General features: G+C 42.2%; 8 protein-coding genes across 22 annotated transcripts; 5 read left to right on the top strand and 3 right to left on the bottom strand.

Annotated features, from left to right (window-relative positions):
• Nucleotides 1-490: 490 nt before the first annotated feature.
• Nucleotides 491-17,912, bottom strand: LOC110488281 (uncharacterized). 5 transcript variants are annotated; one of them, XM_090198009.1, is made up of 8 exons: nt 17,808-17,912; nt 14,765-14,858; nt 14,573-14,674; nt 6,393-6,532; nt 5,915-5,985; nt 5,082-5,216; nt 4,531-4,563; nt 491-4,417 (listed from the first exon to the last, which is right to left on the bottom strand). In XM_090198009.1, the coding sequence occupies exons 4-7, from the start codon at nt 6,473-6,475 to the stop codon at nt 4,538-4,540; spliced, it is 315 nt and encodes a 104-aa protein (XP_090054135.1). In that variant the 5' UTR covers nt 6,476-6,532; nt 14,573-14,674; nt 14,765-14,858; nt 17,808-17,912; the 3' UTR covers nt 491-4,417; nt 4,531-4,537. The 5 variants fall into 5 exon arrangements, 4 of the variants coding, with proteins under 4 accessions (XP_090054135.1, XP_090054136.1, XP_090054133.1 ...); XM_090198010.1 differs by having other exon boundaries at nt 491-2,770; XM_090198007.1 differs by lacking the exon at nt 17,808-17,912 and adding an exon at nt 16,203-16,400.
• An 815-nt stretch (nt 17,913-18,727) lies between these two features.
• bag6 (BAG cochaperone 6) lies at nt 18,728-34,296 on the top strand. 5 transcript variants are annotated; one of them, XM_090198005.1, is made up of 26 exons: nt 18,728-19,018; nt 19,313-19,545; nt 21,621-21,714; nt 21,805-21,922; nt 22,309-22,526; nt 22,666-22,737; nt 22,875-22,997; nt 23,226-23,404; nt 23,692-23,821; nt 24,045-24,245; nt 27,485-27,716; nt 28,018-28,074; nt 28,515-28,876; nt 29,144-29,216; nt 29,386-29,690; nt 29,912-30,203; nt 30,389-30,558; nt 30,757-30,810; nt 30,961-31,063; nt 31,179-31,303; nt 31,493-31,630; nt 31,849-31,896; nt 32,002-32,202; nt 32,549-32,656; nt 32,942-33,088; nt 33,723-34,296. In XM_090198005.1, exons 2-26 carry the CDS (start codon nt 19,319-19,321, stop codon nt 33,816-33,818), a joined length of 3,873 nt encoding a protein of 1,290 aa, XP_090054131.1. In that variant the 5' UTR covers nt 18,728-19,018; nt 19,313-19,318; the 3' UTR covers nt 33,819-34,296. The 5 variants fall into 5 exon arrangements, with proteins under 5 accessions (XP_090054131.1, XP_021416096.3, XP_021416104.3 ...); XM_021560421.3 differs by lacking the exon at nt 18,728-19,018 and having other exon boundaries at nt 19,287-19,545; XM_021560429.3 differs by lacking the exon at nt 18,728-19,018 and having other exon boundaries at nt 19,314-19,545; nt 27,485-27,584.
• A 51-nt stretch (nt 34,297-34,347) lies between these two features.
• Nucleotides 34,348-39,484, bottom strand: LOC110488257 (tetraspanin-13). Its single transcript, XM_021560410.3, has 6 exons — nt 39,215-39,484; nt 38,345-38,512; nt 37,838-37,918; nt 37,468-37,581; nt 37,238-37,351; nt 34,348-36,460 (listed from the first exon to the last, which is right to left on the bottom strand). Exons 1-6 carry the CDS (start codon nt 39,275-39,277, stop codon nt 36,386-36,388), a joined length of 615 nt encoding a protein of 204 aa, XP_021416085.1. The 5' UTR covers nt 39,278-39,484; the 3' UTR covers nt 34,348-36,385.
• Nucleotides 39,485-40,494: 1,010 nt separating this feature from the next.
• ankmy2a (ankyrin repeat and MYND domain containing 2a) lies at nt 40,495-47,730 on the top strand. The gene is made up of 10 exons (XM_021560399.3): nt 40,495-40,793; nt 41,205-41,269; nt 41,625-41,763; nt 41,891-41,989; nt 44,038-44,198; nt 44,549-44,763; nt 45,074-45,209; nt 46,171-46,299; nt 46,485-46,614; nt 46,862-47,730. Exons 1-10 carry the CDS (start codon nt 40,727-40,729, stop codon nt 47,014-47,016), a joined length of 1,296 nt encoding a protein of 431 aa, XP_021416074.2. The 5' UTR covers nt 40,495-40,726; the 3' UTR covers nt 47,017-47,730.
• Nucleotides 47,113-48,943, bottom strand: lrrc72 (leucine rich repeat containing 72; the record flags this gene model as incomplete). Its single annotated transcript, XM_090215052.1, is given in 4 exon segments — nt 47,113-47,149; nt 48,248-48,329; nt 48,461-48,724; nt 48,889-48,943. Coding segments are annotated over 4 exon segments (438 nt in total), but the record flags the coding sequence as incomplete, so codon positions are not given.
• A 2,147-nt stretch (nt 48,944-51,090) lies between these two features.
• On the top strand, nt 51,091-53,895 carry LOC110488240 (sclerostin domain-containing protein 1). Its single transcript, XM_021560389.3, has 2 exons — nt 51,091-51,654; nt 52,930-53,895. The coding sequence occupies exons 1-2, from the start codon at nt 51,405-51,407 to the stop codon at nt 53,376-53,378; spliced, it is 699 nt and encodes a 232-aa protein (XP_021416064.3). The 5' UTR covers nt 51,091-51,404; the 3' UTR covers nt 53,379-53,895.
• A 747-nt stretch (nt 53,896-54,642) lies between these two features.
• Nucleotides 54,643-87,188, top strand: crppa (CDP-L-ribitol pyrophosphorylase A). 4 transcript variants are annotated; one of them, XR_016486162.1, is made up of 11 exons: nt 54,656-55,080; nt 55,571-55,847; nt 56,616-56,765; nt 63,428-63,532; nt 63,860-63,905; nt 64,590-64,687; nt 67,710-67,787; nt 67,994-68,338; nt 68,429-68,509; nt 70,481-70,618; nt 85,976-87,188. XR_016486162.1 is itself a non-coding variant. In XM_021560368.3 (10 exons), exons 1-10 carry the CDS (start codon nt 54,872-54,874, stop codon nt 86,078-86,080), a joined length of 1,299 nt encoding a protein of 432 aa, XP_021416043.2. In that variant the 5' UTR covers nt 54,643-54,871; the 3' UTR covers nt 86,081-87,188. The 4 variants fall into 4 exon arrangements, 2 of the variants coding, with proteins under 2 accessions (XP_021416043.2, XP_021416051.2); XR_016486163.1 differs by having other exon boundaries at nt 85,935-87,188; XM_021560368.3 differs by lacking the exon at nt 68,429-68,509 and having other exon boundaries at nt 54,643-55,080; nt 67,994-68,086.
• Nucleotides 87,189-109,134: 21,946 nt separating this feature from the next.
• meox2a (mesenchyme homeobox 2a) lies at nt 109,135-119,109 on the top strand. 4 transcript variants are annotated; one of them, XR_016486161.1, is made up of 5 exons: nt 109,720-109,933; nt 110,076-110,641; nt 113,227-113,445; nt 116,004-116,176; nt 118,244-119,109. XR_016486161.1 is itself a non-coding variant. In XM_021560355.3 (4 exons), exons 2-4 carry the CDS (start codon nt 110,095-110,097, stop codon nt 118,460-118,462), a joined length of 939 nt encoding a protein of 312 aa, XP_021416030.1. In that variant the 5' UTR covers nt 109,135-109,933; nt 110,076-110,094; the 3' UTR covers nt 118,463-119,109. The 4 variants fall into 4 exon arrangements, 3 of the variants coding, with proteins under 3 accessions (XP_021416030.1, XP_090054130.1, XP_036802680.1); XM_021560355.3 differs by lacking the exon at nt 113,227-113,445 and having other exon boundaries at nt 109,135-109,933; XM_090198004.1 differs by lacking the exons at nt 113,227-113,445; nt 116,004-116,176; nt 118,244-119,109 and adding an exon at nt 111,172-111,676.
• The last annotated feature ends 2,787 nt before the right edge of the window (nt 119,110-121,896 follow it).

Raw genomic sequence — 121,896 nt, 5'->3', positions numbered from 1 at the left:
GGCGAGCGCAACACAAGAACCTCAAACGTTTTGAGTTTGAATGCAGAGTCTGATTTTTTTCCCCCATAAATTGTAGTTTAGACCCTATTTTACATGATCTATATTTTCCGGTGATGAAGACATGGATGTTTCATGGTATGGTGACATACATGCATGAACATTTTTGTTGAAATCAAAAGGGATGCTGTCAAAAAGTTACTGAATTAAAATGGATTTACCCCAAGAAAAATACTTTGAAGCACTACTGTTTTTTGCAGTGGGCTAAATCAGGGTCACAGAGTGTTCTTGGTAGTCTTAAACAAATCTACTTTGAAACCAAAGCATACACCTCACACACATTGGTTATGGTCTTTAAAAAGAAAAAGACACCTGCACCATGTCAGATCTGGTTTAAATGTATTCAATTTTGAGTTTGCATCCCAATATTACACTTTATATACATCACAGAAGAGTGAAAAATAACAAAACCATTTGACATGGAAACATCAGGTTTTCAGCAGTTTTTTTATTTTTATAATGTTGATCACTTTACCATTTCAAAATGTTAACACTTTTACTCCACTACATTCCTAAAGAAAATATGTACTTTTTACTCCCATACATTTTCCCTGACACCCAAAAGTACATTTCGGATGCGGAACAGGAAAGGAACGATTGGAGCAATTACAGAGCGATTTCAATGACAACAGAAACTATATTTGAATTCAACATTTTTAAAATTTGCATTAAGATACTGAATTCAAATGCAATATTTTTACATTTGTAATGCACACATTTAATCATAGAATTAATCAATTTAACTTGTATTTCATGATATGAAAAAGTAATTGAATGAATATTGCATTCAGATTTAAAATTATATTACAACTCAATTGAATATTCAAATTCAATATTTATATATTCTGTTTCAATGTGGTGGATATTGCATTCATTGTCTGCATATCACATTTGCAAACTATCAAATTTACCATAGCTTCACATATTCAACATGTCAAATGCATTTAGAATCAGTTTTAAAATTCAGTTCTTTCACATTTACTTGAGTCATTTTCTATTAAGGTATCTTTACTTTTATTCAAGTATGACAGTACAGACAAAGAGAAGGTGACAGAACCACTATCATCCCTGTGGCAAGGAACTATAGGCTAGTAAGGCTACAGATGAGTCAGGCACAACATTGACAGATGTGGGTGGCATGTGATTTCCCACACATATTTATAGGTCAGTGTCAGTGGGTTCCACAGGTACAAAAACATGACAGGGAGTTTTCTTCATGGTTTCATAAACCAGCTGGCAGCCACAGTGACTAAATCTGACTTTACATACATAGGGCATGGAAATAGCCAGTGTCATGCCCTGATCTGTTTCACCGGTCCTTGTGCTGGTCTCCACCCCCCCCAGGTGTCGCCCATCTTCCCCATTATCCCCTGGGTACTTATACCTGTGTTCTCTGTTTGTCAAGTGAACCAGCGTTTTGTTTCTCAGCTCCTGCTTTTCCCCAGTCTCTTTTCTCACCCTCCTGGTTTTGACTGGCCTGTCCTGACTCTGAGCCCGTCTGCCTGCCCCTTACCCTGAGCCTGCCTGCCGTCCTGTACCTTGGCTCCCACTCTGGATTATCGACCCGTGCCTGCCTTGACCTGTCATTAAACATGGTTACTTCACACAGTCTGCACTTAGGTCTTACCTTGATTCCTGATACATAGGGTATGCAAATAGCCATAGGGTATGGAAATGCAGATGCGTGAAGTTGAACACTGTTGATTTCATAAACAGGACTGAAAGTAACTTTTAGAAAGTGGAGAGAGCGAAAGTGAGAGCGAGAGAAGGAGAGAGCGTTTGTTGGTAGATTTCTATGTAACTTTCCTGCTCTTGGTTTCTTGCACCATGGGGCATCCCCAATCAACCTGTGCTTTTCTTGACATGCCACAGACGGTTTAGGTGCTTACCCAATGCAGGCAAAGTTCTCAGACAAGGCCTTCAATCATGTTAGCCTTTAAGTCTTTTCCCCATCTTCCTGAAATGCAGAAGTTCAGGCACTGCTGTTGTTGAAAGCAGAAACCTTCTGGCATCAATCTAAATCATGTTCTGTTCAGTTTCTATTCTGTTTTAGATCATTGATCAGTTTCTGTCCAGTTTTAGATCATTGATCAGTTTCTGTCTAGTTTTAGATCATTGATGTCAATCTGTACAGCATCGTAGAATGTGTTCGGCTCAATATTGGTATATACACCAGCGGTCACCATTCCTGGTCAGGGAGAACTAAAGGGTGTTTCTGCCCAGCACTACCATCTGATTAGTGTTTCACTAGTGAACTGCTCATCAATATAACTAGCGAACTGCTCAACAACAATCAGCTGTGTTAGAGGTGGGCTGGAAGAACCATCGTTTGACAGTAATTACATTTTATGCAGGGGAGTTTGACTGCCTATTCTTGGGCTTAACAAGATATGTTTTCATATACTGTAAATGGCATTGATATTTGAGAAACTATACTGAAATGAAGAGGAACACACTGGGAATAGAATCTCAGCCGTACTGTGACTATATTAACTTATTGAAACAAGTCCTACTGAGACTGAAAGATGTCCTGCTGAGATTGAGGCTGTCCTATTATGGACATCGTACAGGTGAGAGAAAGGTAAGAATCTAAAGTCATTCTGACAGAGACAGGAAGTAAATTCTTACTCTGTACTTTCTGTCGGTCAACAAGTTGTTTCATGCCAAAGTGCATCTGGGAAGTCAAGTGTCTTCATGTTGGTGCGTCACAAGTCTTTGAAAGTGCGTAAATCAGAGAGGGGGAGGGAGAGAGACAAGGATTTCATCATGGTTTCAGGATATTTTCTGACATTCATATTAGCCCCGGGCATAGTTGAAACACAGAGTTACTTGAATGGTGACATTGTTAGCTACATGTTGACTTTGTCTAACTCAGCCATCGATTGTCTCCCGTCACTGGTAGCAACCCCTGGTACGTCAATCATTTCTAACCAGGGCCCTTATTCATAAAGCTTCTCAGAGTAGAAGTGCTGATAGGATCAGGTTCCCTCTCTATGTAATCTTATTCATTATCTGAAAGGCGAAACTGATCCTAGATCAGCACTCCTGCTCTGCTTTATGAATACGAGTCCAGAGCTACAGCATAGGATTCAAATGGTTACATAAGCAAAAGGACACCACTGTTGTTTGACCTTTCCTTGAGGCTACAAGTAAAAACCCACATCACCTGATGTCAAATATATTGACTGGACATTGTGCTTTGTTACTGATGACAGTGCAGATGAAAGTCTCGCTATTTTACATCAATCAATGGCGTTGACATAATGTTGAGAAACTATTAACTCAAAGAATTCTCTATTTCAATGCCCTCTTATATAGGAAAAGGTTTATTACCAATGTAGTGTATACTGTAGGTGTTTTTATAGGACCAGACATGGGAGTCTGGTCTCAAATGTTATTGTATTTAAGCCATAGAAATGACATGTACAATGTATCCAATGCACCCCAAATCCCTAGTCTACCCCTTCATATACCCATATTTTCTTGATTTCGAACTGCAGGTCAAAGAAATAACCTTACAAGAAATAAAAGGACAGGTGAAAGCAAATTTCACAGTTTCTGCTTTCAGTCACCCTGTGTATTATTACATTAGAGCTAATGAAGAAGAGAACTGTGGATGACCACTCTAGTTGTGAACGACAGTGTGCTCTGAGCCTCTGCTCTGTCAGCAGCATCATGGGAATTTCCCCTGCATTGTAAGTGTAACTACGTGGGAGGCTACTCCCCCGGTAAACTAGCCCTGGATTATTTTCTAAATTGATGAATGGTATTTAGATAGAGGTCAGCGGAGGCTGCTGAGGGGAGGACTGCTCATAATAATGGCTGGAATGGAGTCAATGGTGTTTCATACCATTCCATTGACTCCATTCCAGACATTATTATGAGCCATCCTCCACTCAGCAGCCTCCACTGATGGAGTTAGGCAAAAAGAGTGGAACAATGCAGTTCAGTGAACCATGACAGTTAAGTCATCCCTCACAAAAAGAGAAATGCGTGAAATTGAAATATTTGCCTGGAAATAGGCCCTTCTTCGAAAACTTGATAACTGTGTGCCATGTCACTGCAAGTTTAAATGAGCGATGGAAAATGCTGAGACATCTACGCCTGGGTCATTAGTGCTATTCTAAACATTCTGAGACTTTGGAATAGACTTGGAGTAGCTGTTCTTTTTTTTCTGTTTATTTGTTTTTACTATTACACATGGGACATGAGAGGAGAGTTCTTCATTTGAATTAGTTCCACGTTTCTGAGTTAGATCAAAGTTAGAGTGGGCAATACGCTAATAATAAACTCTCAAAAGGAAACCTATTTCGATGCATAGCATGATCTTGATGGAAGACTCCAACACATAGCAGGCAGCCTGTAATAGATTGTGGCGATGGATGAGCAAATGTAATCTAATAACCACAAAATGGAAGAGCAGTAGTGATAAGTGCATAAACATAAAAGTGAATGAATAATTTAGATTCTTACCTCAGTGCTACGCCTTGTTTAAATGACAAAGCGCTGAAAGAAACATACACACACACATATATATAAATAAAACAGTTCAATGAGACATATGCTATTTTAGATATTAGAAAATATATATTTATCTGGTGGTCCAAGTCCATTTGTTCTATAGTGAGGTTAGATTATGTACCAAAACCACAAACCTTTCTCTTGAGGGAGATGGACAAATCTGTCCATGTTTTTACAAGCCGTTTGGGTCCGAAACGCCTTCACCACTTTATTATCCAATAAGGCACTGTCACTATTTTCATTGAGGACCACAGTGCAAACATGCAAATATTCTTTGCATCTCTAAGCACATTAACCCTTTGGGCAGCTAGCTATACCATGTCCTTGTTATACAATTTAAAACACATCAAATGTAATATGTACATTGTATGCATGCAATAATTAATTAAACAGCAATGTGATGTATTAATAATAGTATGTATCTCAATTCTTAGATTCTCAGCTTTGCTTCGATTCCTGCTATTCCATCACAGTATGGAATCATTGATGACTCCTTTGCTGACCGTAAAGAATGAATCTGTTGAGGGTGTTGTGTGTCTCTAGTGGATCCAAGTGACGCTCCATCTCCTGCAGCAGGATACACTGGTTGCAGTTCAGCCACTCTCCACTCCACACTAGAGTTTGCAGCTCAGGCCTGCCTGTGTCAAACCAACAGGGAATTAATTATTCAATGGGCTAACATAATTTTGCTCAAGTTTTGTTCACACATACAGTGAGCTCCAAAAGTATTGGGACAGTGGAATTTTTTGTTGTTGTTTTGGCTCTGTATGAAGTGCAGACTGCCAGCTTTAATTTGAGGGCATTTTGATTCATATCGGGTTAACCGTTTAGAAAGTACAGCACTTTTTGAGTGAGTGAGGAAGTTTGTTAAGCCTCTATCATACACCCCCCAAAAACGCTAACCTCTCCTGACATTGTAATGGTGAGAGGTTATCATGTTTTGGGGGTATGATATTTGCGTGTCTAACTTTGGGACCAAATACTAAACTTTTGCACTACTTCAATACACATAAGTGAATTTGTCCCAATACTTTTGGTCCCCTAAAATGGGGGAACGATGTACAAAATGTGCTGTAATTTCTAAACGGTTCACACGATATGGATCAAAATACCCTCAAATTAAAGCTGACAGTCTGCACTCACTTTAACTTCAGTCATTGTATCATTTAAAATCCAAAGTGCTGGAGTACAGAGACAAAACAACTAAACAACTGTCACTGTCCCAATGCTTTTTCTATGGGCCGAGATACTCATTGGCCCATTCAAAGTCTGAGATAAGAAAAGAAAACTCAAATTAAAAGTTACACCTAAGTTAGTGGGAGTGGTTGTGAGTTACCCTGTGATGTCAAATAATCTTTTCCAGACTGAATAGTATAGGTCCAGTTTTTCATAACGCAACGACCACCCCTAAAATGGAAAGATATGTGCATTATCACACAGACAGCTTCTACTGTAATTTTGTAAACAACACTGACGTTCTCCTATACTTTGAAAATGTTAGTCAGGGTAGAATACTCCACAAGCATTGCAACGCCATATACGGTGTAATTAAGCCTGTTGAACTGTGTACAACTGGGTCAAATCTGGGTCAGAAACAGACCAAGGACGTGTTCCAAATAATCCCTCTCTTCTACCGTTTCTCATTACTGTTAAAAGAAACTCCCTTTAGCCCATGCATATCCAAATCCAATGCTTTTATATTCCTGGGGAGTAGTGAACAAGTGCACACTTCAGGAAGGAGAGATTATTGGGACATTCCCCAAGTGGGCTTCTCTGCCAGTATGATTGTGTGTCAGCTATCCCTGGTCTCTTACACGCGCATGGCTCCGGTCAACAGTAGTGCCTTTTCAGAGGTCTCATTCAGGTGAAACACAGTGCTGTCCATCTGTCTGAACATCTGCACATCCGACTCCTTCACACCAGCCGCTGCAATGAAGTACCATTTGCCAAGATACTGTGAGTGAGAGAGCGAGAGAGAGAGAGAGAGAGAAAGGAAGGAAGAAAAGAGAGAAGGGCAGAATTATAGGAAAGAAAACATCTATTTTAAGACATTACTGACAAAAAAATGACCACCAGAGTGAGAAAACAGTGGGTGGGGAAAGTGTACGATGACAAGGGAAAGGCCAAGGCGATAAATGTGAAACAATTCAAAAACTACATCTGAAACTGAGAAACTATTTGTTGAGGTGCTGTCCATATCCAGCCATTACAGAAAAAATAAATTAATTGTGAAATCATGTGGATTTTCTGTAAACCATATACTGTATGCTTGTAAGACTCCAATTACAACACTTTCAAGTCAAACCACATATGGTGGGAAGTCTGTACAGCAAACTGCATTTTGTATGATGTTTGCAGGGCTCACTTGTAAAAGTGACTCATTGTCTGTTTTTACTCAAAGTTGACTCCTTGTACAGTGGGGCAAAAAAAGTATTTAGTCAGCCACCAATTGTGCAAGTTCTCCCACTTAAAAAGATGAGAGGCTTGTAATTTTCATCATAGGTACACTTCAACTATGACAGACAAAATGAGAAAAAAAAACGAGAAAAAAAATCCAGAAAATCACATTGTAGGATTTTTAATGAATTTATTTGCAAATTATGGTGGAAAATAAGTATTTGGTCAATAACCAAAGTTTCTCAATACTTTGTTATATACCCTTCGTTGGCAATGACAGAGGTCAAACGTTTTCTGTAAGTCTTCACAAGGTTTTCACACACTGTTGCTGGTATTTTGGCCCATTCCTCCATGCAGATCTCCTCTAGAGCAGTGATGTTTTTGGGCTGTTGCTGGGCAACACGGACTTTCAACTCCCTCCAAAGATTTTCTATGGGGTTGAGATCTGGAGACTGGCTAGGCCACTCCAGGACCTTGAAATGCTTCTTACGAAGCCACTGCTTCGTTGCCCGGGCGGTGTGTTTGGGATCATTGTCATGCTGAAAGACCCAGCCACGTTTCATCTTCAATGCCCTTGCTGATGGAAGGAGGTTTTCACTCAAATCTCACGATACATGGCCCCATTCATTCTTTCCTTTACACGGATCAGTCGTCCTGGTCCCTTTGCAGAAAAACAGCCCCAAAGCATGATGTTTCCACCCCCATGCTTCACAGTAGATATGGTGTTCTTTGGATGCAACTCAGCATTCTTTGTCCTCCAAACACGACGAGTTGAGTTTTTACCAAATAGTTATATTTTGGTTTCATCTGACCATATGACATTCTCCCAATCTTCTTCTGGATCATCCAAATGCTCTCTAGCAAACTTCAGACGGGCCTGGACATGTACTGGCTTAAGCAGGGGGACACGTCTGGCACTGCAGGATTTGAGTCCCTGACGGCGTAGTGCGTTACTGATGGTAGGCTTTGTTACTTTGGTCCCAGCTCTCTGCAGGTCATTCACTAGGTCCCCCCATGTGGTTCTGGGATTTTTGCTCACCGTTCTCGTGATCATTTTGACCCCACGGGGTGAGATCTTGCGTGGAGCCCCAGATCGAGGGAGATTATCAGTGGTCTTGTATGTCTTCCATTTCCTAATAATTGCTCCCACAGTTGATTCCTTCAAACCAAGCTGCTTACCTATTGCAGATTTAGTCTTCCCAGCCCGGTGCAGGTCTACAATTTTGTTTCTGGTGTCCTTTGACAGCTCTTTGGTCTTGGCCATAGTGGAGTTTGGAGTGTGACTGTTTAAGGTTGTGGACAGGTGTCTTTTATACTGATAACAAGTTCAAACAGGTTCCATTAATACAGGTAACGAGTGGAGGACAGAGGAGCATCTTAAAGAAGAAGTTACAGGTCTGTGAGAGCCAGAAATCTTGCTTGTTTGTAGGTGACCAAATACTTATTTTCCACCATAATTTGCAAATAAATTCATAAAAAAATCCTACAATGTGATTTTCTGGATTTACAGGCCTCTCATCTTTTTAAGTGGGAGAACTTGCACAATTGGTGGCTGACTAAATACTTTTTTTGCCCCACTGTATGTGTGTGTAACCCAATGACTCCCTTTAAAGATTAAGGTTAAATATAATAAAACTTAATTAGCGGTCACATATTTTTTGTAAATAAATTAAAGACCAAAATAATATTTTGAGAGTCATCATGAAGGGCTCATGAGGTTTTGATATATCATCGCTTGTGCATAGTAACCTAATTAATAGGTCAATAGTACTAAAAACAGATATTGCATCTGCATCTCTCTCTTACCTGTCGGGTATTGAGACTGCTTGTAGATAGGAAGACTGGTTGGGAGCAGGGGGTGAAGAGCTGACCCAACTACCCATTCACAAAGAGCAAGAATGAATACACTTCCTTGGCCTCTAACATACCTGAACTACTTCAAATCAACTTGTGGCCTAAAAGAAACCTGGTAATTGAGTGCTTTTTCTAGGCTTGATCTTTCTGTGTCCGGACTGAGCTTTAAACGTTTTAGGATTGTGGTAATCATAAACCACTTTTTTGTTAGCACAACTTTCCACCATCCCACATAGTCCAAAGGCCCACATACCAAAACGGTTTTGTACCTTGGTTTATGAAGCGGGACCGAATAATGTCAATATTATTACCTATAAGTATTTTTGGGTGGGTGGCCTTTAAAGTAAGAAGTGTTTAAGCTTTTACCCAATTTTAGGAAATAGGCCTGCTTCTACACCTATTCTCCTCACCCTCCATCATCCCCCATGTTGGTGGATGGGTTTCAATATGACTGTCATTTCTGCAGTCTACACTGGTAATGCACACCCCACAGGTTCTTGTTTTGTAAGACAGTATCACAGCGCTAGAGTAACTACCAAGCAGTGTCAATGTAATGAATTATCCTTGTTGTAAGCATTAGGGCCAGGAGTTTTCCTGAATATGTGAGCCTGAACAGGAAAAACCCCTGGCACAATACCACACGCAAACTCAACTTTTTGAGTGTTTCATAGGTAGACCTTCATAGGATGTCCTTGTTTTCTGATTTGTGAATGACAATATTGTGCATATTCATTTGACTCGTGTTAACGTTTTGAGGAGAACAAAGAGAACACTGCTTCCAATTGGTGTAGTCGGATCAACTTTTCAGGGGTTGTTTGTCTCTTAATGGAATATGCCTGACATTATTTAATTCTCTCTCTCTATACATACCAGCAACGTCACACCGATAAAGTTCCAAATTTAATGCTGAAAAGCACATCTGATCATTAGGCACAAACTGGTTGAATCAACATTGTTTCAACGTAACTTGTCAATGTAATCGTGACGTGGAACCTATGTGGAAAATACATTAGATATGAAAAAAAGTAATCAAGCTTAAACGGTTGTTTTGAGGGTGAAATTTCAACCACCGGATGATGTTATCATGGTCACTGTAGTGTTATGCTTTATGAGAAGAATCTTGAGGTGAATATCCCTTTGGTTGACTTTAATGAAACAATAAGTAACGTAACACAGGAGACTTTCTTCAATCACCTTGCCCAATCACGACTTGCCCAATCACCTTTAATATGACGTCATGAGCATACCTGTGCCATGCACTATAATAAAATAGTTCCAATACAACACATCACCCTTTCAAGACATATGTTTCTAAAATGTCAACACAACACAATGTTTATAGTTCATCACTCTGTAATTAACTTGCTTCAACATATGAATTCATAAACAAACTTTTCTGTCTTTAAAGTTCAACAACTCATGAAACATCAACTCATTTTCTGTCTTTAACATTCCATAAAAACAGTTGTTGTTTCTTCAACACTAACTATATATTACCCTACGGTGAGCTGGGTGGACTGCCAGTCACATTCATAGCTGCAGTGGGGTTCTTCTGTCACATTATGCAGGCTGTGCGTTATGCTCTCCATATCTGTCTGGTGGTAAGTCCTGTGTACTGGAGTCTTTGGTTCTGTGACAGGAGGTGGGCATCTGGAATAGGTAAGTGCAACTCCGTGTCACACTCTGGGTGTTCCTCTCCACCCTTTTGACAAGTCTCTGAAGCACTGCGGAGTGGTTTCAGGTGGCGTGGATTCCTGCGCAGCACTCCCGTATCTGTCGGGACCATGTATGACCTGGGTGTGTCACACTGTTGGAAGCACTGAAGCAGTCGAATTGACAATTGTTTAATATTCCAACAGGGGCAGGCAAAAGACAGGTCAAGGCAGGCAGGGGCCAGTAAACCAGAGGTGGGGCAACGGTACTGGACAGCAGGCAGGCACAGGGTAGGCAGAGGTCAACAATGCAGAGGTGGGACAAAGGTACAGGTCGGCAGGCAGGCTCAGGGGCAGGCAGAGTGGTCAGACAGGCTGGCTCAGAGTCAAGACAGGCAAGGGTCAAAACCAGGAGGGCGAGAAAAAGAGACTGGGAAAAGCAGGAGCTGACAACAAAACACACTGATTGACTTGACAAACAAGACAAACTGGCAACAGACAAACAGAGAACACAGGTATAAATACACAGGGGATAATGGGGAAGATGGGCGACACCTGGAGGGGGAGTGGAGACAAGCACAAAGACAGGTGAAACAGATCAGGGTGTGACAGTGCTGGAGTTCTGGAAGGGTTCTGACTTTATACCTGTTGTTGTAGACACGCATGAAGCTCTGCTTTGCTCTATAGGTCGACACGTCTCACCTGCTGGAGGTCTGGCCACGCTGGTTGTAGGTTAACCTCCAGGGTGGGGACTGTGGTGCGGAGCTGTGCTGGGCTGTGGTGTTGCTCTGTAGGTCATGAGCGCTAGGAATGGGTCAGCCTGTTTCAGGATCCCTTTGGCTGTCTGCACTGCTCTCTCTGCTTCACCATTTGCTTGGGCTTGGTGGTTGGTGGTAATGTGTCTGAAATCCTAGTCCTCAGAGAATTGCGTGAAAGCTCTAGCTGAGAACTGTGGAGCAATGTCTGTAATTATAATATTTGGGCATCCTAAACAGGCGAAGATGTTCTTCAGTTTAGCTCTTGTAGTTTCTCCTGACACGTCTTTGAGGTAAGATATTTCTAGATACATCTAGAAAAATACTCCACAACTACCAAGTAGTTTTGCTTGTTGAGCTCACATATGTCAGCTGCTACTCTTTCCCATGGGCGACGGGAGTGGAGTGGTGATCAGAGGCTCCCTCCTCTGAGTAGGTTTGAACTCGTGGCAGTCTTTGCATGTACTGACTATTTCCTGACCATTTCCAGTTTTTACTTATTCAAGGCCACCACACACTACCTCTAGCTCGCTCCCGGCACTTCACAATGCCCTGATGGCTGTTGAGTATGTGCTTTAACATTTCAGTTCCCATATTTTGTGGTACTACTATTCTATCTCCATACAACATTAGTCCTTGTGTCATTGAGAGGTTCTGTCGGGGGGTGTAGTAGGCTTGCACCTTGTCTGGCACTTTGGCTGCATACTTAGGCCATCCTGTTGTCACATAGTGTTTCACCATCTGCAGCTCTGCATCTTGTTGCTTCTTGACGACGTCCAGCTTGTTGGTTGAGATAGACCATGCTGTATGAACTGCATCCTTATGAACTGCATCCTTATAGGCCTCGATTTCACTGGTCAGCCCTGCGATATCTTGTGTAACGGCTGACTGGGGATGTCTGGAAAGGGTGTATGCTGTTACTTTAACTTTAAATGTCTTATGTAGGTTAATCATAATAGGTGTTTATGTTCACGATAGCATGCATAAAATAGCATTCACAATTGCAGTAATAATCAGCGTAACATCTCAAACGGAATTGATCACTTGCCCCATGTCTTTTTTAATGTAATCTAAACTGCAATCCCAGGTCATTTGGTTCTGCTATTAGATGAAACACAGTGATAACACAATCTGTTGTATAAATAAACAACATTTCTGACATTGTATTCCCATTTGAACTTTGCTGTGCTTTTAAAACCTGCTAGATGGTTAGGGGACCTGCATGGTTCTGGTACCGACCGACCTTTTCGCTTATAAATCGATCTGTGGATACCGTAGATCGAAAATGGCTTCCACTGAGCAACAGCCCTGGTTCACACCAACACATTAGTATTACTGAGCCTCTGCTCATCAACTCCTGGCTGAACACCACATCACAGCAACTGAGCCACGGACAAAGCACATGCCTGCAATCATTACATGCAACCAACATCCTAGCGCAGCAGGAGAAAATGATTTCATCACAGTAACGCATTCAGAGATTGAATTATTTTACATCAATGGCTATAAATCGAAGGCTTTAAACAAAAAAAAACTATTTTCGGTCATATATGGAGAATATTAATATGTTATGAAAGGTAAGTTCCTAACGAGTTCAGGAAGCCGAGCTAAAGCTCTGTGAGACGTTCACAGTGATTGGGGCAGATGTTTTGATCAAGAGAGACCTTCAGAAAACATGCCCATTTTCTCTAACACTAAACATACAAATATGCATTTCACAGTTAAAAGGAAGGTGAAATCTTAGTAATTTTATAATTTGATTATGCTATATTTATAAAGCATATAAGTCATTTCAAGCTATATTCATGCAGTTTTGTTGAGTAAGAAATACATCAAAAAATATTTTATTTTTATCATATTTGTACTGTGTACTTGAGCTTGTGTTCTCAAAAGTGACGACACCTCAACAACGTATGATATTTTTTTACCAGAAAGGTGGAATTTTAACCTTTTTTTTGATTATACAGTATTACTAGTTATTGTTTATGGCCCAGTCATGATGAATAATTACTTTTGGGGGTTAAGTCATGGGTGACAACTAAACCAATAATCTGACATTGTTTTCAAAATGGAATTAGGCTGTGCTCTTCAAATGGTTGAAAGCATAGTGATAACATATTGGAAATTCAACTAACCTTTGGCTGTCTTTTTGAGTGAGTGAATATAGGTCGTAATCTCATTGATCAACATCTCAACCAAATATTACCCAAGTTGAATTTTATTTTATTTATCCGTTATTTTACTAGGTAAGTTGTGTGATGGTTTGAGGGCCAGATTGGGAATTTAGCCAGGACGCCAGGGTTAACATCCCTAATCTTACGATAAGTGCCATGGGATCTTTAATGACCTCAGAGAGCCAGAACAACCGTTTAACATCCCATCCGAAAGACAGCACCCTACACAGGGCAGTGTCCCCAATCTCTGCCCTGGGGCATTGGGATATTTTTTAGAGTGTGCCTCCTACTGGCCTCCCAACACCAGCAGCATCTGGTCTCCCATCCAGGGACCGACTAGGACCAACCCTGCTTAGCTTCAGAAGCAAGCCAGCAAGGTGGTATGCTGCTGGCTATACCACGTGGTGTGCCCAGTGGGTAGGCTAAATGTGGTGTGCCCAGTGGGTAGGCTAAATGCTTAAATAATGATGCCCATACCATCATACGATGACAAAATCATACAAAAGTATTCACTGAAAGCCATGAGGTCATCTTTTTCCATGTTAGAAGAGGAAAATGACACATCTTGTAAAATTATACAACAATATCACTAGAGGCTGCTGAGGGGAGGACGGCTCATAATAATGGCTGGAATGTAGTGAATGGAATGGCATCAAACACATGGAAAACATGTGTTTGATGTGTCGATACCATTCCATTGATTCCATTCCAACCTTTACTATGAGCACGTCCACCCCAATTAAGGTGCCAAGGGCCGCCGGTGAACCATATATTATATTCTGTTGCTCATTGATTACGGTGTATTTAGAGGACACTGGTGCTTCATCAATCTATCTGGTGATGTGCAAAGCAGCCAAACGGCTTACAGCAATTACATGATGGATACTCAAGTTCTGATGGTGTGCAGTTGTATAATAGACTTACATCTGTGCATTACTGGCCTTGAAAGTCATGGAATAAGGGAATAGGAGAGTTATTCTATAGATCACATATAGACAAAGATATCTGACTGTTTGCTGCGTTTCTGTTCTGTGTTGACAGATGCTTCGCTGCAGCTGTGTGCTGCTCCAGATAAAACTGTCTGGACTAATTTCATGTTTATTAGCATGTGGCCGTTTTGTATTGATTCCAGGAAACTCCACAGACACACAGCATTACTCACTGTACTGTCAGGGTCCTCTCATCCTGCAGAACTCGGCCCTGGTAGATCAGCCTGTTTGTCCACTGAAGTGGCAATGTGCTCCTTGAACTCTTTCACTGTCAACTGAGAAAAAGACACCGGTGTGAGGATTAGGCCTATATCCAGTATATGTAAGGCTACTGTAAAAGCGCTCCGTTGGATATGAGAACCTACCTGTCCGCCTATAGTGTAACTTCGACTCTGGGAGTCCAAAGTTTTGACAGTCACCTCTATATCAGCACCTGGTTCCTCCATGGTTATGTTTACCCTGTGTGTCAAGTAACAGAGGCAATAGAATAGAGTATCAAATCAATGCTGTCATGGATAGCATTATGTAAGGGTTAATCAATGAGGGGCTAAGCGCTAGCAGAACTAATCTTCCACAGAGTTGGGCATAGAGTCCTGAGCTGCGAACTGACCAAATTCACATAGAAATGTGAGTTATAGATCTGTTGTTCTCATTGAAAGCAAGTGTATGTGGTAATAATAATTTACTATTGTTATATAAATATTCATACACATAGCTCATATAAACAAAGACATTCCGTCGTAAGAACACATACACCCAGCCATAAGACTGACCCCCTCTTCCTTATATAAACACACATCTCATCTCCCTCTAACTGGCCGGTCCCAAGAGCAAAGAACTTTTGCTGTGCACCAATGGGGCCCGCTCTGGCTAGAGCAAGGCCCGCCTCCAACCCTCGGACCAGTCAAGAAGACCGAAACGACAAGACTCCACCTACTTTATTCTATGTATAAAAATGTATGTAACCATTGTATAGGCCTCTTTTTCACCTGGCTCCTTGCCGAGTTATGTGAACTAGGTCCGTGCACGTAAAACTGCGGGACAAGATATCTCTGACTCATTAAAACTGTCTTTCGTTACAACTGAAATCCACTCTGTCCAGCGTCCGTGATTTGGTCTCAACTCTCCAGTATTTGAACACTAACACTATATTGCTGTAGTAGTTGCCTTGGCAACCAAACCAACAGAGTTACTAGTTAAGCTAACCAAGCCATCAGGCCGAAATTGCTAGTATGAAAATTCGAATTCAATAATGTTTTCAATTCGACATTTGCTATCAAAAATCAGCTCAAAAACGTAGAAAATGTAAGAACGAACTATAAGCCATTGAATTCTACCATGCTGATGTACCCGTGCATTATATAAAATGCTCTTGAAGCCAATCATAAACGAATATAAGACAATATCCTTGTTATAATGTGGCTAATATAACTTTAATTGGGTAGTTAGCTAGCTACTGCCTAAACAAAGATACTATGTGGTCTAACGTTAACGTTCATGGAAGCTGCCACAGCTATCTAGCGAAAATAGCTAGCTAGCTGAATGGCTAACATCCATGCCTTGAAGCAAACACGGTCAAACAACAACTTTTCATGTCAGCGTTCTCTTGATAGAAATCAATTTTAATTGTAGATGGAACTTATACAATAGTAATGGTCCAATCAATTTCACACGAATATTGACAAAATACGACAGTGAAACTTGTAGCTAGGTATCTCACAGCTACGTTAGCTTTTAGCTAACGTTACCATTAGCTGTATGAAGTTAGCGAACTATCTACCGACCACCTAGCTAGTTACTTACTTAATTACTTTATCGCTCCTATCTGTGAAGTTAAATCTTCCGATTTCACCAGTGTTTACCGATTATTCAGTGTGGCATTTAAAGCTAACTAGTTCCTCCTATGATGATAGCAACTGCGGTTCAAGTAACGTGACATACGATTAGCTACCAGAACAGCTGTGACGTTTCAAACATACAGTAACAAATGGGACGTGCTCATCAAGTCAGTTCAACTTGTTTAGTTTATATCTGCTAAATGGATCTGCTAGCCAGATAGATTATATCCCCAGTACAGTAACAGTAGTAGATGAAGGTAAAGTGTGGATGTTTTTGTTAAACCAGGCCTGTATGAAATTAGGGGAAACCAAGAGGTCCAAGACCTCATTAACAAAGTGAGACATGATTTCCTCTTTCTTTACAAGGCATCCCATCAAAGTGAACAGGGCTTCCAGTTCCAACAAAGGCCTGAGACCGCTGGGATTATCAATTCACAGCTATGTAGTGATTGAGAGAGGAAGAAGAGCCTGAGTGGGGCTTGGAACAGCAATTATATATTCATATTACTGGAAGTTGACAGTATAATAAAAGGGAAACAGAGGAAGAAGAGCCCGAGTGGGGCGTGAACCAGCAATCCTATGTTCATATTACTGGAAGGTGACAGTATAATAAAAGGGAAACAAAGTGCTCCTTTTTACCTTTGTTTGAGTCTTGTTTGTTGTTTGAGAAATGCAAGATACGTATGGGGTTGAAAAGCAGAAAGATGTGCCTGTCCTAAACAAAATACTATGCAAACAAAAATAGAATCTGTAATATTTTGTTTAACCTTTATTTAACTAGGCAAGTCAGTTAAGAACAAATTCTTATTTTCAATGACGGCCTAGGAACAGTGGGTTAACTGCCTGTTCAGGGGCAGAACGACAGATTTGTACCTTGTCAGCTCGGGGGTTTGAACTTGCAACCTTCCGGTCCAACGCTCTAACCACTAGGCTACCCTGCCGCCCCTGGATGACTACCAGGAACTAGTTTAGAGAACTGAAATTGGGACTTGAACAGTGGCTCCTACAGCACAGGTGGGCATCTAATAGACACTGCCACAAAAACCAGCTCTGTGCAGAACCATACATTTAAAAACATCCTTGTGCATCCAGAGATCAGAGCTGCAATAGGGCAGGCCACAAAAAGCCTGGGCCTCTGGGCAGAGGCAGTTCAACATACACAGGGGGTCAAAACCTGGGGTGTATTCATTAAACATGTTCTTTTTCGAAACGTTATACAACAAACGTTTATTCGAAACAAAAAACGAGTTTCTATTGGACAGATTCTGGTATGTCCCGTCCCGTTTCGTTTGCTTCCGTTGTGTTCTTCAACGGTAAACCGTTTCCGTTGCAAGACGTAATGAATACACCCCTACTGCTCAGGGAAATCGGAAAAGACATGAATGAAGTCACTTTGGACTTGGACTGAAATGCACCCTTCCATTTGTTTGTTTTCCTCTGGATTTGGAGAGTAGCCTAGCCAGGAGCCCAACCTGATGTAACGTTAATGGATTCCAGTCTACTTGGAGAGTGAACTGATCAGAACATAGATATAGCCTAAACATAAGGTGGATGTAATATGGTAAACTACCTTGGTGGGTCTGTGACTGGAACCCGCTCCTCCTGTCTTTCTTCCTCGGACTCTTCGGTGTCGTAATCTCTTCTCCTCCTCCTCGGTGGCAGTGGCGGATTTAGGGCGGCATCATGCCGGGGGCGGCATGGGACGCATGCAAAATCTTTAATATATATATATATATATATATATATATTCCGAATGGTGACATTTGCGTGATCGGTTTTCTATCGCTCATTTGCACGTAATGTCAACGATCTGTCCCCGTGTGGGATTGTTGGTCAATTAACCTTGTCGGAGTAGGCGACCTGATTCTAGTTTGTGAGCTACCCAGGCTACTGCGTGTTTTTTGTTAGCAATAGGGTAATAGTGTAATAATACTATTCTTTTTTATTCGTATTTATTTTATTTATATTTGTCACTTTTTAATCTAGCTTTAAATAGTTAGGAAGTTAATTAACTAAAGAGACATTTTGCAGAAAGCCACCTTTTCAGACTCATAACCCAGTTTACATTTACAAATAATTTGATGTTATTCAGAAAAGCAGGGGGGAAACACTTGAAAAGGAGTGCAGTGCATCTACTCAAAATGTTTCAGGTCTTCCTTGGCTTGTATCCTTTCACCTGCACCAAAGTGGCTGTTTGACAACAACACCAAAAAATTGTCAGAGGAGGGTGCAACCAATTAGCCACCAATCACCCCATTAAAAGGTATAAAAAATCTTACCAATCACACCATTCATTTGGTGTATGTGTTACCTTTGAATAGTGATTCTGTACCACACGTACTGTGCGCAACCGTTTCAATGGTGAGTTTAACAGAGACTGAGTGAGTATGTTCACCATAGAAGCCAACCACAAAACCTTTCCTGGGAGTTATTAGTGTCAAAGTCCTGGGTTTCGTGGGTAATTGTCTTTGAGCTTTTGATCGTGAGTGTACCGTGTAATTACAGACAAGGAAAGTTATTCTACAACTTCATTATGGCATTGGCAAGTATAGTTCTTATAAAAGCATGCTTTAATTATATATTGGAGAGCTGTTTAGACCCTGATTTTCAGAGTTTCATAGTCTGAGCTAGCTAATATAGTTAGTATCACCTAAAGAATGTTAGTTACTGTAGCTAGCTAGAAAAATATTAGCTAGCTATCCTCATCACGTTGTAGCTACATGTCATTCTTTGTTACCATTCTAGTCTGTTCCCACTCAATGACTTCTTCCATCACTCAAGGTATGTATAAGGGCACAAGCGAGACCCAAATGCTGACACAGGAGGCAGATGGTAGCGCTCCGATATTTATTATAACAAAGGGAGTAGGCAAAAACTGGAATATCAATGCGCTCACACTCAATACAGTTATCTCACACCTGGCTCCTGTTATCTAACAAAATACCGTTTGTCCTCGCAACACTACGTTCTGAATGTGCCCCCACAACTCATTGCACAGTTCCTGTCTTCATGTTATTCTGTATTTTTCCATCATGAGAAAGGCCCATGGCCCTGAAACTGTAACAATGTCTCAAGTCAGCTATGTTGCATCCAGTGGGGAGAACTGAGGTCAACCTACCTCCGCCCCATCTCCTACTTCTGAGTGGAAGACCATCCCAAGCAGTAGCCTGCCTAGCTCACAAACTAGAATCAGGGCGCCTATGCCTAAATCCGCCACTGCCACCGAGGAGGAGGAGAAGAGATTCCGACACTGACGAGTCCGAGGAAGAAAGACAGGAGGAGCGGGTTCCAGTCACAGACCCACCAAGGTAGTTTACCATAGTCTATCCACCTTATGTTTAGGCTATATCTATGTTCTGATCAGTTCACTCTCCAAGGAGACTGGAATCCATTAACCGTTACATCAGGTTGGGCTCCTGGCTAGGCTACTCTGTGCTGTAGGAGCCACTGTTCAAGTCCCAATTTCAGTTCTCTAAACTAGTTCCTGGTAGTCATCCACCATATTACATACTAGAAAATGCTCCAGTGGTTAGTCTCTTGATTATAGTTTCTGTTCAATTAGGAGAAGAAGCCAGTATTATTAACATGCACACAGCAACAGGCTCTTCTCCCAGAAGTGTACCATGCCTATTTTGGCTTTAGCCAAAACATGCAAACTCAGACAGCATTTATTTCATCAGCAGATTCTATTTTTGTTTGCATAGTATACCTTTTTTTTGTATAGGACGGGCACATCTTTCTGCTTTTCAACCCCTACTTATCTTGTATTTATCAAACAACAAACGAGACTCAAACAAAGGTAAAAAGGAGCACTTTGTTTCCCTTTTATTATACTGTCAACTTCCAGTAATATGAATATATATATATATATATATAATTGCTGTTCCAAGCCCCACTCAGGCTCTTCTTCCTCAATCACTACATAGCTGTGAATTGATAATCCCAGCGGTCTCAGGCCTTTGTTGGAACTGGAAGCCCTGTTCACTTTGATGGGATGCCTTGTAAAGAAAGAGGAAATCATGTCTCACTTTGTTAATGAGGTCTTGGACCTCTTGGTTTCCCCTAATTTCATACAGGCCTGGTTTAACAAAAACATCCACACTTTACCTTCATCTACTACTGTTACTGTACTGGGGATATTATCTATCTGGCTAGCAGATCCATTTAGCAGATATAAGCTAAACAAGTTGAACTGACTTGATGAGCACGTCCCATTTGTTACTGTATGTTTGAAACGTCACAGCTGTTCTGGTAGCTAATCATATGTTACGTTACTTGAACCGCAGTTGCTATCATCATAGGAGGAACTAGTTAGCTTTACATGCCACACTGAATAATCGGTGAAGAATTGGCAAACATTCAGTTGAAATCGAAATATTTAATTTCACAGATAGGAGCTATCAAGTAAGTAAATAACTAGCTAGCTAACGTTGGCTGATTTCATACAGCTAATGGTAACGTTAGCTCAAGGCTGGCTCGCTAACTGCTGGCTAAAAGCTAACGTAGATGTGAGATACCTAGCTACACGTTTCACTGTCGTTTTTTGTCAATATTCGTGAGAAATTGATTGGACCATCACATTTGTATAAGTTCCATCTACAGTTAATATCAAGAGAACGCGGACGTAAATGTTTTGTTTGACCGTGTTTGCTTCAAGGCAAGGATGTTAGCCATTCAGCTAGCTAGCCATTTTAGCTAGATAACGCTCATGGAAGCTGCCATAGTTAACGTTAGACCACACAGTATCTTTGTTTAGGCAGTAGCTAGCTAACGTTAAAGTTAGCTAGGTAATTGCCCAATTGAAATTATATTAGCCACATTATACCATGGATATTGTTGAATACTCGTTTCTGATTGGCTTCAAGAGCATTCTAGGCCGTACACTATTCCCTATAACGCACGGTACATCAGCATGGTAGAATGGTAGCTGATTTTTGATAGCAAAAGTCGAATTGAAAACATTTAATTCGATTTTCATAATAGCAATTTAGGACTGATGGCTTGGTTAGCTTAACTAGTAACTCTGTTGGTTTGGTTACCAAGGCAACTACTACAGCAATATAGTACATTTGCTTGCTACTTCAGTGGATGTGGAACACATTTCTACCTGCAAATTAACACATTTCTAGCGGCAAATGTGTTAAAGGTGCACTATGCAGAAATCACTGTGCCATTTCCTGTTTGCTAAAATTCTAATAGTTTGCCTAATTTAAGTTTAATGACGAAACCGTTGAGAATCATTCTCTCATCTAAACTGCTGTGAAAGATATTTTCCATAACCAAGCATATTGTATTTCCCTCATTGATTAACCCTTACATAATGCTATTCATGACAGCATTGATATGATACTTTATTCTATTGCCTCTGTTACTTGACACACAGGGTAAGCGTAACCATGGAGGAACCAGGTGCTGATATAGAGGTGACTGTCAAAACTTTGGACTCCCAGAGCCGAAGTTACACTGTAGGCGGACAGGTACGTTCTCATATCCAACAGAGCGCTTTTACAGTAGCCTTACATATACTGGATATAGGCCTAATCCTCACACCGGTGTCTTTTTCTCAGTTGACAGTGAAAGAGTTCAAGGAGCACATTGCCACTTCAGTTGGGATTCCTGTGGACAAACAGAGGCTGATCTACCAGGGCCGAGTCCTGCAGGATGAGAGGACCCTGACAGAGTACAGTGAGTAATGCTGTCTGTGGAGTTGCCTGGAACCAATAGAAAACGGCCATATGCTAATAAACAGAAAATTAGTCCAGACAATTATCTGGAGCAGCACACAGCTGCAGTGATGCATCTGTCAACACAGAACAGAAACGCAGCAAACAGTCATATCTTTGTCTATATGTGATCTATAGAATAAGTCTTATTCACTTGTTCCATGACTTTCAAGGCCAGTAATGCACAGATATTATACAACTGCACACCATCAGAACTTGAGTATCCATCATGTAATTGCTGTAAGCCGTTTGGCTGCTTTGCACATCACCTGATAGATTGATGAAGCACCAGTGTCCTCTAACATGAATAGAGATGATATTCCTTGCTCTCTGTTTCCTCTGTCTCAGACGTCGATGGAAAAGTCATCCACCTGGTGGAGCGGGCCCCCCCTCAGCCCTCCCAGCCAGGCTCGGGGTCAGGGGGAGCGGAGGCCGGAGCGCCGCCCTCTTCTACCACCTCCCAGGGAACGTCCCAAGTGCCCCCACACGACCGCAACGCCAACAGCTATGTCATGCTGGGGACCTTCAACCTCCCCGTTAACGTCATGGACCCTCAGCAGATCCAGGTACAGCTTTTTTTTGTGTGTGTGTTACCCCTTTTTGGATCAAATTTGTCTTGGTTCTATGGTTTATAATGATATCCTGAGCGCCTGGTGTGGATCAGCACTGATATCTAGCCTGTACTGTCTACTACACTCTTACTAGATGTCAGTCCAGCAAATGATGTCAGGTTTGGGTGAGAATGCTAGGAATGCCAGAGTCAGCACCAGCACCGGGGTAAGAAATCAAATATATGATTTATAACAGATAAAATCCATAAATGAGGATGTATACTATCAATTTCTATATATACACACACAATGCTATGAACAAACATGTTGAGTAGCTGTCAACTAATACTCTTGCTGTCACAGAGCAATGGGTCCATGAATGTGCACATTGATATGGACCAATCGGTGCAGAGTGAGCCCAGGCTGAGACTGCTATTGGCTGAGAACCTGCTGAGGGACACCACTGCTCTCATCGAGAGGATGGAGGTGAGGTGTTAAGTTATAAACATTAGAACAACTAGGAATAACCACAGCACAGACCTATTTTTAATGAATACACTGGCTCAAACGTGAAACATAAGTATTTGGAGAAACTGTTACTTGAAGATATTCTTGGCAGTCTCAGGAAGCAGGTCTATTTGAGTTCGAAGTAATTCAATTAAGATGACTGAGCAACGTCCTCCCCTTGCCTGCTACCTTGTTGCTCAATCTCAGGATCAACCAAGCGGAACCTCAACCCAACCGGATTCTGCTGCTGCACCTCCTCCCTCTTCCTCCTCCTCCACTCCCTCTCCCTCCACCCAGCCCATGGACACATCTCCACCTTCATCTACTCCCCCTCCATCCTTCTCTTCCTCCACTCAAACAGAGGGAGCTGCCCAATCTGGACCCAAGTAAGACATTATTGCTAACTATCGCTGTCCTGCATGTTTTTTGTTGTTGCTCTATACTGAATAAAAAGGATGCTGGATTAATTCAAAAGTTAGCAAACTGGACATTTTAATGTGAATTAAGAAGAATAGGGCTTAATCCAGAACTTGAGACCTGCATGCAAAATGTTCACTTTCGCACAGAATCTCCCATTGACATCAGCACATGAGGCTTGACTTTAGACATCGTGGTTGTTATTAGAAGACCTGTGATGCATGTAAGGATAACTCATCCCCTCTCCCCTTGACAGTCACCCCAGCCCAGCAGAGCTGGTAGAGATGCTGTCAGAGCTGAGGAGGGTGGAGGAGAGGCTTCAGCCATTCGTCCAGAGAACACACACTATCCTAGAGTCTGCTACCACTGCAGAATACGCCAACACCGTAAGCTTTTCACCACTGCATTCCTCATAACTTAGTGCTTTGTGGTTAGGTACAATTCACATGCACTGATCAGACATAGAAAGTAATGAGCGTTTGCTGTTTTGCCTTGTATTGTAGTTGGACTCTTACAATACTTGCCACTTTCCCCACATGACTACCTGAAAAAAATATCAAAACACACATTCTCAGAAAATGGCTTAAGCCCTTTTCTTGTCACACACAGGAAAGAGAGGAGGATCAGCGGATTCTCAACCTGGTGGGGGAGGCCCTCCGTCTCCTGGGCAATGCCCTGGTTGCCCTTAGTGACCTGCGCTGCAACCTGTTGAGTCCCGCCCCACGCCACTTACACGTGATCCGGCCAATGTCTCACTACACCTCCCCAGTGTCCATGCCTGGAGCCGTGCACCATCACATCCCACTACATGTTAGTTGGCGTTGTATCCCATTGTCAAACTTGTTTTGTTGTGACCTGGCAGACACTTACACCTATTACATTATTTCTGTCTTATGTACATTACCGGTCAAATGTTTTAGAACACCTACTCATTCAAGGGATTTTCTTTATTTTTAACATTGTAGAATAATAGTGAAGACATCAACTCTGAAATAACACACATGGAATCATGTGGTAACCAAACATCCTTCACCCTCCTTAATTTTGGGGCGGCAGGGTAGCCTAGTGGTTAGTGTTGGACTAGTAACCGAAAGGTTGCAAGTTCAAATCCCCGAGCTGACAAGGTTCACATCTGTCGTTCTGCCCCTGAACAGGCAGTTAGGCCGTCATTGAAAATAAGAATTTGCTCTTAACTGACTTGCCTAGTTAAATAAAGGTAAAATAAAAAACTCTGCAGCCCGACTCATCTCAAACCATCTCTATTTGGTTGAGGTCGGGGGATTGTGGAGGCCAGGTCATCTGATACAGCACTCATCACTCTCCCTCTTGGTAAAGTAGCCTTTACACAGCCTGGAGGTGTGTTGGGTCATTGTCCTGTTGAAAAACAAATTATAAATCCACTTAGCCCAAACCAGATGGGATGGTGTATCGCTGCAGAATGCTGTGGTAGCCATGCTGGTTAAGTGTGCCTTGAATTCTAAATAAATCACAGACAGTGTCACCAGCAAAGCACCCCCACACCATAACACCTCCTCCATGCTTTACGGTGGGAAATACACATGCGGAGATCATCCGTTCACCCACACCGCGTCTCACAAAGACACCGCGTTTGGAACCAAAAATCTCAAATTTGGACTCCAGACCAAAGGACACATTTCCAACAAATGAATGTCCATCGCTCATGTTTCTTGGCCCAAGCAAGTCTCTTCTTATTATTATTATTGGTGTCCTTTAGTAGTGGTTTCTTTGCAGGCCTCCTCTGAACAGTTGATGTTGAGATGTGTCTGTTACTTGAACTCTGAAGCATTTATTTGGGCTGCAATTTCTAAAGCTGGTAAATCTAATGAACTTATTCTCTGCAGAGGTAACTCTGGGTCTTCCTTTCCTGTGGCGGTCCTCATGAGAGCCCGTTTCATCATAGTGTTTGATGGTTTTTGCGACTGCACTTGAAGAAACTTTAAAAGTTCTTGTCATTTTCCGTATTGACTGACCGTCATGTCTTAAAGTAATGATGGACGGTCGTTTTTCTGTGCTTATTTGAGCTGTTCTGTCCATAACATGAACTTTGTCTTTTACCAAATAGGGCTATCTTCTGTATACCACCCCTACCTTGTCACCACACAACTGATTGGCTCAAATGCATTCAGAAGGCAGGAAATCCCACAAATTAACTTAACAAGGCACACCTGTTAATTGAAATGCATTCCAGGTGACTACCTCATGAAGCTGGTTGGGAGAATGCCAAGTGTGTGCAAAGCTGTCATCAAGGCAAAGGGTGGAAACTTTGAAGAAACCCAAATATTAAATGTATTTTGGTTACTACATAATTCCATGTGTTATTTCATAGTTTTGATGTCTTCACTATTATTCTACAATGTCAAATTGTACAAATAAAGACCCTTGAATGAGTAGGTGTTCAAAATCTTCTGTATTTAGTTACAGTTGGAGGTTTACATACACTTAGGTTGGAGTCATTAACTCGTTTTTCAACCACTCCACCAAATTCTTGTTAACAAACTATAGTTTTGGCAAGTCGGTTAGGACATCTACTTTGTGCATGACACAAGTAATTTTTCCAACAATTGTTTGCAGACAGATTATTTCACTGTATCACAATTCCAGTGGGTCAGAAGTTTACATATACTAAGTTGAGTGTGCCTTTTAAACAACTTGGACAATTCCAGAAAATATCATGGCTTTAGAAGCTTCTGATAGGCTAATTGACATCATTTGAGTCAATTGGAGGTATACCTGTGGATGTATTTCAAGGCCTACCTTCAAACTCAGTGCCTCTTTGCTTGACATCATGGGGAAATCAACCAAGACTTCAGAAAATAAACATTTGTAAACCACAAGACTGGTTCATCCTTGGGAGCGATTTCCAAACGCCTGAAGGTACCACGTTCATCAATAGTACACACGTCGAAACATGCGACCGCGCAGGAGTCATACTGCTCAGGAAGGAGACGCGTTCTGTCTCCTAGAGATGAACGTACTTTGGTGCGAAAAGTGCAAATCAATCCCAGAACAACAGCAAAGGTGAAGATGCTGGAGGAAACCGATACAAAAGTATCTATATCCACAGTAAAACGAGTCCTATAACGACATAACCTGAAAGGCCGCTCAGCAAGGAAGAAGCCACTGCTCCAAAACCGCCCAAAAAAGCCACTGCAACTGCACATGGGGACAAAGATTGTACTTTTTTGATAAATGTCCTCTGGTCTGATGAAACAAAAATGGAACTGTTTGGCCATAATGACCATCGTTATGTTTGGAGGAAAAAGGGGGAGCCGAAGAACACCATCCCAACCGTGAAGCACGGAAGTGACGGCATCATGTTGTGGGGTTGCTTTGCTGCAGGAGGGACTGGTGCACTTCACAAAATAGATGGCATCATGAGGAAGGACAATTATGTGGATATATTCAAGCAACATCTCAAGACATTAGTCAGGAAGTTAAAGCTTGGTCGCAAATGGGTCTTCCAAATGGACAATGACCCCAAGCATACTTCCAAAGTTGTGGAAAAATGGCTGAAGGACAACAAAGTCAAGGTCTTGGAGTGGCCTTCACAAAGCCCTGGACAGAACTAAAAAAGCATGTGTGAGCAAGGAGGCCTACAAACCTGACTCAGTTACACCAGCTCTGTCAGGGGAATGGGCCAAAATTCACCCAACTTATTGTGGGAAGCTTGTGGAAGGCTACCCAAAAGTTTGACCCAAGTTAAACATTTTAAAGGCAATGGTTCCAAATACTAATTGAGTGTATGTGAACTTCTGACCCACTGGGAATGTGATGAAAGAAATAAAAGCTGAAATAAATCATAACTCTCTACTATTATTCTGACATTTCACATTCTTAAAATAAAGTGGTGATCCTAACTGACCTAAGACAGGGAATTTTTACTAGGATTAAATGTCAGGAATTGTGAAAGACTGAGTTTAAATGTATTTGGATAAGGTGTATGTAAACTTTGGTTAGTTTTAACTTTATTTGATATCGTTTGCCAATGGAACACAGTACTTCAATGACATTTTGAAACTCATCTGCAGATGAACCTGGGAGCCACGGTCACAATGGCGTCCAATGGCAGACCAGCTACAGACGGACAGGCCCAGCCCAGTCAGACCCCCGGCCAGTCGGACCAGCCAGGTCAGGGACAGACTTCCCCCTCACAGCCTCCCCCGTCCAATCAGCAGGCTGGACAGGGACAGCCCGGCCCCCGGGTCATCAGGATCAGCCACCAGACAATGCCGGTGGTCATGATGCAGATGAACACGGACGGTGTGTTGTCCCCTACCCGCCACTGATTGAATGCTTTACCACAACATGTCCATCCGTTTCTCGTCCACAAATGGCCCATTGGAAGTGAATAACTCTACCATTGCATTTATTCCCTATTGCCAAATGGTGTTTTCTGAGAGAAAGTTTTCTTTCTTTGACTGAAAGTCAGGTCCCTGTACTGCTCAAATCGATAGGTCTCGTTCAATTTTGGGTGTTATTTTTTAAGTGTTTGTTAAACCATAGTGTCCATTTGTTTTTACACACGGTTTACAGTTCAAACATTGTCTGTGTGTGTTTACAGACTCTGGTGTTCCTCAGGCAGCTGGACAGCCAAATGTTGCAGGAATGGGTCAGCCAGGTGAGTGTTGGTAACACTTCATGATGATGTTTTAGTACCTCTGGTTGTATCTCCGAATAACTGCGGACTAGAGTTTTTATTTATTTATTTTATTTTACCTTTATTTAACCAGGTAGGCAAGTTGAGAACAAGTTCTCATTTACAATTGCGACCTGGCCAAGATAAAGCAAAGCAGTTCGACAGATACAACACAGAGTTACACATGGAGTAAAACAAACATACAGTCAATAAAGTATAAACAAGTCTATATACAATGTGAGCAAATGAGGTGAGAAGGGAGGTAAAGGCAAAAAAGGCCTTGGTGGCAAGGTAAATACAATATAGCAAGTAAAACACTGGAATGGTAGTTTTGCAATGGAAAGAGTAAAGCCCCGTAAACCAGAGATCCTGAATCCAATATTCAAGGCACAAAGAAACCTTTTCTTATACTCTCTCCCCAGGCTTCCAGATGCCTCCCGGTGTTCAGATGAATCCAGACTTCATGCAGTCCATCGTGCAGCAGATCGCCCAGTACACAGAGGCTGTAGCTGCTGCCACCGGGGGCGCCATCCCTGGCCAACCCCCCCAGCCTACCCCCCCAGGCTCCACTGCTACCTCTTCCACAACCACCACCGGCCCTAACACCCCCACTACCACCCCCACAGCCCCCCCTCCGCCTTCTCCCGGGGCCCCCCAGGCCAGGGTGGTGTTCACCCGGCCCGCCTTTGCTCCCAGGATCCCTCCACCCGTCTTTGGCACCCGGGGGGCCACCATCAACCTGAGGACTAGTGTGCCGCCCATGATGGGTCAGCAACCAGGACAGGTGAGCATGTTTGTTATAGGGGGTTTGGTGCCCTATGGGTTTAGTGCAGGACTGAGATTAATGTCTTGTAGATTTCAGTCAAGTTTTGACAAGAAGTTGTCAGACTTGGAATTTCAGCAGGAGGCATTCGTGTTTGCTAGTCGTTGTGGGCATTTCCATCGAGAGTACCAATTGTCTTAAGCTGTAGTGCTCTGAAATCTTAATGACATCGCCATGTTTGCCTTATATGCTAACGTTAACTGTTGACCTATGACCTCTCCCCCACAGCCCTTCCCTCCTGCTGCCCTCAATCAGATGATCAGTGGACTGGTGGGACAACTCCTGATACCTGGACAGATGGGTATACACCCCACCTTTCAAACATCTTATTTGTATTTATTTTTTTTTAGGGGGGGGGGGGGGGGGGTTTGCATAGTTACCAATCACACTAAAAGTGAATCCTCTGTTTGAAGTGTTAAGTGTACTGTTAGCCAACTCTAATTTTGTTCCTTTCTTCCTTTCCCCCCCAGCTGGTCAAACAGCCACCTCCTCTGCTTCTCATACCTTCTCCTCATCCTCCTCCAACTCTTCTTCTTCCTCCTCATCCTCCTCTGGCCCTATCCCCGCTCCTGCTCCTGCCCCTGGCACCACTGTTCCCCCAGGCCAGCCCGGAGCCATCCCCACCATGCCCCAGGGAGCTCCCCCTGACCTGGCCCAGCTCCTGGGCTCTCTCCTGGGGACCGCAGGGGCAGTTCCTGGGGCCATGGGACCCTCCATCACTGTGACTATGCCTGGAGTGCCTGCCTTCGTCCAAGGAGTGTCTGACTTCATGCAGGTCAGTGTCTGGATCGGAGTTTGTTCCAAGGGTATTCTGTGGATTAGGACATATAGAGCAGTAGAGCCTGTTACAACAGAATGGTTGAAACCAAGATTACATCACCCCCCAGTTAACTGACGTGTTAGTTGTAAGAATACCTTAATGGCATCTTAACAACATATCTTTCATATGATACATTTTTATTTTCTCCCTGTCCATCATCTCGCTCTCCATCTCAGGCCTCCGGACCAGTCTTCCCACCACCCCCCAACGGTGCCCCCCAGCCCCCTGCCTCTGGCACCCCCCCCCCTCCACCCGGGACCACCCCTAACCCTCCCACGGGGGACGGTGCCGGGGCCCAGGGAGAGGCCCTGAATCCGGAGTTGTTCACTGGGATTGTACAGGGGGTCCTGTCCACCATGATGGGCTCCCTGGGCTCTCCCCAGAGCAACACTGAGAGCATCGCCCAGTTCATCCAGAGGCTCTCTGAGACCAGCAACATCTTCACACCCGGCACAGGGGACGCCATGGGTAAGAGTTTCTGTCTTGTGTGCTTTCTTTTTTCTCTCTGTCCCTTTTTCTTGAACCTTGCTCTCTCTTCCTGTTTCTGTCTATGAAGTGTAATCTCTTTCTCCCACGTTCCCTCTTTTTCTCCCATGCTCTCTCTCTTCCTCAAATGTTTTTGTTCCATGTCCACAGTTGTCTCTCTCCCTCAGGTTTCTTTGGAGACCTACTGACCCTGGTGTGTCAGAACTTCTCCATGGTGGACCTGGTCTTGCTGCTCCACGGCCAGAACCAGCCCCTGGGTCGCATCCAGACCCAGCTGTCTCAGTTCTTCACCCAGCACTATCTCAACGGGAGCGAGCCCACCGACCACAACATTGCTGTGAGTGGGCCACCGTCTATATAACCGCCTCTGTCTGGGATGTTACTGTCACCGTTCATTACTGTCACGCGTCAATTACTGTCACCTGTCATTAGTGTCACTGCACATGGGGCTACACAAGCTACTTGATGAGTCTCATTATCTCTCCCCCTTTCTCTCTTTGGTTATTTTTCTTTGTTATTTTCACTGTGATCATAGGCTGCTGCTGATGGTCTCATCAATGAACTTGAGGAGTACATTACCGAGAGCTTTGTAAGTACCATAGTTCACTTACGCTGCCCCCTTTTATAGTCCGTGGTCTTCAAATTGCTCAATAATACCAGTCACTTAAATTCTCCCCGTGGCCAGTTGGTCAGAGGTGAATCAGTTGCTCACATTTCTCTCTTTGTCTTGGTCCTTCAGTCTTCAGTGGCAGTGTTGGAGGGTGTCAACGTCACTCAGACCAACCTGTCCTTCTTCAGACATCAGTTAACGCGTATCGCCACACACATACTCCGCTGCACAGGTAACATTCTGTCTTCATTGTGCCAAATTATTTTACTTGACGCAATTCATCTGACCTGGCCTATGAATGTCTGTGCTTTTGTCACTTATTGCTGGGGTTTTTTCACCTCCTGCAGACAACACGTTTGGGCCGCAGCTGCTGCAGATGTGCAACCAGGGGCTGTTTGAGTGTCTGGCCCTTAACCTGTACTGTCTGAGAGGAGAGCAGAGTGCCCTCACTTCTGTCATCAACCACCGCATAGTCAGTACATGCACGCACACACACACAATGTTCCTTATGATATGATATACAACCTCCCACTCCATGTCTCTCCTCCTTCCATCCAGGTTCTCTCTGTCTGTCAGATGATTTATAATACTCCTTCTATAGATTTGAAAAAAAGAGCTAAATGGAGGTGAAATAGGTGTGTTGACCCCTCTCCTGTTACAGAGGACGTTGTCGGCTGACATGAACCCCAGCCTGGTGAACTGGCTGACCAGTATGCTGACCATGAGGCTCCAGGTCATCCTGGAGCACATCCCCGTCACAGAGGACCAGATACTACATTATGCCGTCCACACACAGCAGGTAATTAACACACACACCATCTCGCAAACAGATCAGTGTTAAAAAAAAAAATAATTAAGCACACTGTTAGTGTTCTAGAAGGCTCATTTACTGGACTACTATCTAACAATGCACGTGGATACCATCATTTCCTAATCAACTGTCAGTTACGATAGCTGTCATAGATTCCATTACCTCATTCCATTCAAGCAATATATGTTAAATGGTTTCTTTTCAAGGGGGAGGCCTCTAATGCACAGGAGCCTCAACGTGCCCAGATCATGGAGGTAAGGTTTTAAAATGTATTTGTAAAATTAATTATATTGTCCTCTATACCTTGGTGTGTTGTTTCTTACCATAACTCTCTTTTCTCTATCGCCATCCCACCTTAGATGGAGGCCACCCACTCCCCAGCCCCGGCCACCACAGCTGAGGAAGCCATGGCGTCGTCACAGGAGACTAGGGCAGAACCCAGGGAAACTGGAGCCACCGGAGGGGCTGCGCCATTGGGTGGTGCCATGGCAGCAGCTGAAGCCAGCGGGAGGGAGGAGCCTGGTAGAGAGACTGAGGCCTGGACTGCTGCCGTCCCTGCTGTAAGAACACTGTTCAGCTCTCTCCCACTACTTGTCCAATCTTTCTCTCGTCCACTTTAGTTTCTTTGCCATTCTCTGTCTTCCACTCTGTCCACATGCTGTTTACTCTTTTTTTTTTTACATACAGGCTTCTAGTTGAATTTATACTGAATTTTTGCAAAACTGTCATTGACTTGTAGTTTGGATACTTGGAGAAAGGAAATTATCCAGCAATGGAAGTGTTTCGCCTAATCAGATCTGCATCCAAACCCATTCAAGTCTTAAAATCCAGTGTGCAGTTATATGGCTCTCGAGTGAGTTTAATTGTCTGTCTGTTATTCTGATCATGTCCGTCACTGTGTGATAGGAGTGGGTACCCATCATCAGACATGACCTGATCACCCAGAGGAAGATGAAGGCCCAGCCTCCCATGTCTGACGCCTATTTACATGGGATGCCTGCCAAACGCAGGAAGGTAAATAGATGCCCTGTGAATGAAACTAACTTATGTGCAAATGACAAGCCCTGATCTCACAGGTCTTCCGTTATAGGAGGCATCCTGCAAGCTTTGTTGGCAGAATGCTTCCAGGCTGTATTTGTAGTTGACCCTCCATGGCTAAAATATGGGAGACTTGCTATATCAGGACTAACATAAACTCTGATCATTGTAGTATCAGCATGCTATGTTCAACATTGAGTGCAAGGGCTTATTGTTGCACTAAAAGTTGGATTAGCGTATGACCAGGGTGTGTGTTTTCAGACCGGACAAGGGGACGGCGCTCTTCTCTCCCTCTCCGACGCCGTTAGCAGGGCGGCCAGGACGGCCGGAGTCAGGCCAGTCACTTCCCCAGACAACCTGCAGGAGGAGCTTGACAGCCCTGAGCTCCAAGAGGCCTATGCAGAGCAGGTACAGTCCTCCCCCAACACTCACTGACAGAAAAACAAGCTGTTTCATTCCATGGCTTCGCTTATTAATATTAGATGTCACACATAACAGTTAAATGCAGTGGTGGAAAAGGTACCAAAAAGTACCCATTTTCTAGTCAAGATAACTTAATAGAAAATGACTCAAGTGAAAGTCACCCATTAAAATACTTGAGTAAAAGTCTTTGTTTTTAAATATAAATTCCTTATATATTTGGCAAACCAGACGGCACTATGTGTTTGTTTTTCATTTGCGGATAGCCAGGGGCACTCTCCAACACCCAGACATAATTTACAAACAAAGCATGTGTTTAGTGAGTCCACCAGATCAGAGGCAATAGAGTTGACCAGAGATGTTCTCTTGATAAGTGTGCGAATTGGACAATTTCTGTCCTGCTAAGCATTCAAAATCGAATGAGTACTTTTTGGTGTCAGGGAAAATGTATGGAGTAAAAAGTACATTATTTTCTTTAGGAATGTAGTGAAGTAGTTTGCTTTACTATTTATATTGAAGTGTTTTGCACCACTGTGATTTTCAATATTGAACAATGATAGCTGATGCATTTTATATATTGAACCACCTTTTTTGTAATTGCCACCTTTGTCCTCTGTATCAGGTGAAGAAAGACATAAAGAAGCGAGTGAGAGAGGACCCGGACTTCAGCTCTCAGCAGTTCCCCAACACACACAGAGCTTTTTCATCCGACTCATAACCCAAACACAACTTGTTTTGCAACCCGATTCAATTTTAACATAACCAACCTGTATACATCATCACCATCCTTCAGTTTTACTTTTGGATTGCTCAGTATCACAACTGAATGCAGTTAAACCTACCATTTTTTGTTGTACCATAGACACCTTGCATCTCCTTTTGACTAATTTACTGATTTTATTTTTCCAGCGCCTGTTTTTTCCCCACCCTCCCCATGATGGACACACCTGATTTGACAAGTTTGTTTGGACTTTATTTTATGGATGACTTTTACCGTAACATCTGCAATGCTCCGTTTTGTTTAGCATTACCATGTCAATATTATCGTGCCTATACATCTAACCTGTTTTGTGTTTTTCATTAGCTTCCCTGAAAATAGAAATGGCTTATTTCAAGAGTATGCTTTCATGGGATGAAAGTAAATGCTGTTTTGGTACATGAATGTAAGTGTGCTGAATAAATTACTTGGTACACAATGTTGTTTAATGGTGCTTGTGGAGAAACAATAAGTACCGGCCTTTCAGTTGTCTAGGCCAGTTATCAACATTTTATTTTTTACATTACCCTAATAAAAACAGTTCTGTAAGAATGAGGTTTGTGCAATGGGCCTAATACATTATCACAGCATATTGGCTATATTGAACCTTTATTTTAACTAGGCGTGAGTTAAGAACAAATTCTTATTTTACAGTGACAGCCTACCCCAGCCAAACCCTCCCCTAACCCAGATGTCCCTCCCCTCCCCTATATGCCTGCCCTGACAATATTGTTCTTAGAACAGATATTTAATTTAAGCTTTGAATACAAAATAGATCACCCATAGATTGGTGTAGCATTTGGAAGGCACCGCTGAGCATAAATTGAAATAATTTGCAAGTCATTTTTTAAAATTTTACTGGACTGATTGTACCTGCGTCTGATGGTCATGGTGCTTTCAAGAGACATGGGAACTTGGGAAAAAACTAGGTCAAATCATGACGCCAGTGATCTTCAGGTCGGAGGTCTAGAAAGATGTCAGTTTCTAAATTGGGATTCAGAGTTGGATGGCCGTTCAAAACGATCTTTCCCAGTCGGACCAGCCCAATCGGAGAGCTGGCACCAGATCTCCCGGTCAGGTGGAGTTTCTCTTTTTAGACAAATGAAAACGGTTCGAAATGGGAACACTTTGCCTCCCGGTGCGCAGGGCTTCTGAAAAAGTGCACATACCGCCAACATCACAACACAAAAAAAAACTAAAAGGAACACAAGCCATTATCACAGCTTTTATAGTTGGCTTTTCTACAGAAATGTTTGATCAACTATGAATGCCTTGAAGATCGACAGGTTGGTGACCAACGGTCATTTGCATGGTGAAACATGTTACCACTGACAGCTTGTGGCACTATACACTAGCAACACATTACCATCACAGAACAGCTCACATTTGTTCCACATGTGCTAAGTTGATCATTCAAATATAAAAAGCCAGTTTGTTTAACTTTAACATTGTGTTAAGACTGATTTAGGTATGGTGATGCCTTCATGAACAGGTTGGGCAGCCTATAGAAGAACGAAAGGAAATACACAGTTGGGTCCTTGTTCCTATCCTGTTTGGAAGGCAAGAATGTAGCCTTAGGCGTAACTAACACAGCACCGAGTTACCTATTTTTACTTGGTCATAAGACTGCATTGCAACTGACTGTGCTCTGTATCTAATGTAGATCTCAGGGAGGGAGGGAGGGGGTTGGCCAAATTAGGAAAGGTAAGTCTCTAAGCAAACCCTAATGTTCGCTGGAGAACAGTTAAACTGTGATTTGGAGGAAGAAATGAAGTCACACTACACCAGTGCCAGTGAAGAAATCACAGCTGTAAACTTTCTTCCTGAATCTAATTTTGAGAATTATATTTTTGGTTGTGACATTGAGTGATAGCCTACACCAGATGTTTAGAAATAGGTTGTAATATGAACTGATACCAAATCAGTTTGTGTAATGCTTGAAGCTTTCAGATGAATAGGACAATATAGCTTAACTGTTTAGAAATTAAGTCAAAAAAAGCTTAATGTCTGGATTAGTACATCTCCTGTGTAGTGATCGACTATTTAAAACTTTAGTAGGGCTGAATCTGAAAAAAAGGCTGAATCTGTTGGCATCCGTGTGACATCTAATACACTGCAACAAAGAGAGCACTGTGTAGGTACCCAAAGAAAGCCAGGTTTGAAACTGGGAATCCACCGACAGCTTACCAGGAAACATTGCTCTCTGCCTTTACCCTATGTCTGTGCTCTGTTTGCATAAGGTGTATGACATTTGCTCACGACTCCGATCAGTGACCTCAGTCTGATTAAACCTTAAAGTAACTGCTCTCAATTTCAGTGTCCATCACTCAAGATTCAAATTGATTGGAATTGTTTCACAAACTTTGTCAAAAAACAGCCAGTAGTATTAGATATATCAACGCATAGTTATATTATCACAGCAATGAAAATATCCAAATAGGAAACATATAATAATCATAAGATAAAAGTCACACAGGATCTAAATACAAATGCATGACAGTGCAAAGTTGAGTTTATGAACAAGCTAGTTATAGAAATGCACCAGAGTTTGGACGGGAATCCTTCTGATTTCTGTATCTGTGCGTTAGCCACACTCCCAGGATCTGAAATTAGATGGGGGGAAAAAAAAAAAATAGCTGAATATGTGATTCAATTAATACTAAAGCACAATATACACTGTGTACAAAACATTAGAACACCTTCCTAGTATATGTGTTGCATTTCCTTTTGCCCTCAAAAGCCACACTTCGTTAGGGAATGGACTCTACAAGGTGTGACGTGTTCCACAGGGATGCTGGCCCATGTTGACGACAATGTGTCAAGTTGACTGGATGTCCTGGTGGACCATTCTTGATACCCATGGGAAAGTGTTGAGCATGAAAACACCAGCAGCATTGCAGTTCTTGACACACTCAAACTGGTGAGCCTGGCACCTACTACCATACCCTGTTGAAATCTTGTCTTGCCCATTCTCCCTCTGAATGGCGCACATACACAATTCATGTATCAAGACTTGAAAACCTCCTTTAACCTGGCTCCTCCCTGTCATCTACACTGATTGAAGTGGATTTAACAAGTGACATCATAGCGTTCACCTGGTCAGTCTCATGGAAAGAGCAGGTGTTCTTAATGTTTTGTACACTCAGTTGAGATCAATCGATTTAGAATCATTGAATTCATTCCTGAAGTCAAAATCAAAAGTCTAAAATGTAGAGTGTGTTGATGACATAATATAAAAATGCAGACAGTAAAAGTCCCCACTACAAAGTGTTCCGTTTTCAGTTCCAATTACATAGGAATCCCACAGCCTTTTACTCTGTTACACAGCAAATTCCACCCATTGCCAGTGCATTGCTATGAGGCTACAGCAGGTTGCTAACCTCTGTGAAGCTGAAGAAGCATCCAATCCCACCCACAAAGCGTAAAACCTCCTCAGCATGACTTTGGATGATTGGACCACAAGGGTTGCAGGATAATGGGTTGGAGAAACAGTCCTGTAGTGTGAGGAAGCAAGTAGACAGGACAAAATTTAAGTAATGTGTCCATCACTCAAGATACTATCTGACAAACATGTTGCTGGTTTTTACTGCTAACAAGCTAGCGTCTTTACCGCGTCACAGGTGCCATTATAGTTCGGATGGAAGAAGCCACAGCAGTTTAAACTTTTCTCCACATCCTTCTGAGTGGCCTCGGACTTGTTCCAGCCCACCTCTAGGAGTTCTTTCTACAGCGGGGGAAATGGATGAAGCGGTGCAGGGAGATGAGGCTCTGGTCACAGAATTCAATCAGCATGTCATCAACCAGAGTGCTTCTTTGAGATCAACTGGAAATCATTCACACTTTCCATTTATGTTGTGCATTAGCCATTTGTCAACTAGCTAATACAGGACATAGAAGGAAAGTATGAATGATTTCCAGTATTTATTTAAGGTGTTCTACAGATTAAGTGGTCATGAGTCACATCATACATTGTCACGTACCTGCTGCTCTTTATTGATAGCCAGACATGCGGCAGACACTGACAGCTGAACCATGAACACCAGGAACAGGATAATCATGTACTGAGGCCAACTAAGGAAGCTCACATGTGACAACCAACTAGGCAACACTAGGCTGTGTATTTGAAAGAGAATTGTTCATAAAGTGAGAAAATAGCAGTTAAGTGTAGTCTGGATAGAGCAGTTAAAAACACATTGCGACTAAGATCCTCTAGTATACAACAGTCCTCTGTGTTTGTTATCAATATGTCTTGTACTGTAGTAGTTTGTATTCACTTGACTATGTAATGATATGTGGCATGAATAAAACACATTACAATTACACCCAACCCTGTGCAATCATATCACATCATGGGGATGAAAGGTGAACATATCTAGGATCAGCTTCCCTTCCCCCAATCCTAACCATTAGTTGGAAAAATGCAAAAAAAACATGACCCAAGTTCTGTGTCTAGGGGCAACTTCACCCTACTCCTGATTGAAGGATACAAAGAACAGCAGGACCTGGTGGTGCTTCAGGGCACCACAGAGGCCCACGAAGGCCACAAATAACAGGAAGATGCCCACACCAATGATTCCAGCCACCACCCGAAAACTTGAGACCAGGCCAAACCATTTCCCCCAAGCAGCTACTCCAATCAGCAGCAAGCTCACCATCTGAAGACCAAGCACAATACAACGTCATGACAGAAATCCACTGGGAACGGAAAAGCACTCAAAAAGGACACTTGATGCTGATTTCTTTGATGTGGGCAAAGTAAACACCATCTCATATTCAGGCTACCACCTTCAGACTGATTAAAGTCTGTTTAGACAGATGTTTATATGAAATAAATACATAGAATACAAGACATTTACAAAGTATCACATTGAGTATTTTGATTATATATATATTAAATTGCAAGAATTGTATGACGATAATGTATCACACTTTACAGATATGGTTTAGACAAGTGGTTCCCAACCTTTTTCGGTTACTGTACCACCAACAAAATGTTGTTCTGCCCCGTGTAACCCTGAAGTAATCCCATAAATACATTTTCCCAGTAGGTTTATGGTATCATGAGGCTTCTTAAGTACCCCCAGTGGATCGGCCAAGTACCCCTGGTTGGGAACCAACACTGTCGACTTTGCATTAACTGAGAGACATTTGTGCAACTGTTTGGAATGTAGCCTACTATCATTTTGATTGGTGTCACAACGACTTAAAATTTGCCCGACAGCCTTCTTGCCCTGGCTATATTATTCTTGGCTAGAATCATGTTGGCTTTTGCACTTATTATTATTATTGCACTCATTAAAAGCCTATCATCAAAAACAATACGGTCGCATATGGAAACATCTGTGCGTGGTACTTACAACATAAAGTATGTTCAGAGCGCATAGGGAATTCTTCGTGCAAACAAATCCTCCGCAAACCATTGTCGATATTCGTTTTTTATCCTCTCGAACAAAGCAATTCTCAGACTCAAACGTCTCCGAGTTGAAAAGTAGTTAAGTCTTATCATAGAATGACAAACAGTGCCTGTGGCGTTTTACAGGTGGGTAGGATTGCAAGGAGGGCCCAGTCCAGGGAAATAGCTTTTCAACTTACCTGATTGGTCGTCTTGAAATTATGACTTCACATATGCAAATATTGCAAAAACAATTGCATGACGGCTGAGCCAAGTGATTACCAAGGTGCAATTTTAATCCCCAGATACTGTGTATGTTTATGTATTTATAATTTATTTAACTAGGCAAGTCAGCTAAAAACAAATTATTATTTACAATGACGGTCTACCCGGGTCAAACCCTGATCCGGACGACACTGGGGCAATTGTGCGCCGCCCAATGGGACTCCCAAACGCGGCCGGTTGTAATACAGCCTGGAATCGAATCAGGGTCTGTATTGACGTCTCTAGCACTGAGTGCCTTAGGCCGCTGCGCCACTAGGGAGGTTAACTTGGACTAGACTGCAATGTAAGACATTTCACATTAAATATTCCCGAACGAAAAATAGAGTGCAGTATGCTGCAAATACTGCATCCAAAAACTTTACTGCAATAATTTTGCAGTGTAACTGCAGTTAGAGTGCAGTTCAACTAGTTATTCTGCAATTACTGCTTCAAAATACCACGGTGGACTGCAGTTACTGCACTTTTACTGCAGTTTCAAAACTGCAATCTTTTTTGTAGGGGTTTAACCTACAGTGATGAGGAAAATTACTTTTGAAACAATGGGAGCATATAATGACTGGTTATGACACTAATGTATCTCTAACCTTTATCTTTTAATTTGGACATTGATAAACAACACTATTGCTTTTCAATAAAACACATTATTTATTATTCAAGTTATGAAAGTGTGCTATTGCTTATGGACAAATGTGATGAATTATACCCCACTAAAACATATTGAAGAACACCGACGGCTAGAGCAACAATCTATCAAATGTGTACAGTCTACGCTTCAACAAATCAATAATTAACTTTCTAAACTTCTGTGGAATTGCTAACAAATGTTGAAAAAGGGGGGAGAATGGGCTTTGAAAGCAGTTCGTATTATGCTAAATAATTAAGGTGTTGCAATTTTGTATACTACAATAATATCTGTGCATATTATTTCCTTTCTGTGTTAATGTCTTCAACGGAAGAGAAACATTTGAATGAGTTAATATGAATTTCAATGCCCACCCCTGTACTGTAGAACGTGGTATAGTCTGACCACTAGTTTAACCCCAACAGCCAGCTAGCAAGACTCGCAAGCTTCAGAATGAAAACCAAACGTCGTGATAGTCTATAATTTAGTGTCACTCACAATTATCCATATTTGTCTAATTTCATTCACTGATTTTTTAATTATTTTTTTTTACACACAATTCTAGCCAAGATGTCAGCTCCGAAGAAGGGAGATCTATCTTCCACCGAGAGGGAATTATTCGTAGTTATTGCTGCAGGTAAAGCTTCTTTACTTTAATGCTAATGCTAGCTAGCTAGACAATACGCTTGCTACTGTAGTCTATATAATATATCTGAGATTGCTGTACCATTTTTCATTTAGCTAGTACGTAATGTGGGTTGCATTATGTTTCTAATGATGGTGGCTATATGGCTAACTTGATAGCTCAATCCAGCAAGTTGCATTGGAAGGAAACTTGCTAACTACTGTAGCTAGCTAGCCAAGCTAATACTACAGATAGTTATAACTCTGACAACGTTAGTACTGTACTAGAGGTTATGTTAGCTAGCTAGCCAGTTCATGAAATAGCTGAAACAGTTTTCTAGACAAGACAACTGTTGGTTGTTTCAAGCCTTGGTTAGCTTGAGGCAGTGTTCATGGCTTTCAATGCATTGATGCTTTTTCTCAGGAAATGTTCAAGAAGCCTCAAGATTATTGGGTTGCAAGGATGTCAGAGTCAACTGTTTGGATGAGGTAAAGGCAGAAATGGGTTCGATTTTTTTCAACGATATTCTGTTATAACATTCGTTTTTAAGTTATTGATTTATGCTCTTCATAATTTGCCAGCAAACTGGACAGTAAGGAAATGACAGGCAGCATGTCTCTTTTTGTTTGATAACATTGCCTATATCTTCTCAAGAGGCAGGCAGTGCAGTACAGGCACTCCACAGTTTAATCTCATTGTCCTGTATTGTGCATTCTACAATGTTGTACAATGGAAAATATCTCTGCTTAGATTTAATTCCGCATCAATTGTCTGTAATAGGCTACTTAAATGATGCCTATATTTACAATATACACTACTGACAGTTCTGTTTCTCCTCCTCAGAATGGGATGACTCCCCTCATGCACGCTGCATACAAGGGCAAGGCGGACATGTGCAAGCTGCTACTGCAACACGGGGCAGATGTGAACTGTAATGAACACGAGCATGGCTACACGGCACTGATGTTCGCTGGGCTATCAGGTAGACACATTTTCTCAAAGTTTGTATCGCTGAGAAAGGATATCCCTGTGTAGATCAGGGTGCACCATGGTGAATTCGTTGATTTGACTGTGTGCGTTAACTCTTTTCTCCCCGCCTTGCCATATAGGTAAGACTGATATCACCTGGATGATGTTAGATGCAGGAGCGGAGACCGATGTGGTCAACTCCGTCGGGCGAACAGCATCTCAGATGGCTGCGTTTGTCGGTATGTACAGTAAGGATTTTACACATAATAAAAAATCTAATCACATTTTATTGGTCACATACACATGGTTAGCAGATGTTAATGCGAGTGTAGCGAAATGCTTGTGCTTCTAGTTCCGACAGTGCAGTAATATCTAACAAGTAATCTAACAATTTCACAACAACTACCTTATACACACAAGTGTAAAGGAATTAATAAGAATATGTACATGTAAATATATGGATGAGCGATGGCCGTGTGGCATAGGCAAGATGCAGTAGATGGTATAGAGTACTGTAGATACCCTACATTACTCATCTCATATGTATGTAAACATGATATAAAGTGGCATTGTTTAAAGTGACTAGTGATAATGTATTGCATCCAATTTTTTATTATTAAAGTAGCTAGAGATTTGAGTCAGTATGTTGGCAGTAGCCACTCAATGCTAGTGATGGCTGTCTAACAGTCTGATGGGCTTGAGATAGAAGCTGTTTTTCAGTCTCTCGGTCCTAGCTTTGATGCACCTGTACTGACCTCGCCTTCTGGATGATAGCGGGGTGAACAGGCAGTGGCTCGGGTGGTTGTTGTCCTTGATGATCTTTATGGCCTTCCTGTGACATCGGGTGGTGTAGGTGTGCTGGAGGGCAGGTAGTTTGCCCCCGGCAATGCGTTGTGCAGACCTCACTACCCTCTGGAGAGCCTTACGGTTGTGGGCGGAGCAGTTGTCGTACCAGGCGGTGATGCTCTCGATTATGCATCTGTAAAAGTTTGTGAGTGTTTTTGGTGACAAGTCAAATTTCTTCATCCTCCTGAGGTTAAAGAAGCACTGTTGCGCATTCTTCACCACGGTGTCTGTGTGGATGGACCATTTCAGTTTGTCCGTGATGTGTACACTTTCCACCTTCTCCACTACTGTCCTGTCGATGTGGATAGGGGGGTGCTCCTGCTGTTTCCTGAAGTCCACGATCATCTGCTTTGTTTTGTTGACGTTGAGTGTGAGGTTATTTTCCTGACACCACACTCCGAGGCGTCTCACTCACCTCCTCCCTATACGCCGTCTCGTCATTGTTAGTAATCAAGCCTACCACTGTAGTATCATCTGCAAACTTGTTGATTGAGTTGGAGGCATGCATGGCCACACAGTCATGGGTGAACAGGGAGTACAGGAGAGGGCTGAGAACGCACCCTTGTGGGGCCCCAGTGTTGAGGATCAGCGGGGGGCGGCCCGTCAGAAAGTCCAGGACCCAGTTGCACAGGGCGGGGTCGAGCTGAGCTGTAATCGATGAAAAGCATTCTTACATAGGTATTCCTCTTGTCCAGATGGGTTAGTGCAGTGTGATTGCGTTGTCTGTGGACCTATTGGGGCGGTAAGCAAATTGGAGTGGGTCTAGGGTGTCAGGTAGGGTGGAAGGGATATGATCCTTGACTAGTCTCTCGAAACACTTCATGATGACGGAAGTGAGTGCTACGGGGCAATAGTTGTTTAGCTCAGTTACCCCATCTTTCTTGGGAACAGGAACAGTGGTGGCCCTCTTGAAGCATGTGGGAACAGCAGACTGGGATAGAGATTGATTGAATATGTCTGTAAACACACCAGCCAGCTGGTCTGCGCATGCTCTGAGGATGCGGCTAGGGATGCCGTCTGGGCCGGCAGCCTTGCGAGGGTTAACACGTTTAAATGTTTTCCTCACGTTGGCTGTGGTGAAGGAGAGCTCGCAGGTTTTGGTTGTGTGTCTTGTCAGTGGCACTGTATTGTCCTCAAAGCGAGCAAAGAAGTTGTTTAGTTTGTCTGGGAGCAAGACGTCGGTGTCCGCGACGGGGCTGGTTTTCTTTTTGTAATCCGTGATTGACTGTAGACCTTGCCACATACGGACACCGATGGAAATGTTTTTGATGTCTGTGGCGTATAATAAACTAGAATGACTCTGTATTGGCATTGCCTCCCTTTATTCTGATTGTGTTCATTAGGGCACATTCTGTTTGGAGCCTTATGAATGCAACCTCTGTCACAGTGAGACTTCGGTACTTGTTTCTCACCCAGGTGTATCTCCTCTCCCTCTCCCCAGGGCAACACGACTGTGTGACGGTGATCAACAACTTCTTCTCGCGGGCCAAGCTGGAGTATTACACCAAACGCCAGGGGCTGGAGAAGGAGCCCAAGCTGCCCCCCAAACTGGCAGGTCCCCTCCACAAGATCATCATGAGCACCAACCTCAACCCCGTCAAGGTAAAATACCCTCACTGCTGTCTCTGGGCCACATTATGGAATAGTGGTTTTGGAGTGAGATATTAAGTGATGCATAAAAGCAATGTGTACACCGGACCACTCAAGACCAGCAAGGATATCAGGGGGAAAAAAGAAAGCAGACCTTTTCTGTGGGAGATCTGTAAAAGATAAAACACAAAGACCACCAATATAACCCTATCTGGGCATTATGTCACCTTTTATAAAGCATATATTTTTGGGGAATAGTGGTTTATGTGGCAGTTGGCAATGCATCCTACATAGGGAGCTGTTATGTCATCCTTTATAGTGTATGAGACACCACCCCCCCCTTCTCTCTTTGTCTCTCCCAGATGGTGCTTCTGGTGAAGGAGAACCCGGTGCTGGCCGAGGCAGGGGCCCTGGAGAAGTGCCGGCGGGTGATGGAGCTGATCTGTGAGAAGTGTGTGAAGCAGCAGGACATGAACGAGGTGCTGGCCATGAAGATGCACTACATTAGCTGTGTGCTGCAGAAGTGTGCCTCCTTCCTCAAGGAGCACGACGACAAGCTGGAAGGACTCATCAAGAGGTGGGCGAGGGTTTTGGACTATATGGGCTGGTTTCCCGGACATGCATATAGTATACACATATGAACATGTAAATGCATATGAGGCCGGTTTCCCGGACACTGTTATTACTATTTATTTTTTTATTAAACTGGACGGACAGAGGATGTCAATGGAAAAAGTTGGAAAGATGAGGAAGAAATTGGTATGAAATGCATATCTGGCTGCACTGATGATGTGTAGAAATACTCTGACATACTAAATATTTTTGATTGTTATATATACTGTATTGCAATGTATATCACCCCAGATGTCATTGCTGTCCCCATGCAGCTTGTTGAAGGGACGGGACAGTGACGGCTTTCCGCTGTTCCAGGAGAAGTTCATCAGAGAGTGCATCCGCAAGTTCCCCTACCGCGACGCCACACTGCTGCAGCAGCTGGTACGAAGTATCGCTCCCGTGGAGATCGTGAGTTCATCAGTCATCAATCAAATTGATTTATGAAGCCCCTTTTCCATTAGTAGTTGTCACAAAGGGCTTTTACATTCTCTCTCTCTATATCTCGTGTGATGTCTGTGTATTTAGTAATGACTCATTTTGCAACGTCAGTTTGAGTGAAGCGCCACTCGTAATAGTTTCCTGTTGTGGGCTTAATAACCTTTTTAAGCTTTTATACTGTTAGGCCCGGTTTCCCGGACAATGATTAAGCTTAGTCATGGGCTAAAAAGCATGCTCAATGGGAATTCCCATGTTAAAATAGCTTTTTTAGTTTATGACTAGGCTTAATCTTTGACCCTTATTGTCATTTTCAATTGTTTGTACTGTACATCTTGTGTATATGTAACAGTATAACTATAGACCGTCCCCTCGCCCATACCCTGGCGCGAACCAGGGCCCCTGTGCACACATCAACAACAGTCACCCACGAAGCATCGTTACCCATCACGCCACAAAAGCTGCGGCCCTTGCAGAGCAAGGGGAACCACTACTTCAAGGTCTCAGAGCAAGAGACGTCACCGATTGAAACGCTATTTAGCGCGCACCACCGCTAACTAAGCTAGCCATTTCACATCCGTTACACTCACCCCCCTTTTGACCTCCTCCTTTTCCGCAGCAACCAGTGATCCGGGTCACGGCACCAATGTAACAGTATAACTTTAGACCGTCCCCTCGCCCATACCCGGGCGCGAACCAGGGACCCTCTGCACACATCAACAACAGTCACCCACGAAGCATCGTTACCCATCACTCCACAAAAGCCGCGGCCCTTGCAGAGCAAGGGGAACTACTACTTCAAGGTCTCAGAGCAAGTGACGTCACCGATTGAAACGCTATTTAGCGCGCACCACCGCTAACTAAGCTAGCCGTTTCACATCCGTTACATATATTTAGAATTTTCTTTCCCATTTCCCTTTTCTGTCCTGGTCAGGGTAACGATCCGACAGCCATCTCAGTTTTGACCCAGGCTATAACAGGACAGGTGGGCTTCATGGACGCAGAGTTCTGTACCACCTGTGGGGAGAAGGGAGCAGAGAAGAGATGCTCCATCTGTAAAATGGTAGGCACAATGCGCATTTCTACAGTATCTTATATCAATACAATCAAATGCTATATTCGTATATCCACTGTCCTCATTCATAGACCTGCAATAGCAATGGCCAATCTGTCATTATGTATCCTTGCATCCGACGTATGGGCCTCTATTCTTCCACCATAACGTCCAACGCTTTTGTGTTCCTATAGGTGATATACTGTGCCCCAGCCTGCCAGAAAATGCACTGGTTCACCCATAAGAAGGTCTGCAAGCAGCTTCAGGAGCAGAGAGAAAAGCACGAGGCAGAGTCAGCCAAGCTGATGGAGCGACAGAGGAAAGGTATTGAAGAAATATTCTTGGGCTGTACATTTTCATGTCACCTTGTTTATTAATGTGTATATGTCTCATTGTAATTTTAAGTGACCAAGGATTACATTAAACACCTACTGTACATTGGTTACGAAAGGATTCTTGGTTTTGAATAGGACGCCTCCGCTTCAAACGTGGTAGTTAGCTTGAATAGTCTTTCCATTGCGTTGTGTTACAAGGCATCATGCTAACAGTGGGCTCCTTATGTGTTTCTCAGAGCAGAGCCAGGTGGTAGAGTCGGCGACAGGCTCCATGCAGGACCTCTCAGTGGGACCCAATGAAGACTCTCCGTCTTCCCCGTCCCCCTCTGACAACCAAGCAGACCCCCCTCCCCCCAGCCCTGTCTCCACCACTCCAGACACAGAGAACTGAAGGGGGGGCCTGTAAGTGACGTCCCACACAGGTGCACAATGCCTATACACCCTGCTGTCTCCCCTACTCCAGGTCTACACTGTTGTCCTAGAAGGTCTAAGGGAGGCCTGCCGTGTAAGGCCCAACAGTTAACCTGGGGATGAAGTAAGCAGGAGTTTCACATAAGCTTAAGGCCTAAACCCATGGGAAAGGATCCCTTATTTATTGATGATCTGACATGGTTTTCCATCAAAGCAACGCAACATTATTGCACACAATGGAAGAAGGGTTAGGGTCACGAGTGTCTATGCTTTTTTTATTTATATATATATATATATGTTTTTGTTTTTTTCATCATTCAATGTTAAATGTCTTTGTAGACTAATAATTATGTCGATGGTTTTTGTTCAAGAATAATGGAAAGGGCTTCAGGGAGTGTGATGTAAAGAAGTAGTAGTAGATTTAATTGCTATTCTATTTGTTCATGTCCTTATAAAACAAATACTTCTGTGTCTAGTCATTTCCCTAGTTAATAGATAAAGGACTTTGTTTCCAAACATACAGGAAAGTGGCTTGAATTGGTCAAGAACAACATTATTTTGAAGTGACTATAACCTCCTGAAAAAGCAACTTGGCAAATCCCTCTAACAATGTTGCTGTTTTGTTGAATACTGATGTTTCAAAGATGTCAAATGTCTGATTGTAATACAACAGAATAAACACCACAGTACTGTCTATGTGCTTTTGATCGTATGACAAGAGTAGACTCGCCTGGGCATCAGTCTGTTTGTATCAGTGATCATGCCAATCTCTTGCCACTCCTTGACATGCCAAACACTGTTTCGTATGACACTGCGTTGACATAATAGCACAAACAGATCTGGGATCAGGCTAAGACTCCATACATATATATACATACATATAAATAGACATTGAAAATACTCAATACTTTAGGAGTCCTACATACAATTGTAACATTGTAGAATCTGTATCATGAGATAGTCACCCATATCCCTTATTTGTGACTTACTTCAAATGTTGTCTTGAGCCATAGTGACCTGTAAGTCAGATGAAAATAATCAAATTGACTGCATATTATCTCAATTTTCAAGTCCAATATATTCAAAAACCTGGTGAATTGCAATATAAGGTGAATGCTCGTCTCCTTTGGTACAGTACTATGTTTTACCTTGAGCAAGGTGTCATCCCTACCCATAGATGCCAGTCTCTACTGGCAGAAGTCTCTGCCCACCTGCCAAATGTCAGTGACTGGGGGACACAATGGCATTCTATACTAAACGGCTGTAATGAACTGTTCCTCTCCTGCTTCACCTCTGTCAACCGGGCATCACTTTAGGTTCAACAAGGATCCCAGACTTGACACAGCAATGTGTTGTAACAGTTTCTCTAGTAAGTTGCTTATTTTCCAATTTTTGGAATATGATTTCAATATTTGTTGATATACCTCTTCTATCCAATAACTGCACTGACGGCAAGTTATGGACCACATATTGACAATATCCGGTCTGTTGTGAGTAGCGATTCAGGAAAAAAGCAAAAAAACATAGATCCACAACAAGACAAACTCACACAGAGAACATGCAATGTTATAGCATATGCTTAGGAAAATACAGATTGTAATATTTACCTGAAATATATATTTTATTGTTTTGGAGATAAAGTTCGGTCATGCAACAGTTGAGGGAATGGTAGACGAGTTCGTTAATTTGAAACATTTACAGAGCATTATGAAGTGGATATGGGGAAATTATATTTTTCCTTTCTTGGCTATTCTGACATGATATGCCGAGTGTTTGAGTGTCACACATTCCCACATTTAATATAACTGTATTACAGTATCATTATCTGTTTGTGATGTTGGCTACAGTATCTTGTTGTTATTCAGCCATAAGTATCTCAGCATGGAGAACCTTGACAAGCCTGGAATATTGACAAGTATAATATGATTTAGTTAATTTGCAAAAAAACATTTTATGTAACATATTACTGGCATATACTGACATGATTGATATTTTCCAACAAATTATAATTGACAGGTCACATCACAGCCACAGCCTTGCAATGAATAGTGCCTCTTGACATTCTCAAGTTATAGATTCCATAGCTAGAAGTTATGATAAGACTACTATTTGGCAAGGTAAAGTTGACAGACATCAATGCCCCTCCTGATTCCATACTTCGGGAGAGCATCATCAATGTCCTGTAAGTATATGCAGTACAGTTCTAAATATCATTACATCTTCAAAATATTTGAGCAATCTTTTAGGTAAGATAAATTAAGTATAGTAATTCAGACACACCTCCATGTCTATCACCCTATGAAGGACAAACCAAACCTGACCAACCGCCCTACTACAGTAGGTCTACCTGCAACCAGGAAACCCCTGTTTTCATTTTGAATCATAACAATCAAAGAAAGCTGTTCTCTTGTTCATCCTCAGATTGCACAGGTTTCAGAAATGTATTTATTGTATTTCCCATGCTATTTGTTTTTTTGGGGGGTACAGGAAGCAATAATATATATATTTTGTTATGTGAGGCTAAATGATAACATTCATCATATGACATTATTAATTCAATTCCTTCAATTCCTGCAATTCAATTCCTTCAACAATGGCAACAACTGGTCAGTAGATGGCATACTATCTCTACCCAGTGTATTGACTGTAGGGTGACAAAGGTTCAGAATGACAGGTTTTCCCTATATCGTATGCATTTATTTCATTACATTATCGTGGGCCTGTTATTGAACTGTGGCTCAAGTTCACAATTCTATTCTTCACAGTTCATTGGGATATTTCACAATTTTGACATAATAATTAATATCAATAATAATACACAATTGGGAAAATGAAATCAGTACCTTGAATCTGGTGGCTAAAGGCAACTCGAGAACAGCTCTGTCTAGAATAAGATACAAATCCATTGTCTGCATTTATAGACTGGGCTTCCTTGGGGATTCATAGTGAATTCTACGCACCCATGAATTTTTATTTCTTGGCTTTGTTCCCATGTTATGCATTCCTTTTGTCCCTCTCTAGTCCCCCCGTCCCCCCTCCTATTACCACATGAGGGTCCTTCCACTCCTGACATGTTAATAACTCACTCTGTGTGTGTGTGTGTGTGTGTGTGTGTGTGTGTGTGTGTGTGTGCTTGTTTGTGCATGCAGGACTGTGTGTGGGATTGTGTGCCTGTCCCTTTACTTCCCACAGGATTCTGTCACCTGATCTACTCCTATATGTCACCGTCTCCATGGTCTGGACACATACAGACGGTGCTATCTCAGCTTTCTGCTCCTTTAGATGGGAGAAACATGACAGTGGCATATCATACGTACTTCTGCATCATTCACCCCATCACCTAAAGGACTGTAGATGGGAAAGCCATCCATGTATTACTAGTCTCCTGGGATAAAATGGTGGTATTGTCTTTATTTTGTGGTCGGAAGTGAGGTAGGTGAAATACCTATTTAGTGAAATATGCCTTGTATGTAAGTAAAAAGAGACAAGGCCATCAGTTACAAAACCAACAATAGTATAAAAATATATTATGGCTTCACCTTTACATGTATTCAGGCAGATATGATATCACAAGATACAGTACATCTGATTTGCTTTCAATGCTTTGTGGTATTCTACACAGGAGGAAGGAGGCCCCTACATTTAAGGTTCATATGATAATGACACTGAACGAAAGTGTATCAGATTTCCTTCACATGAGCAACAATTAGTGTCTATGTGTGACACTTCTTTTCAAATCTGGAAGACAAGGCTGAAGTGAATGCTCCCACAGAAGTAATTATATCTCTCCTTGCCATGAGTGGCACACACACAAAGACTCCAGTTAGTCTAGGCACTCCAATCATTAGGTGTAAAAATGACAGGGGATTGAGAGATCGAGAGGAAGAGAACGACAGAGACCGAAAGCAAATTACACAGACAATATCCTCTTTCATTTTTTAATTAAGAGAGTAGATGAGACTGCATGTCAGAACATGGACGATGATTAAATGAGGGAATATACAAAAATAACATTTAACAGAAGAACATATTATTGCAGAGTGCAAAAGTGGAGGCTCTTCTAATATTTTGAATAGATTAAATGTGATGAATAGATTGCGATCTGAAGAAGCACAAATGACGCAATAGCTCTAAATCCCATCAATTGGAGAGACAGGAACAGGATCACTCCAGATGTTGTACAGGCACTGGCTCTGTAGCGCACAGACAAATGGGCGTGGTTATCCAGTTACGCCCAGCCTTCAGTCAAGAGACCCCATGATGTGCACCTGAGCGGTTGCCAAAACAAGACTCGGACAGGCCTATATAAAAACAAGCTCAGAACGTAGTATCTCTGCCGCAGACATCAGAGGCACAGAATCAATTTACATGACACGGGATCTGCTTATTCCCTACCTCCACAGAAGCAATATGCACTTGAGCGCATGCAAGTCGTGCCACCTGCTATTCTTGTTTTGTATTCTTGTGAGGAGTTGCCAGGCGTTCAAGAATGATGCTACGGAGATCCTATACTCGCACGTGGGTACTCCTGTGCAGGATGCCCCGAGCAATGTCTCTTTAAATCGGGCAAGAAACGGCGGGAGAGGCGCGGGAAATACTGCTGGGAACGATAGAGTTGGTGAGTATTGTCCAGTTTTCTTTCTCAAAACAATGCGAAGTTGTGCTGAGTTTGAGTTTAACTATTTTCCTTGGTTTTTAACTTTGTAAAAGTTTAAAACTTCAAGACAAGTGCATAGACATATTTATTCCAGCACAAGCAGGTTTATAGAGGCTTCTACAATTAGGTTGTTGAGATTGGGTTCTCTAAATGATAAATTATAATATACTACAGTCTTAATGTAAAAAATATAACTGCTAAAACTTCAACCAGCTGTTTTATATATACATATATATAGTGGGCATATATATATATATATATATATTTAAAGTTTAAAAAAAAGCTAAAACTTTAAATATATATATATGCCCACTATATATATATATATATATATATAAAACAGCTGGTTGAAGTTTTAGCAGTTATATTTTTTACATTAAGACTGTAGTATATTATAATTTAATATATATATATATATATATATATATATATATAATTACAATAGGCATGGATATATATATATAATTACAATAGGCATGGATATGATCAGCAGCTAAGTAGTGACAGTATCAGATGCCCCCACTGAGTGAGACCAGGCAAAGCTTGGCACTATGATCTTCAATACACACACACACACACACTCCTGGCAGGCGTCCAAGCAGGGCAGTAGAGATGAGTCACCCAGGGCAGCCAGGCTAGTGTTTGGGGAGTGATCGTGTGTCAGCGCCACTGAATGGAGGTGTGTTCCTATACACAGGAAGTCTGTGATTCTGGCGCTCTTTGACTTAAGCTTTCTAAGGACCCCAAGTATGAAGGAGAGAAAGGGAGCCTCTCCTCTCTTCATTCATCAAACTCTGTCATATAGAAGGGGGCACATTGTCACAGAGGTGTATGGCAGTCTGTGAATGGTGCCCTGGCTTGGATTACAGGGTGAGTGAGGAGCTGTAGCCTGGAGCAGAACAGTGCTGGTTGCCCGCTGATAATCCTATAAGAAAGCCAGGTCCATTGACATAGCTCAGAACACTAAAGCCCTTCCTCTCATGCAAGAGCAATGCACCATTTCCTCTCTACAAGCCAGTAATCGGTATAGGCTTATAGTCTGTGCCAAAAACCTCAAAATTAACCAAATAGACGGCTCTGTTTGTAAAGTTTTCTGATCGAAAACCCTTTATGTTTGCTGCAGTAGAATTTTAAAGTGAAACCAAATAGTTTGGGGCCACAAAATGACATTTTAATCTTCACTAGATGTTCAAAGTTGTTTGATTCTCATCGTTTTTCTGTTTCTCTCTTTCACAGACCAGAGAAGCCAAGTTGGTTGTAGAGAGCTGAGGTCCACCAAGTACATCTCTGATGGCCAATGCACAAGCATCAACCCCATAAAGGAGCTAGTATGTGCTGGTGAGTGCCTCCCCGCTCAGATGCTCCCCAACTGGATCGGCGGCGGCTACGGCAGAAAGTTCTGGAGTCGGAGGAACAGTCAGGACTGGCGCTGCGTCAACGACAAGACGCGCACCCAACGCATCCAGCTGCAGTGTCAGGACGGCAGCACAAGAACGTACAAAATCACTGTGGTCACCTCGTGCAAGTGTAAGAGGTACTCCCGGCAACACAACGAGTCGAGCCATATGAAGTTTGAGGAGCCTGCCTTGTCTCGGCCCCAGCATCTCCACAAACACAAAGCCAAAGCCAAAAGGAGGCTAGGGAAGATCAAGCTAAATGAGAATTGGCATGAAGCAGAGCCCTAAGGCAGGACTGCAGAATGCCTCAGTGACTGTGGTCTTGGATTATCTTTTATTGGGACTGGCTTGTTATGAGGAGGACCACTGAAAGTGACTTTGTAAAAGCGAATGGCATTGGTTGCTTGCTACATCTGAGGACCAATGAGCACCATTGACTCATTAGCTAATAAGATGAAATTAACCTAAATGGGGTCATCATGACCAATAGAACTGTCTGGAACTTTAAGATAATTCGCATCATTCAAGTTCTTGTATGACAATGTAAACCTGCTCTTCACTCCCTTATACAAACACAGTTTTACAGCCAATATAATGTAAAAAAGTAAGCTCTGCATGAAAAGGGGTTTCCCATCACAAAAGCACCACAAATACACAATGTAAATATGTGTACATATATAGTATGATATCACATGTCCTCTGAAGTATGGTAACATATGTATAAACGTTTTCTATAAGATGTATATGATGTAATATATATGTTGTATTGCTATTCATTTGATAAACCTTTTTAACATGCATCACACACATTTAGCAAGAAGCTGTCATTGCTCATATTTTCATTTGAAAAAAAAAAGAATAAATGTTTAAAAAAATGTCACCTTATTGTATGTTGATTCTTACATTAGAGATCTAATTTGCCACTTTTTCCCCCCTGCAATTATTTTATGGCCTAAGGGCCGTTTTCAAGTTCTTATTTCATTGATGTAAATCCATGTTCTGTGGTAGGCTACTTACACATAGTAATTTAGTTTTAATCATAACTTGGGTGGCAGCGCATGTCGACCACCTACAACTATGTAGGCCTACCCCCAAATTGTTCTATGGACCATTAGATGGTATTTCAGTGTTGAAGCATGTAGGTCAAGTCATCCCATATAGTATAAACCTACACACAATTATCTCACACTAGTTATACTTCTGCACCAGATCAAGCAAGCTTGAATAAATAAATTAATATAGCAGGTAGCCTGGCGGTGAAGAGCGTTGGGCCAGTAACTGAAATGTTGCTGGTTCGAAACCCTGAGCCGACTAGGTGAAAAATCTGTCATTGTGCCCTTGGGGAATACACTTAACCCTAATTGCTCTGGATAAGAGCATCTGCTAAATGACCTAAATGTATGCAAAATTGCATCAAGCAGTCATAATGAAAAAGGCATGAAAGCATGCAGGATTAGCAAAATTGTCACAAATAACCACAAATACATAGATCTGATAGGGGATATTAAAATCTTGGGACATCAGCAAAGACCCCACAGATAACATCAGTGACGTAGAGCTGGTATGGGGCTTCCTTGACAGCGCGCATGTGCAGCACTGTGGCTACAATGTAGCAGGATACAAATCGAATCAATCACTGGTCTACGCGACTCCGCCCATAAAGGAATGAATGAAACTGTATATGGGGATACCGATAGGACGTATTCGTGACCTCAGATGTTAGTCCGTTTTAACTTCAAATCACTCAATTGCCCTGAAGCACGTAAAAGGATACGGGCGACATGGACAGGCCTGTTGAACCAGGACATTTCTCAGCATGCGAAGCCCGGTTGGACAAGCACATTGCGGGACGTTGCAGCGTGGATTTCCCGGTAGCTGTGGTTCTTCCAGCCGGTGGCAGTGGAGAAAGAACCGGGCTACTGACACCCAAACAGTTCTGCACGTTTCTCAACAGACCTCTGATAAGCTACACAATTCAAACTTTCGAGAGGTAACACTTGACGTGTCGAATGTTTGCATGCAAAAACACATGTCCCGTTTGGACGTTTGGAATACTGTAGTTTTATGGCCCTGCCCCTTAATCTTGTCACTGCGCAAGAGAGTAGCCACATGTAAACAAACCATTTCACTGGGGGTTTTAAGCTCTTTTATGTTATCGTTGAATAAATGTATGGTTATGTAATGTCTCATTACATTTAATAGATCTTTACTGAATCCATCAGGTCACACATTACACTTTTGAGTCTTTCTACAAATTCCAACAACGTCCAAAATACCCTACTTGTTCTTGATACTGCCAGGTATTTTTGTTTCATACTGTGGAATTCTGTTGAAATAATGTATGCAAATAATTGCACCCAAATGTGTTATGCATGGTAATATAACAAGTAATGAAACAAATATATTCAACAAGAATGACATGTTCTAACCACAATGCGAAAGCTGTTGACTTATGACTATACACACTGTTTCTTTGACAGAGTGCCATGGATCCAAAGCATCGTTGTGGTGGTTGCCAAGGAGAGCTTAGATTTGATGATGGACATTATCCATCGCTTCCACCACAGAAATGTCCTAGTGGTACATGGTGGATCTACTCGCCACAGATCTATCTTCAATGGGGTCCGAGCCCTCAGTGAGGGAGAGGGTGGTACGGACCGCGTCAAACCAAAGGTGGTCATCATCCATGATGCAGTGCGGCCCTTTGTGGAAGAGGACTTCCTCCTCAAGATAACAATGGCTGCCAAAGAACAAGGGGTTTGTACATATTCAAAGTCCTCTATCTCTTCCTACGCAACACAGTCAGTGGAGCTCAGACGGAGCGATTCATTGCTCTCGACTGTAGCCATGTATACCTACTGTAAGCCATGACAAATTAAAACCACATTGGCTGATATTAGTGGCTAAGAAAGACATTGATATGTTTAGATGGTGATTTATATTTTAGTAGCTGTGACATGATATTGTTGAAGGCTGGTCACAAAAGTGAGAAGTGTGAGCAGGAGCTCTTTGACATTAGTGTGTGTGTGTGTGTGTGTGCGCGTGTGTGTAACTCTCAAAGCCTGCAGTCTGGTCTTCATTAACTTGCCAGTATCCCCGATCATGATAAAATGTCAGTCTCCTCCGAAGAGCATGAGATTCATTTTGATTTTAATAACATGTGTAACACACATAACACATGTTTGCTTTCATTCTATTTACTAGTCATTTTGCCCCCCCCCCTTATCTCATTGACCATACTTGTTCTTGGCACAATGGGGATTTTCATCCTCAATCATGTCATGGTCACAAGAAAATACTATCTCAGGAATGTTGCTTATGAAGAACTTCAATTGTACAGGAAAAGCATTGTGTGCACAAGCTGTTGTTTAGCTGGGATTTATTGTTGTTATCCAGCCATGGTTAGAACAAGTGTGGGAAGCCTCAAGACACAATAGGATCGGAACCATTTGATACATTTTGGATTGATGTGTGCATTTGCCATAAGGAAGAAAGACATATTCCGCTCCATTTATTATTTTGCAGGCTGCTGGGGCTATCCGACCTCTGGTTTCCACAGTGATTGCTACCACATTGGAGGGCTACCTGGACCATTCTCTGGAGAGAGCCATGTACAGAGCCAGTGAAATGCCCCAGGGATTCATCTATGATGTCATCTACCAGGCTTATCAGAGGGTAGGTACTTCTAGGCACTAGGCAGTTCTTGTACACAAAACATCACGTATCGTCTATCCAAGGTCTAGTTAATAAAAACTGGTTGCCTGGTTTTGGGGCTATGTAAAAAAAATACATACCCCCGTGAACCCAGCCTGATCTCGCGATAACTCAATTAAACAGAACGTGAGTGCACCGGTCAGTCTGTTTGACCTGGTTAAAAATGACTGTTTACTGTGTACATTTGAATTAGGGATGTGACTGATAAAACAACAAACTATTGAATGATTTTCTTAAATAGAAATATGCCACCAAGGATGCACCTTGAAACAAAGTTCAAACCTTGTACAGTATTTAGTTCTCATGTTTACATAATGTTTTTGTGAAGTTTCTTCACCTCTGGTCAGGGAAATTGAGAACCTTGGATGTCTGCAAAACCTTTTTCCATGTCGATCACTAGTCATGTCCTGCAGGTTTTGAATGTTCCCTCTCAATGTCAAATAATTGCTTTAAAAGGTCCCTCGAATCCCATAAAATGACCGTCAGAGAGATTTATGCTTGAGAAATAATTAACCCCAGCAATGCGACTAGATGACAAAAGACTTTATGATTCTCATACATCACACTCAGTCTTTACAGTCGTCCATTGTTCACCAGATGTGCTGGAAGCTGCAGGGTTTCAAGCTGAAGAGTTTGTGGTGTGGGTGCCATCATTTTCACTGTGGCGTGAATATGTCTGGGAAAGAAATGACACATTAATCTACTCTGGCACTGTGCAGCATATCACTCTGTCGAACAAAATAAAAATACTTCTTGGCTTTGGTAAAGGTAACGTAAAAATAACATTGAAGTAACGTGGTTACTACAGGTCTAACAGTCTGTGATTCATTTATTTTTTAATTAACATGTGAGATGATTTTAACGTCCCAGAATACTTGCAAAATAATAAGGGAAATTTTCACCTTTGGGTGATATCTCATGAAAACTAGAACAATATTTTTTTCACAACATTGAATCATAGGTTCCTTTGGAGGAAGGTTTGTTGACATATATTAAACTTTTTTATTTTCAAGCATATTTCAAAAATAATTAATTGAAGTTGGAATATTTGGAATTTTGGCCTTACCCAGGCCTCCTTTAAGATTCCATAGTGATTCACCTGAAAGTGCTACAAAACATTGGTGTTATATGAAACTTTACAGCTTTGCTCTGCACTATGAGTAGTATTTTGATTTCAATAACAATTTTCTTACAATGATTAATGAATATGTAAAAATATAAACATGAACAGTGTTTGGATTCGTTACTTGGAAAAGCAATCAATTACCTATTACTCAGCTTTTTTTAACTGCTGTCCATTCAGCACGAAGCTACACTGTAGGCCAATCAGATGAGCGAAGGTGTAGATTTTCCTTTTTGCCGTTGTTTGGTCGATTTCATTAGACTTAAATACTGTAGGTCCTTGATGATAAGTAATCCCTTTGATTATATGCCTTTTATTTCAATGTATTATTATGTGCAGGATTGACCTGACATAGTTTGCATTCGCGCTGCGGTCAGTTAATGCGGGGTTATTGGAACTTTGAGGTCGGCATTTGAGGTCGGCCTCATTGTGACTTGATAGCCTACATATTAAAGACATTTAAAAAAGGCTATGTACTGTTACATTTATCAAGACATCATTTCGTTGTGATAAAATACACTTTTTTCCATTTTGAATTGCATTTGTCAGATGTCGATTGTTTATATGGAAATTATGTTGGAACATATTAAATATTTATGTTTTATATTTGTTTTATCATAATGAGTCAAAATGTCTATTTCACACATTTTTAGTGGAACCATACGATATAAGGTGAGTAATGGTTAAATGGAACACAGAGAAAAGTGACTTAAGCTTTCTAATAGATATCCTAATCAACAATCAATACCTGTGTGTTAGTGGTGAGGAAGTACAGTTGAAGTCGGAAGTTTACATACACTTTAGCCAAATACATTTAAACACAGTTTTTCAACAATTCCTGACATTTATTCCTAGTAAAAAAATCCCTGTCTTTGGTCAGTTAGGATCACCACTTTATTTTATGAATGGGAAATGTCAGAATAATAGTAGAGAGAATTATTTATTTCAGCTTTTATTTCCTTCATCACATTCCCAGTGGGTCAGAAGTTTACATATACTCAATTAGTATTTGGTACCATTGCCTTTTAAATTGTTTAACTTGTGTCAAACATTTCGGGTAGCCTTCCACAAGCTTCCCACAATAAGTTGGGTGAATTTTGGCCCATTCCCCTGACAGAGCTGGTGTAACTGAGTCAGGTTTGTAGGCCTCCTTGCCTACAAAAGAGGCCTTCAGTTCTGCCCCCAATTTGTCTATAGGATTGAGGTCAGGGCTTTGTGATGGCCACTCCAATACCTTGACTTTGTTGTCCTTAAGCCATTTTGCCACAACTTTGGAAGTGTGCTTGGGGTCATTGTTCATTTGGAAGACCCATTTGCGACCAAGCTTTAACTTCCTGACTGATGTCTTGAGATGTTGCTTCAATATATCCACATCATTTTCCTCCCTCATGATGCCATCTATTTTGTGAAGTGTACCAGTCCCTCCTGCAGCAAAGCACCCCCACAACATGATGCTGCCACCCCCAAGTTTCACGGTTGTGATGGTGTTCTTCGGCTTGCAAGCCTCCCCCTTTTTCCTCCAAACATAAGGATGGACATTATGGCCAAACAGTTCTATTTTTGTTTCATCAGACCAGAGGACATTTCTCTAAAAAGTACAGTCTTTGTCCCCATGTGCAGTTGCAGACCGTAGTCTGTTTTTTTTATGGTGGTTTTGGAGCAGTGGCTTCCTCCTGGCTGTCGATATAGGACTCGTTTTACTGTGGATATAGATACTTTTGTACCTGTTTCCTCCAGCATCTTCACAAGGTCATTTGCTGATGTTCTGGGATTGATTTGCACTTTTCACACCAAAGTACGTTCATCAATGCCTTGCAAAGAAGGGCACCTATTAAAAGACAAAAAGCAGACATTGAATATCTCTTTGAGCATGGTGAAGTTATTAATTACACCTTGGATGGTGTATCAATTCACCCAGTCACTACACAGATACAGGCATCCTTTTAGCTCAGTTGCCGGAGAGGAAGGAAACCACTCTGGGATTTCAACATGAGGCCAATAATGACTTTAAAACAGTTAGAGTTTAATGGCTGTGATAGGAGAAAACTGAGGATGGATCAACAACATTCTTCATTCAAAGACTCGATCATGGACACTCTTACTGACAGTTGTGGCTGCTTTGCGTGATGTATTGTTGTCTCTACCCTCTTGCCTTTGTGCTGTTGTCTGTACCCAATAATGTTTGTACCCTGTTTTGTGCTGCTACCATGTTGTGCTGCTGCCATGTTGTGTTGCTACCATGTTGTCATGTGGTGTTGCTACCATGCTGTGTTGTCATGTGTTGTTGCCATGCTATGTTGTCTTAGGTCTCTCTCTTTATGTAGTGTTGTGGTGTCTCTCTTGTCATGATGTGTGTTTTGTCCTATGTATATATTTTTGTTTTATCCCAGCCACTGTCCCCACGGGAGGACTTTTGCTTTTTGGTAGGCCGTCATCGTAAATAAGAATTTGTTCTTAACTGACTTGCCTAGTTAAATACATAAAGCATTTAATAATAATAATTGTAGTTAATCCACAATACTAACCTTATTGACAGAGTGAAAACGAGGAAGCCTCTACCAAATACAAAACATGCATCCTATTTACAACTAGGCACTAAAGTAATACTGCAAAAATGTGCCAAAGAAAATCACTTTTTATCCTGAAATACAACATGTTATGTTTGGGGCAAATCCAATACAACACATTACCGAGTACCTCTTTTCCATATTTTTTAGCGTAGTGGTGGCTGCATCATGTTATGGGTATGCTTGTAATCTGTAAAGACTGAGGAGTTTTCAGGTAAAAAAAGAGAAACGGAATGGAGCTCAGCACAGGCAAAAACCTGGTTCAGTATGCTTTCCACCAGACACTGGGAGATAAATTCACCTTTCAGCAGGATAATAACCTAAAACACAAGGCCAAAAGCTACGCTGGAGTTGCTTACCAAGAAGACAGTAAATGGTCTTGAGTGGCCGAGTTACAGTTTTGATTTAAATCTGCTTGAAAATATATGGCAAGACTTAAATGGTTGTCTAGCAATGATCATCAACCAATTTGACAGAGCTTGAAGAATTTTGATAAGAATAATGGGCAAATGTTGAACAACCCAGGTGTTGAAAGCTCTTAGAGACTTAGGCAGAAAGACTCACAGCTGTAATCAATGCCAAATGGGATTCTAATGTGTTGACTCAGGGTGTAGAATACTTATCTAATCAAGATATATTAGTGTTTTTCTTTTTTTCTTTTACAAATGGTAGAATATTTCTTCCACTTTGACATTGCAGAGTATTTTGTGTGGATTATTAATGTTCCACAAAAATACCTAAAGAGTGTTTTAATACATTTAATTTGTATGAATAATTTATGTTTATCACAAATATATATTTTTTTACTCATGTATATATTATTTACTCTCTCAATTATCCTCCTTTACAATAAATAATTAACTGTCCCACTTTGCCAATCAAGGTGGCCCAATTTGCCAGTATTGGATGCGTTACTTGAAAAAGTAACTTATAGTATTACAATATTTTAACACAGTAACTTGTTATATTACTGATACAAGTAATGCGTTAGTGTAATGCGATACTTTTGTAACGCATTACCCCAACACATCATTTTTTTTTGATTTGCTACATTTTTCCTATTTCTGAACATAATATACTCCACAGGCATTTCAAAGTTCCAGAGTGGGATCTCTTCTACTGTTTGCGTTATGATCCAATTTGTAAGCATTACAAACAGTGAATGTGAAAATCGATTCAAAACAGTTGCCCTCTGCTGGTGATTTGCAGGATGTGCAATGATACAAGTAAAAGGATGGTTGTGATTGGTTACATTGCCTACTATGACAATTTCTCTGTATACAATTGTCCATAACATCAAAACTAGCAGAGATCCCACTTTGGAACTTTGATATGCCTGTAGAGTATATTATGTTCAACAATATATTGAAACATTTGTCAAATCAAAAATGATAGATTCTCTATATTCATGTTTCCATTTTTAAATATTCATTAATGTAAGAAAATCATTATTCAAATCAAATTATTAGTCATATTACAGAACCAGCGGCAAAGCTTCAAATGAAACACATTTTTCTTTGTAGCACCTACAGATGAAACATTATGCTTGGGTAAGGCCAAAATGTCACATGTTCCAACTTCAATTAATTATTTCTCAATTGTGCTTGAAGATACAAAGATCAACAACCCTTCCTCCAAAGAACCCTTCTATGGATTAAATGTTGTGAAAATCCTTCCAATATTCTTTTCTTCTTCTAGATTTGTGAGGAATCAGCCCTTTGACCAAAACCATAAACGTGTGGATTCTTATCTTAAAACACAGGCTTAGAACGTTTATGTTGTAATAATTTCTGTCCATCACAAATCCGTCACTGCAAAAATTCACCATATTTATTTTTCAAACAGCCCAGATACTTCAGAGCTCTGCTATTTCAACCTTGGCTCGATTTAGATGGTGATGCAGATACCAGTATTTTGAAGGACGTAGGAAGACTTGACTAAGAGCCGAAGTATGGGTCTAATTGGAGCCCCATTTGTCTGCAGTTATTTTGGTTCCTGGCACATACACATTTTAGATTTCCAGGGAGCCCTGTTGGTTTTGGCTTTAACTCTCTCTGAAAATGAGAGCAGGATGCAAGAGAAGCAGAGTGTCAAGGCCAGTCAAGTAGCATTTCACCGAAAATGAAGGCAAATTTGTAGTGATGTAAGTGTATTTGTGAAAATGAGAGGCTCTGGCACGATGGGGAGTGCCCCACCCCCTCTCCACTTGTGTCCATCAAAGTTGGGAAAGTGTAAGGTGTCTGTCAAATTAGCACTGTAGGACATATTTTCCCCAAAACCTGCGTGAGCCTCACATTTGTAGTTTGACATGCATTGAGCCTGGCAGAACTCTGGGCTGAAAAGACAAAGGGGAGACACTCTATCCTGTCCCCAGTGCACGCCTTTGTACCGGGAGAAAATGCTACAGGTTCAATTACCACAGGACGCAGTCATATTTCTCCTGTAATTTCTCCTTCAGTTCCAGGGTCCTGAGAAAAATAATCCTGATAAAATATTGCCCGCATATTATCTCAGGTAGCATGAGTTACTTTGATTTAGACTTTGTAGTCCACCACAATATCTTAAAAGGCATGAGCTCATTGCTTATATCAAATGTTCAATGCAATGCGATCTACAGCAACGGCAATCTGATTCCAATGTGTTCTCACTGCACTCGGCCAAAGTGTTAGGAACTCAACTCTCCTCTGATTTGGGGTGGCAGGTAGCCTAGTGGTTAAGAGCGTTGGGCCAATAACCAAAACGTCACTAGTTAGAATTCCCGAGCCAACTAGGTGAAATATCTGTTTAGATGTAACTATGGTCGATGTGAGTTTGTGACCTATCCCTTGTTTGTCCCCAGAAGACTTGCTCAACTCTGTTTATGAAATGGGGAACTAACTCAGTTTGTTATGCATCGTCAACAATCCCACGTTTCTTGTGTCCTGTCCTCATAGTGCAGTGAGTCGGACTTTGAGTTTGGCACCGAGTGCCTTCATCTGGCTCTGCAGTACTGTGGCACCAATGCCAAGCTCATCGAGGGCCCGCCAACCCTGTGGAAGGTGAGCCAGCCTGGGACACTAACTCAGTTTGGGACAATGCCTTTAAGTCTAAATTAGGCCGTTGTCTTAGCTCTGCTTGTATTCTTATTACTAGTTTGTTATACAGGGACAAGTACAGATTTGAATTCATACATTGTGTATTGTATGTAATATTATTTGATATGATGACTGAAAGTAAAGGGTTTTTATGGTTTTGATAGCATTTAACTAAGCCAGTAATGGGGTAAGGCCTATGAACCTAAATATATTTTCACAAAAATGAACATAGCTTTTTAGAGCAGGTGTGATGCTAAAATGTTGTTAAACTAAGTTGTATTTGTCCTGTAGGTGACCTACAAACGAGATCTGGCTGCAGCAGAGTCCGTTGTCAAAGGTATGTGACTGTATCTGTATATATTTTCATACACAACTTCTACTGTTAAGTGCAATATTTACATGATCGTCGTTTACTTCCGACAGAAAAACCACATACTTTATAGACCTAATGTACGTTAGCACTATTTTCTGTACAACAGTTTTTTTTTGTCCTGTGTTAGACAATGCCAGTTTAGAATGGAATTGAGTGATGTCGACGAGAAATAGAATAGTCTTTTATTGTTCTCCCAGGAAGATATTCTATGAAGTCTTGTTTAGGTTTGTCAGAAAGTAAGGGAGGGTGTTTGCAGCCTGTGATGTGAACGGCATCCATACAAGTCAGGGCACGGTAGAGCCATCGTGGTCTCTACACAGTCAGGGAAACATTCATAAAGTCATCAGTCCTACTCTTTACCTCTGTATGCACCTGGGACGACCAACTGGATTATGACATATTGAGCATAGTAATTATACCAAGAGAGCTTTGTGTGTGAATGAATTCATTGTTAGTGTGTGTTGGGAGCGTATGCAAGAATACATCTTCGTGTGTGTATGTCTTTGGCACATCACTTCCCCACGTAAATCAAGTTGGATCCCGAGTGGTGACGATTTAAATGAATTATCACAATGTTTAAAGATTATTATCATTGCTAAGTAACGTAGATTTGGAGCAAAAGTGGTCAAAGTACACTTTCTTTTTCAGAGACTCTCTCCCAGTCGGCCTGTGTTGTCACAGGTGGCTCTGCACAGGCTACAGAGCTGGCCAACGCTCTGCAGAGGAGCATGAGCGCTTTGGACATGGTATGGTGATGATTATGATGATGATGATGATGATTATGATTACAATTACAATGTTTGTGAGATTTTTACATTCGATCATCACATTGATGTTTCTTCCACCCTTCCGACAACCCCCCTCTCCCAGACCATGTGAGCTCCGCTTGGGTGGGCCCTGGTTAGACTTGCCATCTGCTGTTAGACGTATATTGGAGCTTGTCTGAAGGCTTCCACACCCTCCTCCCTCCATCCCCCCTCTGCCTCTCCACCTCCCGGCGCAACGGAAAGCAGATGGTAGTCATGTAGTTCATGCCATGAGAATTATCAGATTAATTGAGTGCTCAGCGATGACTCTTCACTACTGCCCTTCGCCCGTCATGTTGACTGGCTCCCTATTTCCCCATACTGTCCCTGTAAGACATGTCTCCCATTCATTCTCAGTCATGGTGAAGGGGTCACAGGTTGCCATATCGTCCCCACAAATCACATTGCACTTCTCCATTCTCATACGTTTTAAAACAGACACCCCCGGCCTCCCACCGTACCGTCCTCACATTGCCACCGAGAGTCTCTTCCTTCCTACGTATATCGGAAAGTGTGTATACATCCTCCCTCAGTAGTTGATAACAGAGGGGGGAAATGCATGGCAGGTGAAATGTTTTGGTGATACAGGGAAAGCACAGACAGCTCATCCTCCTGTGAAGCAGTGCCAAGCTCTTCATCAGGCAGTACGTGTCAAACAGGCAGCGGATCTAGCTGTCGTGGTGCATGGCAGACCCCTGAGATGTACTGTATGGGATCCTAGGAACCGAAGACTTTGGCTTTGATTGGAACCATCGTTCCCTGCACTCGGGTGGCCGGTAGGGTTGTGTTGTGGTGCACGCGTGTCTGGGACCAGATACATCCTTCCCAGGGGTTCGAGGGAGATGAAAGGAGAGAAAATGGAGGAGGCAGAATTAGCTTTGTGATCAATGCCGTTAATGAATCTAATACAGGGGATAAGGGAGGTAGAGCCTGAACTGTCCTGGAGCTTGGAGGCGAGCAGACAGTGTGTGTGTGCAGGTGGAGGATTTTGCAGCGTGTGTGTTATTGTGGGTAGAATATGATTAGGGGATTCTCCTAGCATGATGAATATGGATGTGATCCCATAATCGTAGTGGAAGATACAAAATATACATTAAATTGTTTTAATATGTAATATATTATAAACAATGTTCTCGTTAGCACTTTTAATTCTTGTTCTGTACATGTTGGTCAAATAAAATGTTTTTTTTTTTAGGTTTATAAAAGTATTTTCCTCAATAACCCCAGATCACTTGTCCTTTAAAAGACATTCCCAGACGTTATTCAAGCAAAAAGCTTTTATTAAGTTCATTATTCTTTTGATTAATAAGTAAACCTATTAGTGTCACATTTATTTCAGTCTCCTGAGACTAAGGAATTGGAATTTAACCACTAAAACATAATTCTGACAATGCATTAGAGCTGCAACTGAAACATCTGCCTCTTTTTTTTTAATTTTTTTTTTTTTAAATTTAGGCTCGGAGTCAATTTGTGTCGGAGCCCAATCTAATAGACATTAATGTCATGATAGGAAGGGAGGATCTGATGAAGGGAGAACACCTCCATCACCTCCTTATCTCTAACATTTTGAGCTTAGTATATGATAGTATTTCATATTCACTCAAGATTAAATACAATCTTGGAGAACATGAATTATATCACTCCTTTTTCCAAAATATGAACCTTGACCTAGTAGATATTTAGTCATGGACACAGCCAGATAGAGGAACAGCTTGGGCTGGACCGGGACAAAGCTCACTGAACTACACTTTCAGCACTATATTCAAATCTTGTCTATCCTTTCTCTTTGTCTGAGTTTCTCAGCATTTCAAACAAGCAGCTCATAGTTTGAAAAAGTAATAGGTAACACTTTATTTTATAGCCTTATAGGACTTGCTATTTATATGGTTTTACTAGGAAACAATGTGGTAACATCTTACCACTTTCTGAATTGAAACTGGCAGCCTGGAACTTGATTTCTGCCTCGGTCACGGACTCTCTGGTGTGTCCTGTAGTTGGTCCTTGACCTCCTGTCTCTTGAACAAACATCCCATTCCAGAATTTCATGCCCAACTAACCTTGTTTAAATCATGTCAGAAAATGTAATCTTGCAAATCTACATTTCTGACTGATGGTTTTCCCTCCGAACCCACAGGCGACTTATCTTTCTGGACCAAATAACCCTCCACATGTTTCCCGTAACCATTTAGATTTCCAACTGTCATTGTTATTCTAAACGGTTCAAATTGTACAAGTCCCAGTCAGTGACAAACACAGAGCGTGGATGTTTGTTTCTGTGTTTATTTCCACTTGTGTATGAAATGTTAGACAGGACCAGGGAAGAATTACTGGGAAGACAGAAGAGATAGACATGAAATGGACACACAGCTTCATTCTATTTGTATTCAAGGGCTAAATTTATTGAAATATACTCAGCTAAAATGTGGTTACAATTGCAGTGAACAAAAAATGCTTTTATTATTTTGTACTGCACTGAATTTTGATTTGATTTACAGTGTAATGAAATTGAACTTGGCTCGTCCACAATTCTCTCTCCAGGCTTCTTTGTACCCTTTATCATTCTGCCAGCTCAGAGAGACAACGAGATCCCAGCAGTGGTTCCCTGTCTCTTTCATTTGTTCTAATGAGCCATCCAGCCTTGGAGAGAATTTAGCTTAAGATCAATGGTGTTCAACTCTAGTCCTGGAGCTACGTAATGCATGCTGGTTTTGTCCTTGCTTTCTAATCAGGGACTCATGTATTATTGGGTAACCAGGTGTGTGGACTGAGACTTTCTGGCTGAAATTAATTGATTAAGTGCCAGGGAGAAATTAATACCAGCATGGAAATCCCTCCGGGACTGTAGTTGAGCTCCCCTACATTCCAATGGAATTTAACAGCATTAACTAACATCATTATTTGGGTTTATTTCACTTTTTAATGTAGTATTTCTGTAAAATGTTTCTTTGTGTCTTTCTTCAAGGAGGTGGATGTGATCTCAGACTTGATGGGAGACGATGCCAAATCTCTGTCAAAAGAGTGGAACTTTATTCGAGTTTCTGTAAGTTCACACTTCAGGAGTTTACGAAAACATAATATAACTAAGCCTGTTTCAAAATGATGGATATCGTTTGTTATTCCTGTTATGTTTGTTATTACCACGTTGGAAATGGAAGGTTATGCACGTAAAAACAATTTCTGTTCAGATAGCCAACTCAACAATTTTCCGCTCTTTTCTGACACTTGCTTTTCATTTTTTATCCATAGGTCAACAGTTCTTGCTTTTCTGAAGTTGGAAAAATGCTGAGTGCATTGGAGGAGGCAGACCGAGCACTCCTGCATCCAGTGGTCATTATTTGGGTGAGTTCACATGGGGATGTATGTGTAAATAGAGCCTCATATGAATTGAGTTGCCTTACCAACACTCGTTCTGGTACTGGAAATTAGACTGTCTTCAGTCCTCTATGCTTGGGGCTCTTTACCCCTTACTGATCACTTTGCTTTATGGTGAGTTGGCCATGTTGCTTTAAGGATGGACTGTACGCTTGCGAAGGCCAAGAAACGCTCTGATGTTTGAATATCCCAGTAGCAATCGCACACATTCAGAACAAGGTGAGTTAGCAGTGTTAACAGAGAACATTGTGTATATGGGTGTTGTCTGTGCTTAGTGGACTTAGTGGACGTTTATCATGTCTCATTCAGGTTTCCCACACTGTGAATGAACTTTCGCTGGGTGTTTTCTAAAGCACACGTCTGGTCCAGGCAGGCTCTAGTTTCCTCAAGGTACATGTACTACATGGCCAGGCAACCCTTTTCCGCTTGTAAAAAGGTTCACTTTGCAGTCTACCTCTGGTCCCTCTGACAAAACTATGTTGCTGTTTAGAAACCCTATACCCCCCCCCCCCTCCCCCCCTGAGAGCACTTCACTCCTTTCACTTACCGTTTGGCTCGTTTCAGATGTCAATATCAACCACAGAGCAACATTAACTCTTGACAGCCCAAGTAGAACCCCCCCCCCCTCCCCCTGCAAATTGATCTAATTGGAACCCAAAATAAACATTTACGTTATGAAGGTCCTGTTTACTTTTTGTGATTTTTACCTTTTCACCCCGGCAACAGCACAACTGCCAAAACAAAGTGAGGAGAAAAAGGTGCACTGGGCTTGGGGAAGTTGCATTATGGAATTTTCTCTAAGCAAGTTTTTACGTCTTCAAAACAACTCGGTTTTAATCATTGCAAATGTCATACAGGATAACTTGATTAAACCGCCTGCCTTGATTTGTGTTGCAAGGCCTTGTTAGGTCTTCAGTGAAACTCTGTGCACGCAAGTGTACACACACACACACACACACACAGCTCCAATACAGTGGTGTGGAGCTAGGTTCCAGGCTGCATTAGGGTGGGAGCAACACTCTCCACCACACCAGAGTAAATGCATCTGTGTCTGAGCTTTCCCCACAGCTCTTACTGTGGACCAGATGCCCTTTTCACAGGTAGAGAACCCTAGGACCCCCCCACATCCAGCACTTTATTAAAAATACATTTACTCCCGGCCTAAGTTGATTTCATGGCAGTTTAAGGATGTCCTACATTAAACATCAGCATCATGGGAAGGCTTAATTCCAAACAGAGTTAGTGAGGTGGGAGGCTGAATTCAAAACAAGAGTTGGCTCACCGAGCAATCTCAGAATTTCCCCGTCTTAAGCGAGGACGCAAAATCAACAGTGAGGGATATCTGAGTGGCGTTCGATGGCACATGTTGTTCTTTCTTGAGGGCTTAGTCCAGCGTTTCCCAAACTCGGTTCTCGAGATCCCAAGGGGTGCATATTTTGTTTATACCCTAACAATAAAAATCTGATTTCAAATGATCAAAAGTTGATGATTAGTTAATTATTTGAAATAGCTGTGTAGTGCTAGGGCAAAAAAACAAAACGTGCACCTCTTGGGGCCCTGAGGACCGAGGTTTAGGGAACCTTGGCTTAGTCTGTAGCATTAAACAATGACCTGGCAATCAGAGTGCGAGATAATCGAGTTTCACAGAGTGCACGGCAATTGATTTAGTATGTGCCTGGTAATGATCTCGTCTAGACTTAAGCCAAACTGGCACCTTCTGCAGCAAAACAAATCAATAATATCACTTATTTGAATTGGAACAGATGTTGATAGATGACAAGTGACTTACTTTACTTATTCAAGAAATACTTGACTTAGTCATATGATGATGTATAATAGAAGGTTTATAACAGATGCATTAACACATTTGACATTGAGCTTTCAACACACATCCTGTATATGAAGACATAAATGGAGTGAATTCACCCTGTCGAGCCGTCAGTCAACAGCCCAATTAGAAATCTTAAGTTTTGAAGCAGCAGTGTAGATGCTTTCACATCCCATGCATGACACACTAAGTGACTCATCTGTGCTGGTTAATGCTGTCTTAAGATGGGCCCATCTATCTACATTAACACCGTGAGGCCTTTCCACCTGAACCAGAGGCATTACTACCTCCCAGAGCCCTATCCGACGTGCGTTTACCCCGAATACCACAACACACTCCTCCAACATCCCTCCCAAACTAGGACCTTAAATAAACATGCTTGTTCATTCGCAGCACGTCTTTCTTAGGAGTGTTTTGAACAATGTGCTTTAATTGATCCAAAGGTTTAATCATTCTCTAAGTCTCTGTAAGAGAGTGTCGTTATTGGCAGGAGATGCATGTCTGACTGGGTGTGGCGTGGCTTCTTTTGATAGGTTTATTTGAACGTGTCGGAGGACGGTTTGTCCGCCAGCGAGCCGATGGGAGGAGAGCCGGCGGCCATGATGGAGCTCGCCACAGGAGCCAAGCTCGGAAATATTTTAGTCTATGGCATCCAGCTTCATCACTCAAAGGTATGCCCCCTTGTTTTGTTATTGTTTTTCAATTTTCCTGGTCTTACATCCTGCTCAAATGGATTTAGAGCCCCCCCTGGAATGCTTGTTTCAAAAAAGCCTAACATAACACAATGAGAACTGTGTAGGTCCTTGTTCCAGAGTCTTGCCTCCTCGTGCATTTGGACTTGAGGCTAATTATTCTGTCTGTGTTAGATGTTGGATGTGTGTGTTTGTTCTTGTGCTTACTTGTGTGGAATATAACCTTTTAACCTTTCCATCCAGACAGATATTCTGTTTTGTTTTTAATAAAAGAAACATGCAAGGGATAAAGATGTCCTCCAAGTGTGAAAAAGCCATGCTACACTTACACACACATTGGTTCAAGTGTTTTCCCTACTGCATACATACCTCAGCTGTGTCTCATGGGAAGGCTCTGCTCTGGATGGTGTTTGAGGTTCCCCATTGGCCTGTCAAAAGTTCACTGGAGTTGTCAGGGTTGATGTGGTTGACCTGAAATGTGTTTCTGTCGGAATTTACATGATTATATGAACGTGAAACACTCCTAACATGGGATTAGAGATGGCGGGATATGTGTTACTGAAGCGATTGGATTACTGCTGGCTTGTGGCTACGTTGCGCTCACCCACAACAGTACGTCGCAACAGCTGGAAAGGATACAGAAAAGCCAGATGTTCTCACAATAGAAAAGCCCCCCCCCCCTCCAAAAAAACCAACAACAATACAAATAATTATATAATAGTTGCAATCTTGTTTGTGCAACAATTTATATACATGCCAGTGAGCTTCGTGTTTGTTATAGATTGAGCTATTTGGACAAATGACAGCTTCAATTTCCTGGCAGCAATAACACATCGCAAACCAATGGCAGTACCTCACTGTTCAGGGCAGATCGAGAGAGGTTTCAGCCATCTCTTTTGATTTTAGCCGTGTCAGCATTAGCTAGGAGGGATTCAACCTGAGTAATGGAGTGAAGATGGATTTCCATTTTTTTTGGAGTGTCGACAACATGCGGCGGTCGGTCTTTGACGTCAACGTGTCATCTTATTAAAACAAGGTGCTTTGCATTCTTTACGGGGAAGCGTGTGATGCACCTACTTCACATGCGAGTTTGATTGCGCTATCAGTTGTTTCTGTCTTTGGTCTGCGATTCCCAGCATGCCAGAGTCTTCCACTGACCTATGGAGAGTGATGCTCTTAATTAGTCATTCCTGTTCCAGTTTTATGAGAAAATGCTTATCGTTATCAGATAGTGGAACACCGACTAAGACCTTGCATAAATCACTGTGATATGTTTTCTGTTATATTGAGGATAATTCTTCCCAGATGGGCTTATTCATACTTGTCAAAAAGGGTTGCCAATACTCCCTATTTCAGTCCACCTGGCCTCCAGATATGTACAAATATATCTATGTTAATGCACATCTCCAACTTAAACTCATTGCTTCTGTGTTATTTCATTTTCATATCACCCAAAGGGCTGGACAGTATTTAATGAATTGTAATTTAATACAATATCCCAAATGTACTTAAGGCCCTGTTCAATCAGACATTGTAACTCCGTGACTGGGAAACCTAACCAAGATTGCATGTAGAGTTCCTATACTGTACATTACATAGAGCAAAACTTAGGTTACCATTGTGTGAAAACAAATTGACATGTATTGATGTATGACTGTTAGCCAAGCACTCACTGACACATTCACACTGTAATTATAACAAAAATTGAAAGTCAGTGATTGTTTTGTTGTGTGTTTTTCTCTCTAAACGAAATGTTAAATAGCAATGTTGTTTTTGGTGTTCTTGAATTCCCCTGTTTAGAGATGGAATTCTTTAGTTAGTCATGTAGAGGGATTCTTGTTGTAAGAACCCGATAAGGATCAGTAAACCTACTCTCTGTATTTGCCAGTCTCAAATATCATATTGAAAACAGTCGTTCTTATGGTTGGAGACTCGCCTGATTTCCCCTTTGACATTTGTAAGTATAGATTTTGTCATGTTTAATTTCCTCGTATGCCAAGACATTTGGCCATTCTATGGGACTGCTGCAATAATTCCACTGTGGAGAACGCGGGGTGAAATGTCACCCAAGAATCTAATCGAATGTGATGAGATTTGTTATTTTAAACCTTCACTGACTGGAATGAAACACATTATCTTGCTTATAATATACACTATTGGTCAAAAGTTTTAGAACACCTACTCATTCAAAGGTTTTTATTTTTAATATTTTCTACATGGTAGAATAATAGTGAAGACATTAAAACTATGAAATAACACATGGAATCATGTAGTAACCAAATAAGTTTTAAACAGATTCTTCAAATAACCACCCTTAGCCTTGATGACAGCTTTGCAGACTCTTGGCATTCTCTCAACAAGCTTCACCTGGAATACTTTTCCAACAGTCTTCAAGGAGTTCCCACATATGCTGAGCACTTGTTGGCTGCTTTTCCTTCACTCTGCGGTCCGACTCATCCCAAACCATCCCAATTTTGTTGAGGTCGGGAATTAGTGGAGGCCAGGTCATCTCCATCACTCTCCTTGGTAAAATAGCCCTTACACAGTCTGGAGGTGTGTTGCGTCATTGTCCTTTTGAAAAACAGATGATAGTCCCACTATGCCCTAACAAGATGGGATGGTGTATCGCTGCAAAATGCTGTGGTAGCCATGCTGGTTAAGTGTGCCTTTTAATTCTAAATAAATCAGACGGTGTCACCAGCAAAGCACCCCCACACCATCTCACCTCCTCCTCCATGCTTTATGGTTTGAAATACACATGCGGAGATCATCCGTTCACCCACACAGTGTCTCGCAAAGACACGCGGTTGGAACCAAAAATCTCAAATTTGGACTCCAGACCAAAGAACAAATTTCCACCGATCAAATGTCCATTGCTCGTACTTCGTGGCCCAAGCAAGTCTCTTCTTATTATTAGTGTCCTTTATTAATGGTTTCTTTGCAGCAATCGGCCACGAAGGCCTGATTCACAGTCTCCTCTGAACAGTTGATGTGTCTGTTACTTGAACTCTGTGAAGCATTTATTTGGGCTGCAATTTCTGAGGCTGGTAACTCTAATGAACTTATTCTCTGCAGAAGAGGTAACTCTTGAGTCTTTCTTTCCTGTGACGGTCCTCATGAGAGCCATTTTCATCATAGCGCTTGATGGTTTTTGCGACTTGAAGAAACTTTCAAAGTTCTTGAAATTTTCAGTTTTGACTGACCTTCATATCTTAAAGTGATGGACTGTCGTTTCTCTTTGCTTATTTGCGCTGGAATTGGTATTTTACCAAATAGGGCTATCTTCTGTATACCCCCCCCCCCCCCCCCCCACCTTGTCAGAACACAATTGATTGGCTGAAATGCATTAAGAAGGAAAGAAATTCCACAAATTAACTTTTAAGAAGGCACACCTGTTAATTGAAATGCATTCCAGGTGACTACTCATGAAGCTGGTTAAGAGAATGCCAAGAGTGTGCACAGCTGTCACCAAGGCAAAGAAGAATCTCAAATATGAAATATATTTTGATTTGTTTACTGCATGATTCCATATGTGTTATTTCACAGTTTTGATGCTTTCACTATTATTCAACAATGTATAAAATAGTACAAAAATTAAGAAAAATCCTTAAATGAGTAGGTGTTCTAAAACTTTTGACCGGTAGTGTAGATCCCCTACTGCAGCAAGAGAAAGTTGCAAGTGAAATTACCTGATGGTGTCTGGTGATAGTGGAGTACATTTTCACTATTGCTTCATTGTATACTCTGCAACCTGAATGCCATGTAGTATATTTATCAGGACCGGTAATGGAGTGTTTTAACTGATATCTTATTGGGAGACAATGTTTTGTTGCATTAGGAGACTATGTCTTTGATATTACATGCGGGGTCCCGCAGGGATCTATTGTTGACCCCTTGCGCTTCTTCATATCCCCCCAAAACTAAATGTTCTTGTTGTTTCTCTGTTTTTGCTCAGTATTGACTTTGTCCTTAGAGAGGAGGAGAAGGAGAAATATAATGTAGTCTACGTCTGAGGTAATGTGACCCCAAAATTACCTGCTTAACAGCATACAGCTCTTGTTTCCCCCTAAGTGTTTTCACACTTGGTGTTAAATGAATGGTTGTTCTCAACCACAGTAAGTAGGGATAGAGAAGAACAATAATGGAGATAATTGAAATGCTTCTGTTATGTATCATACTGGGGGAATACAAGACACACCCTGAAGTCAGTACAGGATAATGGAGAACTGAATGTCTGGGGTTGAGTTATATTTATCTACAGTAGAATGGATTGCCACAGTACACTTTTGCACATATTAATGGCAATTTTAGTAGTATTTTAGCTTTAAAGATGAATAAATGTGTGCCATTTTAAGTGTATAAAAATTATGAATTTCTTCATCCCCAACTCATTGGCATTCAGAAAATGTATTTTGGACCCAAAGTTGATCTACTTAAAGGAGCCATGACTGTGGTTTCATGTTATTCAAGGCAACACCCACAGCTGGAACGCAGCGTGGCTGAACCATTCCTATGTTTACCTAAGGTAAAGATTTCTCCCAAGCTGAACAAATGGAGTCACGGACAATGAACTGCCGCCTTTGTGGAAAGATCTGTGATCAAAGCCCCTCCACAGACCTGTTGCGATGGTGTTATTCTACCTGACCAAAGATGCACACCTGACATGTGTGCCATGATGTGTGAACACTGAACACTCAGACCATTTAAGCCGTTGGCTGAAGTTGTCGTGGTGAGAGTTGGGAGACGCTCTAGTGCAGTAAACCGATCTGACGGTGTGAAAACTGATCGTATCCCCTATCAATGGCTGCCGCGGCGATAGGAAGTGTCACCGGATCCCCCCCAGCGCAGGGTCTAGGAAAACTGTCACCGCATGAAAAGAGGGTTGTCACAGTGATATATGGGCGCTCTAATCCCCGCAGTGAGAGCCCTGATGTTTACCCGCCCCGCGTTTCCTTCTCAAAGATCCCAGACCAGGATTACCTTAAACCTGAGAAGAGATTAGCCCCTGGAAAAGAAGAGAAAAATAAAGAGAAAAGCGAGAGAAAGAAAAAAGGAAAGGCTTTATAGGTCTATTCTCTTCCCTGTTTAGGTCCACCGTCCACATGGCAGGCAGGCGAAACTGTACACCCTTCTCATAATCATACCTGGACGTGCACCCTCACCGATGTCACAGGGGATCATGGGACGACCACCGCCACTGTGGTTTCGGGCACGCTCCCAATCACCCTCAACCACAGCTCAACAATTCTCCTGGGCTAAGATGCCACGTGTATTTGTGGTAACTGAGATGGGTTATAGATCTTGAGTAGCACCCTTCAAGAGTACTTTCATATGGGTGGCAGGTAGCCTAGCGGTTGGAGAATTGGGCTAGTAACCAAAAGGTTGCTTGTTTGAGTCCTCGATCCGATAAGGTGAAAAATCTGTCGATCTGTCCATGAGCAAGGCACTTAATTGCTTAATACCCTAATTGCTCCAGGGTCGTCATGAATAATGGATGAACCCTGGCCGTGACCCCAGTCTACGAGGGTGTCTAAGGAGGAGTTGGGATATGCAAAAAACACATTTCCATTTCAAACCTCACACTGGTACAGGTTACCTACTTGTACATACAATGAAACAGGACAAATGTAAGCACTATTTTATCTTTGTTAGAGAAGGACCTACACTGACACAGTGAGAATGCAAGGAATGAGGTAAACTGTAATTTAAAACAGTAATTCAAATACATATAGTTAGTTCGCTCTGTTGATTTGAAATCTGTCTTGTACCAGGGTTTGGAAAAAGTGTACTGTATAATTTGAGGCACTGCATAGGAAAAGTGCACGGCTGAATGAACCATAGATAAAGTGAATCAAGTGCTTGCAAAAACTCAACCCCAATGTGAAAACTGTTTTGCGTCACTCCAATAACATATCCGACAGCGCTGACAGATTTGGCCAATCTTCTGTAGATCTTCTAATGGTTAGCATCAGATTTATGTTCCAATATGCAGCCACTCATTCACACAGTATTTTCCCCTGTCATAAGCCTAATTTGTTCTCTTTTGTTTTCTCATAATGATGTCTGTAACTGTTATTGTGGATTCCTGGGGAAACCAAGATAAGAACCCCCCTGGGTGAGTCTCCAAATGGCACTCTTTCCTCTATATAGTGCACCAGTGCCCATAGGGCCTTGGGAAGATGTGGACCCAGGAGACTTGCAGAATATCAAGCTTGATCTTTTGTGCCCAGAGTGCGCCAGATGTGTGTTGGTATGTGTGAAACTCAACCGCAGGAGTTTGGCTAGGGAGGACTTAGACATACCAAAAGCACTGTTTACTCAGCTTTGATTTGGGCGATTTTTAAATAGACCAGCAATGGGTTTTCTCAGTGATAGGACTTGACTTAGATGTCCCAATCGGGGAAACGGCATTCCAACTACGGGAACTATTACAAACAAAAGGATATGTTCTTTTATAGTGGATTAATACATTCCAGGTCTCTCTAAATTAGTTTGTAAACATATACTCAGGCAAAGAACGTCAAAGTGTATTCATATGTGAATTTACTTTACCACTAGCTTTGTGCGCTGTGACCACCCACAGTATTGACCACCCACAGTATTGGCGGATAGAGTTAACACGTCTTTATAATGTTGTGTGAGAGAGATGGCACTGGAAGGATTACACTTTTGCTTTGCATGTTCCTTTTTAAGGCTTCTTTGAGAAGTGTTCACCTTTCAGATGTGTGCTTGTGTCTTCATTGGGGGCAAGACCTCACTGTGATATGGTATTGTGTGTTTTGGGCTGTGGAAAATCCTCACAGTAATCCTTGAATGTGATTACAATGTTAGAACATCTTACCTACAGATACTGTATCTTTGAAGGTGATGAGAATGGAGTCCAATTCCAAACGTTTAGATTTGATTGAAATCAGTGATGCGTCTGTCTCAAACACCTATTGTTTTTTTTTTTTGTGAAGTGTTTTGATATCAATTTCACGGCCCATTGCCTGCCCACTCAGTCTCACACTCATCATCTGGTAGGCCGCACGGCCTGCACATCCCCTCGTTGTTTAGTCTGTGAGATGCCGTTGTTTTGACAGAAATATAGAAACACATTGTTGCACCGGTGTTTGTATGCCTGGCTTATGGGAGATATGTCTGCGATTACATTCTACCTCCGTGTTTGGAGTGGAAGTGAGGACGCTAAGCCGTGACCAGGATGTACTGGGTTTAAGTCCAGGGTGTGTCATGTCTGGGATGTCTGGGGTGTCAGTGAGCAAAATACCAGTACCTGTATTTGACCTAAGATGTCCTACGATACAGACCGTGTCATGTTTATCTGTAATATGGGGACTTTCTACTATCATAACCAAATGAGGTGTGTGTGTCTGTGTATGTATGTGGGTGGGTGGGTGGGTGTTTGTGTGGGTGGAGGTTGGTATGTCCCAGTGCATACATCCTCCCCATGTCTTCATGCCTCTATAACTGAAGAGTCATTGTCCTGGTTACTGTTTAGAGGTATGTCTGCCGGTGGGCCAAATTCAAGTCATCACTCACTCACTCGAGCTTGTTGAAATAACACAGCATTCATTCTGAAAAGACCCTATGGAAACACAGACTTCCTTTTTATTTTCTTTGCTGAAATGCTCTGTGTCCCATTTTGACTGGGTTTGTTGTTTGGTTAGTCAAAGGGAAGTCTATACATACCGTGGTTGTCAGAATATTTTGGAAACCCCTTTTCAAAGTGAGTTTTCTCGCTGTACTGTGAGCAGCTTGTGCAACAGCAATTGTTGTGTCAGTGGGGTCTAAGAAGCAGCTATGTATCAATGCAAGTGCAGTTTTCCTTGTCTGGAAAGTCTGAGGAGACTCGCAAAAGGTCCACAAGTGGTGGAGGATAAACATCGACGCACTTAAGAATTCTCATACAGTGCGTGTCGTTTTCAAATGAAGTGCAGCAGACGTTCTGGCACCTTGACACATTCAACGCCTCACCCTAAAATCATTGACCAGCGGGCTGTCACATTTCTTGACCTCCAGACCCTTTGGCCTGAATCACTAATCCCAAGTCAATGGTTTAACTGTTGAGTTGGATCCTCCTAATTTAGCATGGCCCAAACAGTAGGCTGTACTTTGGATGAAATTACTCCAAATCTTGGGTGTTAGGTTTGGGCTCATATCAAGTCTCTGAACCAGACATTAACCAGACCTGCTATCCCCCTCTGTCTGTTTAGCCCCTAGCTATCGCCTCCCCATAGAATTAGAGGGGAGGGGGGTTGTGGGTCCTCAATACCAAGAAAAGGACATGCTGTCAGAAGGATGAAACACAATCCTTTTAAACCAAAGGGGGGGGGGGGGTATGTGTGTGTGTGTGTGTGTGTGCGCGTCCCCAGTCATATTGTACCAACGGGACTCACCTCATAGGTCATTTGGGGAGAGCTTCTTATACAACTTTTTCTTATTTTAGCCTACTATTTTAGACGATAATAAACAAGAAGCAAATGTTTCAGCGTTTTTAGCAAGGCGGATCTGCTCATGGAAGAGTTTGAAACAGCCCACAGAAACTGATACTGCCCTCGTGGCTAACGGTACAACAAGCAAAGAAGAACATTACAATGCGCCCCAAACATTTTGTCATGCAGTATGTCTCAACAGGCCGTTCTGGACGATTTCTTCGTAGGGTAGTGTGATTCTAACAACTCTTTCCAGGACACTTGGCCCGGCGCTACTGAAAGCGTTTCCATGAGCTGTTTTTACTGAGGACTCCAGCTCCATTGGCAATCCATGAAGGGAACTGAAGTGGGAGCCCTCGGTAGCTAGTCCCCGGGGCTTGAGATCTCAAAATGACAGAGGCGTGCAAATTGTCACTGTTAAAACTCCTAATTGCTAAAACCCAAAGCTTCAAAGAGCCTCTTCATGTGTGGCGGTGGACTGCTATACACAGCTCTGCTTCCATGATGGAAAGGTTGATCCCATCTGTGGCATTTTTAAAAGTGAAGTTAGCTAGTACTCAAAGGATTGCTTATTGTGTGGTCTGCTGATGTTTTCTCCTCTTTCAAAGAGGCATAGTCTTACTCCTGTCAAAATCCTCCTCTTAAACAGTACGTAAAAATAGATTCCGTAATGATTTGTAGTTCCATTCTGTAAACGTGTGGTTTCAGTTTGGAATAACAAGGCTAGTGTGTGTGTGTGTGTGTCCGTGCTCACGAGAGAGCATTTGTGTTTATCCAATATGTCACTAACTTTTGATACCTATTCTAAGTAAATTTGTCGATGCCCTTTTAAGTGAACATGTCCATGTAGAAGGAACAGGTATTAGGTATTAAAATATGAGGTGTGGATGATTTGCTGTAGAGGAGTAACTTTTATATGAGTGTAAATGTATGCTCTGCTCTTGGGTTACATATGGCATGTTTAACTTGTGACACTTCCTACTAATATGTACAAATGATGGACTTTTGTCAGGGAGATTTTCTATGTGAAAGTCCATGGCAGACTGTCATGATAAAGTGGAAAGTGAGGTTACCCCATGTGTAATATCGGTGAAATATATTCTATTTATATTCCGTTATCAAAGTGCTCTGTGGTTTTATTCTAATGCTGCATATGTCAAGCTCATTTGGGTTAATTTCGTATTCCCTAGGTTAATATGAAATGTCCCAAAAAATGGACCTACCCTTGTTGTGAGAGCACTAGGTCTCAGATACATGTGTTGGGACTTTTCATTGTATCCCACAACACAGGTGGGCACTATACCTAGTGTGTATACGTATTTATTGGTACACATATTTAGATCAGGCATTTGAGAAGCATCGATTACAGTGCAATCATTACTTGTATACTGTTTCAGCCAATCAGCATCCAGAATCCAAAGTACCTGTTTTATAATACTTACTTCTTCTCCAAGTCAGGTGTCTTTCTATTCCACATGTCTCAGCACTTCTCTATGCCTCAGAGATACTGGAGGCCCATTTGTGTGTGGTGTTGCACCCCAACCAACTGTTTTCCCCATCCATATTAAACCTCTGGAAGACATGGTGAGACTGAGAGCCAATGGAAAACCACCTCGGCCCTGGAGGACATTTTATTGGGTCTGACTAGATGGTGCTAGAGACATGGAGAAATGACCCCCCCCCCCCCCCCCCCCCCCCCCTGTTTCAGATTCCCTCTCTCTCAGCAAGTGAATCAAATCAAATGTTATTTGTCACATGCTTCGTAAACAATAGGTGTAGACTAACAGTAAAATGCTTACTTACAGGCCCTATAGTGACACGAGGAATAAATACACAGTGAATAACAATTACGAGTAAAAATAACATGGCTATATACAGGGAGTGGAAAATAACATGACTATATACAGGGACCTGTTGAGTGTGCGTGTGTGACTTGGGTGCATGTGTTTGTAACAATGGGCCAGATAGGGCCTCATTAGTGAGAGGAGTTTATGCATCCTGGAGTGCCAGCAGTGGAAAGAAGCGAAGAGGGGAGCACTGAACAGACAGACACTCTGCCAATGACAGGAAAGTTTAGTGGGTGAGCTAGGGTCAGGAGAGGTACCCGCCATGTCTGTCAAGCCCATCCAGAGTAATTTGAGTGAGCTGCCATTATTTATGACTCGGTTTCCTCTTTCTGTCATCGGATAGGCCTACATTTCAATCTGAAACCAGTTATACAGTGCATTCAGAAAGTATTTAGACCACTTCACTTTTTCCACATTTTGTAACGTTACAGCCTTATTCTAAAATGGATTAAACTGTTTTTTTCCCCTTATCAATCTACACAGAATACCCCACAAGGACAAAGCAAAAACAGTTAAAAATAAAATTGTATTACAAATAAAAAACTGATCACATTTAAATAGGTATTCAGACCCTTTACTCTGTTGAAGCACTTTTGGCAGTGATTTCAACCTTGAGTCTTGGGTATGTTGCTAGAAGCTTGACACACCTGTATTTGGGGAGTTTCTCCCATTCTTCTCCATAGATCCTCTCAAGCTCTGTCAGGTTGGATGGGGAGCGTCGCTGCACAGCTATTTTCCGGTCTCTTCAGAGATGTTCGATCGGGTTCAAGTCCAGGCTCTTGCTTGGCCGCTCAAGGACATTCAGAAACTTGTCCCGAAGCCGCTCACGCATTGTCTTGGCTGTGTGCTTAGGGTTGTTGTCATGTTGGAAGGTGAACCTTCACCCCAGTCTGAGGTCCTGAGTCCTCTGGAGCAGGTTTGCATCAAGGATCTCTGTCTACTCTTTCACTCGTTCCTGACTAGTCTTCCAGTCCCTACTGCTGAAAAACATCCCCACAGCATGATGCTGCCACCACCATGCTTCACCGTAGAGATGGTGCCAGGTTTCCTCCAGACGTGACGCTTGGCATTCAGGCCAAAGAGTTCAATCTTGGTTTCATCAGACCAGAGAATCTTTTTTTCCCATGATTTGAGAGTCCGTTAGGTGCCTTTTGGCAATCTCCAAGCGGGCTGTTGTGCCTTTTACTGAGGAGTGGCTTTCGTCTGGCCACTCTACCATAGGCCTGACTGGTGGAGTGCTGCAGAGATGATTGTCCTTCTGGAAGGTTCTCCCATCTCCACAGAGGATCTCTGTCAGAGTGACCATCGGGTACTTAGTCACCACCCTGACCAGGCCTTTCTCCCCCAATTGCTCAAGTTGGTAACAGCCAGCGACAGTTGTCTGCTCAAAGCTGTAGTGACTTCAAAGGGACTCAATTCTTGCTCATGTACTAGAGAGCGACTAGTTGATTTAATAATGCGTTGTTATGAAGTATTTCCCAAGTGGAAAAATTGAACACAAAGGTTTAGACAGGGCTTTAAATGTTAATCCTCCTTGGTGATCTCCAGTTGCTTTCTCTTGATTCCTCTCTTTTTTGTATTCCTTTCTTTTTTTATTTTCCAGCAGTTAGACTTGTCATGCTGCGCCTATAACCAAACAGACCTTGTTAAGGGGAGTGATCATTAGCTTGGTGGTTAGGGCTGGGATTGTAGCTGTCGCAAATGAGCCCATGACACTATACGCTTAATGCTTTCCCGGACTTTCCCTTAGACAATGCACTTGGGTGGTAAATAATGGACTAATTAGCATTTATCATACTCATAGTCCACTAATGCCTCAAACACATGGAACATTCTGGAATCGATTCTGTGTGATGAACTGATAGCCATGGCCTTTATCAGTAAGCTATTTTTCTGAATTAGATTGAAGACCGAGAGAGAGAGAAAATAATGTATTAGTGATTTACTTATGGTGCAAATAAAGGGGAAGAGTTGCAATCAGGTTTCCTAGAATGCTTTGATTTCTTGCAAAGCTTTGGCTCCCAATCGCTGACAAACTAACGTGTATTTCTCTTATGGTGGAATATCCAGTCAACGTTGGGGTAAAAAAGTACATTTGCTGCCATACTCTGTTGACTGCTCACAGATGTATTGGCCCCCATCCTCATTGCCCAACCTGGTCTCAGAGCATTTCTTCTTATTCTGTATGTAAATCTAAGACACTCCATTTAGTATGTTATGTTTCGTATGTATTAATTGGTGGATGTCCATCATCCATTTCGTATGTTATGAATTACAATTCGTATTATATATATTACGTGTTTGCTAAACGTACAATAGGTTACGAATTTGCAAAATGTATGATATGTTACGAATTCTAACTAGGTGGCTACTGTAGCTAGCTGGCTAACTTTAGATGGGTTAGGGTTAAGTTTAGGAGTTAGGTTAAAGGGTTAGGGGAAGGGTTAAAGGAGTTAAGGTTAGGGGAAGAATTTGCTAAAATTATTAGGGGAAGGGTTAGCTAACATGCTAATTAGTTGCTAAGTAGCTAAAATTGTCCGTGACGAGATTCGAACTCGTGACCATTGGGTTGCTAGACGTTCGCGTTATATCACCCCCATCCTCCCAGACCAACCACCCTACTTTAGTTTTGACCTTAATTAAGTAACCATCTGTCTTATGTAGCCATACCAAACCAAACATATCTTACTAATTGAGTCCAACGGAATTACGTTTACTATGTTACGTCTAGTCTTTGAAACCAGGCTGCATTGCCAAGTACAAGTAATTAAAGGGATACATCAGGATTTTGGCAATGAAGCCCTTTATATACTTCCCCAGAGTCAGATGAACTCATGGATACCATTTTTATATCTGTGTGCAGTTTGATGCAAACTGCTAGCAAGCTAATAGATACCATAGACCTCCAGTCATTGCGCTAACGGTAGTTAGCTTTCTCTCGCGAAATTGTCTCCAACTTCCTTCATACTGAATGCAGAGACATAAAAATGGTGTCCATGAGTACATCCACCAACAATCTGTTGTTCTGCCCCTGAACAAGGCAGTTAACCCACTGTTCCTAGGCCGTCATTGTAAATAAGAATTTGTTCTTAACTGACTTGCCTAGTTAAATAAAGGTAAAAATCTGACTCTGGGGAAGTAGATAAAGTGCTTAATTGCCAAAATCCCAAAGTATTCCTTTAAATAAAATAGCAATGACTTTGGTACATCTTAAAGAAAAGCAGGAGAGCCTCATTTTTTTTCATTCCCTGCGCTTTTCTGATTTCTTAAAACCATGGCCAAATGTAAACAGAAAAACATATTAGGCGAACACAGGAAAAGCTGAAATGAAATACTCCTGGAACCTGCTCAAACCTACCATATTTTGACTCCATTATGCTTTAATCAATAGATCATTGCTGATCCGTCTAGCAGCAGTTGTAGCCTCGGAACCCCTTTTGGTGTGGAAAATGCTTGTCATCTGACTCCCCAACACTGGTTCTGATTAGGGAGTTATTCCAGGAGTTCTGGATCCCAGTGCTCAGTCACATTAACCACGGCCAGGCCTGATTCACCGCTCTGAGCACTCTCATACCTCACCACGTACATTCGCCTGCACCCCTACACGTCTTTTAGGTCTGGTCACTGATAACGTTTCATCTGAATAATACCCAGGAAGGGCTGAATTAGAAATGTTTCTTATTACAATTTTACACCTATGAAATCAAACAACATTCCAATTACACATCATTCCACTGGGAGAGGAGTGCAGAATCTAACTCCTTGTGACTCTGAGTCTGTCCTAATATGGACACCGTAGCAATAGATTAAGCACTATAGGTTCACAAACGAGTAGTCACTAACAATCATTCAAATAAATTCAAACGTGAAATTCAAACGTGAAGTAGTAAGTATTTTAATGAAATCTCATTTCATCACAGTTTCCAATGCTTTGTGACTAGGATGATATTCAAACCCACGAGGTCCAATGTGAAATTGACCAGGCTGAATAGAGTAGAGTACATGCCAAGAGATCCCCCTCAGATCTCAGATCAGTGGTGGAACAGGACGGCAGCGCCATAGTTCTCTAAAACACTGCTGGGTCTGAAAGACAGAAACTAGACTTATCCCAACGTTGAGGCCTCATCAAGCAACTACTAACCCCAACCGGGAGTCACTCACTGATGTCCGGAATGGAGAAGGGAGTGAAAGACGATTACGAAAGGCATTCGCAGGCAGCCTGAAAAAAACACAAGGCACAGAGGAATCACGAAAGCAAATGACCACAACATTAGAGAGTCTGCCTTTTTAAAAGCAGTGGGACCCTAGTCGGTTAGATCAGACACACACATTCTGTCTGTAGTTGAGCGTGTGGTTTGCTGCAGATCTGTCCAATATCATGCACTGTAAACTGTAAAGAATGCCCTCGCCTGGGCTTACGAGTGCAACGGGACCTGTAATTCAGAAAAGCACTTTTGAAAAACAAAAAAGTCATAGAGGTTTAATTTTGAAGTGCTCTCTTTTCAAATTGCTTCCGTCTGTTGATTGAACTCGCTATCGAATCACATGTGGGCAACAATCATTTCCCCACCCACCCTGCAAATGGGAATTCTTAACAAAATTTGATTTAGGAGAATTCAAATGTTTGTTTGGCCAATGTTATGGACATGCGGTAGGCATTACAACACCGGAGAATGTGCTTTTCCAGGGAGGAATCCTCCTAAGAGACAATGGACTCGACATGGGACGTCCTGTGTAAGTCGTGGTATCTGTCAATCACAAGGCTTCTGGTGTGATCCCAGCAGGTTGTGTGTGTCTGAACACCCATGGGTATACTTGGTGGATTGTACTGTTTTTGTCTGTTCTAAAGGAGCTCAAAGAGCTGTGTATTGTATTTGAACAGTCAAACTTGTGGAGGAGATCCTCCACACTGTGATTGGTTTGATAGATCAGGATATGCAGCAGCACATTCTGTCTGTCTGTGGATCAGATTATGCAGACGATCCAAACATCATCTCTTTGTGTCTTTGCACTCAGGATCCTCACAGTGTCTCTCTGTCTGTATGTGGATGCTGCAGGAAGCTACACTTTGGGGGCGGTCAGTGGAGAAGGTGGCCCAGATGTCATGTGCTCTGATCCGGGACAGAAGCCCTGCCCTTACAGGACAGCTGCTCCAGGCGTGAGCCAACCCGGAAGAGCAGATCACTTTGTACAGCCTCGCCTCAGACCACCTTTATCACTACCCACCTACGGATTGGCCACAGGGTGTGTGTTTGAGAAACACTCCAAGCCTTCAAACTCTGTATGTCGTGAACTGCACTAGAAAAAGGAACAGTGTGATGGATAGGGAAGAGTTTAACATGAGACAGGGGTGTGTATGGAGACAGTTCGCTATGCAAGTGTGTGTGACTGTCTATAGCCCTATGGTCTGAGACTTCAAACAGTACTGTGTTTCATTCACATGAATAAATACTACAGTTTACTATAGAATACTACAGTACTTACTATATAATTGTGTAGTAAACTCTATAATATACTACACACTGTAGTATCCTTCGATCATGTGTAGTCCTTACTATAGAATGCTGTAGTATGCAGTAGAATACTATAGTAAATACTACAGTAATGTCAGCAAAAACACTATATTAAATACTACAATATTTAATTGGCATATACCGTGACCATTACCCTCCCCCATATCCCAATTTGTGCCACCTATAATTGTGTGTCCCTACAGGTTATAGAAAAGAGCAGAAGCTCTGAACTATCCGTTCAGACCCCAGTCCTACCTACCTACAGGCTATGGAAAATTAGCTCTCTTAGTGTTTCCCCAATAGATAAAGGAAAAAAGCCTCCACTTCTATGTTAAAGATAATAAAACAAGAATACTATAGTAAATACTACAGTAATGTCTGCAAAAACACTACAGTAAATACTATTGTAAAGTACAGTCTGCAAAAACACTACAGTAAATACTACAATCTTCAAAAACACTTGCATTAATTACTATAGTATATACTACACTTTTTCTTTTATGACGGTCTTTATACTATAGTTAACTGTAAATGCTACAGGTTACTATAGTAAACACAGTCTGCAAAAACACTACACTTAATACTATAGTATATATACCATAGCATACTATAGTTTTTTAAAATGTGGGATGGTCTCTAGATCACTGGATAAAGGTGCTGCTGAATGGAGGAGAGGAGTTGACATCTACTGTATACATGTGTGATTTTTGTACTGCCATGTTTGAGTGGAGGTATAAAATGTTTGCTTTCATTAAAATGACTTTTCTTTTCATTTTAGCCATCACATAAATTGTCTTCGTATAATCAAAACAATGTCCACACCATTGAGGGTTCGCAGACCACCTCGGACATCTCACTCTCTCTTTGGTTTCATTACTGCATTGACCATTTTGTAGAGAATCTTCCCTATGGCATTATAATGACACAACCCCTACGGTTATATATTCCATTCAAATGGACACAGTAGCACAGACCTTACATCAGTCTTTCTGATAAATATACAGAACATGAAAGGGACGAGTGTAATTGCTTTGTCTGAGACCCCACACATCAGTTGAGCTCATAATGAAGCAGCTTAGTCCAATTGAAGCTCCAGCTTCCTCACAGTAATTCCCTGGAGCTGCATGGACTAATCATACACAGTAAGAGGGAGCCCAAGGCAATAGTCTATCATCCTACTGTAAGTCTTTAAGTGAGGCATAGTACAAAGGTATACAGAACCCAGGTTAGTAGTGTAACATTGTTTATCCCTCCTCTGTCAGCCATCACTCACACCTGTGTGTGTGTGCGCGTGTGTGTGGAAGTGTACAAACGTGTAGGCTACATTAGGTGTGTGCTTGTGAAAGTGTGTGTGTTGTAAGTGTGCTTGTGATTACATGTGTGTTTGTGAAAGAGAGAGAATCCAAGAGAGAGAACAAGGATTCCCTCAGGTTAGTGTTTTTCTCACAGGAGTGGAAGAAAGTCTCAACATCAATGGACTTTTTGCTCTTGATCCCTTAACATTCCACAGCAGACCGTACCGAGGTGGAGAGCGATTGGTTTTGTTGTTTCTTTGTATACGTCGTGTACACTTCCAGAGCGGATCCGATATCCAACATTTTACATCCTCCAAAATGTAGTGGAATTCCCACTGTTGAAGGAAGCTGCCTCAGGGAGAGTCAGGATCACTCCACTGCATGCTTCCAGACATGAGAGGGAATGTCTTAAAACATTTGTTTACCTTGTTTCAGTTTTCAGAGGGAAGGTTTTATCATAATATGAGATGACATGTTTTGGTGTTCAAACATTTTCTGCATGTGATTTGCACATCTTTCAGTTCATCAGTTGATTGTCTGAGGACTAGGCACAGATCAGAAAATCAGAGTGTACTCGCATTTACATTATCGTTCATCTCTGACAATATAGGGACACCTGGTGGATAATCATGGTACAGCAGGAGCTCTTTAGAGTTGTAGTTTATTCATTCTCCACAAGGGACTCTCATTGAGCTCACTTCCATGGTGGTATTTGCTGTATCACAGCGTTTCCCAACCCTGGTCCTTGAATACCCCCAACAGTACACATTTTCATTGTAGCCCTGGACAAACGCACCTCATTCAACTCATTGAGGCTTGATGATTAGTTGACAAGTTGAATCAGGTGTGCTTGTCCAGGATTACAATAAAAATGTGTACTGCTCTCATCGCGCTCTAGTGCCTCCTTGTGGTGAGACGGGCGCCTGCAGCCTGACTTCGGTTGTCAGTTGAACAGTGTTTCATCCGACACATTGGTGCAGCTGGCTTCCGGGTTAAGCGAACAGGTGTTAAGAAGCGCGTCTTGGTGGGTCATGTTTCGGGAGACGCATGACTCGACATTCGCCTCTTCTGAGCCCATTGGGGAGTTGCATTGACGATACAAGCTCGTAATCACAAAAGTGGGGAGAAAAAGGGGATTAAAATGAAATAATAAGAAGTGTACTGTTGGGGGTACTGGAGGAACAGGGTTGGTAGCACACCATGATATGCAGAGTCACAATACATTTAGCGTAAAAACAGTTGTTCAGGCAATAAACATATTTTTATTTTATAAAAGTGTGATCACTGATCTTTATCTCTTGTTTGTTAAAAAAAAGGTTATTTGGTAACCAGTGTTTCTGATCTAGACACCTTGGCTTACCCTCTCCTCCTTTAGCCTCATGGTTCCAGCCTCGTGGCCAGGGTTGGGGAGTAACGGATTAGGCCTAATGAAATCCATAGGCCTAATGGACACATGTTCATACCTGTACACTTTTGATAGACTTAAAGAGGCAATATGTAGTTGCTACATCTATTTTTGGACTTATAAATTATATATACAGTACCAGTCAAAAGTTTGGACACAGCTACTCATTCAAGGGTTTTTATTTTTTTTACTGTTTTCTACATTGTAGAATAATAGTGAAGACATCAAAACTATGAAATAACACACAAGGAATCATGTAGTAACCAAAAAAGTGTTAAACAGTGTTATATTTTAGATTCTTCAAGGTAGCCACCCTTTGCCCTACTGAAAGCTTTGCACACTTGGCAAAGCATGCCATTCAATGGGCGCAGCATTTATTTTTCAACTCGAATCAATGAGCCCAATCAGTCCTCCATGACAACAAAATCATAAACAACAGAGTAGGGCTGGCTAATAAGTCCTTACTTTTGGGGTCATGCTCAGGTAAAACAATTAGGCTAATCTATATACTTATTTCCAAGTCCTATTCTTGTAGATCAGGGGTATAACATTTATTGGAATGACTGGAATTCTGATAGACTTTGGTTTTTAATGTAAAGATATAATTTAATGGTATTATTATATGTAGTAGAAAGCGATGGGTTAGAAGAAGCCTACATAACCAACCCATAGAGTAAAATGTAACATCCACATATGGCCAGCTATGTACTTTAACATTGATTTATCCTGCAATAGATGTCTTTCAATTGGTAACATACATTTTTGCCTTCTTCTAATGCCTCTTAAGGGAAAGTAAAAGTAACAGAATGTAATCAGATTATGCTACTGAGTTAGGGTAATCCAAAAGTTACGTTACTGATTACAATTTTGGACAAGTAACTTGGAGCTGTAACGGATTACGTTTAGAAAGTAACCTACGCAACCCTGCTCATGGTCTACCAGAGTGCGTCTGACTGAAATCACTGTCATAGACATTTGTTATGTCTGAGCAGACCTAGTTTAACTCTAGACAGATATGGAGACCATGCCACCACATCGCAGAGCTAGGCTGATTTTTCACTGTTATTCACTGTTTTACAGAGCTGAATAGGCGAGCAAACACAGTTCCAACTAAATGGGGGTCTGTAGATCTGCCAGGCCCAGACAGTCAGTCATCACCCTCACCAGACAGGTTTGATTATGGCCTTGGTGCTTCCCAGGAGGCCCCGAGGCGTGTGCTCGCGCGTGTGTGCGTGTGAGAAAGAGTGTGTGCGTGTTAGTGTTTCCTCTAAACTTGGATCACTACTTGGATCACTTAGTTTAGGAACTCTGGGCCAAAGGGTCCCTTAGAACACAAAGCAGCAGAGAATACACCCACAGACTAGAAAACCGTTCTTCCTGGATACTGAAAAACAAATATATCAAGGGTCAAAAAGGCAGTCAAAGCGAAGAGGATACCGTATACAGACGGGATGCACAGGTCAGGGCGTGGAGGAGATATGGTGCCAAGTACAACAGTGTTATTTACAGTCAGGAGGGGAGGTATTTAGCAAACTGAACCCAGGTCAGGGTGTGTAGGAGATATAGTGCTAAGTACAACAGTGTTATTGACAGTCCTGAGGTGAGGTATTTAGTGAGCTGAACACAGGTCAGTTCTGTTGAGTGCCTCTTGTGATGTCATTACAATTCTAGATCCTCACTCAAGCTATTATGAGAGGCACAAAGCATAGCTTTGCTGAACAATCTGAATTGAAAATATATATTAAGAAAATGTACTAGGTCTGTATTAGCGGACCAATTTAACCATCGGGAGCACTGTCAAGAATACACCAAGGTTAAGAATACACCAAGGTTCAGCATTTTTGCATACGTCAATACTGCCATCTAGTGGAGTGAAGTGTGAATTATAATCGAGGAGATTGAGGTAGTTTATCCGAACTTGTTATAATTAGAGCAATCACCAGCGCTTGGGCCAACCAATCCAAACAGTATCTGTCTTCATTCAGCACCAGTGCATGGTTGTCTCAGGGTCGGTTTTATACACACAATGACCACAGTTATGGGATCAACTATATTGGGGTATACAAGACTGACGCGGAGGGTTACATTTGCCAGTATACAACACATTCATCAAAATCAACCAGATAAAGGAGAAAATGATTGAGGTGAGATGAAAGTGAAATGAGTGTGGGGAAGGACTATAAACTGAGTACTGATGATGTAAATGGTTAACACAAAGAGCAGACAGAGTAACATAACTTACAGTGGGTAAAATGCTCCACTTTTGTCTTATGCTCATTTGCACCTAGAGAGAATATATTGAACATAGATGTAAGAAGAGATACAGAGAATCTCGCCGTGAGGGAGACACTGTGTAGACATTCACACCCTATGGACCATTACCTTTTACTCAAACAGCCATGTGTTTTACAGCTACACACACATTTACAAATATTGCACCTTCCTCCAATACCTCCTCAAAACGCTCCTTTCCACTTCTCACGTCTCCAAATTCTGTTGGTAACACTCCTTTGTCTCACCCCTCTCTCTGTTGCTCTCTAAATAAATGTTGAATAATATTTTTCTTCAGGGATTTTTCTGTCCCTTTTAAAGCATTGTCTTTTCTTTCTTTCCTTCCTTCCTTCACTCCTTCCAGCCCTCACTCCCTCCATCCCTCACTCCCCCCATCCCTCACTCCCTCCCTCCATCTCTCACTCCCTCCATCCTACACTCCCTGACTCACTCTCTCCCTCACTCACTCCCTCCAATCCCTCACTCACTCCCTCCTTCCCTCACTCCCTCCTTCCCTCCATCCCTCACTCTCCCTTATGTCCTATATGGTCTCTGCTTTTCACCACATAAATTTGTTCCACATTCTCTCTCGCAGAGCTGTCACTGGTCCACACATGCAGTGAGCTTTATAGATGAGAATCAGCAGGGTATCATCTCTCTGATGGGTTCCTATGAAACTGGAGGAAACAGAGACTCAGGCAGATGGTGTTAAAGTACTGTCTGACATCAGCCCCATTCCTGGCCTGTCCCATTCCCCACTGTGCTCAACACACATGGCCTTGGGTAGGTCCAGGAGTTTCACCTGACCACATGACATGACCAGGAAATATTCTTGGCCCTAGTTATAGCCTGGCCTCAGTGGAGGCTGCTGAAGGGAGGACAGCTCAAAATAATGGCTGGAATGGAGTGAATGGAATAGCATCAAACACATGGAAACCATTTGTTTGATGTATTTGATACCATTACACCTACTCGGCTCCAGCCATTACCACGTGCCACCAACCTCCTGTGCCTGGCCTGCATGTCCCATCTCTCACTGTGTTCAATTCACATGGCCATGTGTGTAAAGCCAGGTGTGAACTGACAAGGAAAGATTCTGGGCCCCAGTTACAGCCTAAACCAGTGTTTCCCAGACTTCTCCTTGAGTACCCAGAGGCATTTATTCCAGCAAAAGCACACCCGATTCAAATAGTCAACTAACCATCAAGCCCATCATTAGCTGAATCAGGTGTGCTATTGCTGGACTACATCAAACATGTGGAACCAGCTTGGTGTACAGTACTCGAGGAGAGGTTTTGGAAACAAACCTGATCCAAGCACATCCAAAAGACTCCATCAGCAGTAACGAGGTCCAAATCCAGCCGACATAGCAGCCCCATGCCGAGATCCTAGGGTGGGCTTGGTTAAGTAGAACGAAGTGGTCTAAATTGGGCTCGGTGATTATCCGTCATTACGATTACCTCTGCAGGCCGGCCCTATCGCTCATCATGGCTGATTATTTGTATTTGGAAGGGTAGAAGTGCTCTGTCGTAGGTGGAGAGTGTGAGTCGTGTGTGGAGGGGGATGTGGTGATGAACTTTACAAATGGGGATGTCCCTCTTATGTAAACTAAACAGCTGAGAAACCAAACAGAGGGAAGAGGTCTAGGAGTTAGACTGGGATTAGGATGGAGCTCTACAGTTAACTCACTCATGTGTGCTGTGTGTCATGGACTCCAGACTAAACCACTCAGTTACAAATGGTCTTGCTGTAACTGCTATTCGTATATATGGGGTAGTAGGAGGGTCTAAATGGACTGAATGTCTGGTAAAGTACATCACTTAGAAACAATTACATTTTTTACTGAATCCCATTTTGATGTGCGGTCTGATCTGTGCAATGATTTGTGTGTGTGTGTGGGGGGGGGAGACAGAAAGAGAGAGCAGGGATGGAGAGAGAGAGAAAGGGAGAGCGGGGACGGAGAGAGAGAGAAAGGGAGAGCTGTTAGTTGGAAGCAGCTGTGCACCTGGCACTGGTTTTACCTGTGAGCTTTCTTTCACGGCAGGAGCTCCATCGCTCTGACGGCCATGTTGCAAATCTGTATGCAATATAGAGGATGGAATATCAACATATTTCAGGGAATCTTCCCTCCTCCTTTAAGGAAGCAGTCATCTTTGTTTCTTTCCTCCTCAACTCCTTGGATGCCTCTCAACCAAGGACACCTTCAGTGAGAGTCGAGTTAACACACACACACACACACACACACCTATGCAAACTCCCAGTCACACTTTTAATTCCCATTGGTACAGAACTGAGAACATTAGAGAAGAATGTGCCTCCAGGGCCTGAGCATATTCCCGATTGCAGTGCTGTGAAATTGTAACCTCTGTAACCATTTCCCAGACGAAACCCCCAAGCCTAAAGCGACACACTTTGTTATCATATCATAGCATCGTGACTTGCATTATGTTTTGGGAAGAAATGACTAATAACACACAGTTTCAGCCATCCATCCAGCCACCCCGCTGTGCAGCGGGACGTCTTTGGAGAGCTCCTCTCTCAGTGGTCTACATGGAAAACGCTCTCCCTTTGGCAGCTCCCAGCGTCTCCCCGAAATGATTTACGACTCTGAGTCAGTCATACTGTTCACTTCCTGTTCACTTCCTCCGAGGGAAGTCTCCAGACGTCCCATTTAGATAGACAGCTCTGGGGTGGGATTGAATGTATGCCTTGTTGGTTTCATGTATCTCACTGCGTGAATGTTTTGTATCGTTTAAACCCACAATAGTTTACTAATGAATCAACTTCAAGCAGTTGATGAGCCATTGGTATTTATTATATTTTCTATTTAGCTTTTGGATAATGTATTTGAGCAATTGTTTTTATATATTGTAGAGCCATGACTTCTCATGCTTGTTCTAGGAGCTTGGCCACTGTTATATACAATGTATCATTCCATAATGCCACCATGTTGTTTTCCTTGCTGAGTAGACAACTTCAGATAATTCCATAACTTGGCGCAAGACGAGAGTTCCAGTGGCTGTACTTCAGAGACTCGCATCCAGGCCGACAGCCTCATTCCTCCTCTTTCCCTTATTCTTTACAAATGAAGTCTGGGCCTCTTGAGTAGCAGCGCCATGCTCGGGTGACATTTATTGATCTGCAACAGTCCCTGCGCTTCTAATTGGCTGTTTTGGAGTTGACCCGGGTGGTGATGGTTCTCTCAGCTGCGGCCCAAATGTCTTCCTGGCCACAGCAGCGCAGCCTGTGGTGCTTCTGGTCGGGTGTGCACTTTTCATAGAACCTGGGCCGTAAATCTCAATTGCTCTCGCACTTTTAACATCTCCATTACCCTGGCTGTTTTGTCAGCACACCATTGGGTGTAACAGAATCCTGTCTAACCGACATTTAAGTCATTTCCTACCCTTAAGTCCAGATATTATGGTGCCGCGGCCGGCAAAGGTACTGTAGCGGGTTGGCGGATTGAGAGATGGAGCCCAGGCAGCAGAATGGCAAAATGGGGACCCGGTTATAATCTAATTAAAGGGAGAGAGAGGGAAAGAGGCCCCAGAGGCACACAGGCCTGGCCAGCGCCAGGAGTGTTCCCCCAAACTGCACCGCAAAATACAATGTGGTAATGTCTCAAGGCCTAACTCTTCCGGAGAAGAGAAAAAAAGGACCCTTTCCTGCTGCAGACGCTGACGGCCACATCCCAAGCTCTGACATCAGAGAGGGAGCGAGAGAGAGAGGGAAAGAGAGAGAGAGAGAGAGAGATGGAAGAGAGACAGAGGGAGAGAGAGAGAGTGAAAGAGGGAGAGAGAAAAAGAAGGGCAGAAAGAGAGGCAGAGGGACCAGAGATGATTTATGCCCTGCTGTGCAGACACCGAGATAAATCTGGGGACTTACACAGACAGGCAGGCCATAAAGAACAGGATCAGCCCAGACGCTTTCCTTTTTTAAACCCCAAATGAGCTAACTTCTCCTCCCTCGACGTCAAAGCTAATGGTTTTGTTTTATGTCACTACAGGCCTTTTATGATATTGTTTCCATTCTGAGGGGTGGGGGGAGGACTTACTCTATAGTTGGATGATATATGGGGCTCCTTTCTCTCCTGGAGCTCATCTGGGGAGCTCCACAGTTAATTATTAGGCCTGCCGTCGTGAGCACTTTGTTAACCGTGTGTGGGCAGGCTTGTTAAAAGTGCTACTAATTTGAGGGGTAGAAGTTATAGAAGGTATCGCCTCACGCCCCTCTTTGCCATCAGATTACTTTAGCCCACGGGTTAGATGTCAGTCGCCACTCACACATGCACGCACGCACGCATGTTCACATGCACGTGTGCACACATGCTAAGACACACACACACTTGCATGCAGGTCTGCATGCACACACAGGGACTTCCAGGTGGCAAAGGGCTATGATACACTTCACTCATTCAGTTCACGCCGAGATCAATTTCACTGAGGCGATTCCACTTGCACGTGTCTGGTGTGCACCTTTTACAAGGGAGAGAGATCAGTTTCAGTCACTGCTAGAAACGGCAGCTTCCTCCCCTCTCCTCTTAGTGAACCTGGTGTTGACTGTTAAAATGACCGTGAACTGTGACCTTTGATAGCTGCTGCGAACGCACGGGTTCAGACCAGGAACCACTTTACAAGGGCACATTTCATCAATTGAAAAGTGCCTGTTGTTTTCTATGTGTACATTGAATTTCAATTCAAGAGGTGAACTGACTGAATTAGAAATGGAATGGACCCCATCCCTGCATAAATAAGCGTAAATGTCCATTGAAAATGACTCATTTGTGAAGTAAGGTATCAACAAAGCCTTTCAGTACACACAGAGGGTGGCCTGTGAGACTCCCTCTCCAGTTGACCCAAACCTCGCCTCCTCCTCACCATTCCTACATTTCTGACTAATTTCCCCCCATGTGATTAAAGCCACCAGATGCTCTGGCGAAACTCGTAAATGACCAAACCCATAAACTCACAGCTCTATTTCTCCAACAGCTCTTTCTTGTGGAGAGCGCCAAGAATGTCAGCCGGCATCTCCCTTCAGCACGAGATGCCACAAGTACGAATTTTGAACAAAGTGTTTACAGTGGAATGCTACGCTGATGTGATCGAGATGTATTACCTGTTTACTCTACCAGCGCTGCTGGAGCATTTGTTAGTCAGATTTCTGATCATGTTGATTATCACGCGCCACCACAAAATGGGAGCCCACATGTAAACACGCCACATACACGCTGGATCAGGGTGTGTGTGTAAACGCCTGTGTGTGGGGGGGGGTTGTGTGTGTGTACCAGTCTCTGTGTGAAAACCAGAGTTTGTGTGTGTGTGTGTGTGTGTGTGTGTGTGTGTGTGTGTGTGTGTGTGTGTGTGTGTGTGTGTGTGTGAAAGTCTGTGTGTTTGCATGTGCGAGTCTGTGTGTATATTCCAGCCTGTTTGCCTGCTGTGTGTTCTAACTCCAGCCTTCTGTGTAGTGTAATTAGCACGTAGTAATCAGCTCTATAAAAGGTCAATCTGGTTTAAGGTAAACAGAAGGGGGTTGTATGATACAGTCGATTAAGAAAGAAAATGGTGCTTGGTGCAGTGTTTGATCAGCAGGCCCTCAGCAGAACATAGTTATTTACACGGCTTACCACAACTATGGCAGTGTCGCTCAGTGTTAGGCATTCTAATGCCAGGCCATCTTTTAATAGGGTTTATTTATCGAGGAGAAAGGGAAATGATGTGTTGATTGCTGAACAACAAGACTGATGTGATTGAACATGAGTGATGTGTGAGAATGTTCCTGTAAATGTTTGGTGTTCTTTCATCTTGAATTGAGAGATGTGTGTTACCTCAATAACTGCGCTGGGGTATATTGTACCTGTGGGAAAAGTAGTTCCATGTCTGTCAAACGTGTTTCGAGGATTTCAAAGCTTTTTTAAAAATTCCATAAATATACAATGTATACGTTGTATAAACAAATATATTCAAATTATGCTGAAGTTGAAGTTAAAGCAGTTACTTACTATAAGTGACATTGAGACAGTATGTATAAAAGCCGTATAGGCCTAAAGGAGCTAACAAGTGTAGGGGGACAGATATAAACATTACAACCCACAGTCCATCGTTATGCTGGCCAACAGTGATGACTGAATAGGGGGGATTTTATCACACTTGATCTGTGACTTCTCTGGCAATGCATGGTGCTTTGGTGCATCAGTGTGGGTCATTCAGTGTCAACAACTATCATTCGTAAACTTAAAGAGCTGGGGGAGACACTGAGGAAGCACTGAGTCAAAACTAGTCGAAGGAGAGGAGTTTATTTCTTCAAAGAGGTGTGAGGAATTTGTTAAGACAATGTGTGATTCAGGAACAGTCAGCGACAGGGCCGGCTCTAGGCATAAGCAACATATGCCGTCGCCTAGGGACCCCGGCCGTTACAGGGCCCCTGACTCAACTGACAGCTAGAATTGTAGTGGCGAAAGAAACGCACACCTATTTAGACGAGGTGCTGGCTAGCGGGGAAGAACGCTTGAAAAAGAAAAGGAGAGCCACACACTCTAGGAACTCAGATGCAATAACCAATGTTTTGACAGACAAGCTGTCTTCATCAGGGTACAGAATCGTAGAACACACGAAGTGCAAGTTCAAAATTTGCTTGTGCATCAGCGGTTTTTCTTCAGTTTTTTTCAGTCATTAGTCTCAGCGGGGACGTCAATAACCTAATGTTCCAGTTCTCAGGGGAAATGGAAGAGAGGGCCTGAGTGAGAGTGACTAACAAAATCAACGGGGGCCCCCCTGGAGGTCAGGGCCCCTTGGCACGTGCCCGGTCGTATTCGGCCATGATTACTATAACGTTTTTTCACATTAAAAAGGCGTGACTCCATCTTAACTCCTCCTCCGCATTTACTGGATTGGTTGAACAGTGCAGAAGAGAACCTTCCCGACAGTTAAAAGAATTCTCGTCAAGACCATACATAATGTAGGGGATCTAGTTTCAGGCATTTATTTTACCCCTGCTACGTTACGTTAGTCCGTCACTGGCAGTCACTCAATTAGCCATGTTAGCAAACAATTTTTAGTTTGGTAAGTTAGTCTAGCCAGTTAGTCTAGCTCTAGCCAGTTATCTAAACTTGTTGCAATCATAGCCGAATACCGCCCGGGCATGCAGGGCACGTGTCCAGGGCCACTGATCTCCAGGGGACCCTACTCTCACTCAGATATCATTAACATGGCATACGCAAGTCATGGCAAAATGTGTAGAACTGCAGAAAACTTGCTTTAAAATGGCAAAAATGTCTCACTGCCTCCCCGGCAAAATGTGTAGAATTGCTGGAAATGAACTTGAAAACTAAATGTTATCTCGCCTCAGTCAAGAAGGGGGCAGCAAAAACAATATTGCCCGCTTGGTGGGGGGATTTCTCACTTAGGGCCCCCAAAAGGCTAGAGCCAACCCTGGTCTGGGAAATACTAACCCAAAAAGTTTAAAAAACATTAAACATTTTCACATTTATGAACTAAGTGTTTTAATTCATTGCTTACAGTATGAATGATTGATTGACCATTGTTTTCTAATAGCCCCATACAAACAATTATAGGAGAACTAATGTGGATATTAATTCATAGATAAAACAAAACTATGTAGGCTACAATGTTTTTACATTTTGGAGAGAAGAAACACACTTTTAAAAGAATAGTATCAAATCCTATACTGTCCCATCCCACGCTTCTTCCTGAGTGAAGTTGTTCTGTCCTCTCTCCCAGATTGACAACATCCCTATTGTTCCCTATTGGATGACTAATAGCTGTAACTTTCACGCCACAGGGAGTTTTCAATTCCTTCTTGAGTCTGTAAAACTCCCCCACTCATCTTCTTTAAATCTGCACACCCTTTCTTTCTGTTCCAGCTTCATACATCCTGCACTTCCCATCTCTCTTTACTTTTGTTTTTCTCTCTCTCTCTCTCTCTCTCTCTCTCTCGCTCTCGCTCTCGCTCTCAATTTTCCATCACAGTGTTGCTGTGACATTTGTTCCTTTGCAGGTCTCCCTCAGTGCTTCTGTTTGGGCAGATGGATTATTGGTCACAGGAAGTCCCTCCCCCCTCCTCCTCTGTCTTATAATGAAGCCCTAGGGAGGTCTGGAAAGCCCTGGAACTGATGCAGTTCTCCTTCCTGTACTGACCCCCTCCTCCCCTTCACTCTTCAGTCCCAACGAGCTAGCCCGATTAAACCCCCAACCTCCCTCCCAGCTCCTGCACACTGCACTGTCACCCGACGACCAGAAACAAGAGATTATAGAATATAGGGCCATATCTTACTATACGTTTCTCTTCAACAGATGTCATTTGATTTTACATGTTGAAGGATATGTAGGAATTTGTATTTAATGTTCAACTAATACATAAAGAGTAAAACATGTTTTATTTCCAGGGTTATTTAAGCTACTGAATGATCTAAATTTCTCAGATAGACGCAGGACAATAATGTATTTTCTCATACCAAATCACAAAACAATAAAACATCAGAGACTTTTACAATCTGAGACTGTTTTGGACGATTTCCAAACAAGCCTTCATAACACCACCTACACAAGGGCTGCCCAACCTTCTTCCTGGAGATATACTGGCCTGTAGGTTTTCAGTCCAACCCTAATTTAGCATATCTGATTCAGCTAGTTAAAGTCTGGTTGAGCAGGTAATTAGTAGAATCAGGTGTGTTAAATTAGGGATGGACTGAAAACCCACAGGACGGTAGATCTCCAGGAAGAGGGTTAGACTGTAAAACCCACAGGACGGTAGATCTCCAGGAAGAGGGTTAGACTGTAAAACCCACAGGACGGTAGATCTCCAGGAAGAGGTTTGGTCAGTTCTGACCTATACTGTCTAAGCCAGTGGTCCTCAAGCCTCTGCTTGGGGACCCCCCTGACGTATCGCAATTTTGTTGCAACTCTGAATTAGCTCACTTGATTCACCTATTCAAGAGATTCATGTTTGTTGACAAGTTGAGTCAGGTGTGCTAGCTGGGGGGTACCCGGTCGGAGGTCCCCGAGAAGAGGTTTGAGAACCACTGCTCTAAGCCCTCACTATCAGAGTTAGGAGCGATTTCATTTCAGACACCCTTACAGTATGTCTCAATATCCTCCTATTGTCCCAGACGGCTGGTCTTCGTCATCTCCACACCATGTGGACTCAGTAAACGGGTGAAACCAGCTACTAGATGCTCCTGATTGGGAAGACATGGGATTGTTCTGGAGGGAAGAAGGGAAATGCTTGGGAACTCCACTTCCCAGCGTGAGAGGAGACAGAGAAGATAATGGCTCCCCGGGGACCAGCCAATGACCTCACTGAGTGCAAAATATGCAGAGGCCACAGAGTTCCTATTGGGCCGCTGCTAAATCTGACTGACACCGGGCAGCAATAACCCTTGACTTCAGATCTGCTCTGCACACGCTAATAATAGATGAATAAAATGTCAAAAAAAATATGTCTGACCTTCAAAAAAAATTTACTTGGCAAAATCTGAATATGTCAAAATATGGACATTTAACCATTGTAATTATGTCACTTTCAGCGTCACAGGTGACATACTATGGTTAATACAGTATGTCAACATTCTGACATATTTCTAATGACAACCTGTAGTTGTAGCCATTCTTTTCAAATGTTTTGGAATCTGATTAGGGATGGGTAAAAAAAAAACGTTGATACTTTCCCATCTGGTACATTGTACAGTATATGATAATTACCATAAATAAAACTATAATGATGATTGTGATTACCATTTCTGATTGCTATTAGTATCGTATTCCTCTCCAGATGCTTGTGTAATGGAAGTGAGATCAGCATAACCCCATCGGCTCCAGAGGTCAAGTATGCGTTAGCATTACTCATAGCTATAGGCTAGTTGGGATCACTTGAAGCGTGACTGTAGCTATATTCCTCCCCCCTCTCACACCTTCCCTCGCTTCAACACTTACCAGTAGAGGTCAGCGTTCACATAGCATCGCATACCTCTCCACCATGAGAGGGTTGAGAGTTCTAGGTCATTGTGTTGTTTAAACCACTTGGAAACATCACCGATCACCAACAATTCAATAGATTTGATAGTTTGATTGGACCTGCCACTGACAGGGTGGTATGGCATGGCAATGGACTGAGAACAGATCAATGGTGGAGACTGGAGAGCTAGAATAAGGTGCTAGGTCTTGCTAATGAAGTTCTACAAACACTTTGACACGTTGTGTGTTAGTCAGAGCTTTGAGTCTGTGACTAGCGGGAGAATCTAGCACTCTGGGAATATGCCAGAGACCCCCAGGAACCTAAAGAGAGAATGAAGCAGTTAAATCACAAAACGTTGACTTCACTCTTCTGAATTATTTGTTTTGTTGGAACAGCATGTTGCACTGGGCGATCAGAGCGATGCTGAATGCTGTTTTCAAGCTGCTGGAGTGAATGAGATTTGTGGGGGTCAGGAACAAATTGTGAAACAAGCCAAGGGTGAGGCAATCACAAAAACACTAAGGCCTAATGGCACCGAAGGCATCATTCACAGATTGGAGTCTGGATCAACTCAATGCCTTCTGGCACCCATTCACATCTGAAGTATGAAGCCTTCTAGGACTCACTAAGTGTGTGTGTGTGTGTGTGTGGGGGGGGGGGGGGGGGGGGGGGGGACACACACATGGTGGAGGGCATTTACAAATGTAGCTAAGAGGAAAGAGGCTTAGCGCTGTAGTAATGCATATGGAACCCGCCAACCTGGGACTTTGGGTTTTGCTGGTTGCACCAGGTCCAGATCTCAATGGAGTTTTAGTGGGTGACCCTGAGCTGTTTGAGGTGTGGTCTGCCTGGTGCTAGGCTCTGCTCAGTGTCACACGAGTCTGCAGCCGTGCAGCCAGCCGGGCTCTGTCGCCCTGCTCTGAGAACCTAGCAGGACCCTCACGCTATCCACAGCTCCAAGCAGCACCATAGATGGTGATGTCACCCCTGCTGTCTATAATTGTTAAATCGATAGAAAAATGGCCACCTCACTATTATTGCCTTCATTTCTCTGTAGTACGGGGATATAGGCATGAATCTGAATTTGTTAGCTGGATTTTGATTTTAGATGTTAATTATAGCCTCTGAAAAACTAGATTAATTCAACTATAACCAGGATCTCTAGCAGAGAGAGAGGTTAAGCTGCAATGAATTTGTATAAAAACCAAAAAACATTAGAAGATTTGTTGGATTTTTATTAAGCGATCGTTATCTTGGTGGCAGGTTTAAAAAATCATAGTCATCATAGTTATCATTCAGTTTCTAACAGGATATGAGATGAAATGTATTTACACAATGTAATCAAAAGTAATAAAAACAAAGCTATGTTACATTTCATTATATTTTATCCGGAGCGACCTTCATTCAGTATTCATTCATATTTACAGTATGCGAGATATTACCTTTACTATGCAAGGTCATTCAGTAATAAACATTAGCTTTATTGTACAGTACTTACTCAAAAGAGAAAATATACAGCATATTCAAGTGCAACCAACATCCCACAAAATGAAACAAGACCATTGCAATCCTACTCAACATAACAACTTACACCGAGTGTACAAAACATTAGAACTGCAACGCTGCTGGGTTTTTCAACGCTCAACATTTCCCCGTGGTGTCAAGAATGGTCCACCATCCAAAGGACACCCAGATAACTTTACATAACTGTGGGAAGCATTGGAGTCAACATGGGCCAGCATCCCTGTGGAACGCTTTCGACACCTTGTAGAGTCCAGGCCTCGACGAATTGAGGCTGTTCTGAGGGAAAAAAGGGGATGCAAATCAATATTTTGGAAAGTGTTACTAATGTTTTGTACACTCAATGTACGCTTGAAAACAACCGCAGCTGAAAATACTGCATAAATAAGTTCATAAATAATCATGTAAAAAAAGTCTAACTCTATATTTATAAGGCATAGATGACAAGATAGGTTTTTGACTTGGTTGGGTTTGAATTAACTGAGACCTCTTTTTACTTTTATAGATCTCCACTCAAATGCTGAGTGTAAAAAGACAACAGTTAGTGCCTCACAGCCCCATATATCAAGTACATCGTTTTCACGTCCACATGTATTTTACTGACAACGGTCATAAATCTAAGCTGAAATTCAAAGTAAAACAAGCAGCGATTAACATTTCCATGCCACAGTCACCGGGACTGTCCACACACAATCATTTAAACATTTAAACAGGACTAGCCTTTAAATGGCTAACTTTATTGTGAGGATTTTTTTTTACAGTCAAGAAATGCATGCATTTCATTTGTACTTTCAATTATCTTGTCTTTGGGTTTTTAGAAACAATCTATATAAAACATATGTATAGTATAGCTTAATTATGTTAATTATATAGCTTAAATATTTGACTAACAGTTGTTTTGTGAAGTAGGATATGAAAAAGCTTGGTGTATAAATACTACAGCAGAGACCACGTGAAAAACAAGATGCATCATTGAGATTAAAATTATATTAAGTTGGATTCAAACAATTTTACCAACCAAATATTGTTGTCTTTTATAGCTGTCGAATAATTTTATTTAATTAATTAATTAACAACCTCGTTAATATTCAATTAGCCTATGGACATTAAAGAATCATCATAATTATAATTATATCCATATAATAATTATGGCTGTGTATAAATTGCAGTCCCTCCTAATCAGTTCTTAAATAGGGATGACAAATCAGGTTTGAAAAATCATAATAAGTGATTTTCACATTAAAACGTATCCAACTTGCCACCAATGAGAAAACAACTATCAGTATACACCCTTTATAGTTCTCTCCCTATATTTATATTCATGTATTCATTTGGGATGTATTGGATTACTGTTTGTTGTATTAACAAACATGCAAGTGTGAGCCTGCTTGTGCTTAATGCTTCATATTCCAAGGTTTAAACCAGATTACATATGTGTATATTTATGCATCCTGATTGAAAGTCTTTAGACTGTATTATCAAAAACTCGTTGTCTTTCAGAAATACTCAGGCCCTTTTGACAGTGATCATGGACACTTCTTAAAGTGCATACTATATTATATTCTTGTGGAGATATACTTCAAGGCTTTCTGACTAAAGCATAACATTAAAACTCAGGCAGGTAATCAAGTGAAAAGAAAGAGCTCATGGTGATAGCCAGGCCTCAGTTACACATTAGATTTGTAATGTTAAGCACCAAACGCATAACTCTTCCTTCAATCAAGTACATTTCATTAGAAATATTCAGTTAGTATGGTCAGTTATACCCAAGCACTAAATTGCCACATCAATTTGTAGTATGTAAGACAAAACAGACACCAAAAAAACTGCAAAATAACTCGACAAAAGCTTTTTTTTTTTTTTTTTTTTTTACATTTCTTCTACTGATTAGATTTTGGGGACCCATCAGATCTACAGTCAGACCAAGGACTTCATTTTATTTTTCTGCTAAAGATAAGAATGTACTTTGTTAACCCCCCCCCCCCCCCCCCCCCCCCCTCAAAATTGATTGTGTAACAGTTTTCCTCCTCTTCTGAAGAGGAGTATGAAGGATCGGATCAATATGCAGCGTGGTACGTGTCCATGTTAATATTTATTTAAACTGAACACTAAATAAAATAACAAGAGAACGAGCAAAAACGAAACAGTTCTGTCTGGTGCAGACACAGAGACAGAAAACATAGAATGCCCACCCCAACTCACGCCCTGACCAAACTAAAATAGAGACATAAAAAAGTAATTAAGGTCACGACGTGACAGATGGCACCAGACAATACATACAACACCAATAACTGCACAATTAATACACACAGACTGAAAGCACTATACTATAATTTCGCAGTGTTTTTTTGTTTGTTACACATCATCCTCTATGTCTATAGCCACATTGGTCTGAAGTATTGGGCCTGTCTGACTGACTGACAGGGACAGGTTGGATGAGTAGCAGCAGGTCTCTATCTAATGTCTACAGCACTGTGCCATCCTGGTCTTGCTCTATCTGCCCGTCACGGCTAAAGCCTCATCAAACACGTTCCAAATTGGAGCCATTCCCCCAGCTTAAACTGTATCACTGACCCGGGGCTCCTAGTCACAGCAGAAAATCTGGGGATTGCCCCATCGCCCCTCTACCATCCCCACCTGTAGGGGGTTTTGACTCATATCACGGCGGCTCGAGCAACACACCACACGAGGGGCAACAGGAGTAGGATTCACTGAGACACTCTCACCACAGGGTACTAATGCTGCGAACAGAATGTCCAGAGAGTGAAACCACATGTGTATTAATACCAGAAGAAAAGCTGAATAAACATCTAGCTTTCCTATCCTGCTAATAGCCTTAATTTGAAAGGTAAACAGTAGAAGGTTCAAGCTCACCTAAGGAGTTTGTAGACACGGTGCTGCTCACTTCGAAAGGCACGGTAGGAATGGGAAGAACGATAGCGCCCAAGTTACTGCCTCCTCGCTATCTGCTAAAGTCATTTTCTTTCAAAGTGTAATTAATTTCCTTTCTCAGGCAGGCCTGCATACATGTGGCGCAGCTGGCTGTAGTAGCATAGTCTCTGAAGCCCTGGTGTGTGTAGTACTGACCATGATGCCGAAGCAATAAGCATTAGCTGTACATCAGGTGAACACATGCAGTTATTGGAATATCTTGTTTGATCGAAAAAGGTTGGATTGTTTTATTTTGCTAATTTAATTGTCTAATGCCATTTGGTCTGTAAATGTGTAATTTGTAAATTCATTAGCCACTTATAATTTCTAATTCTAGCTGTACGATTTAAATAAACGTATCTGTATGTTGAATATAACGGTATAATGTTTTGTGTGTACGCAAAGAATTGTTTCCAATTTTGCACACAGAAATTCAGAAGTTGAACAGCAATTTGTTTACAATATCAAAATCAGACTTAAATCTGATTGTAGGCTTACATGTGTTTTATCACCCCTTCCTGCTACTAAATGTAAATCATCAATGATTGGATTCAGGTTTCATCCTATACAATTTAATCTATTTAGATGTGCATATGTTAGATACAACCAACTATTGTAGAGCTAAACAAGTTATGTATATATCTGATTATGACAAACTTGATATTTTTAATTATTTCAATCTGTCTCACTGAAATAGGAAATAAGATAAGATAAAAACCTTCTCCTCTAGTTATTTTCATGCTACATTAACTCCTACTGGTTACATTGCACTCTTTAGTATGTAGTAGTATCATCCTTTTATTTTTTTTATTTTACTCTGGCAAGTCAGTTAAGAACAAATTCTTATTTTCAATGATGGCCTAGGAACAGTGGGTTAACTGCCTGTTCAGGGGTAGAACGACAGATTTGTACCTTGTCAGCTCTGGGATTTAAACTTGCAACCTTCCGTTTACTAGCCCAACGCTCTAACTACTAGGCTACCCTGCCACCCCTCTCTGTAAAGATAGTATAGTATCTTTATATTTAGCTATTATAGAAAAGTTTGTTTATATATATGTATATACACACTTTATATATATATATATATATATATATACACACTTTATATATATATATATATATATATATATATATATATATATATATATATAAACTTTGTATATATATATATATATATAAACTTTATATATATATGTATATATATATATATATATAGTACCAGTCAAAAGTTTGAACACACATACTCATTCAAGGGTTTTTCTTTATTTTTACTATTTTCTACATTGTAGAATAATAGTGAAGACCTCAAAACTATTAAATAGCACATACGGAATCATGTAGTAACCAAAAAAGTGTTCAACAAATCAAAATATATTTTATATTTGAGATTCTTCAAAGTAACCATCCTTTGCCTTGATGACAGCTTTGCACAATCTGTGCATTCTCTCAGCCAGCTTCATGAGGTAGTCAAATCAAATGTATTTATATAGCCTTTCGTACATCAGCTGATATCTCAAAGTGCTGTACAGAAACCCAGCCTAAAACCCCAAACAGCAAGCAATGCAGGTATAGAAGCACAGTGGCTAGGAAAAACTCCCTGGAAAGGCCAAAACCTAGGAAGAAACCTAGAGAGGAACCAGGCTATGTGGGGTGGCCAGTCCTCTTCTGGCTGTGCCAGGTGGAGATTATAACAGAACATAGCCAAGATGTTCAAATGTTCATAAATGACCAGCATGGTCAAATAATAATAATCACAGGCAGAACAGTTGAAACTGGAGCAGCAGCACAGCCAGGTGGACTGGGGACAGCAAGGAGTCATCATGCCAGGTAGTCCTGAGGCATGGTCCTAGGGCTCAGGTCCTCCGAGAGAGAGAAAGAAAGAGAGAATTCGAGAGAGCATACTTAAATTCACACAGGACACCGGATAGGACAGGAGAAGTACTCCAAATATAACAAACTGACCCTAGCCCCCCGACTCATGAACTACTGCAGCATAAATACTGGAGGCTGAGACGGGAGCGGTCAGGAGACACTGTGGCCCCATCCGATGATACCGCCGGACAGGGCCAAACAGGAAGGATATAACCTCACCTGGAATACTTTTCCAACATTCTTGAAAGAGTTCCCACATATGCTGAGCAGTAGTTGGCTGCTTTTCCTTCACTCTGCGGTCCAACTCTTACGAAACCATCTCAATTTGGTTGATTATGGAGGTCGGTTGATTATGGATGCCAGGCCATCTGATGCAGCAGTCCATCACTCTCCTTTTTGGTCAAATAGCCCTTACACAGCCTGGAGGTGTGTTTTGGGTCATTGTCCTGTTGAAAAATAAATGATAGTCCCACTAAGCGCAAACCAGATCGGATGGCGTATCGCTGCAGAATTCTGTGGTAGCCATGCTGGTTAAGTGTGCCTTGAATTCTAAATAAATCACTGACAGTGTCACCAGCAAAGCACCCCCACATCATCACACCTCCTCCTCCATGCTTCACGGTGGGAACCACACATGCGGAGATCATCTGTTAACCTACTTTGCATCTCATAAAGACACGACGGTTGGAACCAGAAATTGACTCATCAGACCAAAGGACAGATTTCCACCGGTCTAATGTCCATTGCTCGTGTTTCTTGGCCCAAGCAAGTCCCTTCTTCTTATTGGTGTCCTTTAGTAGTGTTTTTTTTTTTTAGCAATTCGACCATGATGGCCTGATTCACACAGTCTCCTCTGAACAGTTGATGTTGAGATGTGTCTGTTACTTGAACTCTGTGAAGCATTTATTTGGTCTGCAATTTCTGAGACTGGTAACTCTAATGGACTTATCCTTTACAGCAGAGGTAACTCTGGGTCTTCCTTTCCTGTGGCGGTCCTCATGAGAGCCAGTTTCATCATAGCGCTTGATGGTTTTTGCGACTGCACTTGAAAAAACGTTCAAAGTTCTTGAAATTGTCCAGATTGACTGACCTTCATGTCTTAAAGTGATGATAGACTGTCCTTTCTCTTTGTTTATTTGAGCTGTTCTTGCCATAATATGGACTTGGACTTTTAGAAAATAGTGCTATCTTCTGTCTACCACCCCTACCTTTTCACAACACCGATTGTCACAACTGATTCGCTCAAACACAATAAGAAGGAAAGAAATTCCACAAATGTACTTTTAACAAGGCACACCTGTTAAAGTGACTACCTCATGAAGCTGGTTGAGAAAATGCCAAGAGTGCCCAAAGCTGTCATCAAGTCAAAGATAATGTATATTTTGATTTGTTTAACACTTTTTTGGTTACTACTTGATTCTATATGTGTAATTTCATAGTTTTGATGTCTTCAGTATTCTTCTACAATGTAGAAAATAGTAAAAATAAAGAAAAATCCTTGAATGATGAGTAGGTGTGTCCAAACTTTTGACTGGTACTGTATATATATATGGTAAGGCATTTTTTTGGTGTTTACAAACTACCCATACAGAGGTACAGTATACTAGTATGAGATAGCATTGGAAAGGAAGCAAAGCAACACGTGCTTCAACATAACTAACCTCACAACGATATCAACAAAGGTAAGACAATACATGACGAGCTATCCCTTGACACCAACCCCCTATCTCATGTCTGTTGAGGTGCAAATGGTTCAACCCTGACACATAACACCATCATCATCTCAAACATTATGGACTATTTTCTAATAAGAAAAGGGGCCACTAGAAGTTAAGATAGCCAAAGTCGAAAAATAAATGGCCTTCTTTCCTGAGACACCAGCCATTTTAATAGTGCTGATTTATTGTGCCATGTTTTTGGGAGGGCGATCATATGCATGTGGTCAGTAGTACGCAGTCTGTGACCCAGCCTCCCTCTCACGTTACAGCCTATTTATAACGTTCCCTCAGCCAGCTCCTCTCTTACTGCAGTTCCTTGGAACCACCTTTCTCTCCACTCCACAGGTCTCCAGTCTCCTCTCCTGTCATCTGAGAATCTCTCCGGCAGCTTATCTAGGGTTCACTGTTTATCCTGCGCAGCCTGGCAACTGTCCGCATGCCCAGGATTATTACTGGAGCACCCTTTCAACACACACACAACTTTTTTTTATCGAACTCTTATCAAGGAGACAAATTTGGGGTAAGCTAAGGAAAGAGCACAAGTAGTGGATTTTGGATATTCTGTCTTTTGTTTGACCCCTTTTTTTAAACTTAGTTGGCTTACTTTTTTGTTACCTTTCATTTTTTGTCCCCCTCTCCCTCCCGTCCTTATCTTTCTGTAGGGCTGTGTGTTTGCATGCAATGGATCACACACTCTTTGGCTGCCTCCGCAGCCCCCATGCCACTGTGCAGGCCCTGCACCCTGCCTTCACCCAGTCTCCGCTGACTCTCCACGGACGCACGGACCACGTCTCCTACCCTGACCTGGCCTCTTCCACTGCCACCTCCTCTCCTTCGGCCTGCATCATCTCTGGCTATCCCGGTGACGAGGGCCTGTTCGGTGGGCATCACCATCACCACCGCGGGCATCACCCGGCACAGCAACAGCAGCATCACCCGCCTCAGCACCAGGCCGGCTGGCACATTCCACAGATGCCCTCTCCTGGCAGTGCGAACTCCCGCCACAACCTCTGCCATCCCCACCCCCACTCTCACTTGACCCAGGATAGTGCCCTCGCACCCCCAGACCTAGGCACCCCTGGCAGGAACAGTCTCTGTACCAGCACCCCCAACCTGGGCAGCAGCACCCCCACGGGGGCCAACTGTGTGCCTGCAGACTTTGGAAGACAGACACTGTCACCTGCTGAGGCAGAGAAGAGAAATGGCAAGAGGAAAAGTGACAGCTCAGGTAAGATGAGTGGAAAGATCGACTTTTGGGTTGACATTTATTTTTATCTGTCTTCTTCCTTCTTCTTTGGGCTGCATGTAGAAATGGGTTGAGTATAATGTTACACAAAGTAAGTGGGAAACTAAAGCTACACATCTTTATCTTATTAATAAATTGTCATACAGTTGAAATACAAAAAATACACTTGCAGTGCATTTATTCAACACGGGTATAATTTAACTGTACCTTAACGTAATGTTTTGAAAAGAGATTAAGAGTTTAATTTTGGTGTGGTTTCAAGAACGACATCATCACTCATACTTCTAAGGCTTTCCGTGGAGACGGAGTGGTGGAGTTTTATGCTTCACTGACAGAAAATGTGGTATAATATTGTTTGAAAAGAGTTTTGTGAATGTTGGCTGACATGAACATCGGCAATTACAGTATGTTGACTAACGGGGAGATCAAAGTCCAGACGATAACTGTGTGGGCATTAGACTTGTGCCATGTTTTGGTCTAAATCCCATCTGTTTCATTTCAACGCATTTTAGGTGGCAGAAAATAAGGCTGACTGGAAAATATGAATGTCATGGATTGTAAAAGACTACACCAGTGCTTCGAATGACACTAAACACCCGAGAGGATTTAGGCTTCTCTTACTGTGGAGTGCGCTTAGTTCCAGGATTATTGTTGATACAGTCATTTTAATAAAAGAGACTGAGAAGTTGAATCAATAAATATATTCAATTAAAAAATGTGAGTTACAGTAGCATTATGTTAAACAGTTTAGTAGTTTAGTAGATTTACAGTTTAGTAGATTTGTTGTAATGTTAATAGTCTTTAAACAAAACATTTTATTTAAAAAAAAACATACCTTTCAAACGTCCAAAGAAACCTACTCTCTATTTCCTACAAGTTTGTTCAATGGTCCTAAAAAAATGTATGAAGTGTACAACCAACCATGAACATTTTTACTGCTAATGTTTTCGTGCTTCACTAAAAAAAACATTTACTCCACCTATTTTTCTGTCAATAAAATTAAGATCACATTGTCAATCACTGTGGAGCAGTTATTAATATGCAACATAAAAAAAAGGTTTTGCCAGAATTTCAAGAACACACGTGTAGAGTAATTTATGGTCTAATTGAAAATATGCATTTTGCATTGATAAGGTTTGGAATAATGACTTACTTACCTCAAGTAGATACTGTACAGGCGTGACTTGTGACCTTGGATTTCATCGTCATTGAGATTTTCTGCGTTTGTGAAAAGGACCATGAACTTTATACACAGAAAGTATAGAAATATCGACAAAATATAAACAATACAAATATGGTCATTTATTACGTTAAGTTAACTGGAACATACATTTCTACATTATTACATAGCCTAGCAGTGTCTTTATAACTCTGAATATACCAATATCTCTTTAATATATCAACTTTTTACTATTCAACCTTTTAATCGATATGAAGCACTTTGTAGGTGTTAAAGCGTTTTTTTAAAGGGAAGATTTTGTTGTCAACGTATTAGTAGGAACTGATGAGTTTTCCATGGAAAGTGTATCTGCCGTCCTACCTGAAATGTCATCCTGCAGAACTGGGCCTAGACCTCTGTCTGTTTAAACACCCTCAGTGTGGGTCACCTGGCTGTGGTTCTGTACACACCACTTGAACACTTGGTTGATATTTTCCCTATGTGGTTAGTGCCCTGTTTCGCTTGACTCACACAGGATACTGTTGGCCACTTCAGTCATGGATCCCTTCTGACACATGACTCATTCTAACAGATGATGGAACATTTTCACAAAATCACAGGGACTTACTAGTTAAGTGTGCAATTAAATGTGTATTCTTTCTGTTTGAAATTAATGGACAGTATAGAGACAGAGGGCATATAAAATAGAGGTTTATTACAACCCTATTTTAAAAAATAGTTACCAAAATAAGAACTCATGGTATTTGGATGTAGAGGAATATCAAAAAGATGCATAGAAATTATTAACACACCTGACTTATAGAATCGTTCAGATGTTGGGAATGTTATTTTGTATTATTATACAAATCCTTGTACAAGTAGCAGCACCACGCTGGAATTGCCAGAAAAACGACACACAGTTACTAAGCTAAGAGAGCGCAACTTCGAAGGCAGTCACTACTATTTATAACACTGCTCTTGTTTTGACCATACTAACCTCTCCTATATTCATACATTTAGAACTCCATCCTCTATTTCCTGTTCTCCTTGGTCAAATCATTTGGAAACTAACACTTGGCCCTCAAGCTCCGTTTCAATTCCCTACTTCCAATGGTTATTGCAGCCTCATTACGTGGGCCTTACATTCTCTTCACGCTAACACCAATCATGCTGATTATTGAGCGTAGTTAGCTTATCCAATCAGCTGTCCAAATAACACTGTGTTGCCAATTCGATGAGAAAGCCCTGATTTGGTTTCACCATCTGGATTGAAACCTGAGTAAAATCCGCCTGTGAAACTTTACATTGGATATGAAAACAATAATAAAACACTTGAACCCAGATTTCCATGCAGAACACTCTCCTGGTCAAGAAACACAAATCATTTTGTGTGATTTTTTTCCTAAAGGTGGACTGCAGGGTATACACTGTCATGTGACGAGTGGTCCAGCTGGTATTTGGGTGTCTGGTTTCTGTGAAACCTGCTAATTCTAAGGGTTCCAGCTGGAGGGAATATGGCCGTGCCGTTTGGTGTAACCTGGGCTGGCCGATCGGGTATACTGGAGCTCTGAGGGAGCGAGGGGTCAACCTGGCAGATTTGAAAGTTTGGGAACACTTTAGCCTGCAGGTATAGTGCTTTATACATTATGTCATGCACATGTACATACTGTCTTACAATAAGTCCTATAATGTTATGTGTCACAATGTCTCAACATTTTTACTGACTCAACAACTGCTGGTTTTTAGTCAGGATCATTATATAATTATATGACATTGGTAGCGGGTCATCATACAGAAGAATGGAAAGTTACACAGAAAGTTCAAACAGAAAGTCTCATGTCAAGTCTCCTACTGTGTATTATAACTGAATTATAAGGCAGTATACATGTCGGCTTTAAGTAAAGTGTAACCAAAACTTCTTACGAAAGTGTTAAGATTTTAAACATGCAGTAATAGTAAATGCTTGTATCCTATTTTGTTATTGTGGAGTGTATTTTTGAGTGCTGCTGTAGCAAGTGATGCTCAGGGACTAACTCAGGCATGGCTTTGCGATTCTCGGTATTACCGCTGAGGCTATTTTGGTAGATCTAGCATTACAATATTCTACGTCACAATGGAATTGTGTTTGCCGTAGATGAGATTCCTCAACCAAATCTACAAAATGACTGGCCAATGAACTGAAAATGTAACACTGAAAGGAATGAAAAGCATCATCATTTCATTTTGCAGTCTCTCTGTCAGAAACGTTGGCAGGGACACTAACATTATTTTTTAAAGGGTTCCCTGATCTGGCTTCAGACCATTTGGGAGCCCTAAAACTACCCAGTGTCTGGGCTCTGTATTTTCCTCCCATTATTCCCTTTTGTGTGGAGAGATGAAGGTTCCAGCAAGGACCTAATTGCTGTGGTGTAGTGGCTGTGTCGTAAAACCTTGGGACTCTTTTTAAATCGGCTTTGCGCTGGTCTCCAGCAGCTGGCCATGTTATTCTTTATTCTTACACAATGTCTGTGTTTACCAGAGAGTAAATACATCTAAGAGGTATGTTTGAATGAGGCCCGCTCTCTGGCACACCGACAGTGAAATTACCCTGGTGAAATTACAGACATGTGGAGATGGAAGGTTACCAGCTATAGGACATTTGCTATTCACCATACAATGACACACAGAATTTCAGCTACTTTACCACACTGTAAGAAAAGTCTTATCATTTATGTGGGAATAACTAGACAATGTATTTGCAGTGTATTCCTGTCTTGGATGCCAGTTACGCAGTATGACATATCACCATGTGCTTGGAATTTTCCTTTCCTTTCCCCCCCCCCCACAATATCAATGATGAATGGCTTTTTGCAAACACAAGTTGTGTAACTTTCCATTCTTCTATATTTTCTATGACACAAAAAGAGATGGGCAATGGATTTCTTTAAAGAAGAGTGAGAAAAAGAGAAAGAAAATATTTTTTCTGTGAGAAAATATTTTGAAAGAGACACTTTTTCAGTAAGAACTTCAAGAAGTGTCTCAGAGTGTCTCCTGTGACGTGGCGGAGTGAGTGACTCCCATGACTGGTGGTGTATCTGGCCTGGTCCTGGCCTGTAAACTCCCAGCCTATTTACAGTTTGGATTTGGGACCGCCTGTTGGGATTAACACAGACTGCAGAACAGAACCGCAGATTAATTAGCATGCAATCGCTGTTGCCTTGAAGTGCAATGTGCAACTGAAGCATATCCAAACGGCCCAACCACAAAGTCTGGTCACAATAGGAACGTTTGGGAACCAAATTAACAAAACATGTTCCTTCTGAGAAACAGTCCAACATTTTTTTTTAAAAGTAACAATATCTTCTCCTGAGGTTGAAACAAAATGGGAATGACAAGTAGGTTTTTAATCCACATTGGTTGGATAAATAAATCCTTTAAATCTCAATAAAACAATTTCCTCCTGTCACTCCAGTGAATCATCAGGTGGTAGACTTGCATATATTTGGGGGAAAAGGATCTGCATTGCTTCATGTTCATCTGGGGAATCGTAACAGTTTGTCCTTATGTGCATGATGTCATAATCATAATCATAGATCAAAACCAGACTGACATACATGCTACTCTCCCTGTAGTCCATCTCATAGTCTAGCCACTCTTAGTAAGTTCAAAAGTTTGACGATATTGTTCAAAATCAAACAACACCAATCTAAACGAGAGATCGGACAAATACTCCTTTTCAAATTGTTGTGAGTTGGCAGCTTGTTAGTCATAAAGAGGAGACGCTTATAAAAGGGAGGTAAATAAACTGAGGAAACATATTTTCACACATCCTGCAGAGCTGTTTCGTTGCATGTTAAAACTACGAGGGTAGCAGCCGATTCCATTAACAGTGAGACAAATGAACTCCATATTTGGAAAGAGTAGGAGCCAACTCATTGTGTGTGTGAGAGCACAGCTGCCAGAAACAGGCACATGTGTAGACGCTTCTGGGTCCTCCCAGCCACTTACAGTGTGCGTAAACAATGCCGCTACAATAAAAGGTGATTGGCATCTCCCATTGTTTCCCATACCTGACTCCTTCCCTCCTCTGCCTGTATTTGTGTCTCTGGCTTGCACCTGCCATATAATACTCATTTTATCATTATTTTCTTTGAGTATAAATCTCCCCGACTGGAAAGAAAAAATGTGTGCCGTGTTTGATTTCAGAGTCCCAAGACGGGAATTACAAGTCAGATGTGAGCAGCAAACCCAGGAAGGAGCGGACGGCGTTCACCAAGGAGCAGATCCGTGAGCTGGAGGCCGAGTTTGCCCATCACAACTATCTGACGAGACTGAGGCGCTACGAGATAGCAGTCAACCTCGATCTCACAGAGAGACAAGTATGTAATGTCACCACTCTAACCTCATTCTCCCACTTGTTCCTTTGGGTTACAACATATTGACCCCATAACGCATGAATGCCTGGTGGTGGGAAAAGTCTACCTCACTCAGACCATTCAGAGGCTTTCGGAGATACCTTGTTTTCCTAACTTTAGAACTTCCGGTTTGCCTGCTGTTGTGCTCCAGCTGTGACTGTGAAGAGGGACTATCATATTCCAGATATTTGGGTATATTCTTTCAGTCAGCCTACAGTCAAGTAATGGAGACAGGCACAAAGGCAGGAGGTGCTGTCTAGCAAGTCACTTCCTGTTTCCCCCAGCTAGGACAAATTAGTCTCCGAGCGTAGGCAGAGGGGCCGCTGTAAACACAGTCACATGAAATAAATAAGAGAAGAGAAATTGCGGGGAAGGAAACATCGTACAGTGTTCTGTAACACCTATTTGGGGTGTCAGAGAGAAGCGATATGTCACATGTGGCATGCATCTGGCCGTATATACAGTAGATATTAAAAGGATAGAACAGACAGTATATGTTTCTTACGTAACATCGGAGACTCAAAACCTCAACCTTGAGTTTTCAATTTTTTTTTCGAAAAAGTGCTTCAATGTAATACTTCTAAAAGTAATTTCAAATGCCCAAATATAACCATAAACTAAGATAAAAAATATTATGCCTACCATCTAAACGTTAATGTAACAATAAATAATTGCCACACTTTACATTACCCTTAACACAGTGAATATCATTGAATATCATATCACTTATTGCATTAAGTATTTATGTAATTACCCCATAACAGCCTAGTAATTACTTACAGTTTTGGAGCACTTATATTGCACTTAGAACATCCAATATTTTTCTTATACCAAAATCAAATTCATAACCAACTCTTAGAGAACCTACCTGTTATTCCAGAGGCAACATGATCCCTTAGGCATTACATGACTCAGACAGGCCTGTCTCTTACCTTCAGTAACATGGAAACTCATATCTAGGTACAAATATGACTGCAAAACAGCCCATACAAACCAGTCATAATAACATTATAAGTAATTGAGTCATTAGCCCACTGATGATAGCATTAGTAGAAATAGCATGTACTATACAGCAGCCATGTGACAACAAACTCGGTAACCTACGCCTTGCCTTACTGCACTATCAATAACAGGAGAGAAAAGTGCAAGCTTGCAGATGTATTTTAAGGACGATCCATTTACACTAATGACAGTAGAAAATCTGGGTGGCCATGTTTGGAACCCTGCCCGTCAACCTGATAGTGATTTTCTAACTACGAAACTCAATGGGACTGGATTCAATGACATATTGACAAATGGGAAATTGTTCTCTGAACTAAAAATACCTTTGAGTGATATATCACAAACATGTATATTAGATAACATAGCAACAAATAGCAACAAAATTCATCCATCCCCATTGAGCTATAGGCTGTATTTAGGTGACAAAGGCTTCAGTTCACATCGGCTCTCCTGACGTGCTATCATATGGACCAAAGAATTATCAATAACCACAACTGATGTGATCATCAGCATGGCATGTATAGCTGAAGGTTTAGGACAAACGTTGTGTGTAAAATCAAGTGACTTCCTGCCCATGTGACCCAGCTAGGCCTCACAGCATGACACTCCCCAAAATAAACCAAAGGAGAGAAAGAGAGACTCATCCAGAACCCAGTCAGTGTTGACTCTCACGTCTACTCGGACCCAATCTTCTACGTAAGCAACAGCCTAATCATCATTCTGGGAGACGTAAATACTGAAGGAGTTGTCGAGTCAGGGAAAAGAGGAAGCAGCGTCTTGATGACAGGGAATGTGACAGTACATCAGCACATAATCACTGCTACAGTATAGAAATAGCTGCCAAACCTTTACAGCAGCTCCTGTATCAGGTTTCTGGCTTACCATTTGATCAATATCCAGATATTTTAATAAGACTCTACTCAGTATGCGTAACAGTCTCCAGCTATGCAAAATGATCCCCCAATGCCAAACGCCATTTTGCTGTTCTTTTCAGAATAACTCAACTTGTCTTTTGTGGTTGTTCCACAGGTAAAGGTGTGGTTTCAGAACAGGAGGATGAAGTGGAAACGAGTAAAAGGAGGTCAACAGGGGGCTGTAGCAAGGGAAAAAGAACTGGTGAACGTGAAAAAGGGGACATTGCTGCCATCCGAATTCTCCGGCATAGCGGCTCTTCATCACTCCACAGACTCCCTGGCCAATGAGAACAGTCACGACAGCGACCAGAGTTCCGAGCATGCTCACTTATGATGCACAGCAGCAGGCCACGCCTACTCAAAGTGGGCTCAGCCTAACATCTCAGGAACGTCCTTAAAAGGACATGGTGTCTGGTCATCGTTAGCAAAGTTCAACGATGCTAAATAAATGTGTACAAATGTACAAAGAAATGACGTGTGTTACTTGATCTAAGAAGATGCATGTGAGGACGTTGCTTAAACCAAACTAAGATCACCAATACGTTTCAAGAACTGCGAACCCAACGCAGGAATATGAGATATTGCAAAAGGTCAATGCACATTAAGCATATGTTACGAACGTGCCTCCACTCAACGCTCTGCTTTTGGAAGCAGAACATATTCTTAGAATATTAGGACAGATTCAGAATTGGCCGAATTGTTATGAACATTCCATGTTGTGTGTCTTGCATTGAAAAAGTGGCAAGTTCATGCTTTTGATTTGCACTGTTGAACACTTGCCTCAATTGGTTTCTACTGTATGTCATAGAAATTGCGATGTAATCGAATTATTGATTAAATCAAGTGTGCAGGAGAATCAAATTTCAGCTAATTTACAATATACTCTGAACTTTATTATCTGTATTTTTCTTACCTTCGCTATAGCAATCATTTCTAATACACACTATACCACTCACACAGTAATAAACATTTCTGATGTTCCTTAGTGGCCATTTTCTTCTACCCTGACTGATATTTGTAAACAATCTGAATATTGCATGAACAGAGGTTCTGCTGATGTAAGGGGTGCGTACTGGTGGCAGAGAAGTCAGACGCAGGAGAGAAAAAACTGTTTCCAACGGCGCAGTTTAATAATAAAACCCACCGGAAAACAGAACAATCAATAAATGGGTACAAAACCCGACGCACACCAGACATAACGTGCACAAGCACTTACAATAAACAATATCGGACAAGGACATGGGGGGAACAGAGGGTTAAATACACAACATGTAATTGATGGAATTGAAACTAGGTGTGTGGGAAGACAAGACAAAACAAATGGAAAATGAAAGGTGGATCGGCGAAGGGCGATCCGGACGAAAACGGTGGAACTCCTTCATCATTAAAGGGTCCAACACGTCCTCGACCGGAACCCAGCACTTCTCATCCGGACAGTACCCCTCCCACTCCACGAGATACTGAAGGCCCCTCGCCCGACGCCTCGAATCCAGTATGGAACGAACGGAGTACGCCGGGGCCCCCTCGATGTCCAGAGGGGGCGGAGGGACCTCCCGCACCTCAGACTCCTGGAGCGGACCAGCCACCACCGGCCTGAGGAGAGACACATGGAACGAGGGGTTAATACGGTAATCGGGTGGAAGCTTTAACCTATAACAAACCTTGTTCACTCTCCTCAGGACTTTAAATGGCCCCACAAACCGCGGATCCAGCTTCCTTCATGGCAGGTCGAGGAGCAGGTTTCAGGTCGAGAGCCAAACCCGGTCCCCCGGTGTGAACACCGGGGCCTCACTATGGTGGCGGTCTGCGTTCTGCTTTTGGCGCAGCACGGCCCGCTGGAGGTGAACACGGACGCGCCTGAACCAGTCGTCCACTGCAGGAGCCTCGGTCTGACTCTGATGCCAAGGTGCCAGTACCGGCTGGTACCCTAGTACGCATTGGAAGGGAGAGAGGTTAGTGGAGGAGTGGCGAAGCCAGTTCTGTGCCATCTCGGCCCAGGGCACGAACGCATCCTGGTTTACTCTCTCCACCTGCCCATTACTCTCGGGGTGAAACCCTGAAGTAAGGCTGATCGAGATCCCCAGGCATTCTATGAACGCCTTCCAGACCCTAGACGTGAATTGGTGACCTCGATCAGACACTATATCCTCAGGCACCCCGTAGTGCCGGAAGACGTGCGTTAACAAGGCCTCCGCAGTTTGTAGGGCCGTAGGGAGACCGGGCAGAGGGAGGAGACGACAGGACTTCGAGAACCGATCCACAACGACCAGGATCGTGGTTTTACCCTGTGAGGGGGGTAGACCGGTTAGAAATTCCACCGACAGGTGCAACCAAGGCCGTTGTGGAACGGGTAAGGGGTGTAACTTCCCTCTGGGCAGGTGCCTAGGAGCCTTACACTGGGCACACACCGAGCAGGAGGAAACATAAACACTCACGTCCTTAGCCAAGGTAGTCCACCAGTAACTCCCGCTCAAACAGCGCACTGTCCGACCGATCCCAGGATGACCAGAGGAGGGTGACGTGTGGGCCCAATAGATCAACCGGTCATGAACAGCAGACGGGACGTACAGACGCCCAGCAGGACACTGGTCGGGAGCGTGCTCTGCACGTAACGCCTGCTCAATGTCCGCGTTCAGCTCCCACAATCCCGGCGCCACCAGGCAGGAGGCGGGGAGAATGGGAGTGGGATCCATGGGCCGCTCCTCTGTGTCATACAGCCGGGACAATGCGTCTGCCTTCATGAACGGGTCCCCCTTCAACAGAGAGGTAATGGGAGCCGCTACCGGACCAAAACTCCAGATGAACGTCCGGTAGTAGTTGGCAAACCCTAAGAACCGCTGCACCTCCTTTACCGTGGTGGGAGTCGGCCAATTACACACGGCGGAAATGCGGTCACTCTCCATCTTCACCCCTGAGGTGGAAATGCGGTACCCTAGGAAGGAGACAGACTGCTGGAAGAACAGGCACTTCTCAGCCTTGATGTACAGGTCATGCTCCAATAGGCGACCAAGCACCCTGCGCACCAGGGACACATGCTCGGCGCGTGTAGCGGACTATATCAGAATGTCATCAATATACACCACTACACCCTGCCCGTGCAGGTCCCTGAAAATCTTGTCTACAAAGGCCTGGAAGACTGATGGCGCATTCATCAACCCGTACGGCATGACAAGGTACTCATAGTGCCCTGAGGGGGGACTGAAAGCCGTCTTCCACTCGTCTCCCTCCTGGATACGCACCAGGTTGTAAGCTCTCCTGAGATCTAGTTTGGTGAAGAAAAGCGCCCCGTGCATTGACTCATTCGCTGTGGCTATGAGCGGTAGCGGGTAACTATACCTCACTGTGATCTGGTTCAGACCCCGATAGTCAATACACGGGCGCAGACCTCCCTCTTTCTTCACAAAAAAGAAACTTGAGGAGGCGGGTGAAGTGGATGACCGAATGTACCCCTGACGCAGGGATTCAGAGACATATGTTTCGATAGCCCCCGTCTCCGAATGTGAGAGGGGATTACACGTGACTCCTGGGAAGTGCAGCGTCTACCAGGAGATTTATTGCGCAATCGCCCCGTCGACCACGGGAAACGCAGAGGTGGTAATTGTGTCAACTCGGCTAAAACACCTCCCTGAGCACTCTCGCGACCACCCCGTGAGAGCCCTCTGTGGCCAAGAAACAGTGGGGTCATGACAAACTAACTTGGGTAGGCCTAGCACCCCGAGACATGCAGGAGATTCAATAAGGAAGAGACTAATTCTCTCCTTGTGACCC

Source organism: Oncorhynchus mykiss, chromosome 2, assembly GCF_057628025.1.
Source record: "Oncorhynchus mykiss isolate SJ-2025 chromosome 2, ASM5762802v1, whole genome shotgun sequence".
Taxonomy (NCBI): Eukaryota; Metazoa; Chordata; class Actinopteri; order Salmoniformes; family Salmonidae; genus Oncorhynchus; species Oncorhynchus mykiss.
Note: the sequence above shows the minus strand (reverse complement) of the source record. Positions and strands in the feature narration are given on the sequence as shown.

What these genes read in the sequence shown, in the direction of transcription:
- LOC110488281 (XM_090198009.1), bottom strand. Translation starts at nt 6,475, where the DNA reads ATGTTCAGACAGATGGACAGCACTGTGTTTCACCTGAATGAGACCTCT. An exon ending in TTGACCGGAGCCATGCGCGT is followed by an intron (nt 5,986 to 6,392) that starts GTAAGAGACCAG and finishes TTTCCATTTTAG; the next exon opens with GGGTGGTCGTTGCGTTATGA. An exon ending in AGATTATTTGACATCACAGG is followed by an intron (nt 5,217 to 5,914) that starts GTAACTCACAAC and finishes GGTTTGACACAG; the next exon opens with GCAGGCCTGAGCTGCAAACT.
- bag6 (XM_090198005.1), top strand. Translation starts at nt 19,319, where the DNA reads ATGTTGCATCCAGTGGGGAGAACTGAGGTCAACCTACCTCCGCCCCAT. An exon ending in GCTGCCCAATCTGGACCCAA is followed by an intron (nt 23,405 to 23,691) that starts GTAAGACATTAT and finishes TCCCCTTGACAG; the next exon opens with TCACCCCAGCCCAGCAGAGC. An exon ending in CGGCACAGGGGACGCCATGG is followed by an intron (nt 30,204 to 30,388) that starts GTAAGAGTTTCT and finishes TCTCTCCCTCAG; the next exon opens with GTTTCTTTGGAGACCTACTG.
- LOC110488257 (XM_021560410.3), bottom strand. Translation starts at nt 39,277, where the DNA reads ATGGTTTGCGGAGGATTTGTTTGCACGAAGAATTCCCTATGCGCTCTG. An exon ending in CTCTGAACATACTTTATGTT is followed by an intron (nt 38,513 to 39,214) that starts GTAAGTACCACG and finishes CTTGGTCTTCAG; the next exon opens with ATGGTGAGCTTGCTGCTGAT. An exon ending in CTATCAATAAAGAGCAGCAG is followed by an intron (nt 37,582 to 37,837) that starts GTACGTGACAAT and finishes CCCCCGCTGTAG; the next exon opens with AAAGAACTCCTAGAGGTGGG.
- ankmy2a (XM_021560399.3), top strand. Translation starts at nt 40,727, where the DNA reads ATGTCAGCTCCGAAGAAGGGAGATCTATCTTCCACCGAGAGGGAATTA. An exon ending in GAGTCAACTGTTTGGATGAG is followed by an intron (nt 41,270 to 41,624) that starts GTAAAGGCAGAA and finishes TCTCCTCCTCAG; the next exon opens with AATGGGATGACTCCCCTCAT. An exon ending in GATGCTCCATCTGTAAAATG is followed by an intron (nt 46,300 to 46,484) that starts GTAGGCACAATG and finishes GTGTTCCTATAG; the next exon opens with GTGATATACTGTGCCCCAGC.
- LOC110488240 (XM_021560389.3), top strand. Translation starts at nt 51,405, where the DNA reads ATGACACGGGATCTGCTTATTCCCTACCTCCACAGAAGCAATATGCAC. An exon ending in TGCTGGGAACGATAGAGTTG is followed by an intron (nt 51,655 to 52,929) that starts GTGAGTATTGTC and finishes TCTCTTTCACAG; the next exon opens with ACCAGAGAAGCCAAGTTGGT.
- crppa (XM_021560368.3), top strand. Translation starts at nt 54,872, where the DNA reads ATGGACAGGCCTGTTGAACCAGGACATTTCTCAGCATGCGAAGCCCGG. An exon ending in TGGCTGCCAAAGAACAAGGG is followed by an intron (nt 55,848 to 56,615) that starts GTTTGTACATAT and finishes ATTATTTTGCAG; the next exon opens with GCTGCTGGGGCTATCCGACC. An exon ending in ATCCAGTGGTCATTATTTGG is followed by an intron (nt 68,087 to 70,480) that starts GTGAGTTCACAT and finishes TTCTTTTGATAG; the next exon opens with GTTTATTTGAACGTGTCGGA.
- meox2a (XM_021560355.3), top strand. Translation starts at nt 110,095, where the DNA reads ATGGATCACACACTCTTTGGCTGCCTCCGCAGCCCCCATGCCACTGTG. An exon ending in GAGGAAAAGTGACAGCTCAG is followed by an intron (nt 110,642 to 116,003) that starts GTAAGATGAGTG and finishes GTTTGATTTCAG; the next exon opens with AGTCCCAAGACGGGAATTAC. An exon ending in TCGATCTCACAGAGAGACAA is followed by an intron (nt 116,177 to 118,243) that starts GTATGTAATGTC and finishes GTTGTTCCACAG; the next exon opens with GTAAAGGTGTGGTTTCAGAA.